The sequence below is a fragment of the Propithecus coquereli genome, unplaced genomic scaffold (assembly GCF_000956105.1).
Source record: "Propithecus coquereli isolate 6110/MARCELLA unplaced genomic scaffold, Pcoq_1.0 Scaffold119, whole genome shotgun sequence".
In the NCBI taxonomy this organism is placed as follows: Eukaryota; Metazoa; Chordata; class Mammalia; order Primates; family Indriidae; genus Propithecus; species Propithecus coquereli.
In genome coordinates this window covers 6405347-6535522 of record NW_012135969.1, presented here as the reverse complement: position 1 = coordinate 6535522, position 130176 = coordinate 6405347, and the positions used below count along the sequence as shown (strand labels likewise).

General features: G+C 47.1%; 3 protein-coding genes across 3 annotated transcripts; 2 read left to right on the top strand and 1 right to left on the bottom strand.

Moving 5' to 3' along the window:
- Positions 1-16148: 16148 nt before the first annotated feature.
- On the bottom strand, positions 16149-41161 carry CALCOCO2 (calcium binding and coiled-coil domain 2). Its single transcript, XM_012662549.1, has 13 exons — positions 41048-41161; positions 33370-33559; positions 29366-29465; positions 29061-29194; positions 28142-28267; positions 25717-25805; positions 25251-25320; positions 24515-24637; positions 24167-24253; positions 21500-21595; positions 19139-19274; positions 17800-17828; positions 16149-17335 (listed from the first exon to the last, which is right to left on the bottom strand). Exons 2-13 carry the CDS (start codon positions 33547-33549, stop codon positions 17159-17161), a joined length of 1347 nt encoding a protein of 448 aa, XP_012518003.1. The 5' UTR covers positions 33550-33559; positions 41048-41161; the 3' UTR covers positions 16149-17158.
- A 7535-nt stretch (positions 41162-48696) lies between these two features.
- On the top strand, positions 48697-81624 carry TTLL6 (tubulin tyrosine ligase-like family member 6). Its single transcript, XM_012659878.1, is given in 15 exon segments — positions 48697-48787; positions 56584-56803; positions 57987-58027; positions 58995-59113; positions 59244-59374; positions 60857-61013; positions 62047-62190; positions 62792-62877; positions 68141-68366; positions 70240-70415; positions 72330-72518; positions 73354-73528; positions 74511-74789; positions 80498-80867; positions 81359-81624. Coding segments are annotated over 15 exon segments (2670 nt in total).
- Positions 81625-115291: 33667 nt separating this feature from the next.
- On the top strand, positions 115292-117652 carry HOXB13 (homeobox B13). Its single transcript, XM_012660150.1, has 2 exons — positions 115292-116049; positions 117010-117652. The coding sequence occupies exons 1-2, from the start codon at positions 115449-115451 to the stop codon at positions 117261-117263; spliced, it is 855 nt and encodes a 284-aa protein (XP_012515604.1). The 5' UTR covers positions 115292-115448; the 3' UTR covers positions 117264-117652.
- Positions 117653-130176: the final 12524 nt, after the last annotated feature.

Genomic DNA, 130176 nt, shown 5'->3' with positions numbered 1-130176 from the left:
TTTTTAGTAGACACGGGGGTCTCGCTCTTGCTCAGGCTGGTCTCGAACTCCTGACCTTGAGCGATCCACCCGCCTCAGCCTCCCTGAGTGCTAGGATTACAGGCGTGAGCCACCGCGCCTGACCCACAATTACTACTATAAAGAAAAAGGATGTCTCTAGGAAAGTACCGTACTTGGCCATTTGTCCAGGAGCTGTGCTGTATCTTCCTGTTACCCTTTGTATGTATGTTTGGGACTGAGTCTTCCTTCAACATTGGCTTAAGAAAATCTCAGGCCTCTGTTTGCAAGCATTATATATTTGTTTCTGGTGTTAGAATTCCTAAGAATCTGGTGGATTGAGCATTTCATTTGGGGGATCTCTGCTAGAAAGCCCAAACCAAGAATCTATTTCCTGGCCTAGGGGGCTCTGCTCACAAATCCCAGTTCTTCCTCAGTTAAGGGCCTTCGCCTCAGGGTATGGATGGTGAATAGCGGGGATGGAGGTGCCCAATGGGAGCCTTTCTCCTCTAATTCGTTTTGGAAGGTTAACACTGCACCCTTGTTGCATCCCACAACTATTTGTGGATTTTTATTATTAATATAAAAGGAAAAGCAATTTCACACTTGTCCAGCAGAGGGAGCTCAATGGGAGATACTTTGGAGAGACCTGAGGTTTGGGTGGGTTTTTTGTTATTGTTGTTGGGGTTTGTTTGTTTTTATTTGTCTTTTTTTTTTTTTTTAACAAAGCTCACTTCTCCTACACCAAACATTCAATCCTAGGAAACTATGCTGGTTCTGCCTTCAAAATACATCCAGGAGCAGATCTCCTCTACAGCTCAGGGGCTATATTGCTCTGGCCCAAGCCCCTTTCATTTTCTCATCTGATTACTGCAGAGACCTAACACTGACCCTGCTTTCACTTACTTCCTTATCACCTCTCCTCAGCTCAGCAGCCAGAGAGATGCTTTTAAGAGATAAGTACATGATGTGCTCGCTTCGGCAGTACATGTACTGAAAGTGGAAGGATACACGGAAGATTAGCATGACCACTGAGGAAAAGACAGACAGACAGACAGACAGACATTATATTACTCCTTTGCTCAAAATCCTGCAGTGTCTTCCCACTTCTCTCAGAGTCCAAGTCCAAGTCCTTAAACCCTACACCGCTTGGTGCCCCATTGCCTCTCTGACCTCCTCCCTTTCAACTGTCCAGCCCCACTGGCCTTTTGGTTGTGACTCGAACACCCCAGGCTTGCTCTTGCTCATCCCCTTTATATCCACGGGGCTCACTCCCTCGTTTCTTTCATGTCTTGCTCAAATCTTGCCTGTCCAGTGAGGCCTGCCTGACCTCTCTATTTAAAATCGCAATCATGTCTTCCCGGCTCTCCCTGAACTTCTTACCCGGCTTTATTACATCCTCCAGGGTACTTGCCACCTCCTAACGCACATTCTAACTATACCAAACACCAAAGCAATCATTTGTTATGTTTACTATTGATCATCTTTATCTTCTACAATCTCAGCTCCTCCAGGGCAGGGATCTTTGCCTGTTTTGTTCACTTATGCTTCGAACAGTGTCTGGCACGGAGTAGGCGCTTGCTCAGTAAATACCTGTTGAGTGACTGGATCAATACCCTTATTGCAACAGCTGAGATCGGACAGTTTTCTAATCAATACTATCACTTCGGTCTGGAGTGTGGAGGAGGTATGGAGAATCAGAGAATCTGGACCCACCATTCAGCATGATGCCAGCCTAATTTCTTGATCAGGACTGTGACAATCTCAATTAGGTAGCTCTTGGATTTACTATCTTTGGTCAATCGGACCAGCGCTGGTTAACGGCCTGTCTCTCTGCCTGCACCTTATACTCTATTTTGCTATAAAGTCGCCTAAAGCCTTGGTCTCAGTGGACACATGGACTGAGCACGGTAAGGCATCAGGGAAGAGCTTATCCAACTGCTGCACTATCACATAGCAAGGACCGCCAGCTTCCCTTATTGTCACACACTCCTCCCTCGCACCCCTCTCTCCCTGGCTCAGCCAAGTCCACAGTTTCCCTCAAGGCTCATTATATGCGCGCTACTCTGGCTGCTCATTTCTGTGCCCTTCGGGGCTCTTTGCTTGTGTGTAACAGAATCCAAGTCAAGTTAAGCTTATTTAAAAATAAATAAACTAGGCTATGTGTGGTGGCTCACATCTGTAATCCCAGTGTGCTGGGAAGCTGAGGCAGGAGGATCTCTTGAGCCCAGGAGTTCGAGACCAGCCTTGGCAACATAGTGAGACCCCATCTCTACAAAAAATTTAGAAGTCTGCCAGGTGTGGTGGTGCTCGCCTGTAGTCCCAGCTACTTGAGAGGTTCAGGCAGGAGGACCCCTTGAGCCCAGGAGCTTGAGGCTGCAGGGAGCTATGATGATGCCACTGCACTTCAGCCTGGGTGACAGAGCAAGACCCTGTCTAAAAAAAAAAAAAAAAAGGAATCATGGGGAACTTGCTAACATTTATTGAACTCCTATATGCCAGGCATTGAGTTAAGTATGTTTTTTTCCATACTTTCACCTCATTTAATCTTCAAACAACCGTGATATGTGGGTACTACCATTATATTCCCCTCTAAGAATGAGGAAACTTGCTGTGTGTGATTGAGTGACTTGCTCAAAGTCTTGAAGCCAGTTGACAGTGAAGCCAGGATTCCTGCCCAGGCAGGAAAGTCGCAGCTGCGCAGGGGATGGTCAGGGAGGCAGGAGCACAGAGGACAGAGGTGTTCTGGAAGCTCTCCCAACTCTTCCGTGTGCTCTGCTCCTTCGTCCCAGCCCTACTCCTACCAGAAAGTCCCCGTCTCATCAGCACTGATGCCTTCAGCTGAGACCATTTGAGAGACAGCTGCTGTGCCTCCGTGTCTGCTGTCCGAGTCCTGGGTCTGCCTCACTTCCCCTCACACTGGGACTCTCTGTGTGCCTGCAGCGGGCCTCTTGTTTGGCACAGAGTTTTGGCCAGAGCATCACGTCCTGTTTCTTTGTTTCGTTTTTGGTGTTCCTGAGGAGTTTATTTGGGCAGGGCGAGAGGGCCCTGCACCTAGAAGAAGGTGTTGGGCCCCTTGGTGGTGACGCATGGCTTGAGCTGGCCAAGCAGGACCTGGTGGAGCAGCGGGAACTTGATCTTGGAGTTGTGGAACTGCTTGGCTGTGGCCTGCAGCACTTGCTGGCAGCAATCTCCTCCACCTTCGTGACCTGGGTCAAGTGGACTCCGGGTGCCCGTGCCTGGGTCCATAGAAAGCGGGAGGGGCAGGGTGACTGCGCTGGCTGGGAACCAGGCAAACCTCCACCGAGTGCCTGCCCAGTGACTGGCACGACTTGTTGGGCACAGCAGTTGCCTGGGGGCCTCAACTTGGGGCTGACAGGGGGCACTGGGTGGCTGAAGCCTCTGGCTCCAGCAAGCACTCACCTCCAAATTCACTTTGAGGGGCATGACCACTGCCCCCAGAAGTGCTGTTGGCACCTCTGTTTAAACCACTGCTACAAGAAACAGCGATTCTTGGGTCTGGGTGCTGCATGTCTTGTTTTTTTTTTTTTTCTTTTTTTTTTAAGAGACAGGGGTCTCACTGTGTTTCCCAGGTTAGAGTGCAGTGGCTATTCGCAGCCACAATTATAGTGCACTGAGCCCTTGAACTCCTGGCCTTGAGTGAGTCTTCTGCCTCAGCCTCCTGAGTAGCTGGGACTACAGGTGTGCGCCACTGTGCCTGACTCAGGTTCTCACTATCTGGCCCCACCTGCCTCTCCCGCTGGGTCTTGACTGGCGGGTAACTACGCATGCTCCATCTTTGCCACCCCGCTTACCCGGCCCCCAACAAGCCTGCACTTCTACAGTGCTGTTCCCCCTGCCCAGAATGCCTTTCCTTCCCATCGCTTCCTGGCAAACTCTTACGCATCCTTCAAGGCTCAGTTCGAATGTCATCTTCCCTGTGATGACCTCCCCTGTTGCCCCAGACTCATTCCCTTTTCCTCAGTGCTCCCACAGAACTCGGTGCACACATCTATTCCAGCAGTCATCGCGCTGAACTGTAATCGTGTGCCTATGTGTTTGCTGCTCCGATAAACAGGGCGGCCTCCTGCAGGACAGGAATGTGCTCTGTGTACCTGGTGCGGGGTATAGGTAAGTGCTCAATAAATGTGAGTGAGTGAGCGGTGGGGTTGAGCTCTGCCTCAAGAAGAGGGAGCTCCCCGCCTGCACCTTCCTGGAGCAATCCCCAGAGGGCAGTCTCGCACCGCGCTTGGCTTCCCCAGCCTCTGCCCACGTGCTTTTTTTCCTACCACAGGCAGCTCGGATAGGCGGATAGGCGGAAGGGTGGGTGGGTGGATGGATGATGGATGGGTAGTTGGATGGAGAGATAGAAGGGGCATGGTCCAGATGGGCTCTGGAGTTGAAACGCTCTGGGACCTGGGAATCTAACCAAGCTGACCGAGGCACTGGAGGCACTGCTGGCCTATCCCTTAGACGCAATGGCTTAGGGCCAAGGGACTATGATTCAAACCTGGAAAAAAGTTATTGTTTTCAAAATGAAACAGAAAAATTGCAAAATGGAGTTAGGTAAAGATTGGAATAAATGGTTACAAACCAAATATTAACCAATCAACTGCAACTCAACTTGTATATGGTTTATGTGTAAACTGCATTTCACGTGGGATGTGACTGCATCTTAATATTTGTGACGTGATGTGGCCACTCCTAAAGTGTCAAGGGCTCTTGGCACCCTTAGAAAGGCCCTTGGAGGGAGCGGGTGGAGCGGAGGATTGAACCGAGCCCCAGACTCCCCAGCAGAGGGCTCTGGGCGCGCTGCTCTTTGTAAGCTCGGGTGAGCTTGAGCCCCAGGCTGCAGGTCCAGCCCCCTCTTCCCGCTGCGGGCTCCTGGAGCCAAGCTGGTGAAGACAGCATTCAGTAGCACAGGCTGCCCACAGCTGCCATCCTTCCTGTCTCTAGGTAGTATGGGAGAGGGGTGATATGTCATCAGTTAAGTTCCCACACGGGGGAGACACTGAATAGGAAGAGGCTCTGCCCCTGGACTCCTGGCTCAGGGGTGGAATGGACGGGAGACAAGGACAGAACCAACTGTCTCAGAATTCAAGTCAGAATCAGTCAGGGACCGTACAGTTCTGGGCAGGGACCCACGGAGGTTTCTGGGAAGAGGCAGCATTTTGAGTGACAAGTCAGGTAAGGCAGCATCTCACAGGCATTAGGTGGAGTCTTAAAAGAGCAGGAGAGAAGGAAAGGGAAGCCAATGGCATGCCCTCCAAGCCTTGCACAACTCCTGCTTCCAATTTACACATAGAGGGGTTGAAGTTCAGGGAGCTGGTCGTAATACAAGGGCCACTTACTGAGCCCTTACTTGGAGCCAGACACTGTGCTAAGCCCTTTATATGTATTGTCTCATTTCATCCTCTCAGTAACCCTAATGAGCAGTAAATATTATTAATCTCATTTTACAGATAGGGAAACTGAGGTTCAGAGAGGTTACATAAGTTGTTGAAGGTCAGGATTCAAGGGTTGTCCAACTTCAAACCCAATGCACGCGCTCTCTCTCTCTCTTTTTTGGAGACAGTGTCTTACTTTGGTACCCAGGCTGGAGTGCAGTGGCATTATCATAGCTCACTGTAACCTCAAACTCCTGGGCTCTAGTGATCCTCCTGCCTTAGCCTCTCAAGTAGCTGGAACTACAGGGATGCGCCACCATGCCCAGCTAATTTTTGTACTTTTTGTAGAGATGGGGTCTTGCTGTGTTGCCCAGACTAGTCTCAAACTCCTGGGCTCAAGTGATCCTCCTGCCTCGGCCTCCCAAAGTGCTAGGATTACAGGCGTGAGCCACCGTGTCTGGCCCCCAGGGCTCTTAACCACTACGTCATACCCTCTTTCAGAATGGCCTGCCCAATTTCATAGAGCTATAAATTAAGTGGCAGAGTGGAACATTTATTGAGTGCTTACAATAAATGTGTCAGGTGCTGTTCTAAATGCTTTACATGTTTTAACTCATCCAGCTGAAATTGGAAATATAATTATCATTGCCATTTTACAAATGGGGAAACCAAGGCCAAGAGCGGTTAAGTAACTCATCTAAGGTTGTTGCCAGACAAGTCTGGTTCCAGAACCTGGGCTCTTTACGGCGATGATCTATTAGCCTACCTGCTCTCTGGAGGGACAAGGTATGGGGCAGTCAAAACCCAGGGCCAGGCCGGGCGCGGTGGCTCACGCCTGTAATCCTAGCACTCTGGGAGGCTGAGGCGGGTGGATCATTTGAGCTCAAGAGTTCGAAACCAGCCTGAGCGAGAGCAAGACCCCATCTCTACTAAAAAAATAGAAAAAAATTAGCTGGACAACTAAAAATATATAGAAAAAAAAAAATCAGCCAGGCATGGTGGCACATGCCTGTAGTCCCAGCTACTTGGGAGGCTGAGGCAGGAGGATCGCTTGAACCCAGGAGTTTGAGGTTGCTGTGAGCCAGGCTGTTGCCACAGCACTCTAGCCCGGGCAACAGAGTGAGACTATGTTTCGGAAAAAAAAAAAAAAAAAAATCCAGGGCCACTGACAGGACTGGTGGGGTTGAGAATGGGAGGGAGGGGTGCAGTGGCATGTGAGGTGTATGAGGAAGGTGGAATGTGAACCCAACCACAGACGTTCACAGTGTTTTTCTCTGCTGTTTCTTCAGTAGGAATTCAATGCTGCGTTGCTATCAAAACCACTGACAGCATAATATCTCCCCAAGTATCATTTCCCTAAAAGGAATTTTGACAGCTGGGCATGGTGGCATGCTTCTGTAGTCCCAGTGACCAGGGAGGCTGAGGCGGGAGGATCGCTTGAGCCCAGGAATTTGAGGTGGGCTAGGCTGACGCCATGGCACTCTGTCTCAAAAAAAAACCCCAAAAAAACTCACAATTAAAGGTATTATTAATATACCCATTTTACAGATGAGACATGAAGACTTAGCGAATCTGAGTAAATTACCCAAGGTCATGCAGTTACAGAGTTGGGATTTGAACTCAAGTAGTCCAACTTTAGAGCCCATGCACTTAATCACAAATACTCTCTGTTCCCTTCCAGCTTTCCTTTCCCCAAATGGGATCATTCTACTTCCATAAACCAGTCCTTATTATTTCCCTTTGAGTCAGGAAACCGAGGACTGGTCCCAAGCCCCCTCAATAGATTTATATTAGGGACCACAGCCATGAAAGTTTTCTTTTCCATCCCTTACTCAAGTCCACACCTGCTATTGCCCCTGTTCAGCCGTCTGGCTCATATCCTTCCCAACAGAGTGGTTCCTAACCCTACCTAGAGGACTGGGTAGCCTCTATTGCAGCAGACCAGTGGCCCTGGTCACAAGAGGAAAAGGAATTGTATCTGCTAATTAAAAAACACTTCAACAAAATCCCCCCCCCTTTTTTTTTTTTTAGAGACGGGGGTGATGGTTGCCCAGGCTGGTCTCAAACTCCTGACCTCAAGCAATCCTCCTACCTCAGCCTCCCAGAGTGCTAGGATTACAGGTGGGAGCCACCATGCCTGGCCCTTTAATTGTTAACTATTCATACATTAATGATTAATATATTGTTGTGGGGATTAAAATGATCAAATATAAAGCGTTTCACACTTGTAAAAAAAGTGTTTACAAGTGCTCAATGCCTATTGCTTTATCCAAATAAGAGGGAGATATTACACTTAAAATGTTGTTAAGAGGTTAGATCTCATAGTAAGTGTTCTTACCACAATAAAAAAAAGTTAACTCAGAAAAAAAGCATAAAAGAAAAGGAGATATTATATAACAGATGTGGAACAACAGCAAAAATAATTCCATCACTCAAGATGTATTAACAGGGACTGAAGTTGGCTATAGGAAGAATTTCCCGGCCGGGTGCGGTGGCTCACGCCTGTAGTCCTAGCACTCTGGGAGGCTGAGGCGGGCGGATCGTTTGAGCTCAGGAGTTCAAGACCAGCCTGAGCAAGAGCGAGACCTCGTCCCTACCAAAAATAGAAAGAGATTAATTGGACAGCTAAAAATATATAGAAAAAAAAATTAGCCGGGTATGGTGGCACATGCCTGTAGTCCCAGCTACTCTGGAGGCTGAGGCAGGAGGATCGCTTGAGCCGAGTTTGAGGTTGCTGTGAGCTAGGCTGACGACGCCACGGCACTCTAGCCCAGGCAACAGAGTGAGACTCTGTCTCAAAAAAAAAAAAAAAAATTCCCAACAATAGAGGGTGTGAAGCTCTTGAGCAGATTGTAAAAGCTCCTCCTCAGTTTCTTCTCGAGAGGTTTTCATCTCAGGGGTGGTCATTTCTGGAGGCAGGAGCCTGGACAAGATGCCCTGGTGATGGGCAGGTCTGTTTGGCTTCCTGAATCATGACAGTTGATAAACAACACCTTCAGGTGCTCTGTCTGGCGTTGCCTGGGGTTTATAACCAGGAAGTGAGTGCCTGCCTGTCCAAGGTCCTCATTTATAGTTGTTTCTTGGACCTGAGTTAATTTCTGTTTTAAAGTACCTCATGGGGCCCTGACCCAAATCTCCCAACTGCTTCCCATTAACACTTGCTTTTCTTTGGCTGAGCGGGAGCTGAACTGCACAAACTCCCATAAGGAAGGAAGGAGGGAAGGAAGGGAGGATGGGAGGGAGGTACGGTTGGGTGAGGCAGTAGGATGGGTTCCCCCGCGATGGGGGATGGTCTGGCTGGTCGCTGGGACCTCTTGGGGGGATTTGTCCTGGCCTGCAGGTAAGCTGCAAGGCCAGGCTACCAGCAAAGGTGTTGCTGAGCATCAGCTGAAGGGATGGCAAGTGGTGAGCAAGGCTCTGGCCTGGTGATTCTTATCTTTGGGAAAGTTTGAGTCACTGTCACTTGCTGGGAATTTCCTGGACTGGGAAGTTTATTGCAGAGAGGACAGCAATGCTGGGTGGGAGGAAGTCAGCCTTGGGCTCCACACTCACCCCTCCCACTCCACCACAGCTGGGTTTGCTGTTTCCCCCAACAGTTTGCTGTTAAAAACCCAAATCCCGGTCCAGCCTGGCCTCCTGCAGCTGGGCAACCTTCTTCAAGTCCTTATCCTCACTGGGTCTTGGCTCCTTTGTCTATAAAAGGGTTAATCACAGCACTTACTTAGAGTAAGCACTCAACACATGCTGGGTTTGAATAGTATAATGAATGACGAATCCTGGGGCCAGAGATTTGCACTGAAGGGAAGGAACAGAGAACAGAGCCTGTCCCTGTTCTTGGGAGCCGATTAGAGGAACAAGACAGGCACATTTCTAAAGAAATGCACTTGGTTGCCTTGTCTGGCCAACGGTGAGGAGCAAAAGCACCGATCTTGAAAATAATTTCTAGTTACCCCTTGCAGTATATTTTGCCACGTTATTTGCATTGGTTTTCTCTTCCAGGTCTATTCTGGGATGTTATTCAAATGAATATGTGTCACCAGGGCTCCTGCAGGCTGTCAGCAGGAAGCAGCAGTCAGGAAGCAAAGGTGGCGAGCAGGACATGGGGGCAGAACATGTTCTGGGCCCACTGGCGGGCGAGGATCACGGAATTCAACGCGAGGTCACAGCATTTACCAGGCCCCTGCGTGTTCAGGAGCCAGGGAAGGCTTCCAGGCAGGAGGGCTTTCTCCCTGTATGTGAGGGAGACTATTGGCTCAGGCAAAGATTAGAGGGTTTATAGAAGGTAAAAAGATAAGCACCAAGAAGCATCAAGGTAGAGAAAGCCCTGGGGAGCTTGTAGAGATTCTCTTTTTGGAGAAAAAACCAAGAGGGGTCACAGGTGGCAGGGCAGAGAACAACATCCCAGGGAGCAGATGTTGAAGATGGATTAGACCCTGACAACGGATGTGAAATATTGACCCAGTGAAAAGTGCCTGGTGTTTGCACAGGCCAAACCGGTGCAGCTGCTTCCGTGGGAGGAGGTGCCAGAAAGTGCCTAGGTCCAGAGGTCACCCACCGTGTTCCCACATGCTTGCCCAGGGCCAGCACTCAGTCTCCCTAACTGGAGACAGGTCCTTGGATTTAAAGAAGGATGCCTGTGTTGGAAATCAAGGCAGGCATGCACACATATATTCTTTTTGAAAGTTCACCTATACATAGAAACAAGGGGATAGAAATGCTAGTGATTGTATTTGGCTGATGTAACTGTACTTGATTTTAATTTTCTACTTTATACATTTCAAATGTTCTTTAATGGGAATAAATTTTTCAAAAGAAAACAAGCTTATCTGCATGTTAGCATTAAGCTCCTAAAATCAAAGGTTTCTTTTCAGCCCTACCCTATTAGTATGACACTATTGAACTCATTTGCTGAGTCTGTTTTCTTTCTTTTTTTCTTAGACAGTGTCCCTCTATCTCCTGGGCTAGAGTGCCGTGGTGTCAGCCTAGCTCACAGCAACCTCAAACTCCTGGGCTCAAGTGATCCTCCTGCCTCGGACTCCCAAGAAGCTGGGAATATAGGCATGTACCACCATGCCTGGCTAATATTTTTTGTTTTTAGTAGTGATGGGGTCTTGCTCTTGCTCAGGCTGGTCTTGAACTCTTAGAGCTCAAGTGATCCTCCTGACTTGGCCTCCCAGAGTGCTAGGATTACAGGTGTGAGCCACCATGCCCGGCCACTGAGTCTATTTTCTTGCTTGGCTTTCAGGCTGCTACCTTTCTCCTGGTTTTTCTTCCCTTCTTGGACAACTTCTGGTCCCCCACCCAACCCCCAAGACTGGTGCTATCCAGGGTCTGTCCTCAGCCCACCCTTTCTACCTGCTTTCTCCGGGTTAGCTCGTCCACTCCTCTGGCTTCAACTATACCACCCCTGCCAGGAACAACCTGCAGCTCCAGCCCAGCTCTTTGCTGAAACATTTATCCTGCTGCCTACTGACTATCCCGACAAGCCCCTCAAATTCAACATGCTTGAATCTTGAACCTCCTTCTTTGAGGGCTCCCCTTCCTTCTGTGTTGTCTATCTTGGTTGCCTGGGTCAGAATCCTAGTAATCATCTGTCCTCTCCTACCTCACTAGAGTGGGTTGAACGGTGGCCCCTTGAAAGAGATGTCCTTGTCTTAATCTCCAGAACCTGCGATTATTATATTGTATTTATATGTAATAATTATATAATCAATTATATTGTACTCTTTATATGGCTAAGGAGTTTTATTGCCTTATAGGACAAAAGATGTGATTAAGTTAAGGATCTTGAGAGATAGAGCTTATCCTGGATCATCCAGGCGGTCCCTAAATCCAGTGACAGGTGTCCTGACAAGAGATACCCACAGAGGAGAACGCACAGCAGGGAAGGGGGAGGCATTGCGACCATGCAAACAGACTTTGGAGTGATGACACAAGTCAGGGAATACCAACAGCCACAGACAGAACGGAGTGTCCCCTGAAGTCTTGGGATGGAGCCTCTTCTCTGACTGGGCCCCACTAGGAACACTATACTCTCACCTTCACAGATGGTTGTAATTCTCTCATCTCAACATGTTCTTTTTTTAAAAAAAAAAAATTAAAAAAACTTTTGAGATAATGGTAGATTCACATGCAGTTGTAAGAAACGGTACAGAGAGATCCTGTGTACCCTCTACACAGATCCCCCCCAATGGTGACATCTTGTAAAACTTGAATACGACATCACAGCCCGGATGTGGATCGACATCGATAAAAAATCCACACATCTTGTTCAGCTTTCTCCAGGTTTACTTGTTTGCATTCGTGCGTATTTAGTTCTATGCAATTTCATCACACACGTAGGTTTGTGTATTCACCACCACAGTCGAGATACAGAACAGTTCTATCGCCGGAAGGAGTCCTTGCATAGTCCTTTTATAACACACCCACCTCTTTTCCTCCTTACCCCTGGAAATCACTACTCTTCATTTCTACCATGTTGGAATTTCAAGAATGTTATATAAATGGAATATGTTATGCAATTTTAATTTTTTAAAAAAATTTAGTATAATTCCCAGATTTCAACCAAATTATGGCAAGTATCATAGTTCCTTTTTATTGCTGAGTAGTATTGCATCCTGTGCCTTTTTACACTGTGTCCTCCCAATTTTCCCCACCTAAGGGGGGCCCAGTGTACATACACCTGCTGGCCACAGCTGACTCAACAAGGAGTGAGCACTGGCTCACCCTGGCTGAGCCAATGAGTCCCCTCCTCAGGCAATCTAGAATTGAACTAGGAGATTCCCATTCTTTCAAAACCTGGCTTTTTTGTGGGGGAGGCGGGGTGTAGCTTAAAAACCAAGAGCTACTGGTTTTGGTCTGGGAGGCAGAGAAAGTTGGCCCACAGTGGAGTACAGGTGTTGAATCAGAGGAAGAGTGTGGATGAGGTGGCAAGGCGACATGTCTGTGTTACTGAGTTCCAGCCCTAGCGGTGGGAGTCTTGCAGGCTGGATTCAGAGACACTCCTATAACCTTATACCCACAACCCTTCCCCAGCCTCATCCCTAGCCCTTGTTAGCTCAAATGAGCTCCTTAGATGTGACTCAACTAGACTGGGGTCTCTTTCAGGACAGAAAATGATTTTCTATATTCTAGAATTTTTGTTTAAAAGTCCTTGGCATTCTGGGCCTGCTTCTCTTTCCTCATTTCTCCCTCTCCCTTTGCAGAGAATCTCAGACAGAACACACGATGCCTGCCTGCCTGCCATCTCGGTCCTTCTGCCTCTTCCAAAGGGCTTTGAAAACCCCTTAATTAACACTGAGGTCCCACAGCCCTTATGTCCCCAATTTTCAGGATGACTTTCCTTATCTTTTTATCCTTAAATTGCTTTTATGGGTGGTTTTCTCCTTTCCCCATCAGATCCGGAGACCCCTGAAACCTGAGACTCCCCCCAGCCCCTGCAGTTTGGGAGTTCCTGGAAGGCAGAGAGAATGTCTTCATTAATCTTGTAGATCCTTCGGGGAAGAACTTGTCTTCTACTTTTTAAATCCTGGACTGATACTAGCTCCGCACACTGTGGGTGCTCAATAAATGTTGATTGACTGCATAAACAATAGACTTTAGTCCCCTGGAGTATCATATTCTTTCTTTCCGCAGGGAGAAAGTAATAACATTAGGCAGAGCAGGCTGGATCTCTTAATGTGATTACCTGGGATTTGTGAGCCAGCGACTCTTTCCCCCAACTTTATTGGCTACATCCATCTCCACAGAATAGATGTTACCAAACAGAGACCACTAATGTTGCTGGCCAAATGGTGGGTTACCACTAATTGCTCTGTTATCTTGATTCTATCACAACAGAAGGTGCTGCCTCCAGCCCAAGATAGGGGCAGAACCAAACGCAGCTGTGGCAGTGGTTGTACCCAAACAAATATAACCTACGTAAGTTCAACAGTGTTGAACTTACTCTGTATTTGTATTTAAGACATCCTCCATGCCAATGTATGACCATAGTAAATTATTTTTTAACCTTTTAAAAATAGGACAAATTGAGATACAATTCGCATATTGCATAAAGTGCATGATTCAATGGCTTTTAGTACATTAGACTTGTGCAACCATCTCCACAATCAATTTTATAACACTTTCTTACCCCCTGAAAAGAAACTCCATACCTACTGCCAGTCACTCCCCATTCCCTCCTAACCCCCAGCCCTAGGAAACCACTAATCTATTTCGTTCCTATAGATTTGCCTGTTCTGGACATTTAGTATAAACGGAACCATATAATATGTGATCTTTTTGTAACTGGCCTCTTTCACTTAGCATGTTTTCAAGGTTCATCCATATAGGGACATATAGCAGTACTTCATTCTTACTTATTGACAAAATATCCCATTATATGGATATACCATATTTTATTTATTCATTCATCAGCTGATGGACATTTGGGTTGCCACTTTTAGCAAGTTATTTCTGCATGTTTCAACTTATTCTTCTATAAGAAAGAGAGTTAACAGCTGCCTTTCTCAGGGGATCATGGGAGATACATAGGGAATATATGAAATACATTCTAAACCACAAAGCACTACAGGACTGTGAAGACATTTTAATATTTATATAACATTATATAAATATTATGATCCCAAGGGCCAGCCTAACTTCCCTGAGCTTATGGCCTATTGTTGGCTAACTCAGGGCAATTAGGTATCTCCCTGGTCTCATCTCTACATAGTCCATTCTGCTTTTTTTCTAGGTAATGGACTGCATCTCTCAGCCTGGCCTATCATCTCATCCACATTTGTTGCTAGGAGACCAGGTTAGAATATGCTTAGCTCAGTGCAATCCACTGCCACTGTATAGAATCACTCAAATCACAGCAGAATGATATTCCAACATCAAGGCAGTCACATTTCATACCGATTTTTAGCAAGACCAAGGAAAAGGGCTGAAGCTATAGGCATTAAGGGCCTAGGTTTACCAAATATCTTGCCAACTCTTTTTTTTTTTTAATTTTAGGTTAGCGTTCTTTTCATACTCATGTGCGTCAGGGTGATGTCCCCCCTCCAGCCATCATGTAAGTTTGCTAAGGTAATGCAAAAATATTTTTTAATATTAGACCATGAGAAAATGAATTAGGAAGGAAAACCTGTTGCCATATTAAGTACAAAAATTTAAAAATCCAATTCAGATATAAATACTATCTGCTCCCATAACTTCCTGCTATTTTTTGCAGGTATTGCACAGCTATAAAATGTGTGGGTGCAAGGAGGATGGAGGGAGAAGGCCAGGGTGGGCAGTGGATTATATAAGAATGATTGTTTCCTTTACCACTGAACATAACTTCCCCCTTTAAAGCCTTGGTAAGAGCAGCTGGGGATAATGAACAGTGGTTAAAGATGCTTTGTTTTACATTCAGCAAAAAGGATCATTAACACCTCAACTGTTTTTTTTTTACCAAGCTTGTGGAAGGGCTCCTGCTGCTGTTGATAATCACGGTAACCCTCAGGGTAGCAGGGGCAAAGGGGTGGGCAAAATGCCACCAGAAAATGGCATTCACTGATTTGGATTATGTGCACCACTGCTCCTCTCCATTCACGTGCTTAATTAAGAGCTGACTAGTACAAAATAAATGAAACTGCAATTCTTCACTGGAACTATCTGGGGACCAACAGAAATTCTGCCGGGAGGGTGCGTGCCAGAAAAAATCCTTTATTACCGTCTCCCTGTTATATTCCCATTCTAGAGTCAGTGTTAATGTCACATCTCATTCTCCAAGAGACATCTTATTGCAATGGTTATACAGGAGGAGTAGTACAGTTTCATCTTCATTTTATCAAGGGTGAAATCAAAGCAAGAAGCTGTGACAAGGACAACAGTGTTAGTCTAGGGCATACCTCGCAATCTCATCAGGGAAAACTGTAGTAGGAATGTTGATTATAGTTGGCTCAACCTTATCCATGACATCATTCAAAAGTTTTTGTAATAGTCTCTAGCGACCACCTGGTAGACTGCCTGGGAGTCATTCCCATTTGTTCAGTCCCTGAGGGGAAAGCAAACGGAATTGCTTTCTTTTTTTTTTTTTTGAGACAGAGTCTCACTCTGTTGCCTGGGCTAGAGTGCCATGACGTCAGCCCAGCTCATAGCAACCTCAAACTCCTGCGCTCAAGTGATCCTCCTGCCTCAGCCTCCCAGATAGCTGGGACTACAGGCATGCACCACCATGCCCGGTTAATTTTTTCTATTTTTAGTTGTTTGGCCAATTTCTTTCTATTTTTTTTTTTTTTTGAGACAGAGTCTCACTCTTTTGCCTGGGCTAGAGTAAGTGCCGTGGCGTCAGCCTAGCTCACAGCAACCTCAAACTCCTGGGCTCAAGCGATCCTCAGCCTCCTGAGTAGCTGGGACTATAGGCATGTGCCACCATGCCCGGCTAATTTTTTTCTATATATTTTTAGTAGTCCGATTGATTTCCTTCTATTTTTCGTAGAGACGGGGTCTCGCTCTTGCTCAGGCTGGTCTCGAACTCCTGAGCTCAAACGATCCACCTGCCTCGGTCTCCCAGAGTGCTGGGATTACAGGCGTGAGCCACCGCGCCTGGCCTGGAATTGCTTTCTTATAGTTCAATAAGGCAGATCTGGATAGAGGGCATTGAACTTAGTTCACAAAGGGTGCCAAAATCCACACTGCTCCTTTTCAGAAAATGCATGGAAAGTTAGAGCAAGAAGTCAGGGCCCCAGGGTTCTCAAACTAATGCTTCATCACCTCTCTCCCCACCTCAAGATAATGGCCAGGACAGTTTTGTTGAATAGGTAAGACAGGTAAAGAGAAATCATTGGCGAGGTCTGCCACTCTCACAGTCCTTTTGATCACACTTTTCCCATAATCTTATAAAATGAAAGACCATAAACTGAAAGTTTGTTTTAAATTACCTAAGTCCCTGAAATAGAAGAGTAATTTATTTTTAGTATTAAAGAGATTAACAATAGTTGTCTCATTATTCTGACTTATCCATATTCAAACTCACCTGCTCAGAAAGTGGCAAACCCATAGAGCTTCTAACAATCTCTACTTAAACCATTAAAAAAGGACTTATGACAATAAAAATCATGTGCATAGGAAAGATCAAAGAGTTGAAAATGCCAATCAGAGGTATGCAGAGAGAAAGAAGGCTTTCTGTGATTGAAATACGATTTCTGTCCATGGTTGAGGAAGAAGATGCTTCTTTTGGGAGCTGAGAAATTAAAATGAGAAAACATTGGTATCCAGATTGGATGTCCAAGTTCTTTGCTGTGCTATTTTTGGCTAGTCTAATGCAATCACCTGGAGAAAGAAGTCCAAGGAAAAGGAAGGAATTCTCAACCTGTGATCAATCTCCAGCCCCAGGGTTAGAACTGAGGACTCAGTACAAATATTCTCAAGGCCTGACCCTGAACAGCAGTAGGACAACTTAGAAAACTAATCACTCAGTATCAGATCAGGCCTGTTGTGAATACACATGTCAGTTCCGTCCCAGAGCCCTTGTACTGGAGACTCCTGGAAGAATGGGCACTATAGGTGAGAGGATGATACATCTAGAGTTATATGACTTAAAGGTAGTAACCCACAAGGATGGAAGCAGTAGCCCTTAACACTACCCTTCAGATGATCGACAACTCTACCTTTAGGGGCAGCAGCACAGAGGAAATCCCCAGTAATTTCAGGTTAGGTAGGATTTTGACTCACATAACTCATAGTAGAAGCTACAGGTTCTACTCTATAAAATCTATGTACAGCATAGACCCAAGAGGCTGGAACACTTATAGGGAGTGGCAGAACACATGGTCTTCAAAGATCTGCTTCTCTCTTTCTGAGAAGACCTTGTCACAAATTGGACATTTCAAACAAAGGGTCAGCATCTGCTGCTGCTCCAAGATGTGATCACAAATGCCATCAGCAAAGTCTGATTCGCAGATGGGGCATTTCTTGATGGAGAGCTGGGTAGAAGAGCAAAGAGTCAGTATGAATGTAAGTTATTTGTGGCAGAGACATGTTCATCTTGTTTTCTACTGACTGTATCCTCAGTGCCTAGCATCGGTGGATGAAACAGAATGCACATTTGGAGATACTCCTTGGATTAAAAAGGGCAAATATTGCTGAAGCAGCCCACATAGCGTCTAGCCTGGAAGGGGCACTGGACATGCCTCGTTTGGCTAGCCACCTGGTTCATATCTCCTCCCTACCTATGCTACCAAACTCAGCTCAGAGGTGGAGATCTTCAGCTTTCTTCTTCCCACCTCAATAGGCTGGCTCAGCTTTAGGCCCAGAACAAACTGATCCAGGTGACCTCTGGAGTTATCAAAATGAACCAGTCTCCCTATGGTTATCCCATGAACTGGAGCAGGAAGGGAAATTTTCTCTTTTGATTTGATGTGAGCAATCTCATGAATCAAATACTTACCAGGCTGGGGGAAGAACTTTCCTGGATACCTGGGAAATTAAAAAGATTCCATTCAATAAAAAAATATCATCCCTAGATTCTCCACCTGTGTTCTGGTAGATATCTTCTGTAATTTTCACTGTTCCCTTTCTCCCCACTGCCTGCCTCTTTCCCATATGCATATATTTACTTCTAATAGAGGGAATCTAGGTCAAAGATAAGGAGAAAAGAAAAAAAATAATGAAATGGCATGTTCAATAACCATGTATATATATGCTATATAATCAGAAAACACAATAAACCTATTTTCAGAGGGGGAAAATAAATGAGATTTTAATAAAAATAATAACAATTTAACAAGGAAACAGTCTGAAAATAGATTTTAAGACTGCATCCATGCAAACACTTATTTTTCAAATTAAATGCTTAGACATATTTTTTATTTTTTTTTTTTTGAGACAGAGTCTCACTGTGTTGCCCGGGCTAGAGTGCCGTGGCGTCAGCCTAGCTCACAGCAACCTCAGACTCCTGGGCTCAAGCGATCCTCCTGCCTCAGCCTCCTGAGTAGCTGGGACTACGGGCATGCGCCACCATGCCTGGCTAATTTTTTCTATATATTTTTAGTCGTCCAATTAATTTCTTTCTATTTTCAGTAGAGATGGGGTCTCGCTCTTGCTCAGGCTGGTTTCGAACTCCTGAGCTCAAACAATCCGCCCACCTCGGCCTCCCAGAGAGCTAGGATTACAGGCGTGAGCCACCGCGCCCGTCCCTGGTTGTGATTTTTAAGATAATTCTACTGCTTTAAACTGCCTAAAAAAAGTAAATGAGATCTTATATCGCTTTTGGAGACAAAAGAGAAAAGCTCCCTGTTTGGCAAGGACATGTTACCACAAAAGTCCCAGAGTGACAAGCACGGTTTCACCCCCATTTCCTGTCCTACCACCCAGGAGTCTCTGTGGAGCATGCTCCTGCTACCCTGGGTCAGGCCGTCGGAGTGGCCGGGCAGCATAACCTGCCCCTCACGCTTCCATTGCTAAGCCTTAATTAGCTTCCTCAGCTTTGTATGTGTATATCTTCTACATAAAGACATTTCTCTGATTTATACATTTGGATTGTAGCCGCGGGACTCAATTTGTGTCTGCTGCCTCTAGGCGAATGATCTGATTTGCGTCTTCTCGATTCAGATTTATTTCTCAATTAACACTTCTCGCCTGGCAATCTTTCTATTGGGTCCTCAGCTCCTGCCCAGCAAGTCTTAACAATGAGACTGGTCTTAATTAGCATCTCAGAGAAAAAAAATTTAGCAGGGGAAAGGGATGCAGGCAGGGGTCTTCCAGTCAGAAAGGCAAAGTTGTCTTACCAGAATAGGGGTTCCCATAGACAAGTCCCGGATTTTGTTCTGCACCTTCCTGGTCTGAAGTAGGCACTTGGTAGGGCAAAGAGTCAAAATCCAGACCCATGTAAGTGAGCAATCTGCGGTTCTCCTTCTTCAAAAGCTAAGGACAGAGTATTTACAGACATGTTGAAAGACAACATTGAGAATGGCCACTAGGAACTAGCTAAGAGATGCCCATTAAAGGTAATTTTCGATTAGCAGTGTAGCACCAGAGAAGCTCAATAGGTGATAATCCACAATTCTTCAAAAGGGAAAGCAGCAGTCTCCATATTCCAAAGATCTGAGTTCTTTATATCCAAATTTAGACATATTTACTGGATTTTAAAAATATTAATACAAAATAGAATTTTAAATCTCTGAATACCCACCAACTGAAGAGGGGACAAAAGTTGTGTGGATAAATGAGGGTGGCAAGAGCTATATTAAGATTGAAACTTGTATATTATTGAAAGAAGAATATTTCTTTCAATTTCCTTCCTATGACAATTTTCTTACACAATGTAAATATTTATCTGAAATAATTTTTCTCTTGTTTTATCCTGCCAAATGGATAAAGCAAAAGAGAGAGTGAAAGGAAGGGAGGGCGGGAGGAAGATAATGAGAAAGAGAAAGAATGAGAGAGTAGAGAACAAGATACGAATGGCACAGACAGCATTTAAAGTTTTTAGAAAAAAATAAAATCAGTAAACCTCCCTTAATGTTTAAGATCTTTTCCATCCAATCTTTTCCATTGTGTTGCAAACTGTGCACGTACCCTGTCCCTCACTACTAGACTAACCCAGGAAAACAGAGATTTCAAACTCAAGGTGTACTTATCTAAATCAAGAGAATGGAGCCTGGACACCATAGCAAGACTCCATCTCTACAAGAAATTTAAAAAATTAGATGGGCTTGGTGGCGTGTCCCTATAGTCCCAGTTACTCAGGAGGCTGAGGTAGGATCGCTTGAGCCCAGGAGTTGGAGGCTGCAGTGAGCTATGATAGTGTCACTGCACTTCAACCTAGGCAAAGAGGAAGACCCTATCTCTTAAAAAAAAAAAAAAAAAAAAAAAAAGACCAGAAATAGATCCCAAAAGCCTTCGGCAAGCCTAGCATGGTGGCTCACACCTGCAATTCTAGCACTCTGGGAGGTTGAGCTGGGAGGATTGCTTGAGGTCAGGAGTAGGAGACCAGTCTGAGCAAGAGCAAGACCCTGTCTCTACTAAAAATAGAAAAATTAGCCAGGCAACTAAAATCAGAAAAAATTGCTGGGCGTGGTGGCACATGCCTGTGGTCCCAGCTACTCGGGAGGCTGAGGCAGGAGGATCTCTTGAGCCCAGGAGTCTGAGGTTGCTGTGAGCTAGGCTGATGCCATGGCACTCTAGCCAGGGTGACAAAGTAAGACTCTGTCTCAAAAAAAAAAAAAAAAAAAAAAAAACTCGTGACAAACATTGGCATAAATGATATAATCAAAAGTAGAAATTATTGAGAGGGAATTAGTCTTTAGTAGGTAAGAAGTTTCAGTGTTGCAAGATGGAAAAGTTCTGGACTTAACACTACTGAACTGTATACTTTAAAATTAATAAGATGGTAAATTTTATGTAATGTGTTTTTACCACAATTTTAAAAAAGCAGAATGATCACTTGGAAGCATAGCCTAGAAATGTTACAGGGAGAGCAGAGATGGAGAACTGCAGCAGTCTAGATAGAGGAGTAGCCGCCAGAGGATGGACACCTATCCTTCGATACTGGGCAAAAGCATGAGCATGAATTCAAGTGCAACCACTATTTGCTGCCATATCATCCTCAGTCAATCAATTAACAATAATTTAGTGTTTAACACACAGCGGATGATAAATATTGGTTGGATGAATGAACGAACTGATGAATGAATGAACACACAGCATTTTTATTAGGGGCCTACCATGGGTCCAGCACTGGTATAGACCACCACTTCTGCTCCTGGTTTGGCAGCAGAGAAAAAGGAAAAAGTCGTGCTGAAGGAAAGGGGGTCCCCCAGCTAGCATAAAAGTGATATAGGATGTTACATCCCCCATGGCAATACTTACAATAGCTGTGAAGTTAAAAGCAAAAATAGGTCTTCCTCAACGCTGCTCCTTTCAAGGTAACTATTGCTAGGCCAAATGAGTTTCAGTTGTAGAACAAAGACAGGGTTTTGTGGTAGATCAGGAAACCAGATTAAATTTACTCTTTGTTTAGGAGCAACTGTTTCACCCCCTGTCCCAAAAAGAGCCCTTTTATTTAACTTTTTATCATTACATCTCTGGGCCTCCTTGCTCCTTCCCCTTAAAATCCTGGGGTTTTCTACTTTCTTTCACACACTTACATCATTTTCTTTTCCTATTCTCTCTTTCTCTCTCTGCAGAGCATCATATATAATCTTGTTCTCACCCAGTCTTCTTGACAGGTCAAAGTTCTCATCCTGTCGACAAAAAAATGAGGATTAGGATCACATATTCAATCTGGGTCCAAGGTGGGAGATTATAGAGGATCTGGCCTTCCAAAGGGGTGGGGCTGGGATGGGGGAGAAGGCACCCGGGAGGAAGGTACTATGGATGGGGCACTGTGAAAAAGTGACTCAATAGGGGGGAGGGGGGGCAAGGGCAACATACGTAACCTAAACATCTGTACCCCCATAATATGCTGAAATAAAAAAAAAAAGTGACTCAGTAAAATGCCCGAAGGCACGAGCTGGCATTAAGATGCTGGTTTCTTCTGGTTTAGCTGGGAGTATAAGTGATCAAAGAGAGAAAAAGTCAGCTTGGAGAACACCTCAAGACTAACTTTTCAGAATTAGGGATCAAGGGAGCCTTGTTTAATCCCACCCAACCATGAAAACAATCATTTTTGTTTTAATAAACGCCTCAGTCAATGAAGCCTGAAGCACTTAGGTTTAGGTGGATGTGATTCCCTCCCACAGGGTGAGGACAGGCATGTGGACTCAAGTTACACTGAGCGAGAAGGAACGCTGGAAGGCATTTGTCCAAGACCACAAGGAACCCAGACTGGGGTCTTGAGCTTCCCCATGTGATGGGCTGACCTAACTAGCTTCAAGCTTCAGTGTTTCCCCTCTCCTACCTGTGTACATACGCATGCGCACACCTCACAAACACACTTAAGCTAATTCTACTAGTTGTGGTTTTTGTTTCATGATTTTTTATTCGAATGCTGGTGCCCAAACTGCTGTGTGCTTCTAGCCGACCCTGAGGTAGTAATGCGAGAGGGGCTACCCGATGACAGTGCTCACTGCAGACGCCTTGCTCCCCATCCCCATTGGCTCCTGCGGGCTCTTCTGGTCCTGCTTCACTTCCTCAAAAGGCAGAAATAAGAAAGGGCTATCTGAGTCTGCACAGAACCTGCTCCATGGTTACAAAAACCTTCCCTGACACCCATGGCTGAGCTGAGGCCTGTATTTCCAGGGACTCCCATGCTATTAATGGTTTCTGGCTTCGTACTACATACCTCCTGTTAGCGGAAAGATAAATTTCTCTCCCTAACAAGGGTATACAGTCTTCTGGGCTTTTTCTAAGAACCACAGACCTTCACACCCCTTGTTCTCCTGGGCCCCTTATCTCTGGCACCTACCATTGCAGCAGCCCTGAGTTGCCTGATCTCTTTGTGAAGTCGGTGACACTGTTTGTACTTCTCTAAGAAACAGGCTTTCCCGGCCTCTACCTTTGCCTTTAGGCGTTCCACCTCTTGCACTAACTGCTCCTCCACTGCTGTTTTCTGGTTCTTAGGCTCCTGAAGCATAAGATATATAGTCCCCATAGTTAGAGGCCTTTGGGATGCATGAGGAATGAAGAATTGCTATCAGCCAGGTGGGGACCCCTAGCTCTTGCAAAATATTCTATGGAAACCAAGGAAATCCATACCTGTCACCGGGAGGTTCAAACCTTGGAATGACTACAGATTATTTAAAAATGGTAATGTCTTTGCTATATCAGATGTCACAAACTTGAATGTGCCTACAGGTGCCAGGCAAGTAATGTAATCGAATGAAGGAGATGAATGTGAGGAAGCGGTGAAGACTGCAGCTAAATGGAGGACACAGGACCCATCTGACGGGCACAGCAGCGACCCAGCACCAGATACTGCTGCTGTGAAGGAATGTGGGCTCAACGTTGCCAGACCTTCTAATTTTTCAAAAGAAGCTGGAAATACAAAATTTTTATGGCAAATATTTCCATTGTAAAATGTTGGTAACTAATTTCTAAAAAAACATCATTGAGGCCAAATAAAATATTTCTGTGGGCTGACCTCGATCTGTGAGCTGCCGATTTTCAAACTTTGTTCTACTCTTTACTGTATCACGCTAAAGCATACGGTATCTTATATATAGTAGGTACTCAATAATTGACTGAATAACAATTGGTTGGATGATGCATATATGATGTGAGTTACAATCCCAACAGCTGGGTATCCCACAGACAGCAGGATTTCTCATGCCTTGAGACCAACTCAGAAAATGGGGCTTCCAGGTACCTTTTAGCACCGCGAGGCCTCTTTTCTAACAATATATTATAGGAAATTATTAGTCAAGTAGGCTTTCATTACTGTATTACTGAACTCAGAATAATTTATAATAATGATAATTGCTAATACATTAATTATAATAGAATTTGCTTTGAGTGGTGTATTTTCCTGTTGTAGAGCTCTTTATAACCATTCATTTGCTGCCCCTACAGTAACTCTATAAGGGGGAGTAGGGGCTATTCTGTGCGATTTCCAGTCCAAGGATTGTTTACTACAACCTGTTAAGAAGTTTAACACTCAAATATTCCTTTATCACTCATCACACATTAGAAATGCCCACCTCTCCTAAATGTTTTGTATGTGGTAGATTCTCTGTCCTTTTGGGGAGAAAGCAAAATACGCAGAGGTGAAAGCTATTCCAGTCTGCCCTACTTATCCTCTCCATCACTGAAAATAGACCTTTATCCCCTCCTGTCTTTAGGCTCCCTCCCGCATAGCCATCCAAAGACAGACATGCCGTTAACTTCTGTTGCTTCTTCGCCGCGGCAGTTTCTTTCTGCTTCATCTCCTCCACTGTCTGCTCCAGCTTCTTCTGGTGCTCCCTCTGCACAAAAACAGATGTCAGTATCAACGCTGGGAAAACACACACATGCACACATGCACCAGGGAGCTGATGAGCAAGCAGGATGCAGGGGGAGAAGCAAGTCTTCTCTTGTTAGTTTCTGAGTAAAGCCATGAGATACCTCCTTTCAGATGGCTTTCTCTGAGGCCTTTCTCAAAGCCAGCGATATGCAAGTGTACAGAAAGAAATCATGTACGTTTTCTTGCAAATGCCTAAAAATGTTATGTTCTCCCAGGACTCTACCTGTTCAGTCAAACTGAGAGAGAGCTGGCCATTTTCCTTTTTCAGATGCTCTAACTGCTCCGTCTTATCTTGAGCTCCCTGAACAAGCTTCTCCATTTCTTTCTCTTGAGTTGACAGCTGTGCCTAAAGCAAAAATGAGAATATAATCAAGATATAAAAGAAGGAAAACAAAACAGGATCAATGCTTTTTTTTTCATGTACAGTAACACAAAGAGATGTGTTTCCCTAGTAACTCCCAAATATCCCTTAAAACTCCTTTACTTTTCAGCTCTGCTTTATACCCTAAAATCTAAGACTCACCTGAGTCTTACATGAACCACTTTTCAAAGCCCCTAAGGTACAGCTTCCTAAGAATGAAAGTAGTTCTGCTATCTGCTTTATACTCTAGGCTTTTGAGTAAGATTTTTTGAAAAGATGAAGGTTTAATCATTGATATAGACTGTCATCTATCTTAAGAGCTCAGGATAAATATAAATTGAACAACTTATTAAGTTCTTTGTGGACCATGACTATTAAAAAATGGGAATGGAAAAATGGGAGGAAAAAAAAAAAGGAATGGGTTAGGGGATTACCTGGTCCAAGGATGGAAAACACATACCCCGAAACTCTAGTCTGATGCTGTGAAAGGTATGCCATTAGGCACTCACTACAATGAAATGCATCTTTCTGGGCCACCAAACTGAAGTGACTGCAAGGCTAAGAAAATACCCTTTGGCAAAGGTATAGCATCACCTACCTGAAGCTGATCCACTCTCATTCCCATCTTTTCGTTTTCTGAGGACACCTTCTGGTTTTGTTCTTTCAGTCTGTGGAGGTGGAGATGACTAAGTGAAACATTCACTGCTTCCAGGTCAGCTTCCTCTGGCTTTAAATGATTTCAGGCTGGCTTGGCTCTATGCCTGCAGAGTTATTTTAAAGTCCACTAGTCTCCACTGTAGTCCTGTTTTGGCTTCCTGACTCCAAACAATTGCAAGTGTTCAATGCCTAAAGTTAATACTTGAATTTAGATCATTTCTCCTGACTATTCTGATACCAATTCTCTAACCTAGAATTAAAGAGCTCATGATTCAAAGGGGGAGAATCATACCTATCATTGTTCTAACAGTGTTTTCTAATGAATTCCAGAAATCTAATCTGACTCTACGTAAGGGTGGCTATAATATAGCAGCTGCTCCCATCCGAGAATTACAGGACACACTCACTGAAGCAGCTCCGTCTCCCAATAGTCCTTCTGCTCTTTCACTTTCTGTTCCAACTTCTTATTGATGTTCTGGAGGGTTTCTAGCTCCTCCTGTAGGTTGAAACATCATCAAAGGGTCAGACCATTTCTAAGATACTTTTTGTTTATTGAGCACTTATTATATGTCAGGTATAGCATGACACAGCAGTGAATGAAATATCCAAGTAAAGAAATTTCTAAGCCGGGCGCGGTGGCTCACGCTTGTAATCCTAGCACTCTGGGAGGCTGAGGCGGGCGGATTGTTTGAGCTCAGGAGTTCGAGCCCAGCCTGAGCAAGAGCGAGACCCCGCCTCTACTAAAAATAGAAAGAAATTAATCGGAGGACTAAAAATATATAGAAAAAATAGCCGGGCATGGTGGCGCATGCTTGTAGTCCCAGCTACCCGGGAGGCTGAGGCAGAAAGGATTGCTTGAGCCCAGGAGTTTGAGGTTGCTGTGAGCGAGGCTGACACCACGGCACTCACTCTAGCCTGGGCAAAAGAGTGAGACTCTGTCTCAAAAAAAAAAAACAAAACAAAGAAATTTCCATACTAAAATGTTTTTAATATGTTCTTCCTATGTTAAAAATGCATCTTCCTTAATTTGTCTTCCACTGGAGCTTATATTTATCCATTAATTCATCAAACGTTTACTGAGTGCCCACTACACACCAGACACTGTTCTGGCACTGTAGACAGACATGCCAGTAGACCAAACAAAGTTGCTTTTCTCCTAGAACAGTGCTGTCCAATAAATTAATAAGTCACATATATAATTTAAAAATTTTAGGCCGGGTGCGGTGGCTCACGCCTGTAATCCTAGCACTCTGGGAGGCCGAGGCGGGTGAATTGTTTGAGCTCAGGAGTTCGAGACCAGCCTGAGCAAGAGCGAGACCCTGTCTCTACTAAAAATAGACAGAAATTAATCGGGCAACTAAAACTATGTAGAAAAAAATTGGCCGGGCATGGTGGTGCATGCCTATAGTCCCAGCTACTTGGGAGGCTGAGGCAGTAGGATTGCTTGAGCCCAGGAATTTGAGGTTGCTGTGAGCTAGGCCTGACGCCATGGCACTCTAGCCCAGGCAACAGAGACTCTGCCTCAAAAAAAATAAAAATAAAAGTAAAATAAAATAAAAATAAAAAAAATTTTGTAGGCACATTAAAAAAAGTAAAAAGAAACAGATAAATTAATTTTAATAATAGTATTTTTAACCCCAAATAGCTATAATTTCAACATGTAAACAAGTAAAAGGAAATTTTTTACATTTTTTCATATTAAATCTTGAAATCTAGTATATATTAATATTTTATGATTATATTATAGCACATTTAAATAAAGTCACATTTCAAGTGTTCATACTAGTCCTAGACATTTGTTTTTTCTTTCTCAATTTCATTCTACACTGAAGTCAACCTTGTACATCAATATCAACTCCCCGCTTTTAGCTCTAAGCTTCTCAAATTTCTTGTTTATAGACTTTAGAGAAAAATCGCTTCTTAGCTTAGTTTCTAGCATTATCAACTCTCATTCATCAACTGCTGATTTGAAGGATGATTCAAAAGAGGAGACATAGCAACCTTACTTTATCGTTTTTTTAGAGGCAGGGTCTTGCTTGTCACCCAGGCTGGAGTACAACGGCCTGATCAATGCAACCTCAAACTCCTGGGCTCAAGCAATCCTCCCACCTCAGCCTCCCTAGAAGCTGGGCATACAGGTGTGGGCCACCAAGCCTGGCTAATTTATTATTTTTTGTAGAGACAGGGTCTTGCTATGTTGCCAGGTTGGAGTGCAGTGGCTATTCATAGGTGCAATCCCACTACTGATCAGCACAGGAGTTTTTGACCTGCTTTTTTCTGACCTGGGCCAGTTCACCCCTCCTTAGGCAACCTGGTGATTCCCATACCATACCGATGCCAAACTTAGTACAGAAATCAACTGGCACAGCTCCCTGCAGCCCAGAACTTCTGGGATTAAGTGATCCCTCCTGCCTTAGCCTCCTGAGAAGCTGGAACTACAGGCCTGTGCTACCATGCCCAGCAATACAGCAATACTAACTTTTCTCTCTCAATGTCCACCTTCTAGCTAATCAAAGCAAATATTTCAAACTATAAACAGGCAATGGGAAGAAGTAGTCAGACTGCTTGGGTTTGAATCCAGACTCCATCGCTAATTACTTAAACCCTCTAAGCCTCAGATTATAAAACTGGAATAATAATAGCCCCTATCTCAAAGGTTTGCCATGAGGTTTAAATAAAATAATCCATATAAAACTGTTAGCACCATGCCTGTTCAAAAATATTGGTATAAGGGAGTGAGATCATAAGGAAAACAGAAAATGGTGCTGGATGAGAGGTACCATCCAATTCTGATTTCCATGCTCCAAGTTCACCTTTAACCAGCAGCCATACCTGCTTCCTCTGGAGCTCAGCCTGCATGTCTGAGTTCTGCTTCTGGAGGCTGACACAACTGTCCTTCAGCTCCTGGTTTTCTTTGCAAAGCTCCTTGTTTTGCTGCTCAATCTCTTCCACCTCTCCCTACAAAAGAACATTCCATAAACTATATTTAAGTCCCTCTAGCAGCAAATACCAAAAGGCTAGGACGGTGAGGGTCTGACTGAGTCCCACTCACTGAAGTGACATCTGTCTACCCCAATGGGAGCATCTCCTCAGTACGTAGGTAAGGGTGTGAGAGAGGTATGTCTGTATAATCGCAGCATTAAGCCGGCCATTACCAAGAAAGATAAGCAAAAATTAAGGCCATAAAAAGTTAAAAGGGGATAGAAGAGCACAGATTCTTTCTGCAGACACTTAGTATTATTTGTCTCTCCCAACGGATTTAGCTGCTTGAGGCCGGGACAGTGTTTGGATTGATTCTTCCTCACATCCCAGCACCTATCATAGTGCTAGATGAAAAGTAGGTGTCATGTTAAAACACTGAGAAAGTAAATGGATCTAATACTCATGCATGCTGGGTCAGGACTGAAAGAGATAAAAGAAGAATATTTGGTGCTTCTCTCCTTAAAGGAGCTTATATATATTCACTGTGTTGCCAAGATGTGCAGTGACAAAAATTAACCAGAAAAGTGCAAGGGCAAACTGAATGCCAATTGAGTTACAGAAGTTTTAGAGAAGGGAGAAATCATTTATTGTTGTGACTCTTGTTAATGTCCCTAAGTCATTCCTGAATGGCTGTGAGTGGTTACTGTATAAATTTTTCCCAACAATATCTGTTAAATATTCAATAAAGCCCTATTGACTCAAATTTCACTCTATCCTGGAATTGCTACTCTTAATGGCAGAAAGGGACTTAGGTGAGATGTTTACAGACCTGAGTGGTAACAACCAGGATGTCCTCCTCATTTTCTGGACGGAACTGGAAAGGGATACTTGCTCCCCGGACCACACCATCCTGATCCACATAGCAGAACTGGTAATACTCATCATCCTTGGGCAGGTAATAAGCTGAAAACACAACATGATTTTTAATCCAAAATTAAAAGTATTAAAATTAAAAGACTTCCAGAAAAGTAAAATTCTGGAAGTCTTTTTATCTGCCTCAGAAAGCTCAAGCTCACGGGAATTAGTCAGTCTTGGCTACTGTCTTCAACATCTTTGATCCGGTATTTTTCTCACCTTTGAACTGGACTTCCTGTTTGGCTGATATGTTGTTTAGGTCAATCGGCAAAGTAACCCACATGAAGGTGTAATACTCACGGGTTGTCTTCCACCCCACCTGCAATGACAAGAGGGTCTCATTTAGCACTTGAAAGGGCTCAGGGGAGGCGGGGGGAGAAAAGGAAAAAAAAAAAAAAGAAAGGGCTGAGGGGAAAATCCTTATTTGGGCTGTATCTTCTTAAAATGCATATACTTTTTATGTGTATGTGTTGATGATACAATAGAATGAGTTCATTATGACAAGATTTGCACACCACGGCTCAAAGCTTGTTTTCTGACTTATGACAACTATATATGGGAAAATATCTGACACAACTAAAAATTGGGGTGCACCTACACAGTTCGAAATACCAGTCTTGGAAGGAAATGAGAACTGGCTTCTCAACACCCAGGACAAGAACTCCAAAAATTGTATCTTCAAGTCAGACATAGAGATGAGAGTGATTGGGGGTAAATGGTCTGGGATTATGAGCACTGATCCTCTTCCACGGTGTTCTCAGAACTTCTATAATAAATCAGAAAGCTCTTCTGACCTACCTTTCCCATTGGTTTGTGTTCTACTGTGTCCAATTCGGCCTTGTCATATACCAACCTGGTTATACCACTGCATTTAAAATATGCATTCTTTTGAATAATCTGTGTGTTGGGGCAGAGGGACAAGAGGGTTCTTAGAATATGAGGCATCAGTTAAGAGAGTCCAGGTCTATATAGTTTTCTTTCTCTATTGTTTTTCTTAATGAAGGCTTTTTGGTGATAAAGATATTAACAACAATCTGGTAGTCGTAAAGGCCTCTTCTAGGTATTGAATGCAATAAATCATAAGATGTAAGGATACAGCAAAATATGCCTCAGAGCAGAAAGCTGGCTAAGTGGAAAATATCCTCACTAAATGTGAAGGGGGTAAAAGATTGCTCAAATCTTATGTGGAAGATAAAAGCACACCAGAGAATAGAAAGGAAGCCATTGTGTCTTCAAGGGGACAACACTCAGCAAATGAGAAACAAAATTACATTTATAGTCATATTTTGACCCTGCCTGAGCCCAGTGGGAAGAGGAAGAACTATAAATAAATTCCGGTTTTATATATTAAGGAATCAGAACAGGGTTGAAAAGGCTACACCAAAAGCTCATCAGAACATACTAGGGCATGTTTTAGAGTCTCATTAATACACACCCCATTGCTGTAAGCATCTCTGAGCCCCTGCAGCCTGCGGTGGTACAGGAAGCAGGAATTTTATGGAGTCCTCATTCACATCCTGGAGTTTCTTAATGCGCTGTGACTGGGAAGGCCTAAAAATTACTGCTGTCTTGGAACAAGGAAACAACTTCCAGCCACCTGCAATCTCTGTCCTTGGCCGTTCCACTTGAGTAGTCCTGGGCCCAGGCTGCCATGGAAAGATTTTAAATGCCCAGGACAAGAGTATGGAGCACAGGATTATACGCTGAAGGAAGGAAAGCTGACTCCTGCCTGCTTTAGGCTCCATCACTGCCGGTAGCTTTCACTATACCGAGAAGATGTAACATATTGCACGTATTAAAAAACATTTACTGAGTGCCTACTTGGCACCAGGAATTACCAGTATTAGGGGAGACGAGGAGTTGAAGAATGGTCTGATTAAGGCTACACTGAAAGAACACTGGGGAGAGCTTTAAAAGTGAGAGATGAAGGATAAAACTTTACAGTCAACTCTTCATTCTCTAATTTACCATCTGTTGTTCAAATGAATTCAGCAGAGCAGAGGAGAAAAAGCAGAGGTGTGGGAGTCAAACTTGCTGCACCACTTACTCACTGTGAGACCCTGGGAAAGTCACCATCTCTCAGAGATAATCATTTTACCCACCTGTGCACAAGAGACAATACTACCCACTTCGGGGGGCTACTGTGCTGTGACAATTAAATTAGAAAACACATACACACACATACTCACACATAAACAACCTCTTCAAAGGCCCAGCAGAGAGTATGTCCTCAGTGTAGATGTTCAAGTCAATAGCTTTACGGACAATGAACATTAGAGGCCTTTTTTTTTTTTTTTGGATTAACCATTATTTCCCTATTGGGGTTTGGCAATACCTCTGAAATGCATGAAGCATTCCAAATATAAATGTATCTTTTTTTTAATGCTTTTAAACATTTGTTTTTTAAAAGTATGAGATTTTCATTTGGTTTATGGTGAAGTCCTCACTAGTAGTTCCTAAGTGCTTGGGGAATATAACTGGTCTAAGCAAAACAGAAATATAACTGTTCCAAAAAAAAAAAAAAATTACAGGCTGGGCACGGTGGCTCACACCTGTAATCCTAGCATCCTGGGAGGCCGAAGCGGGAGGACTGCTTGAGACTAGAAGCTCTAGACCAGCCTGAGCAAGACTGAGACCCCATCTCTACTAAAAATAGAAAAAATTAGCCAGGCATGGTGGCACATGCCTGTAGTCCCAGCTACTGGGGAGGCTGAGGCAGGAGGATTGCTTGAGCCCAGGAGTTTTGAGGTTGCTGTGAGCTAGGCTGATGCCACAGCACTCTAGCCCAGGCAACAGAGCAAGATTCTTCTCAAAAAAAAAAAAAAAAGTTACAGACTACATTTCAAAGCCTAGTAATTTTTGAATCATTCTCTTTTTTATTATCTATACCTGTACTGTCCAATATGATGCCATTAGCCACATGAGACAATTTAAATTAATTAAAATTAAATAAAATTTAAAATCCAGTTACTCAGTCACACTAGCTACATTTCAAGTGCTTAAGAGCCACATGTGGCTAGTGGTTTCTGTACTGGACAGCAAAAGTACAGCTCCATTGCAGAAAATTCTACTGGGCAACACTGATCTACATGCTTTGCTATATATGGGGAAGAAGAAAAACAACAACTACCATCAACTTTCCAAGACAGAAAACACTCTGAGTGTGTCAGCTTTCTGTGTTAGAACACCCTTTAGTCTGATGATTCGATATCCTGCAGTCTCGGGAGCCGTCATGACACCTAACAGTGTCCTATGGGTTGTCTACTATCCCTACTCCACATGCCAGTCTTCTTACTTCCAGCTTCCATTCCTCCATCAATAAGCTTGATATTCCAAACAATTAAAGAAAAGGTATTCAACAAGGGATGTAAATGAGCCACAGCTCCTTCGCAATGCAGTCAAGAATGGTGTCTGGTTTCAGGATGAACAGCATTGGCAAACAGGCACATGACATACTGAGATGTCAAACCAAAGGTCACTGACGTTGGGACTCAGCAGTGTAAATTACTTCACTTTGACCTTTACTTCCTGTTTCTGGAAATAAACATTTGTCATTATGGTGCGTGTTGAGATGTGTAAGAGGGAGAGACATGGATGGGGGGGAGAAGGGGACACAGAGAGTAAGTTAATTAAAATTTTTAAATATCATTTCTATACTTGAACTGACAGGGTTATTAGACACTGGAAGAGGTCACTGAAGGAGCTCATCATAAACTTTCTATCCTTGGAAATCTTTACAAAGCCGTGAGACACATTTATTCAGGAATAAACTTTTTGGATGCAGGATGTCAGACTAGGTAACTTCTCAACATTCTTTCCAGATTTATGATATTTGTATTAAAGCAAACTAAATACTGTGCAAGTAAGGAATGTTTAACGTCACAGAAATTACATAAGGGGTCACTCATCTCAGTCAAGTCACACATAAATATTTCAAAATAGGATCATTTTAAAAGCATTTCTATTTGGCTTTCAAAAGCATAATACAACTTGGGGATTGTATCATTTGCCGTCTTATTTTACTAGGGACTGAAATTAAAACTTGAGTCCCACAGCACACATTGGTGTGTTAAGAGCGAAGGTCTAGGGAGTCTAGTTTAGGATTTTAAGATTGGCCACACATAATATACAAAATGCTGATAACACACACAGAGGGTCACACACCCAGGTAACTGAGATTCACCTCTAGCTCCTGATCACTTGGTAATAAATGAACCACTTACCCTGAAGATGCCAATCCAGTCCTTCCGACGGGGGATGAAATGCTGGGTGAGGGTGTAATAGCATGTGATGTCCCCTCCAGGGACGTAGAACTTTTCCACATTGTTAAAGATGACCTGAGAGAAATGACAATGATCCAGCAAGACAGCTGATGTGGGGGGATCTTCTAGTGTCTGTTCCATGGTGGGGGTCCTGTTATGAAAAATGGAAGAGAGTAAAGCTCAACAAGGGTAGTCTGAAATGTTGGAGATTTCTGGGCTCTCGTCCAGGGAACATTCCGTTCAAAGCCAACTCATGAAAAGCAAAATCCTGACAAGTATTGAGATCACACAACTTGCTTTCTGTTTCACTTTGAGCCATTTCGCATTCATAACTTCCTACACTATTAGAATTTTCTGAGACTATCTTTGACCTCTTCACCACAGGCACCACTACTCTAACATACCCTCACTCTCTACTTGTAACTAGTTTGTCCCCCTTTCTCTAAATGCCTTAAATAAACAAGGCAGCCAAGAGAAAATAGCTGGGAATTATAAGACTTAATTCTAGATTTTTCATCCCAACAAGCCCTATCAGGAAAGTCAATTTCTCTGGAGTTCAGCTTCTTCATTCAATTCCATTTATCTGTAATTACCGGGCCCTTGCATAAGTAAACACTCTGCTGGGAGCTGGGGATGGGAGGGGGAAGAAAGACATGAGAGAAGATTATTTGACATGCAGTGGTGACAAGCATGGGCTCTCCAGCTTCACCACGTACTAAATTCGTGACGGGCAATTTACTTAATCGACTGGGCTCTGTGCTTTTTTCCTCATCTGTAAAATAGGGCTAATAATAACCCCATTCTTTTTTTTTTGTGAGGCTTAAGTGAAATAACGTAAAGTGTCCAGTCCTTAAATCAGTGCCTGCCATATAGTAGGCACTCCAGTACTTAGCAAGAGTCTGCACAAAGAAAGGGTTTAACAGGTGTTAGTGATTGTTACTGGTATAGTCTCCGCCCTAAAACAGATCCCAATCTAATATGGAGGATAGATGAGTATACAAGTGACTGCCAAATGAATGGAATAAGAAAGTGCAAAATGCTCTGGGGGTTCAAAAGAAGGAGAAATGAAACTGGTTAGAAAAATTTTAAAAAAGCTTCAGGGAATGAGTAGACTCTTAGATTAGTCCTCAAAGAAGATTAGGATTTTGACAAGCGGGTTTGTGAGTGAGGGCATTCCAGGTGAAGGAAACAGCATGGGTCACAGCAAAGAACCAGAAAAATGCAGCATGATTGGAAGTCAGTGAGAAAGTTTGGATCCCTGTCTATAAAATGGGGATAATAACCGGTGTTTCACCTTTCTAGATCACAGTACAGATAAAATGTGATCAAGAATGGGAAACTAGGCACCTGTAGTCCCAGGTACTTGGGAGGCTGAGGTGGGAGATAGCTTGAACCCAGGAGTTCAAGTCCAACCTGGGCAACATAGTGAGACCTCGTCTCTTAAAAAAAAAAAAGGAAACAATTTGGGGGTAAAAACAATACATAAAAGAAACAAAATGTTTTGAATTATTGACACCTGATACTTCCTGCCCCTCAAACAAATCACATGTACTGTCTTCGAAATGCCTGGCAGGTCTAATATTTAGTGAGTCCATGATTCTCAACACAGAGTTTTACTAGGTGTTTAGAAAAACTCAACCATATTTTCTTCCGCTCTGACACCACAACCACCACCAGCACAAAAGACTTCTGTGACCAAAGGAGGGTGGGGACAAACTGGGCGTCCTCCTGTTCAATCCTAACACTGCCTACCCAGAGGTAGCATCAGATCCCACAGGTTGAGGACTCAGTCCCTAATACTGCTCCTCCGCTCACACATACCAGTTGCAAGTCTGTTCCTCCAGAACTTCTGACTGACCTTCTTTGGGTTCAATCAATTTGCTGGTGGGGCTCACAGCACTAAGGGAAACCCTTACATTTACCAGCTTATCATAAAGGATATTACAAAGGATATAGGTGAAGAGATATGTGAGGTGAGGGACAGGGGAAGGAGCATAGGCTTCCACGCCCTCTCCCAGGTGCACCACCCTCCAGGAACCTCCACGTGTTCAGCTAGCCGGAAGCTCTCTCAATGTTGTCCTTTAGGGACTTTTATGGAGACTTCATTACTTCCAACTCCCCAGAAGTCAGTTTTTTCACAAAGAAGACAATGGGACTTTGGGGCACTGAACTGTCTATTCTTGGGATTGAGCTGAGGAACTAAGAAATGCATTACTTTCTTGTTAGTGACACAGTTTAGCCACATCCTCAACCTCAAACCTCAAACCAGTTTTCGATGATGGGGGAGGAGTCACGTTCCAGTCTAGGTCAAGACTCTTTCCCATCATAAACTGTGATGAGTGTTTCTCTTGGAGGCTATGGGAGGGTGGGGAGAGAGGCTTCTCAGCTTGCAGATCCTTTTTTCCCTAGTGGTCTCTAGTCATACTGAGGCCAGCACGTCCCCTCTGTTCTAAGCCTGGACCACCAATTTATCTGAGCTTGTAAAATGACTTAATTTGTCCTTTGACTATGGATCATGAAGAACATTCAGAAAAGAATGACTGTAACAGAGGGAATGGCCCGGGGGAAAAACAGCAAAGATGTTTTCTGTCTCTTTAAAACTCCCCCTACTCTTTTTGGGAGCTGAAGTCTGCAATCCCTGCCTTGGGCAGGTGGCCAGGAGAGGCAGGGGAATGTCTTTTGTTCATCTTGTTACAGGAGATAGCTCAGCTGAACTGTGGCTCTGGCCTCCCAGGTGGGCAGAGGTCACAGGCTTTGTCTTTGGCAGAGATTAGAATTGAGATTAGAATTGTTAATGACAATAGCCTAGAACTGAAGGCCCTCCCTGTAAAAGCTCTGTATTTCTGCTTAGGGACGGGAATTTGGATTTTGAGATGAGTATCTGCCATTTTTCCTCCTTTGCTGGCAAAGCAATAAACTTCTCTTTTCTTCTCCTCAAACGTCTTGTTCTCCTTCTTCTGATGTGGTCTCAAGGACAAGTGCTGAGCTTTTGGTAACATGACTTCAGGGTGTGCCCCTCAGTTAACCTAAGAATCTTACTCCCAGTCCTCTTCCTTCATAACACTGTCACCACTGTATACACAACACGATGCCCAAGGCCTAGTAATTCTGGATTAAGTATTTGTTGAATAAATGAGTGAACAAGATATGCACGTCATTCATCAAATTGTGAACAAGGAAGGGGTTCTGTGGTTAAGGTGACTCTGGAGCTAAGAGTTCTTTTTTTTTAAGCCCTGGTCTTAATTTGTTGTCTACCATTGGGGAAGCTACTGTTTCTCAGCTTTCTCTTTTCTAAAACAGTGTGAGGAGATGATAATCTCCAAGTGCTAAGTCAGTTCTTGGTATGGCTGGTTCAGCTGGCATGGCTGGTTCAAGTGGCATGGTGCCAAAAAACAAAAGGCACAGATTTGATTTCCTTAAGAACCCATCAAATTCACACTCCATTACCCATGTTCCACACAGTCAAACTCTAGCAAGCTGTTTTGCAAATGGATGCTACTCTGAAAGGCAAGACCAGCCAAGGGTATGGGTGGCTTAGTACAGCCTCTCTTTCCTTACTTGAAAAACAACCAATCTAAGTTAGCTCACGAGCAGAGCACTGCAGAAAGGACAGCACATATATACAAAATGACACGAAGGCGCTTGTGTTCTGAGGCTTGAATGTATAGTCAAAGGAAATTCCACATCTTTTCATTCATCTGAAAACCTAATCACCTGTCTGGAAAAGTCAACAGCCTTGGTTCCTTGCACATCAAAAACGCAAGAGAGTCCATGAAGTTTCCCATTTCAGAGATCTCATCACCTTCCTAGAAGGGACTCAAGAGGGCATCCAATGGCACTCTGGGTATTCAGAACTCAACCATTCTTGAAATAAAGGTTAAAATTCTCCTCTGCCAAAACTGGGGAAGGGGTTAAGGAGGTAGGTAGATTGGAGAACAACAGTGGCTTCCCTTCTTCTCCTTTTTACCAAGTTGAGGACACAAAGGGCCATGGGTAAACCTAGAGCATGACCACACCAACCTGAACTGGGTCAGTGAGAAGTATTCCATTCAACTTTTCCTGGAGGGAAGGCATCTGCTGAGTTTTAAGGCCAGTGATCCTTAAAGTCTTTCCTTCCTCTCAGAGATAAAATTCCCTGGGAGAAATGGGCTCCAACCATGGCTTGGGAATTCACCTTTCTGACAAACCAGTCCAGAAGTGAGCGTTTGTGGAAGGGGGAGGGAAAGAAGATATGGAAAGAAAACTGGAATGATTTAAGCATCAATGTCCCTCTCCTTTAACCACCCTTCCCATTATAGAAGCTGTCCACCATCCACATCTAATATGGCAGTAATTCATATAGGCAAGGAAGAGAGAAGAAATATAAGAGCAAAAGTTAAATTTAGAAGCTCAGAGAACTACTGAGTTATGAAAAATCAGTGGGATGAATTAAGTCCCCTAGAAATTATGAAATGGTATTCCACCTAATTCCTTACTCCTACCCCCAAATCAAAGACTGGCCACAGAAGGAGTGACCAGGGAAAACAAATAGCTATTTTAAAAAACGAAACGATCAAGCATGGGAAAATATCACACAGATTCCACAAGCTGTGAGAGGCACTTTACTTGGCATCTGACATAGTAACTACCCTTTTCCCAGTTTCCAAAAGATTAGAGTCCTCAGAGGAGCTGGCAATAAGAGGAATGTACTTTAGTTTTTTTGTTTTTTTTTTTTTTTGAGACAGAGTCTCACTATTTTGCGCAGGCTAGAGTGAGTGCCGTGGCGTCAGCCTAGCTCACAACAACCTCAAACTCCTGGGCTCAAGCAATCCTTCTGCCTCAGCCGAGTAGCTGGGACTACAGGCATTCACCACCATATCCGGTTAATTTTTTCTATATATTTTTAGTTGTTCAGATAATTTCTTTCTATTTTTTAGTAGAGACGGGGTCTCGCTCTTGCTCAGGCTGGTTTCAAACTCCTGAGCTCAAACAATCCGCCCGCCTCGGCCTCCCAGAGTGCTGGGATTACAGGCATGAGCCACCACGCCCAGCCTTTTTTTTTGAGACAAAGTCTTGCTCTGTTGTCTGGGCTAGAGTGCCATCGTGTCAGCCTAGCTCACAGCAACCTCTAACTCCTGGGCGCTCAAGCAATCCTTCTGCCTCAGCCTCCTGAGTAGCTGGGACTACAGGTATGTGTCACCATGCCCGGCTAATTTTTTCTATATATTTTTAGTTGTCCAGCTAATTTCTTTCTATTTTAGTAGAGACAGGGGTCTCATTCTTGCTCAGGCTGGTCTTGAACTCCTGACCTTGAGTGATCCTTCCGCCTCGGCCTCCCAGAGTGCGAGGATTACAGGCGTGAGCCACCATGCCCAGCCAAGAGGCATGTATTTTAAAATGAGTCCCCTGAATTGGCTTCTAAGAAAACCTGACACATTTTCATCTAATGAGCTTTTCAAACCTAATATACTACTCCCAGGACTATTTCCACAAGGGTATAGATCCTTTTATGTCTTCCCAAAGAAAAGGAACAGTCAGTTCTACTCTGCTCTTTCTGAGCAAATCTGTAAACTACACTTACATGCTTTTTAGCAGAAAAATTTTAAAATGCCCAACATTTTTACATTAGCCTTTTATACCAGTGGACACGTTTCAAGAGAAATGAAGATTATAAGTTAACTTCTCTGGATTAGTTCACAGAATGAAATGAAATGCTTCCACAGCGAGAGAGAAATGCAAATCAATGCCTCATTTGGGAGCAGTACAAAGATAAGTCAAACCCATACTTAATCGAATTCCTTCGTCCTTCTGTACTTTACTTTGTAAACTATTAGCAATTAGCAAAATGGATTAACTGATTTGAATCCCATTCCTCCCCAGCCCTGGCAGAGATGCTTACACATAACTACCCTTAGAGAACACTGGCAGGGGATACTACGGCTGTGTAGATGGCCCTGAGACAGGTAGCAAAAGCAAAGACACAATCACTGGTCCTAAAATTATTGAGCCACTCGCTCTAGTCCAAAATTTTCAAGTTCATTCTAGTTCCCTACCTAAAACGTTTCAGAGTGCCTTATAAAAATTTTATGCCCCCAGGAGGCTGTGAACACTCTATGTTAACAACTGTTTGAATTGGCTGTCCAGTTTGTCATAAGGCCCTCACCCCACATACGACACCACGGTACCAGCACCAGTTCTAGGGGAGAACAGAAAAGTAGTTCTGGGACATGAGAGGCAAGCAGTTGAAAGAAACTGTGAAAAGCTGAAAGCTATGTATGAAATCTCCATTTTACTGAGACTATCCACTTTTTCCTTGAAAGGGGTGACTCCACTATGCCATGTCTCTGTGACATGGGCAGTGACAGTGTTTGAAGTGTGGTGGAAAGGGGACTAGGCTAGGGGCCAAGGGACTTGGGTTCCTGTCTTAGTTCTGCCACCAATTATCTCTGAGACCGAAGCCAAGTCACACTATCTCCTTTTGGCCTCTGTTTTCTCATCAGTAAAACGTGTGGATCAGGCTAGAAAATCTCTAAGGACCTTTCTAGCTATAATGATGATCCTAAGTAAAAGAAAAAGGAAGTGAAAGAGTTCATTTTAACTGTCTCTCTTTTCATCTAAGAAAATAAGGATGCAAGATAGTCTACCAATAAGTACAGTCACATTTTTAAAGGCGCCCCAGACATACTATCTGACTCAAAAGACAATATGACTTGTTAGTGCCAGGTAACTCAGGACTACTGACCACCCTTTTCAAGGTCTTTTCTACTCCACAGCTGTCACGTCTGCTAAAGGATAGAGTTTCAAGGCCCCCTGAAAATACCAGGGAAAATGAGCCATCTGGATATTCCTCAATCATGTGTTCTACGTAAGCTGCAGAGACCTACTGCAAAAAGTCCTTTGATTTAAATAGTTGTTGAGATAGTGGAGAAAAGTTATAAAAATCATCTATATTATTCTATTCAGCCCCAATCATGGCCACTTGTTGGCTTGCATCTGAAGCAAAGAATCCAAGTGACAGAAAAAAGTTAACATGCCCGGTGGGGTTGAAATCATATGTGCGTGGGAACATTAGCTCCCAACCTAAATTGGGCTAATGGTGGTGGTGGAGGGGCAACGGGAGATCAGCTGTAAAGAAGCAGGGCACTACACCTCCCTTTCTTCCAGGCTGTCTAGAACATTTCCTCCTGCAATTGCAGAATGCAAACGGGAAAGTGTTTCAGGGGTCAAACCTACTCGTGGAGGGGGAAACTGAGGCCCAAAGAGAAAGTAACTTGCCCAGGACGAGTAACTTGCCCCGCCTCTGCCTGGAACCGTGGGCGATGACGTCAAGGCGAGGGATTACGGAACCCACGACCTCGGCCCCGGGGGACTGCCGCGTCAAGACCCTCGCGTCAGAGGTGTTCCAAGGAACCTCCCATCCGGCCAGTCCCTGCAGCCCTGCCCTCCTCAGAGAAAACTGCCCCTTAACCCTCCAAGGCCGCGGAAGGGCCTCCAGGGCCTCCAGGACGCCTCTCCCACTTACTATCACCCTAGAGGGTGGATTGTGGTGAAACCCGAAACCGGCCGCCCCTCTACCCACCCTTGGACCTTTCTCAGGACTAGAAGTCAGAGTTTGGGCAACCCGAGGGCCGAAGTGCCCCCTTCCACTGCAGGGACTCACCAGGGGGTAACAGCCAGCAGCAGCGCAACAGCAACAGGGCTGGGAACGGGATAGGGGCGGGGCTAAAAGCCCAAGGGAGAGTCATTCCCGCCTGGTCCCGCCCATAACGTCACAGCGGGCAGCAAGCCCCGCCCCCGCCGCGGCGCTTGCTGGGACTTGTAGTGTTCAGTGACTGGGCCCCAGAGGTGGTCAGCGCTCTTTATAGCATTTCCCAGTCCAATGCAGAGATCTCACCCCAATGAACCTATTTCATCCTCTAGAAGCAACTATCTACTTATTTTTTTCTCTTTTTAACTTCTATTTCTTTCAGTCCTGAATGAGAAATCTTCATATCCTTGAAGGGCCATTGAGTGGTTACTTCATTTTTCACCTACCTCCACATAATACTTTACTAAGACTGGTATAGATGAGACTGTCTTTGGCATTTAATCATGCCTCCCACCTTTCCCGGAGACCCCAGCAATCACCTTGGGTCCCCTAGTTTGTGTGTTTTATGGTTTCCTTTCTGTAAAGAAATCATTTTTTAGAGTTAATTCTATCAAGGTAGTACTCTTTTCTTTTTTTTTTTTTACTGAAGTTAAGAATAAACATAGCAAGAATCCTGCAAGGTCAGTTTAGATAGAATCCCTCATCCTTGATATCTGACCAATTTGGCCTGTCTTCAACAAGAATCCTGTTAAGATGGTTTAATAAGAATCCCCTACCCTGATGTCTCCTGTTAGCAGTTTTCCATTCACTGACCCATCACTCTGCTTGTTGGCTATGAATCCTTTCTTGTCCTTATTGTATTCAGAGTTGATCATAATCTTCTCCCCTTTGGTCTTGAATAAAGTCTTCCTTAGCATTTTAACAAGTGTCAGAATAATTTTTTCTTTAACATCCAGAAGATGCCAGTTAAACACAGCACGTGCTTTCTATGAAAGGTTAAATTCAGAAGTGCCCTTTCTCCAAGAAGGAACTGTCTAAATCTGGAAAGAAACTTCTGTGCCATCTAACCAGAGTATTTATGCCCCTGAAGCAGTTTTAGGTTTCAGGCCAGGGAATGAACAATCCTAATTCTGCCTCCCCCCAAAACTGGTGGCAGTCAACTGAGATAAATGGAAGGTGGGAAATGAAGAGTAAACCAGGGAGTGGACATGAATCTAAAGTTCAAATCACCTTCTGAATCACCAAAATAATATTCTTCCATTTTAAATTCTGTCTACAGGGACAAGTGACCTCAGTATCCTGGATACATTTCCCTTAATTTTACTTATTAGCTTTTCTAAAAGCACTGAGAACCAAAATCACTTATACCAACACAGCTTATTTTCTACATTAACACAACTATTCCAGTAAGTTAAAAATGCAAATAAATCCATTGTTCATTCTAGAAAGTTCCTAAAAGAACCATCAATAGAAAGCATCAAATGACAGTTTTGTATGTGTCAAGACTCTTAGAACCCCTGGTCTTTGTAGTGCCACCAAAGAGTTCAAATTATACTACAAGACTACAGTAACCAAAACAGCATGGTACTGGCATAAAAACAGATATATAGACCAATGGAACAGAATAGAGAACCCATAAATAAATCCACATATTTACAATCAACTCATTTTTGACAAAGGTACCAAGAACCACACACTGGGGAGAGGATAGTCTCTTCAATAAATGGTGCTGAGAAAACTGGATCTTCATATGCAGAAGAATGAAACTAGATCCCTATCTCTTGCTATATATAAAAATGAAATCAAAATGGATTAAAGACTTAAATATAAGACCTGAAACTACTAGAAGAAAACATTGAGGAAATATTTCAGGATATTGGTCTAGGCAAAGATTTCTTTTTTTTTTTTTGAGACAGAGTCTCACTCTGTTGCCTGGGCTAGAGTGCCGTGGCGTCATCCTAGCTCACAGCAACCTCAAACTCCTGGGCTCAAGCGATCCTCTTGCCTCAGCCTCCTGAGTAGCTGGGACTACAGGCATGCGCCACCATGCCTGGCTAATTTTTTTCTATATATTTTTAGTTGTCCAATTAATTTATTTCTAATTTTAGTAGAGACGGGGTCTTGCTCTTGCTCAGGCTGGTTTTGAACTCCTGAGCTCAAACAATCCGCCCGCGCTGGCCTCCCAGAGAGCTAGGATTACAGGCATGAGCCACCGCGCCCGGCCTTAGGCAAAGATTTCTTGAGTAAGACCTCAAAAGCACACGCAACCAAAGCAAAAATGGACAGATGGGATCACATCAAGCTAAAAAGCTTCTACACAGCAAAGGAAACAATAAACAGCATGAAAAGACAACTTACAGAATGGGAGAAAATATTTGCAAACACTCATCTGACAAGGTTTAATAGCTAGACTGTATAAGGAGCTCAAACATCTCAATAGGAAAAAAAAGAATTTAATTTAAGATAGGTAAATGATCTGAATAGACATTTCTCAAAAGAAGACATACAAATGGCCAACAGGTATGTGAAAAATATGCTAAACATCACTAATCATCAGGGAAATGCAAATCAAAATTACAATGCAATATCATCCCACCTCAGTTAAAATGGCTTATATCAAAAAGATAGGCAATGACAGATGCTGGCTAGGACGTGGAGAAAGGGGAACCCTTGCACACTGTGGGCCTGTAAATTAGTACAGCCATTATGGAGAACAGTATAGAGTTTCCTCAAAAAAACTAAAAATAGAACTACCATATATATGATCCAGCAGTCCCACTGCTGGGTACATAAGCAAAAGAAAGGAAATCAGTGTATCAAAGAGATATCTGCACTCCCGCATTTATTGCAGCACTATTCGCAATAGCCAAGATATGGAATCAACCTGTGTCCATCGACAGATGAATGGAGAAAGAAAGTGTGGTATATATATGCAATGGAATATTATTCAGCCATAAAAAAGAACGAAATGCTGTCATTCACAACATGGATGGAACAGGAGGATGTTATGTTAAGTGAAATAAGCCAAACCCAGAAAGATAAAAATCATGTGTTGTCACTCATATGTAGGAAGTAAAAAAAATTTTTTTTTTGAACTGGACTGTACTCCCACTACTCAAGAGGCTGAGACCAGAGGATCACTTGAGTCTAGGAGCTCGAGACTAGCCTGGGCCATATAGTGAGACTCCATCTTAACTAAGAAAAAATTTGAGCAAGACCCTGTTTCTAAAAAAAAAAAGAAAGAAAGAAAGAAAAGAGAACCAAAACCAAAACCAAAACTAAAAAAAAAAAAGAAGGAAAAAGGCAACTTTGACCGCAGAGGCTCCTTTTGCTACATGTAATACGTGTTAATACATATGTACATATGTGTCTGTGTATCTCCTGTGGCCCCAAGCATAGTACTTTCCACATAGAAAGGGGTCAAGGCATGGGTCTGTTATTTCAACTGCAGACAGGGCGCTTTCTATGGAACTTGTCTCTAGGGCCATCCATACCAAGAAAAGGATGCCTTAAAATCAACCATCAGCTGGGTGCGGTGGGCTCATACCTGTAATCCCAGCACTTTGGGAGGCCAAAGCAGGAGGATTGCTTGAGCCCAGGAGTTCAAGAACAGCCTGGACAACATAGCAAGACCTTGTGTCTAAAAAAAATAGAAAAATTAGCCAGGCGTGGTGGTACATGTCTGTAGTCTCAACTACTTGGGATACTGAGGTGGGAGAATCACTTGAGCCCAGGAGTTCAAGCCTGCAGTAAGCTATAAGCTATGACAACACCTGTCAATAGCTACTGCACTCCAGCCTGGGAAACACAGTGAGATCGTGTCTCTAAAAACAAAACAATCAAAACAAAAAACCGAGAAACCTGGAAACTCTACTGCTCATGGTTGAGCAGCCCCATGTATGTCCAGGGGCTCTTTCAGCCCCATCACATACAGTTACACATCAAAATGGAGAGAAAGCAGGCCAGACGCGGTGGCTCACGCCTATAATCCTAGCACTCTGGGAGACCGAGGCGGAAGTTCAGGAGTTGCTTGAGTTCAGGAGTTCGAGACCAGCTTGAGCCAGAGTGAGACCCCCATCTCTAAAAAAACAAAAAGCAAAACAAAAAAACCAAAATGGAATGAAAGCAAAGAGGTACTTGGCAGCAATTTCTATTTCTAGCTCATTAATGTCAGCAGCAACAGTGCATGGAAGAAGGAGGAGTGGGCTCCATGAACCCACTGCAAGGCCTCAGGCAAGCCATCTCATTTTCCTGGGCCTCGATTTCCTCCTCTGAAAACAAGACAAATGCCGGGGGGATCTCTAAGAACTCTTCAAATTTAAAAAGAATTTTAATTCTGTGATTGTACACACTTCTACAACATTCTTTCATGCATTGCAGACTGAAAGCAAAATATAAAAAATAAAAAATCCGGGGTACACAAAATTCTACCTTCTAAGCACCCTTGCCTCATTGCCATCCCTTGTATGTATATCAAGACTTCGTTTTGACTGGCACAGGAAGAAAGGGCTTCCGGGAGGGACCTTGGTTCAGGCAGCAGAAGCAGGATCTCTCTTTGTTTCATTAACTACTTAAAGGAAGAAGCCCAAACTGAGAAAGAGTCTGTCAACTGCAGAGCAAACAGCCTTCTGAGGGTTTCATTGTTGTTTTAGTATTTATCTATTTAGTCAGGTGGGTGCCTTAGGAACAAAATGACAATGAAAACAACAGTGTTGGGCTTGGGTTTTTTTTTTTTTTTTTGAGGACACAGTCCATATATTTTGACAACTAGAAGGACCCTCCAACACTCCGCTGTGGCCTTGCATGCCCAGGCCCAGAAAGTCCCTCGGCGCTTGCCATGTGGATTTTCTTTTTTTCTTTCTTTTTTTTTTTATTGAGACAGAGTCTCACTCTGTTGCTCTGGCTAGAGTGAGTGCCGTGGCGTCAGCCTAGCTCACAGCAACCTCAAGCTCCTGGGCTCAAGCGATCCTCTTGCCTCAGCCTCCCGAGTAGCTGGGACTACAGGCATGCACAACCATGCCCGGCTAATTTTTTTCTTTTCTATATATTTTTAGCTGTCCAATTAATATCTTTCTATTTTTTTAGTAGAGACGGGGTCTCGCTCTTGCTCAGGCTGGTCTCGAACTCCTGAGCTCAAACGATCTGCCCACCTCGGCTTCCCAGAGTGGCAGGATTACAGGCGTGAGCCACCGCGCCCGGCCTTATGTGGATTTTCTGTTTCTAGTTTGCCTGGCACAGATCGCTGATATTCTCTGATTTCTAGCTGTCTCCCTGATCCTGCAGGGTATGCCTGATAGTGGAAGCTTGCTTTGCAGTACAGCGAGGGCAGCTCTACTGTTCACCCTGTGTTTGCTCCTGTCATTGCCCCGGAAAGGACAGTGGTACCAGGCTCTGGTCTATCTCCGGTTGCAGCCAACCCTCTCATAAATAACCAGTTGTCAGGGATTTTAATGGAAACCCTCTGAAAGCTGTAAATCTTTGCTGCTCTCTGCTGCATCCTCTCCCTCATTTCCATCACAATATCACTCCAGAGGGACCTGAGACTCGAAGTGTGAGCCTGGCAGAGCAGATTGGTAGGACGCTGGGGAAAGAAAGCCGTGGGATGGGGGAGGGGAATAGAGCTGGGACAGTTGGTCTTAGGGAAGCATCTGCTGGGTGGCCAGTTGATGGTGGTCACCTGGGTCCTTAGGGCTGGGGGGAGGGGGAAGGGCATAGCGTGGGGCCACCTGCAGAGATGAGGGAAGAGGGAAGAGGACTGACTGGATGGCAGTGAGGTTTCTGGAAGAGCAGCAGATGGGCTACTGGTTCCACCTTCTGCCCTCTGTTCACTCCAGGGTGAATGTAAGCATCACATGACAGCCTTCTAGTGTCCGTTTGGGGCTAAGCTATGCCTTTGGCTCTAGGGTCCTACCTGTACAAATTAGCAGGTGAAGGGGCAGTTTCCTATGTTGGGAGGAACTTAAATTACCAACTCAGGTTCCAATAAACAAAGTTTACTCATATGCATAAGGGAACTCAGTAGTGAGTAACACCCCAAACAATTAGGGATAAAGGTTTATATACCAGCTTTATTCTGGGTAGGGGGTGGGGAGTAGGTTAGGGTTTCAAAGGATGGAAGGTTCTTATGATGAGGCTTATTTATACAATTTTTATAAAAAGTCCCAGTGTGAAGGGCCAAGATTCCCTAACTAGAGACAACCCCACGGGGATAGAGGGTTCGTGGCAGCTGCTTTATTCAGATGAGGGAAGTTCAGATAAGATTTCTTTCTGCATCTGCTGTAGCTCAAATGTTTTCACTTTGAAGTAATCTTTATACTATCCTGGTGGGGGGGTTTTTAGTCCCTTTACCTGAAATTTCCCCAATACCCTATCACAGCACACATGAAGTCCTGGGCACACTCATGGGCACGATGTTCTCAATGAATCTGCTAGAATCCTCCCGGAAACTTCCCTGGATTAACTCCAACAGGCTCTGCATCAGAGCTATGGATCCCGTCTCTTCCATCAGTTTCCTGAGGAGGAACTGTTTCTCCTCTTTCTTATGTGCCTCCCCTCAAGCGCCGGGCAGAGGCTGTACCCTCAGTAGAAAGTAACAAATGATTCATTGTCTCAGTCCTTGGAACTAAACAATCCCTTTTCACAAGAGCAGCTACATTTCAGTTGCATCAAATCAAGCACTTGGAAGATTCTAACGAAAGAAGAGAGACATAAGCAACAAGAAGTCTTTAGCTCAATTCATAAGGGAAGTCTTCCAGAAACACTGTGGTTCAGGAACTTAAAATCGACTCTTTGATCTTTCACCAAATCCTGAGTTAACCCTGGCAGAAACAGCTCTACTGCCCGCCAGTTCTTTGCAGGCAGGAATCTAAGTGCGGACAGGTGGAAACGGAAGGAAGACTCCAATTATTTGAATCCAGTCACTGTTACAGGTCCTGCACCCTCACAGATTCCTCACCTGAGGACAGTCAAATGGTGGCTGCGAGAAGCCAAGACCCCTGGTCCCTTAAGTGCCACTGGCTCTTCAGGCCATCTGGACGGGTCCCTCTGATCGATCAGTTCAGTGTAGGCCATGATTCCTCACTCTCTGAAGGGGAGGTCACGATTCAATAAGCCTGAGCGGTTCATTACTACTTTGCACCAGCCATTTTACTATTAAAGCAGCTAAGCCTCAGAGAGGCAATGTGGACTGCCCAAGGTTACACAGGCAATCATATGCCCGAGATCCTGACTGGGGTCTCAATCCAAAGCTCTCCCAAGGCGCCTCCTGATTCTGGTTTTGGACATTTACCCTCCTCCAGAGTCTAAGTTAGGTGCCCCTCCCTCGCCGCAGCCCCGCGCAGCTGGAGCTTGGGAGCCAGATGTTCCGGCCGCGCCTGCGCACGGCGCCCCAACGGCGCGGTCCGGCTGGACCAGGACAGGGGCTCCGCTTGCCCGGCGCGGCGTGGGGCGGGCCGGGCCGGGCCGGGGACGCGCGGAGGGCGAGCGGTAGCCTGGCCCTCGCGTCCGGGAGCGCGGCCCGCGTGTCCTGCGCGTCTCCCGGGACAACCTCGGGCGCGTCCCTCGCCGAGCGCCGGGGCGGTTAATTGGATTCGGGAGGGAGGGGCATGGCTGCCACTGCAGGGGCCAATCGAAGGCCTAGAAGGCCCTATATGCAAATATGAGGGCCCGGCGGCCCGAAGTTAGGAGGAGCGCGGGTCGGGGTTGGGGTTGTCTGGCAGCCGATGGGAGCGTGTCTCCTTAGCCCTGCGAGGAGGGGGCCCGCAGGTGTGGTTGCCGGCGCTACGGGCAGCAGAGCAGGGGCCAGACGCGGGAGTAGGAACCGCGGGTAAGAGCGCCCCAAAGCCCAGTGCCGGCCCCAGACCGCAGCCTCCTGCTGCCTCGCCACTGAAAACCTAGCTCAACACGCCTCCTTACTCCACACGGCGCCCAGTTCCTCCGGGCCACCCCTCTGCCCTCCCTGGTGGCTTTCCACAGCGTCCGGCACTCACCCTCTCGGCCCCTCGGCTCTGGAGCTTGTCTCTTCTCAGCCCCTCTTGTTAACTCTCAGTCCCTGCCCTCCCCCGATTTCCTAAACCCGGTGCCACCAAGGAGCTGTCCCTTAGATACCAGCGATCCCTGGGACTCACAACTCTTCACCTCCTTCTTCCCCATCATTGGGTCCTTCTCACCACTTTTCCTCCTTTGTCTGGAAAACCTTCCAGATAGACGCTTCCCATTTTTTACGGTCGACACAGCCCTCTGCAGATGCCCCTACACTCTTCCCAGCCTCGTTTTTCTTCACGTCCAGTTGGTATTTCTCACTCCTCCTGAAACAACACTCTTCTAGGTTTGAGGAAAGTTCTCCTTTGGGATTTGAACCCTAGGAAAATGATCGCTTACATTTGAGCCTGAAGTGGGAAGGGAGCTAACGTTTATTAAGCACCGGTATGTACTAGGCACTCCAAAAAGATATTTGCACCAATCCTACCATTATATTTTCATTTTACAGTGTAGGTAGCCCTTACCGTAAACAAAGCACTGCTTTAAGAGCATTAGAAATATTAACCCATTTAATCTTTAAACAAGCTCATGAGATGAATATTATCATCCCCATTTTATTTACGAGGAAACTGAGGTACAAAGAGGCTAAGTTACCCACAGCCACCAATCTAGAAATTAGTAGAGCAGGGATTTGGATCCAGATCCATCCACCTTTGATAGTGATGCCCTGAGTATTTTGGGGAAAATGGCTGGATATGAGCCCAACTTGAAAACTGCACCCTCCAATCTTGCAGAATTCCCCAATTTCTAGCAGAATAACAGATGGCATCTGAGTCAGCGAGATCCTCATTTCTCCCACTAAATATGGCCTGTCATTGTCAGCACTTTTTATTGGCAAAGCCCTTGAGCAGTTGGGTGTCCCCACCCCTCCCTTGTTAGTCCATATTTTGCTAAGGACCATGCCAAACTCTGGGCTGAAATTTGAAGGGTGACTAGAATGAAAAGCCAAAAGAACACCCAAAGCATCCTGTTTTTTTCCTGCCTGAATCAAAGCTCAAAGCACTTTTCTAGATGTGAAGCTTTCATCTTCCTGGTGGTCCTGTAACCACAGAGGAGATAAGAGTGGGAGAGGAAATAATTGCTTGGCTTCTTATGGCATACTGGGTCAGAGGGACAGAGCTGAAAGTATGATCCAGAAATCTTACCTCCACATCTTTTATTTCCTCATCCACTTCGACATTTTCCAAGACCTAACCCCTGGAGGCCTTCAGAAGGATGCTTCCAGAAGGGAAATAAGGACCAAAAGATGAAAAGGGGGTGTGCAAAGGAAAACCTATTATCTGGAGAAAAAGAAGGATGTCACATGCAAACACAGTAGGAAAGCCCTTCAGTGCTGTACGTATTCCTATGGAGTGGAAGAAAAGTCCAGGCAGTGAAAGTCAGGGATGAAAAAGGCTACAACCCCTAATATGTTCCCCTTTGGTTCTTACCTTAATCATCAAATTATTCTTTCCTATCATTTATAGGACACCCATGTTCATTGTCTTGCAAAAGAAAGGACCAAACATTATCCACCCTCTGCAACACCTCCAGGGGAAAAAAGAATAGTCAACATGTACAGTCCTTTAGAAGTGGAAATGAGACATGGACCCTTCTCTGAGATTTTTCTAAATAACCGGCAACGTGTCTGCATGGAGCCGTCCCTGCGCTCATTCCCTCCCCCTGGTGGCCATTGTAGGGCATTTTCATGCTGTCTAATCAGGATTTGGTTGACAGCCTCTGGCTTGGAAGATCTCAAGATCAAACCCCATACTAAAATGGAAGGAAACCCCAGTGTTTTTTCACTGTCTTAACTATCCTTCTTGGAAAGATGAACTGCATGTTTCTTGTGTTCTTAAGAAAAACTGAAGATGCTATTGACTGCGTTTGTTGCGTTGGTAGTGCCACTCTTAGTTTTCTTTTTAAAATTCTCCAAAGCACTTAGGCCACTTTGCCTGCCCACTAACCTGGCATCAGGGAAAGATACTAGGGGGTCAGGAAGCCCAGATTTTGGTGGTGGCTCTGAGGATTTGCTCGCTGGCTATGTGCAAGTCCCCTTCCCTGGCCCAGACTAGTGGGGAGTTGGGGGGCGGATTTAAAATCTCCTCTAAAAAGTAAATGAGTTGAATTAGACATTCCAGATTCCTGCTAGTTCTAATATTCGGAAATTCCATACAAGCTTAGAAAATGTTCTAAATATACCCCTAATAAGAGCTCTGGTATAATGTAGACATTGGGGAAAAGAAGGGAAAGAAAGAGGGTAAAAATAAATACAAAGTAGGAACAATAGAGCAGTTCCCAAGTTATGACAAGTCTGAGGAGATCCAAGCCCCTTGTTGGAGATGGGAATTTAGAAGCAGTTTACTTTAATGAAAATGATGTGGGACCAACTGATTTTTTTTTTTTTTTTTTTTTTTTTGGTTTCCAGACAGGTCTGTCTCAATCATAGCTCATTGCAGCCTCAAACTCCCAAGCTCAAGTGATCCTCCCACTTCAGCCTCCTGAGTAGCTGGGACCACAGGTGCACACCACCACACCCAGCTGACTTTTAAATTTTTTGTAGAGACAGGGTCTCCATACATTGCCCAGACTGGTCTCAAACTCCTGGGCTCAAGTGATCCTCCCACCTCTGCCTCCCAAAATACTGGGATTACAGGCATGAGCCACTTACATCCAGTGGACAAACTGATTCTTAAGGGATTAAAGTCACCAAGACTCGTTCTGGGAGTTAGGAGATCAGTTACTTTATGTTCACACCATTTATGGGTGATCAGCAGAGAGGAAAGGGCAGTATGGTATATCATGAGCATGAGACATTGTGTATATAAATGCTTTAGTATTATATAATGCCTGTTACCTGGTAAGTCAGTTGTAAATAGTAGCTATTGTTATAAGTGATTGAAACCAAGCGTTTTAAGTGCCTGCTATATGAAAAGGATCCAAAGTTGACACTTTAACAATGTAAATAACAAATGTGATTTACTTAATGCTCTGAACAACACTTCTATTATATAACTAAGGAAAATGAACCTTGGAGAGGCTAAATTAGTTCGTGCACTTATTCATTTTTTCCAGTCCATTAATTCAAGAAGCATGCTGTGCGCCATGGGAGCCGTGCTAGGGAGCTGCAAATGCAAGATACGGCCTCTTCCATCAACAAGCTTGTAGTCCAGGGTCACACTGCTAATAATGATAGATGGCACTTTGTGAGCACCTACTATGTACCAGGCGTGGTTCTAAGAACTTTGTGTTGTATCAAGTCAAATGAATGAACTCATTTAATTTCCATAACTGGGACAAGCCACTTTACAGGTGAGGAAACTAAAGCAGGAGGAGGTTAAATAAACTGCCAGAGGTCAGACAACTAGGAAGTGGCAGAGCTGGGACTTCAATGCAGGCAGATAGACTCCGGAACCTGCATTCTTAGCCACTGCACTACAGCTGCCTCTTAGCAAGTGAATTAAAGTCACTTCCGCTGACTGCAGAGACCCTTACTCTGTGATGTACATGTGCCTCAGGATGCTGCCAGCAGCTCCCTTCACTCTTTTGTTTTCTCTTTGGCCTTGTCCTTTGAATCTTTTGCCTTTCCTCCTTTTATTCCTCAAGGCTACAAAACTGGCACCGACCAAATTGTTAAGCAGGACAGTAGGTGAGAACTCGCAGGCGAGCAGGAAGTGGTTGCTAAGACTGGGTAAGAGAAGTCAGGTAGAGCCAAATCAGGCCCCCATCTGAAAAGACCGAGGGGATCCCGGCTTCAGGTGGGTCAGATCTAATTCTTGTTCTGAATTTTGGGGATTAAAATGCTTTTCGTTTTGTCATGGGGGAAGCAGCTTTTGCTCTAACCTGAGACAGCTTAGAGGCCAGAGATACACTGAAGCAGAACTGGTCAATTCAGATGTCTACGGGGTCAGGTGTGTATCTTAAATGAGTTGGGTTGGGTTGGGTTTAAGAAAACGTCCCCTCTCTCTTAGTGCTACTATAAGAAAAATAACAGCACAAGGGAAACTGTCAGTTGGCTCCTGTGTCAGGGAGGCAAGAAGGAATGTTAGGCATTGGGGCAGACTGAAAAATGTCTAAAGAAGGCATTACTCAGCTCTGGTTGATTGCTAGCATGAAGGAATGGAGAATCACTTTCCCAAAAGAAATGGAAATCCAGATTTTTGTGAGAAATATGCATTTTCATTTTCTTTTTTCTTTTTTTTTTGAGACAGAGTCTCACTCTGTCACTCTGGGTAGAGTGCAATGGTGTCATCATAGCTCACTGCAACCTCAAACTCCTGGGCTCAAGTGATCCTTTAACCTTAGCCTCCCAAGTAGCTGGGACTACAGGCGAGTGCCACTACGCCCGCTAATTTTTCTATTTTTTGTAGAGACAGGGTCTCTCTCCTCCCACCTTGGCCTCCCAGACTGCTAGGATTACAGAGGCATGAGCCACCTCACCTGGCCTGAAATCTGCATTTTCTGGTTATTGGCAACTACTTCTACTGAACAGCCATAGCAATAACCACACACTACTGTGGAACATGTGAACATTTCTGCAGGCTGGACTCAGTATGCATGTCCCCAGCAGAGAGCCTTTGAAGGACATGTTCTCTCTCAGGATCCTTTGGAGAGAAGTCAGCAGGATTCAGCCTTGGGGGTTAAACAGGGAGGGAAGGGCTGGGGGAAGAGAAAGCAAAGGGACCAAAGACACAGCAAAAATAGTCACATGTGGCAAAGACTGTTTTCTGTCATCTTCCCCTGTCTTAGGTTCCACCCAAAGGAATCTCGTGTCATAGGTAACCTAGAATATGGGGCAATGTATGCAAGAATGCCATGGTTAACCAGTTCCCCTAAAAGTATGTGGGCTCAATTCCTTGCTTTATGTGCCTGAGGCCCTCTCCTGCAAAAACAAACAGGATTTGACAGTTTTTTTGTTTTTTTTTTTATCTTTTCTTAGAGGCAGACAAATATAAGCAGCCATAACCTGTTCTTACCACTTGGGCAAGGACTGGAGAAAGGGCAAAGACAACTTGCAACTCCAGAAGTTACATTCAGGGTCAGTTTTCTCTCCCCAAGTTAACATTAACCTTTAGGTAAACGGAGCCACTCCTCCTTGAGGGCTTGGTAAACAGGAGTAGTTCGGGGAGTGGAGCTGGTCGTTTACCTGCAATGAAGGAAGCAGCCCAAGGTCAAGACTTCATATAGCTTAGTTCTCTTGAACTTTGCCATAATGTGCCTGTTCACTGGGGAAAGTTGACTCACAAGGCCCAGACTTTATCTGTCAGTTGCACTGAGCACAACTCTTTCTCCTCTTGCTCTGGTGTCATGAGAAAGGATCTTGGGTGTAAGTGGCAAGAGAGAGAAATAAGTAGCAATCCTTGGCTGACTTGGTAATTCTGCTCTCCCTCTCCGGGGCAGTTATGAGCATTCAGTGAGAGCACGCATATGCAAATTCTTTGAAAAGCCCAGAGAACTATCCCCACAGGAGGGCTTATGTTAAATTGTTCATAGGCAGCCTCCATAGTTAGAGAGCCCCACCACCACTAGATTTGGTTTGGGAAAGGGGCAGAGAGAGGTGGAAGGGTACAGTAATATTGAAGACAGGGCAGTAGGGTATTAAAGTTGTCTAGAATTAGCAAGTTTGTGTACAGAGAGGAGGTGATTCCCAAGAGATCAACTGATGAGCCTGCTACAGTTGCATATTGCTGGTAGTAGTCCCAATTGTTTGAATCCCTCTGGGAAGCAACATGGTGATTTTATAAATATACAGAAGCTATATAATTTGCATATTCATTAACCCTGTAATCCCAGGATATTAGCTTAAGAAAATAACCCCAAGGAAGTAAAAGACCCTTTATACATGAAAGTGTACATTTTAAAGCTATTTATATAATGTCAAAACAAAGCAACTCACATTTCCAACAATAGGGCAATGGTTGGTTCAATTCAGGCACATTCCTTCAGTGGACTATTGCACCATTAAAAACCAGAAACGTGTAAACTTTGCCACAACAAAAAGGATGTTTATGATATGACATTAAGTGGGCAAAATGCATATACAAAGTTGATTACAACCATATATGAATAATTATGCTTAGAAATTAAGAATAAAAGAGAATCTGCAAACAGGTCAATGCTGCTGTGTTAGGGTAGGAAAGCTACAGGTGATTTCCCACCCTGCCCCATTTTCTAAGTCTCCTTTAATGTTATGTCATTACAATAATAATAAATTATAACAAAGCCATTATGATTATCTTTTTAAAAATCCAAAGCATTTGTGAGGGAAGAAGAGGTGTTAAGTAGCAAGAGGACTATGGGTACCAAAGGAGAAGTGGTTAGGAGGCCTGTGGGGTTTTCGGAGGTGAGGAGAGAAAGGGAGAGCCCTGGAAAATTGGCTTTCTGGTCACAGGAGCCTTGGCTATGAGGAAATGTGAGTCAGTTAATGGGGCCTGGCAGTTCTGGGTTACCCAAAGGCAAACTAAGCATGTTCCTAAGGAGCAGAAGTTCCTAAGAGGCATTAAAATCCATTTCAAAAATATTTGATATTTGAAATTTTGAGCAAACATCAAAGAAGTCTCACGGGGCCAGGAGGATGAGAACTTTGCTGGACTTTGTTATGTGTATTTTATAATTTGATCTTGTTTTTATTTTGGAATGGATGGTGGGGGAGGCATTATGGCCTTTTCTTTCTTTTGTTTTTGTTTTTTTTTTTTTGAGACAGTTTCACTTTCTTGCCTAGGCTAGAGTGCTGTGGCATCAGCCTAGCTCACAGCAACCTCAAACTCCTGGGCTCAAGCAATCCTCCTGCCTCAGCTTCCCAGGTAGCTGGGACTACAGGCACGCACCACCATGCCCGGCTAATTTTTTCTATTTTTGTGGTTGTTTGGCTAATTTCTTTCTATTTATAGTAGAGACGGAGGTCTTGCTCTTGCTCAGGCTGGTCTCAGACTCCTGAGCTCAAGCAATCCTCCCGCCTCAGCCTCCCAGAGTGCTAGGATTATTGGTGTAGCCACCGTGCCCGGCCTTATAGCCTTTTCTGTGCTTGGGGTCTCTGAAGGTCCGCATCTGGCCCTGGGCTGGAATCTTATTGTTCAATCAGCTATAAGTCAGTCATGTACTCCATGAGCGACAGTGGCGTTCACTTTCGGGCCAGTAGATTGCTGCGTGGGAAGTTCCATGCAGTGCCGAAATAGTTAACAGACCTCCTGAAAGCACCTCCAGCTGCACCCTCTTGGGACTAACTTGCTCAGCAAGGAAGGCTTGAGGCTTGGTTCTGAGGCTGTCTCCAGACAGTAACTCACTTTAATAATAAGATTGGTTACCAGGTGGTGCCATGCATAGCATCTCAGCCTGCTCCTGAAAACCCCAGGAGGGAAAAACCAAGGCCAATGTTGGCTGAATGAGTCCCCAAGGTCGGAGTCAATAGCAAAAGGTGGAGTCAGCTCCCTCCCTGAACTTGCATCCACCCCGGAGGTAGGGGTAGAATTTTATAACCGGCAACCTGTTGCCTTGTCTTGGAACCCGGGTTCACCACCCACATGAGCAAGGGAAGGGGTCCCCCTGCAGGAAGATCCATGTAACTGCGGCTCACTCTGTTCTTTCTCCAGAGAGCTGGTTTTTCCCCAGAGCTTCCTCCCAGGCCAGGGAGATGCTACCGTACCTGACTTTGGAAAGCGAGGAAGGGGCAGGCTTCGAAGAGAGGGAGGACTGTTCCATAGAAGATCCAAAAGAAATCATCATGCTGGCTTTTCTGAGAGAGAACACTGGGATGCAAAAGGGTCTTCAGAATGCCCAGCAGCAAGGCAAGAAGAAGAGGAAGAAAAAGAGGTTAGGATTGAAAGAAGGGGAGTGGGGATCCATGTTGGTGAGAACAAGAAGGACCTGGGGGGAAGGGGGTCTGGCTGATGATGAGAGGGTAAAGAAGAAACTGTGTGTGGAGACTGGCAAAATCACACCGCTTTCGGTTCATATAAAAAGAATCTACTTTTGATGATCTGTTTTATAGAATCAAATAATGGTGTGTGTAATCCAAAACCACACCTTGTCCTAATTTTCATTCTGTTTGTGTTTAGAATGGCTTTTTTTTTTTTTAAGTGGGTGCGAAGAGAAGATTTCCTTGTTTGAAGAAAGTGCTTATTTGTCCTGGGACTTTAGCACACCTTAGATATAACAGAACCATGCTGACTTATTAGGACGTGACTGCACCTTGTACATTCCAGTTCTTGTTTAATATTTCACCATGCCTTGCTCCATTCAGACTGATTGATAAATGAGAGCTTGTCCACTTTCTAATTCACAGCTTCCTTCATTGGGGGGAAGGAGGGAGAAGACAAATATTTTGGCCAAAAAGATTTTCAATTTCTGTCCCCAGTGGACCACTGGAGTAAAAGGATTGAGACCGGGCGCGGTGGCTCATGCCTGTAATCCCAGCACTCTGGGAGGCCGAGGCAGGTGGATTGTTTGAGCTCAGGAGTTCGAGACCAGCCTGAGCAAGAGCGAGACCCCGTCTCTACTAAAAGTGGAAGGAAATCAGCTGGACAACTAAAAATGTATAGAAAAAATTAGCCGGGCATGGTAGCACATGCCTGTAGTCCCAGCTACCTGGGAGGCTGAGGCAGGAGAATCGCTTGAACTCAGGAGTTTGAGGTTGCTGTGAGCTAGGCTGACACCACGGCACTCTAGCCTGGGCAACAGAGTGAGACTCTGTCTCGAAAAAAAAAAAGGATCGAGGCAATGATATTAATATAAAGTTACAAGCAAAATTAGCTGTAATTGCAGTACAGAATTTCTACCTCGTGGGCAGAGTAATAGTCCTCTGATTCCACGTTTTCTGCCACTCTGTACCCCTTTGGATTCGTGTCTTTAGTAACAGGGACTGCCACACCAGGCTCAGTGTGGCAGGCTAGGTTTCATGCAGCTCCACCTGGGACAGGCTGTTTCTGGGTACAGTCCCCTATTCTGGCAAGTGTGTCTGTCTCTGTCTTGCTGTTTTCCTTTTTCTCTTTTCCAGATGATTGGTGATCAATTTATCCAGCTGCCGGTACGAGAGCGGTGAGCATCTGGGATCTATGAGGGGGACCCATTGAATTCCCTTAAAGGGTTGGGAAGGGTCACTCTTGTGTGTTCTTGAGGATGAAGGGGTGGTGTCTCCAAATCCCATCCTTTAGTTCTCCTAGATCAATGAACTGTTTGAAGAAGTTGGGGATCTCATTCCAGGAATCACGGGGTTTGACCACAATGGTGTGTACTTCACCTATCTGTATTTCTTACATACGGTGCTTTGGGGGTCTGATAGTAGAAGAGGCAGCTGTTGCTGCAATCAGCGGCTCTGTTTTAGAGCACAAATCACAAACTGGCAGTCCATGAACTGATCCTGGCCTGCAGACCCATTCTGTACTGCAGAGCACAGTGTTGCTGTTGTATTTTAAATTCAAATTTAAATGCTTTAGGCTGGTCTTGTATAATATTCTCCTGGTTACTGCAGGTACTTCTCCCCCTCTACACCCTTGAGTTTGTATTGGAGTCAACTCCCCGTTCTAATACTACAGGGGCAGGGGAAGAAGGATGTGATAGCATATTTGTGGTTTTGAAATACATTGTATACTTTTATATATATATACACTCAGTGTATTATGTATAATTTTTTTTCCTGCCAATTTATCTCACTAATTAAGTTTGGCTCTGGCTGGTGTTAAGGATTAGTTTATATTCCCTGAACATTCAGAGTTTAGTGGTTTGGAGGAAAGCCAGAGGCCTGCTTCCTGGCAGGTAAAACATTCATCCCAGATAACCTTCTTGTAAGGAACATTGTGCACGGACTGTGTTCTTCAATAGCTTTCAACTGGCCACGTTCCGACCTTGGCAGTGGTGCGCCCAGGCAGGGCAAGATGGCTTCCAGCCCCGAGTTCTCTCGCTTTTGTACTCGGGCTGGGAGCACCTAGAAATGGAACCTCCCCACCCCACAGTGCTCCCCCACTTCCCGGGCTCACAGGCTTTTCTTTCTTCACCCCCACTGCAGTGCGTAGGGCAGCTCAGCAATATGGCCTTAGAGAGGGAGGAGAAAACGATGACTGGACTCTCTACTGGACAGACTACTCAGTGTCGCTGGAGCGCGTGATGGAAATGAAAAGTTACCAGGTATCTGGGTCAGTGCCGGTGATCTGTGTGGCACCTACACAGTGGGGCCCTCATTTTTATAACTGCCTGGTTATAACTGCCTGGTACTCTGTGTCCCCCAGTGGTTCATGACTTCCAGCTTCTTTTGCAGAAAATCAATCACTTCCCTGGGATGAGTGAAATCTGCCGCAAGGACTTGCTGGCCAGGAATATGAGCCGCATGTTCAGGATGTTCCCTAAAGATTTCCACTTTTTCCCTAGGACTTGGTGTCTTCCTGCTGAGTGAGTGACCCCTGTGCTTCCTTCTCCACACCCCACCTCTGCTTATTAATGCATTTCCCTCTCGCCCCCATTCCCCGGTGGTTACTTTCCCTTCCTGTATGATCTCCCATCTCTCTGGCTACTGTTCAGGAAGAGAAAGGATAAAGGGTGTGTCCAAGGTTGAGAAAACACAAGGCTCTGCCTATAAAACTAGATGACATTTAGGGGCTGGGTGTCTTGGAGCCTGTACCTGCAGTTGGGATCAGAGTTTTTTCTGACCCTGAAAGCTGTTGATTTTGAACTCATTCCAACCGTTCAACTGTGCAGTTTCTGAATTTTTAAGGACCGCGAGCACCGCCGGAGAAAGAAATGCAGTGGTTAGCTCCCAGGTTAGGAGCAGGGAGGGATGCCTGGCATCTGTCCCATGCAGCTCCACGGGTAGTGGTCAGTGCTTCCCCTTCTCTGGTCTCACTGTGTCCATTTCAAAACTGGATATCCTTTCCTGGTCTGTAAAATGCTCTGGACTGCATCACCAAGAAACAGAATACATGTGAGATGACATGAACATGATCTGGGGGCAATCTGGTGGTTGAGTCAGGGCCGGGGGGGTGAGCAGAGAAGTGTCACCATCAGAAACATACTCACATGGCAAGGGCACCAGAAGAATCCCACCCTCTCCTCTCCACCCAGTGCTTCCCCAAACCAAGAGCTCCAGGGAGCTCTTGGCCTCTCCTTAGCTTGTTGAAAACAACTTCCGGGGCTCAGCAGCAACTTAGAAGGAAGTGTCTTTGCCATAAGGTCAACAGGAACTCTAGATTTCATGACCACTGAGGAGCATTGCAGTTAAGTGACTTCTTCAACGGTGACAAGGTTCTTTTGAGTTAAAATGCAAAACAAGAAGTATAGCAAGACTGGGAGATAAAATCCATTAAATTGGTTTCTTTCCTTCTTCTGAATATACTTTCTTCAAAGCATGTTCAAAGATATTATTTGCTGTCCCATACTCTGGCCGAAGGAAGAAGAGACTGATTGATCCAAGGTCGCATCACTTATCAGGGATTGAGGCAGAGCCGGATTCCAAATCTGTATGCAAAGCCAGAAAAGCAAACTACCTGGGTCGCGGCCACATTTATGGGGTGCACAGCACATATCAGTGCTTTGCCCACCTTATGTCATGTACCCAACCACCAAAGGAGATGACTGTCATTAGTGTCCTCATTGTAGACATGGTGAAGTTGAGGCTTAGAGAGGTCAGGTCCTTGCAGAAGATTACACAGCCGGACATGGCATTGCCTGGGTTTAAATCCAGGCCTGAATTCCCTCTGAAGACCACATTCTCCACCGCATATTGCTCACCCGCCCCCATTGCCAGAGCTCTGGGTGACTGTCAACACCGGGGCTTTGTCACATTAGATAGCTTTTCTTTCTTTTCATAAAAAGCTAGCCTTGCTTTTCATTGTTCCCCAGCTAAAGATGTGTCTTGTTCCCTCCCTGCTCTGGCAGCTGGGGAGATTTGCAAACCTACAGCAGGTCAAGAAAAAATAAGACATATATTTGTAAGCCGGATTCAGGCTGCCAAGGGAGAGGTATATTCATTACCCGGACGGTGAAAGAAATCAAACCAGGGGAGGATATGATCTGTCAGCTGTATATTTCAAAGGTACTTCCTCATTGTGATTATTTATTTATCGCCCATAGCAACCTCGGGCTCCACCAGACAGAATGTGAAACGAGGGACTGGAGGGTGGAGGTGGGGGTGAAGCGGAGCCCGTCTTCTGCTGTGGATTCTGTCAGACCAAGCTTTCTGACCTGGGTGCTGCCATGTGCCTGGCCAGAGTGTCCCTCACCCTTGCCCTCTTTATTTTGTTGTTGTCAAAAGTCAAAGACAATGCACCCTTGTTATTCAGTCTGGCCTACCTGGCTGGCTCTTTCCCTCTGACACATGCACACGAGGGCTGGGAGGGAACCTTGGGATTGTGGAAGCCCCAACTTATTTGGGAAAAGTGGGAGGAGTCCTGGGGCGGTTCATGGTAACCAGCTTTCCTCCATGGCTGGAGGTCAGAGGTCACAGTGGGATAACCCACAGTGGGAGAGAGCCCTCTAGAAGCCTGGGTGGAGGGGGAAGCAAAATGGCCAAGAGATGACACTGCAGGGAGAGCTCTTGCAGAACTGCAACTACAGTAGCCCTGGATGGTGACCACATGTCCTTTCATCAAAGGACTTTTTTTTTTTGAGACAAGGTTTTGCTCTGTCACCCACGTTATAGTGCAGTGGGGTCATCACAGCTCACTACAACCTCTAACTCCTGGGCTCAAGCGATCCTCCTACCTCGGCCTTCTAAAGTGCTAGGATTACAGGTGTGAGCCACTGTGCCTGGCCCACCAAAGGACATTTGAATGTCACTTTGTTTAGTTGCCACAACGTCTCTTGGAGGTGGTTACTTGTGCTATTGGACAGATCAGGACACTGAGGCACAGTGAGGTTTTAGTGACCTCCACAAGGTCACATGCTGGGTCACAGAGCCTAAGTCTCCTTCCCCCCGACCCTCCCATCTCCGACCCTGGCCAAACCTGCCCTCTGTCACACTAGGCAATGTTGGAGCTGACCCCATGAAAACAAGGTGGGAGCTAGTGTGATTTTCAAGTGTGAATTTCTTCTCTGATGCTTGTCTGACTTCTGTTCTGTCCTCTCAGCCCTTTATCATTGATGGGTTCAAGTTTGACCTACGGATTTATGTGCTGGTGACATCCTGTGACCCTCTCAGGATTTTTGTGTACAATGAAGGGCTGGCCCGCTTTGCTACGACCTCCTATTCCCCCCCTTGCACAGACAACCTGGTGAGCTAAAGGGATACCCTGCCTCACCCTACCCCCTCAGCGCAGTAAAAAAATCCTAGTTAAATCCACATTCTCAAGACACTGTGGATGTGGCTGTCATTTATTGAGCACTTACTATGTGCTGGGTTGTATGTGTTCTCTCATTTAGCCCTGTCAGGAGTCCTAAAGAAAGGGATTGTTATTCCCATTTTACAGACAAAGAGGTTAAAAGCCAGAGCATTAGGGACTTGTCCAAGGTCACATAGCTAGAAAGAGTTGAGTCGGGAACTTGTGGCCGGGCCTGCCTGACTCCACAATTCAGGAGTGCTCAAGGAGAAAAGCCATGGGTGAGCTACCCTGCCATCCTCCCCACCCCAGGCCCCCAGGACCCCTGAGGTTGTCCTCAGGCAGGGTGCCACCCAATCTCAGGAGAGCTGGAGTTTCTTATGCTCCAGGCTGCAGGACACCCCTTCCTACCTCCTCTATTTGCTAGTTCAAGTAAGCCCTAAGAATTCCCTTTCTTCCCATCCCTTTAGGCCCCAGGGGCCACGGGAGGGCACAGCGAGGAAGTGGGAGGCCCAAGCTTCCGGCCTGACCCCACGGACTGTGTCTCTCTCCCCAGGATGACATCTGCATGCACCTGACTAATTATTCCATTAATAAGCACAGTTCGAATTTCAGTCGAGACGCTCACTCTGGCAGCAAGAGGTAAGGAAGCGGCTTCCCCTTTCTTTCCTTTCCCGCCAGCCTCACAGCTGCTTTCTGGGATTCTACCCAAACCCCGTCCGCCCCCATCAGTGTTTCCATCTTGGGTCACATGGTCTCAGAAAATACTTCCTTGCCTCTCAAACCCAGAATAGACTCCTTCATCTCTGCTGTCTGGGCTGTTAATCATTAAAAGAAGGCCACATCGTAAACCCTAGGAGGCTGGCAGGAGGAGAGATAAACATGAGCCATTTCCCCAGCAGAATGCATACAAACTCCAAAACATACCCTTATTACACTTGGCCCTTAAGACATCTCCAAATCCAAAGATATTCATTGATTGCTAGTCTGCCACGCAAGAAGGACTTGCCAGGCGACTGTTTTTTGGCCTGTGGTTCCCCGGCGTGTTGCTCCATTGAGATTCTCAAACGATGCGTCACTACGCCCTGACATGTGGCTCGCTGGCTTTAAGAGTCCCCAGAAGGGGGGAAAATGAGAGAAATTCCTTAGAGCATCTTCATAAGTGGTTTTTCCATGCATGTTATTGTCTAATCGGGTCTCATTTGGGTTTTAGAAAAAGGGGGACTGGGGAATGTGAACATGCCCAGGCACGGGGAGGAAAGAGAAAGGAACACGGATTTCTGGGGTCTCCTGTGTGTTGGAGCCTGTGCCAGGTGCTGGGTGTGCATCTGTTGTTGTTGAATTTTCCCAACGACACTGTGGCAAAGGCATAATTATCTGTCCTTTGTGGGCGGAGAACTGTGAGTTAGGTTCCATCTCCATTTTACAGATGAGGAAACTGAGTCTCTGAGAGGTTAGGTCAGTTGCCCCCGGTCACATAGCTCTGAATGCTAGAGTAGGTCGAGAAGCCTGGTCTGTCATGCCCCACGGCTCTCCCTCATTCTACTGTACCAGGCTTCAAAGGACTAATCAACAGGCCATCCATTTGGCTTCAGAGCATCAGAGAAGCATGTGACATTTCACACCTTCCTCAGTAGCAAAATTCCAAAAAGCACATAGAGAATCACTCCGTTAAACCTGCTGGAAGGGGACGTGTGAGGCTGGAATGAGGCAATCTCCCCCATTTTCAGTGGATGCCGGCCTCCTGTGCTGCCTGAAGCTCTCCCACCTCCTCCTCTCCCTGCCCAAACTGCGGGCACCAGCTGAGCCGCTGGTCTAGCTGCAGATTGAGCACTGGCACTTGGTGAGGCCTGGTGTCCAGTCCCGGCTCTGATGCTTGCCAGTTGAGCAAGTGTCGACAAGTTACCTCATCTCTCTGAGCCTCCGTGTCTTGGTCTGTGAGATGAGGATATAAGACTCCTCGCCCTGCCCTGCCCGCATCGTAGGGTCCCTGTGAGGCTCAAACGACCTGTGACGGCAGCACGGACAGTGTTTGTGGTTGCTGATATTTTTCCTTAGTCTAAGGACGTGTGATGGAAATATTCTCATTTCCCTCCTCTGATGAGAACCGACACCCCAACAGCAGGCTGTGATGGAGGGGGTGTTACAGGGCGGCAGGACTAAGGTGAGGTTACGGAGACTTGGACTATTGTTCTGCTGCCCTCGACGCCCCCTTCCTCTTCCCTCTCCTCCCCTCCTCCTCCACCCTCTGTTGGAGCGGCCATATCTGCCCCCATGGCCTCCGCCTGCCCTCTCTTGGCTCAGCCTCTCTGCCCCGGGCTCCAGGCCCATCTCTCCTCAGCTCCACCTGGACGTCACCCTGTTGCTTCCAGCTCAGCATTTCCCGACCTGGATGCGCGCTTTCTCCTGCTTCAAACCGGTCTCCCTGCCCAGCTTTCCATCTCTACCTTCTCAGCTCTAGTGTTGGGGAGCTTGGACATTTCCTTTTCCAGAGACTCATTCAGTCCTGAAGATTCCTCCTTCACGTGTCTCTGCACCCCTTTCTTTGCGCCAGGCCCGGGCCCCTCTTCAGGCTCAGCCCCGATGGCCGCAGGGGCCTCCTCGCTCTTCTCGCCAGCTCTGGGCACTTGTGCATAACTCTCCACACCTCCGTTTTCTCATCTCGAACATGACGTATTAAGTAGGAATGCTGGCTGGTCTGCCTCACAGACGTGCTGGAAGGATCTAGTGAGGGGATGTGTATGAGTGGGCCTCAAAAACAACAACCTCACACAAGGGGGTGCTGTCGGTGTTGTGCATTCTGTGCACTCACTACTTGTACTCTCAGGTGCCTAAAGCATCAAGTTCAAACTCCTCTGCTCAGGCTACTGTAATTTCCACTCTTATTACTACTGCACTAATAGCCAACATCTTATTTGTTGAGCGCTAGCTACATGCCATGCATTGCTCTAGGCAATTTACACACTTTAAACCGCTGAATCTTTGTGACAAGGCTATGAAGTAGGCATTTTCATCACCCCTATTTTGCATATTAGGAAACTGGGGTGTGAAAAGGTTGAGTAACTTGCCCAAGGTCTCACAGCTAGGAGGTGATAGAGCTGGAATTGAAACTCAGACGGTCTGGCTCCTGAGTTTGTGCTCTTACCTGCTAACCTGTACTGCCCATGCTATTCACGCCAAGTTCTGCCAGGACACCTTCTTTTGCTCAGGCCTTGCTTATTCCCAGCTCTCTGCCTTTGCTCAGTTCCAACCAAAAGCATGGGAGAGGCTGGGTATGGTGGCTCACACCTGTAATCCTAGCACTCCAGGAGGCCGAGGAGGGAGGATCACTGGAGGTCAGGAGTTTGAGACCAGCCTGAGCAAGAGCAAGACCCTGTCTCTACTAAAAAAGAAAAAAAAATTAGCTGGGCAACTAAACATAGAAAAACTTAGCTGGGTGTGGTGGCACGAGCTTGTAGTCCCAGCTACTCGGGAGGCTGAGGCAGGAGGATCGCTTGAGCCCAGGAGTTTGAGGTTGCTGTGAGCTAGGGTGATGCCATGGCACTCTAGCCTGCGCAACAGAGCTAGACTCTGTCTGAAAAAAAAATAAAAAAAAGCACTGGAGAATATCTTTAAAGGCCCCTCTTCTGTTTCACTAAGCTTCCATGTTGCCTTCTCTGATCTGGTTCTAACGTCTGGTGTAACTGGATAACCACCGCAGTGTGGGCAAAACCCATCTTCTCTTTGAGCCTCTGTCTCCTCACCTACCAGATGAGAGGACTGGATTCCGCCTCGAAGGACAAGCCTGTGGAACCTGAGTCTAACCACGCACAGTGACTTTCCCTCTCTGAACTTGCACCACCATCAGCCACAGCCTGTGGTGCCCTGGCCTTTGGGGTGCTTCCCATATTGCCAGGCAGAGTTCTTCATTCCTTCTCCCTATGCTTTTCCTTTCTCCCTCCCCATCTTTTGAGACAATCTGCTTCTCATCCTGACTGTCTCACCTGCCCCAAAGTTGGCAGTGGAGGCCAACTGCCCTCCCAGTCAGTCCCCCACTGGGGTGCACACTCAATAGGAGTAGCGCTCCGGTCATGGTGAAAGGGAAGAGAGAAAAGTCCTGCCCGCAGGACTCTGGGGCAGACACCAGGCCACCTTCACGTCTTAGTGTTCCCAGCGCATGGCGGATGTCGAATTGAATTGACTAACCACTGGGCATTATGAAATTGTGTAATAACGTATAAATATATTCATTGTGATGGGCTCTGAGTCATCAGGAAAAGGTTACGTTTTGTTTTATCATGTCTGTTATAAGAAGTCAGGGAAGTATATAATCTATTTAAGGAAAATTTATTTCCCAATAAGGAAAATTAAATACATTTTTTTTTACTTGAAAGGATTGGCTTCAAACGATCTAGAAAATCCATTTATGTACAACACTCCATTTCCTGACAATGGTAGGTAGAGGAGGTGGCCTCTATATTGAGTGGCCTTTGCTTATCTTTTTTTTTTTTTTGAGACAGAGTCTGGCTCTGTTGCCCGGGCTAGCGTGCCGTGGCGTAGGCCTAGCTCACAGCAACCTCAATCTCCTGGGCTCAAGCAATCCTCCTGCCTCAGCCTCCCGAGTAGCTGGGACTACAGGCATGTGCCACCATGCCCGGGTAATTTTTTATACATATATTTTTAGCTGTCCAGCTAATTTCTTTCGTTTTTTAGAGAGACGGGGATCTCGCTCTTGCTCAGGTTGGTCTCGAACTCCTGAGCTCAAACGATCCACCCACCTCGGCCTCCCAGAGTGCTAGGATTACCGGTGTGAGCTACCTCACCCGGCTGCTTATCTGTCTTCATATAAATGCATCCTTAGTTGTTTCATATGTGTGTTGACTCCCCAAATGGTCCTTAGGCTTCTCACGAGAGAGGTGGCAGTTCCTAGGTGTCCCCTCCTTGCGTGAAACTTTGCATGCACAGCAGGCCCTGAGCAAAGCTGCATTGACTGGCCCACCCTGCCTCCTCCTCTTTGACCCCTTTGGCTGGATGAGCCATGTCTCTTGTCTTCTTCATCCTCCCCTCTGCTCCTCACTCTCCTGCGTCTCCTCCTTCCATATTTCCACTTCCGCATCAGCTCTCTGCGCACATGCGTGTGCGTGGGGGGAGACAAGTGTCCGTCTCCATCACTGCCTCTGGGACTGTCAGATTATCCTGTCTCTGTACTGCCCAGCTCAGAGCTGACTGGAGCATCCACTCAGATATTCTTCATGAACCCCTCCGCGTGGGGCAGATGTCCTCTGATTTCCTCACTTTTCTTTTGCCTGCAAACTGAGGGATTTCCTGGAATATGGGACTTTCAGTTCTAAAAATGGGATAGTCCAGTGTTCTTGGAACAGCTGGTAACCCTATCTGTGGAAATGCCTTGGGGCTGCCTTTTCCCCATAAGTAGCCCTAAAACAAGATTTATGTGTCTTTGGTATCCCCAGAATCCCCTCAGATGGCTGAGGTGGGACCTGGGTGTCAGTATTCTCTAAAGGCTCTCCAGGTGCTTCTAATATACACTAAAGGCTGAGAAACGATTGCCCCCAAAGCAAAACCCTGATATAGGTGGTTGGTTGGTCTGTTTCATCTGTTAAGCTTCCGCCTGTGGTACCCAAGCCCTTCCCTGCCCACAGGTGTTTTCTGGGTCATAGTGAAAGTGTGTGGGCCACGTCTTATGTGACTTTATATCTGCGCCCACCCCAGGGCTCTGGAGGCTTGGGAAGGATGGCCCTGTGACTCCTGCAGGCCTCCTTTCCTGCCGACACAGCCCTGGTGTCACCTGGTCCGTGGGCAGCCTCCCCACTGGCTCTGGAGCCTCATCTTCTCCAGCAGATTCTGGTTCCAGCCTCGGATGACCAGAGGCCACTGTCCTGCCTCATGGCCTGCGGTTCCCTTCCAGAAAGCTGTCCACGTTCAATATGTACATGGAGAAGCACAGCTACGACGTGGAGCGGATATGGAGGGACATCGAGGACGTCATCGTCAAGACGATCATCTCGGCTCAGCCCATCATCAAACACAACTACCACACCTGCTTCCCCAACCACACTTTCAACAGCGCCTGCTTCGAAATCCTGGGCTTTGACATCTTGCTGGACCGCAAGCTCAAACCCTGGCTGCTGGAGGTAGGGGGTTTGGGTGAGGGGGGAAACTGACTCCGTGATTGGGGTCAGCCAGCTCCAGGGACTCCGCCCTCCAGGCTCACCTGGATTGTTTTTTTTTTTTTTTTTTTTCAGCATATTATGGGGGTATAGATGTTTAGGTTACGTGTGTTGCCTTTGGTTCCCCCCCCCAAGTCCGTGTCCCAAACATGTCCATCCTTCGGGTAGTGCACATTGCACTCCTTGTGTGTACAAATACCCGTCCCCTCCACTGTTTTAATCAACTTCCGGAGCCACTTCCTCCACTGGTGCCTGCCGCCTGGGGCTCCTCTCTCAGTTGAGAAGTGGCCACCAGAGGGGGGTAGACGGCTGGGAATTAGAGAATTCCTTGCGCCTTCGTGAGGTCCACCCAGACTTGGAAACGCTGATCTCACGCACAGTGTTTCTAAAGACAGCTCTACCTTTTGTGACAGAGTTGTCTCCCAAAAGGGGGTGTTCTTTGTCAGAGCTGGGTCAGTGTTCAGTGTCAGACAGGAGCCATGCCCGGCTCTCAGGGGCCTGGACTGCTCAGTTCTGAGCCCCAGCAGAGATGGGTGGGAGAGCCACTCAGTGAGTTTCCTGCCTCCCCAGACCCGTGGGGTGGTGGGAGGAGGAAGAGAAGCTTTCTGGGTGGCTGCCTCTCTTTCTGATCAGACTTGTCCTCTCAGGAGCCCTCAAGTGGCCATTCAGTGAGCAAAGGGTGCGAGGTGAAGTCAGGGATGCTAGTGCCAGGTGCCAACAACACAGAGAACACAGAGTGGAGAACCCAGAATTACAGATCAGACTCCTGGGCTCCGCCCAGCCCTTGTTCCCAGGTGTGGTGGGAAGCGGGTAAGTCTGGAGCTCTCACCCAAAGAGCAGAATAAGCTACTAGGAGCCAGCCTCCAGAAACTGCTAGAGAGGCCGGGTGTGGTAGCTCACGCCTATAACCCCAACACTTTGGGAGGCCGAGGCAGGAGGATCGCTTGAGGCCAGGAGTTCAAGACCAGCTGAGCAGTATAGTGAGACCCTGTCCCTACAAAAAATAGAAAAATTTAAAAATTAGCCAGGTGTGGTGGCACACGCCTGTAGTCCCAGCTACTCAGGAGGCTGAGACAGGAGGATCGCTTAAGCCCAGGAGTTTGAGGTTGCAGTGAGCTATGATGAGGCCACTGTATTCTAGCCCAGACAATGGAGTGAGACATTGTCTCAAAAAAAAAAAATAAATACAAATAAAAAAATTAAAAGAAAAGAAAAGAAAAGAAAAGAAAAGAATTGCTAGAAATTTACAAATGTCATCTAGTGCCTCTGAACAATATAGACCTTTCCGTGGGCAGGAGTGAGTCCTCGCCCTCCTCCCACCTGTCTCCCCTCCACCCCAGGTGGCTCCTGTGTTCCTGCAGCAGTGTTAATTCTCTTGGGAGATCAGGTGCAATTGCACCCCCGGGGCCCCAGGGGCCTGGTTCTCTGACTTCCCTGCTCCCAATGAGACTGGCCTGTCCTGGTCCAAATTATGACTGGAATGCACCATCCTTTCTACTCCATGCCTCCCAGCCTGCCCCTCCAGACTGCCCTTTCCATCCCGCCCCATGGAATACTCAGTGCACATGAGAGAACACATGCACTCCAGATGGAGCAGAACACGCACACCAAAGAGAGGGCAACCCCCGATGCTTCCAGAGAAGAAAGGGCTGAGATAAAAGCTAGTTTAACTAGAGGGAATTCCACTTCCTCCAGTCCAGACGCTCTCCTCTCCCTTTCACTCATCTTGGTAACCAGGGCCCTGAGGTGGGCTTTGGTAGCAACCAGGAGGTGGCATCTTGGCCTCATTCTCTTGGCTTTCACTCTGGACAGCCCTGTCCCCATCTTGCTTTCCCAGGTCAACCACTCTCCAAGCTTCTCCACCGACTCCTGGTTGGATAAAGAGGTGAAGGACAACCTGCTGTATGACACCTTTGTTCTGATCAACCTGAGAAGCTGTAACAAAAAGAAAGTCTTGGAGAAGGAGAGACAACGAGGGCGGTTCCTGCAGCAGTGTCGTTCTCGGGAGATCAGGTACAGTAGCATCCCGGGGGCCTGGTTCTCTGACTTCCCTACTTAGTCCCAACAAAACTCGTCTGTCCTGTCCACATTCTAACTCGACAACCAACTAGTTTTGTGGTCTTTCTGTCACTTCTCTGAGCCTCAGTGATCTTTCTGTGAAATGGAGCTAATGATACAGAGTGTTGTTAGGGGAATTAAATGAGATAATGCATAGAAAAATTTTAGCGTGGTGTCTGGCGTGATAATTTACATTAGAGGCTATTAAGAAGTTTGCCTGGAGTTGGGGGGATCATTTCTAACAAATGATAATTCTGTTTGGAAAATGGATTTATTCTTGCAGAATGTAGCAGTTCGAACAGGTTTACTATGAATATTCCTTCATTCCCAGAAACAGGAGGTTAAGTTGCAGATATATGATTATATATAATGGATAGAAAGTGATTAGTATCATCTGAAGATTTAGGAATTACCAGGGCCAGGTGCAGTGGCTCATGCCTGTAATCCCAGCACTTTGGGAAGCTGAAGTGGGAGGATCACTTGAGCCCAGGAGTTCAAGACCAGTCTGGGCAACACAGAGAGACCCCATCTCTAAAAAGTACTAGCCAGGCACGGTGATGTGCACCTGTCTTCCCAGCTACTCGGGAGGCTGAGGCGGGAGGATTGCTTGAGCCCAGGAGTTTGAGGCTTCAATGAGCTATAATCACACCACTGCACTCCAGCCTGGGCGCCAGAGCAAGACCCTGTCTCCAAAAAACAACAAAAAAGGAATTATTGATCTATAAAAATAAAGGCATTCCTTTATTTTTACTGAAGAGAAAGGTTTGCTGGCTCCCCCGTGCTCCGGTGCTGGCAGGAGCTAACGTCCCCCTGCTTCCTGCTCAGCATCATTTACCTGTAATTAGAGCCTTCGTTCTTCAGGGTGATCCTGGTGTCAGAGACGCTGAGCCTGGTCGAGGAGATGCCTTTGTTGCTTTTTACAATCCCACTACAGCCCCCCACCTTCCTCCAGGCACCCTCTCCAGAGCAGAGCCAGCCTCACCCTTCAGGACCGAGTTTCTGGAACTGAGGCCACACGTAGTGTTTATGTTTGGATGACACCGTGTTTCTCAGGCACTGTTACCTGCGCTGTCTTCCCTGTAAGGAGTGGGGAGGTAGGGAGGATGGGGTGTTGTGTGGTCCCGTGCTTGAAGGCAAGAGACCAAGACTCCAGAAAGGGAACTGACTTTCACAAGGTCACCTCGCTGGTAAGTGACACCTCTGGATCCAGAGCTCAGGGGTTTTGTAGTCTGGGGTTCCAGGATCCCTTCCACTGTGCCATGTCATCTCTAAGCTCCTTGGGCAGGAGGCAGCATCGTATTAAGGAGCAGCCATCAGGGTAAGGGCCTCCTCCGAAGCAGTCTGCTCATTACTGGGCCCCGGATGTCTCAGTGGCTTTTGATTTCCCTGCTGTAAAAGGAGGCCAATCATTCCTCCCAGCCTGACCTCCACCTCCCTGGGGGCCTGTGAGGAAGAATGAGATCATGACAGCTCATAAAGGCTCACCAAGCTCATCCAAGAAGCCCTCAAATTTAGCAAAACACAAGCTGCCATTCTTCAGAGAGGGGGATCAGGGCATTGGATGGGAAGGTGGCGACAGTCTGCCTGGGCAGCACTGAGCTGAGGGAGAAACAGGTTTTATTTGTAATAGGAGAGACTTTGGTGAGCTGTCAGGAAGACTCTCCTAATCAGCTCTTAGTGCATTTTGACATTGGCTGCCCTGGGAGGGCTAGAGGGAAACATTCATGCGTTTGTTTAGCAAATACTGATTGACCGCTATCATGTGCAAGGCCTCCATCTGGCCCTAGATGACATCCAGCTTGGACATGTCCCTTCCAGGCTTTGTCCCAAGAGAACTGAACTGCGGCCCTGTGTTCTGCTTTCCAACAGGACTGAAGAAGCCAAGGGTTTCCAGGCCTCGTGGTTGCAGAAAACTGAGAAGTACGAGAAGGAAAACTGTGGAGGGTTCCGGCTGATTTATCCCAGTCTGAACTCGGAGAAGTATGAGAAGTTTTTCCAGGACAATAGCTCCCGCTTCCAGAATACTATTGCGTCCAGGGCTCGGGAGGTGTATGCCCGGTAGGAAGACTCCTGGGCGACGTGGGGGGTGTCCTGGGGCTTGCGCCTGACCAGCTGGCTGACTGGCCTGGGGTGGTGGGGAGAGTCTCAGAGCCATGGTCCCCAACCTTGAAGCTGCCAAGGGAACATTTACTCTGGTCTCACAAGGACCAGGAATTGGAAAATTCCCTAGTGCAGGGTGTAGAAGAGTGGCTGTTTCTAGAAACTCTCTCCTGAGACAGACACCCCCACCCCACTCCAGGGTGTCCACCCCCTCAGAGCTGCATCATGGACTCATTCCATGGAGTCCAGCTGCTACTCCCCACCTCATTTTATGGAAGGGGAGGGCAGAGCAGGGAGGGGATCACATAGAAAGATGATGGCAAAAGAGCGACCAGAACTACCCTGCCTCCTGAGTCTTGACACCAAATTATTTCCACCATATTATGTCACCATTATCCACTCTCAGGACCCATTGGCCAGAGAGGCCCAGCATATGAAGTGGCCCAACATGGGAGCCCCTGGCTTTAGCCTCCTGTGCAGACCCTCTTCCCAGCGCCTGCCATGGTGGGGAACCAGCCTGCTGGGAGGTGGGAGAGGATGGGGTGTGGTGGAGTGGGGGTGGCCCCTTCCTGTGCATCTTTCCTTGGATGCTGTTCCCCGGACTGGGGACAGTCTTGTTGGAGGGATGACTCTTCCCTCCACACCCTGCTCTTTGACCTTTGATCACTTGTGCAGACTGGACGTGCTGGGGGAGGGACCGTGGTGCACTCTGCCACCTTGCCCAGGCTGGCCCATCCCTCAGGGAGAAGCCTGTCCCTGACCTGGTGACACTCACTTGTTCCTCAATGGGCAGGCAACTGATCCAGAAGCTGAGACTAAAAGAGGAGAAAAAACCCTTCCAGACCAAAGAGAGGAAGGTAGAGATGCTGGGGGAACTGGCAGGCGAGCAGGCCAGAGGCAACGGTGCAAGGACCTGGCGACAGAAACAACAGAAACGAGAGGGTGCTACCCACGCCACCCCCAAACAAGTAAACCCGGACGGGAGGGGAGCACGCATGCCCAGCACCCTTCCCCAGCTGGGGCCCATCCACGGTGGAGTGCTGAGGAGACCACCGCTCAGAGCCCAGACACACTGAAGGGCTGCCCGGAGGGGTGGGGAGCAGGAGGGGAACCCCGAAGGCACATGGGCCGCTGTCTTTAAAGGATCCCTCCATCCAGGCAACAGGGAACTCTCGCTGCTCTGTCCTTCTTGCCTCCTCCAAAAGGAATAAAAGCAGCCAGGCAGGCCACTCTGGGAGGCTGGGCACAGGCCCCATTAAGGGAGTGGGCTCCAGGACTGCGTGCACCATGGTCCTGGACTCCTGTTTGGGTCGGAACGCTCCCCTCCAGCTGGCCAGGGATGCAGCCGAGAGAGCAGGCAACTGGGAAGAGCTTCCCGGGTGGTGGGACTCTGAGAACATCACACATGGGATGGCGACCACGGCGGGTCTTTCCAGCCTGATCTCTGTGCAAAATGCGGGACAGCCCCAGGCTGTGGGCCAGCTGTCCGGTCGGCCTATGATCTAAGTCTTTGACTTCCCCTGTTCTGCCCAGTGCTCTCGTCTAGCTCGGTGGAAAGAGTCAGTTAACTTTTCAGTCCATCTCCTTTATCTCAAAGGCTCACCTGAAAGGACAGGATTAGAGCAGGGTTTTTTTGTTGTTTTTCTTTTTAACTTTCTTAGGGTCCTAGACCCTTTGAGAATCTGATAAAGGCTGTGGAATCTCTTGCCATAAAGCACACAATGCACAATTTTAAGACTGCAGTTTCAAGTGGCTCAAAGATCCCCTGAAGCCATCCAAGAGTCCTCTAAGGGTCCCAGAACCCCTAGTTAAAAGGCCCAGCTTAGAGAGACTTTGATATCAACTGCTTTCCTTCTCCTCTTCTCCTTTGCACCAACCTCTGGGTGCAGATGAACCTGGACGTGGACAGAGCTGGGTTCCCACGGGCTGTGTGTTTGCTCTCCTTCCCAGTACTCCCAGCCATTGACATCAATGTCCTGCACACCCAACTTGCTCTTGGGTGTCAGAAACGAAAAGAAAAATGAAACAGACCGCAGCCTCGACCAGGAGGCCCCTAAGAAGGAGGCTGGTCCTCTTCCCCCAAAGCCTACGTCTGCAAGGCAGTACAGCTCTGCACCCGACCTCGGGAATTCAAGACTCAGGTGCTCCAGGCTGGAGCTCAGTAAACCCAACCCCAAAATCAAGGAGACCAAGTCTGCCACCGCAGTGAACATATGCACTGGCACCGTGGTAAGCAGAGGGCCGAGCTCTGGGAGGGTGGGATGGAGGGGTGGGAGTCTTGCTTTCTGATCCCTTCTATACCCCTGACGTGCTGGCCCCTTGAATAAGCCAGTGAGCCTTCCAGGGCCTCCGTTTCTCAACTTGCGAAGCCCATGTGTGGAGTGGCATGCCTGCCGGGAGGATAGGCCTGGGATGGCTTTTAGAAAGGCTCTCTAATTCCCGCCCTCTTCTAAGGCAGGTTGCCACCTTAGAAGTGGTGGTTTCCTAGGGCAGCTGTGGCGAATCTGGTGGCACACAACGACACGATTTATTCTCTCACAGCTCTAGAGCCTAGAAGTTTGACATCAAGGTGTCCGGGGCCGTGCTCCATCTGCAGGCTCGGGACGATTCTTCATTGTTCCTGATAGATTCTGGTGGTTGCTGGCAATCCTTGGCATTGCTTGGTTTGTGGCAGCATAATTCCAACCTCTGCCTCTGCTGTCACATGGGCTTCTTGCCTGTGTTTCTCCTCTGGGTATCTTCACGTGACCTTCTTTTAAGGACTCCAGTCATTGGATTTAGGGACCACTCTAATCTGGTATGACCTCATCTTAACTTGACTAATTATACCTGCAAAGACTCCCTTTCCAAATAAGGTCACATTCTGAGAGGTGCCGGTGGACATGAATTTTGGACTCAATACATCACTTAAACAGCGTTTTTCAAACTCCATTGATGTATAGACAACTTTTGAAGGAAAGAAAACTCTCTCAGATCCCCATTATAGACCTAAACTATTTTTATAAATATATATAAGCATAGAATCAGATATAAAATACTGATACTTAGTGCTCTTATTTAACTACAGAACAAAACAGACAGCACCAATAAAATTCAAATAAAAATATTAATTTAAGGTGACAGTTGATTTTCTATTTTTGTAAAAACAGAGTTGCCACGTGAGTGTGGTACTGACTGCTCTAGCACAGGTCCCTTTGTGTTCTTCACCCTGAGGCTCACTGAGGGCCATGTGATGACCCCACTGTAACTTCTGGGAAATCTTCAGCATTGCTGAGCCTTTGCTGGGTCCGAGTGCAGTAGAGAGTAGTGCAATGTGTTTCAAAAATTTTAACCATAGCCCACAGTAAGATATCCATTTTATTTTACAGTCCACCATATATACAACTGGAAAAAAGTTTCTGAAACAATGCTTAGCCATACTACATTCAATGACTCATTAATATTTTCTATTCCGTACATTCTGTCCTATTCTATTCTTTAAAAATTACCAGTTACAACCCACTAGATTGATTTCATGACTTACTAATAGGTTTGTGACCCATAGTTTGAAAAGTACCTTTCACAGAGTATGCTTTGGAGCTTCCTGACATTGGATTTGTCAATGCTTTCTTGGGGATGACACCAAAAACACAGGCAAGAAAAGCAAAAATAGATAAATGGGACTGCATCACACTTAAAATGTCCATTCAGCAAAAGCAACAATCAACAGGGTGAAAAGGCAACCTATGCAATGGGAGAAAGCATTAGCGAACCGTATATCTGATAAGGAGTTTGTCTTAGTCTGTTCAGGCTGCTATAACAAAATACTTCAGACTGGGTAGCCTATAAACAACTGAACTTTAGTTCTCACAGTTCTAGAAGCTGGAAAGTATAAGATCAAGGCGCTGGCAGATTCGGTGTCTGACAAGGGCTCCTCCTCATAGATGGCAGCTTCTCACTGTTGTCTTTACGTGGTGGAAGGAGCTAGCTAGCTCTCTTAGGCTGTTTTAAGGGCACTAATCCCCTTCATGAGGGCTCTGCCTTCATCACCTATTCATCTCCCAAAGGCCCCAACTCTTACTACCATCGCCTTAGGGGTTAGGACTTCAACATAAGAATTTTGGGGGCTAATAAACATTCAGACCTGCCTCCAAAAAAAAATTTGCATTGGAATGCTCAAATCTTAACCGTACAATTTTAACCCACGTGTCCACCATAATATAGAACATTCCGATATCTCCAAAAAGTTCCCTCCTTCCCTTCCCAGGCAGTCTACCCCCCATGCCTCCCCAAGGCATTCACGATGCTGATTCCAACTTCTCTTTTTTTTCACCTTAAATTAATTTTGCCCACTCTAGAATTTTATGTAAATGGAGTAATACAGTTATATATGTGTTTTGACTCTAGCTTCTTTAGCTCAGTATTATATCTCTGAGATTCATCCATATTGTGTGCAACAGTAGTTTGTTCTTTTTTATTGCTGAGTAATATTCCATTGTACAATTATACTGCAGTTTGTTTATCCATTCTCCTATTGATAGACTTTTGGGTTGTTCTCAGTTTTTTCTTTGGAGTTTTTTGTTTTGTTTTTTGCTGTTGTCACTAAAGATCCTATGAACATCCCTGTACATATCTTTTTGTGGGCACATGTCTTCATTTCTCTTAGATAACTACCAAGGAGAAGGATTGCTGGTTTGAAGGGTAAATCTATGTGTAACTTTATAAGAAACTCCAAAATCTTTATCCAAAGTGATTATAGCATTGTACATTTCAACTAGCAATGTGTGAGAGTTCCAGTTCTTCCAGATCTTTGTCAACATTTGGTGTTATCTGTCTTTTAAATTTTAGCCACTCTAATGGCTATATTGTGATATTTCATTGTAGTTTTAATTTGTATTTCCCTGATGCCTACTGGTCATTCATGTGTATCTTTCTTTGTAGAGAGTCTGTTCAAGTTTTTGCTTCCTCTCTTTTTTAATAGGATTGTTTGCCTTTTTATTATTGAGTTGTAGGAATTCTTTATATATTCTGGAAACTTGCCTACACTTTTTCTTAATAGTGTCTTTTGATTAGTGAAAAATTTTAATTTGAATGAAGTTTATCAAATTTTCATTTATGATTATTGCTTTCTAGGTCTTATCTAAGAAATTTTCATGTACCTCAGGTCAGAAAGATATTTTCCTATATTTTTTCTGAAAGCTTTATAGCCTTTGCTTTGTGTTCAGTTTCATGATCCATTTCAAACTAATTTTTGAGTATGCTAGGTGGTGGGATCCAAGGTTTGTTTTCCCCATATGTATATCCAGTTGTTTCAACACAATTGTAAACATTTTCCTTACTCATTGAATTGCTTTGATAACTTGGTTGAAAATTGATTGACCATATAAATATGGATCTATTTCTGTACTCTATTCTACTTCTTTGATATTTTTGGTCTATTTTTATGCAAATACCACATTGTTTTGATTACTGTCCTTATATTGCAAATCTTGAAATCAGATAGTACAAGTCCTACAATTTTGTTCTTTTTGAGGACCACTTTGGTTCTATGTATTTCCATTTAAATTTTAGAATTCAGGAGGAGGCAGCACACTTAAGCACATGATATTCCAACAGCTGAATACAATAAAAAATGGCGGGAAGAGGTGGGAATCGTACAGGGAGCAAGAGAAAAAAAATCACGTTACATACAAAAAGGATAAAAATACAACAGATTTCTCATCAGAACGTATGCAAGCCAAAAGACAATGGGATGAAATCTTTATGTTTCTGGATGGAAAAAGCCTGCCAACCTAGAATTCTATACCCACCAAAATATCTTTCAAAAATAAGGAGAAACAAAGACCTTTCAGACAAACAAACACTGAGAAAGTGTATTGCCACCATAGTTCCACTGCAGGAAATAGTACAGGCAGTTCCTTGGTCATATGGAATATAATATCTATTTACATTTGAAACTTGGATGTTCATAAAGAAATGAAGTTCTATAGAACTATCTAATAGTTAGATTGAAGGTATATATAAGAAAAAATTTTAGAATTGTCAATTTTTTTTTTTTTTTTTGAGACAGAGTCTCAGTCTGTTGTCCTGGCTAGAATGAGTGCCGTGGCATCAGCCTAGCTCACGGCAACCTCAAACTCCTGGGCTCAAGTGATCCTCCTACCTCAGCCTCCCGAGCAGCTAGGACTACAGGCATGCGCCACCATGCCCGGCTAATTTTTTCTATATATATATTTTTAGCTGTCCAGATAATTTCTTTCAATTTTTTTTGTCAGTAGAGACGGGGTCTTGCTCTTGCTCAGGCTGATCTCAAACTCCTGAGCTCAAGCAATCCTCCCGCCTTGGCCTCCCAGAGTGCTAGGATTACAGGCGTGAGCCACCGCGCCCGGCCTTATCTTTTGACATCTTATCTTTTGACATCTCTTGCTTCCCATGTTATGTGGATTATGGGTGTACTTGGAGAAAAAGCTGCAAAGCTGCAAATCTCATTAAGTGAAGTTCCTTTTTTTCCAAGAATAGGTTTCTTGCTTAATACTTTATGATGCTGAAAAAAAAAGAATAGGTTTCAACCATTCATTTGACCCTATCAGTTCTCCGAGATATAGACATGCAAATTGCCTTCAGTTCTCCCCCACTACAAATAACACCGCACTGAACATCCCTCTATATGTTTTTAAAATTATGATAAAATATACATAAGGAAATTTACCATTTTAGCCATTTTTAAGTGCACAATTCATTGGCATTAAGAGCAGTCACAAATGTATGCAACTATCACCACTATCCATTTCCAGAACCTTTTAATCACCCAAAACAGAAACTCTGTACCCATTAAACATAATTCTTCATTCTCACCCCTCCTCAGTCTCTGGTAACCTTTATTCTACTTTCTGTCTCTATGAATTTGACTCTTCTAAGTACTTCATATTAGTGGAATCATATAATATTTATCCAGTTTATTTCACTTAGCATAATGTTTTCAAGGTTCATTCATATTGTATCATGTATCAGAATTTTCTTCCTTTTTAAGACTGAGTAATAGTCCATTTATGTATATACCACATTTTGTTCATTCATGGTTTGGTAGACATTTGGGTTGTTTTTGCCTTTTGGCTATTGTGAACATTGGTGTACGTATATTTTTTTAAGACACTGTCTAATAACTTATTTAGCATACATGCCTAGCAATAGACTTGCTAGATCACAGAGTATTTGTAATCTTAGTTTGCCAAGAATTTCTAGATGGCTGTACCAGTCTACATTCTCAGCAGCAGAGAGTTCCTGTACCTCTGCATGCCCACCAACACTGGCATTATCCAGCCTTCTAATTTTTGCCAGTCTAACAGCTATAAAATAATACTTATTTTTCTGATTACCAGTCTCTAGTATTTATAATCTTCTCCATGTTTAAAGACCTCTAAAGGAAGCTGTAGGTTCCTCTACCATCTTCTGCCCTGGTGTTTAACCAATTGCTGTTTAGAAAACTATTCTGACCCAATCTTTCTTGCTGCTAATGAACCCAGCTGTTAATCTGTTTGTTTTAATCAAGAATAGCACAGGGGCCGGAAGTGGTGGCTCACGCCTGTAATCCTAGTTCTCTGGGAGGCTGAGGCGGGCGGATCGTTTGAGCTCAGGAGTTTGAGACCAGCCTGAGCAAGAGCGAGACCCCATCTCTACTAAAAAATAGAAAGAAATTAGCCAAACAACTAAAAATATATAGAAAAAACTAGCCAGGCATGGTGGCACATGCCTGTAGCCCCAGCTACTTGGGAGGCTGAGGCAGGAGGATTGCTTGAGCCCAGGAGTTTGAGGTTGCTGTGAGCTAGGCTGATGCCACAGCATTCTAGCCTGGGCAACAGAGCGAGACTCTGTCTCAAAAAAAAAAAAAAAAAAAAGAATAGCATAGGAAGGAGCCCTCTACTTTCCACAGTCTCATTTTGGACTATCTTCTCTTCTAGCCCTTAACCTCAGTAGAAACCTCCCCAGAATCCACCACCCAGATCTCAACCTCCCCAGAGTCTCTGCCAACGCGGTCCACGTCTGCCACCTCTGAGTGCAGTAGCCCAGAGATTGACGGGATGGTCTCCTTTAAACACAGCCAGCAGCAGATCTCCCAGGAGCGCATCCAGGAAAAAATATCGAAAACTTCTCTGTCTACAAAATCCCTTAGCTTCTCAGGGAGTCTGAACCCGAGCTGGGCGTCACTAAAGAATGACGTGAAGAAGCAGCAGCTGATGTCAGAACTATTCACCAAGGTTCACCTGAGGAGGCAGCTGTCCTCGTTCCCAGCTCACTACAGCACAAAGCTGGTGACCAGTAGACAGTCACGTGAGTGCCCGTGTGTACGGGGCTGTGCCAGGAGCTTAGGGGTGAGGCGAACCAACAGATCGAGTCCTAATCTTTGAGGTGCCCCCAGTCTGGGAGCAGGGACACAGCTTCTACGCTCAAGGAGACCCCAGTCTGACAGTGGAGACATAGTCCATAGCCCATGCCCTTAGGGAGTCTAGTCTGATTGGGAAGACAAAAAGATAAAATAAAATAGAATGCTATGTCTGAGTCCCCTTTCACTCTTCGACATTTCCTGGTTCTCCTTCAGATGAGGCCCATGCAGCTGAGTCTGTCCCAGGTACGGACGTTAAGTATGAAAACTAGGGCAGGAGAGCTGTTTGGAGGAAAGGAGCAATGGCTGACTCTATACTAGTTCAGAGAGCTTCAGCCACTCCCAGGCCATGGGATCCTAGGGGGAGGTGGGCTTTACCAGGAATTCGTGCTGAATCCAGCAGCACAAATAGATGATGCCGATGCCTTTGCCTTTCCAGGAAACGGCTCCCTGCCCGTGGAGTGTTACTTCCGCAGCCGCAGCTCTGGTGAGAAGAGGCAGCCGGATGTGGCCTCCCTCCTCCTTTTGCAGAGTCCTCAAAGCTACAATGTTTCTCTGAATGACCTGCTGGTGGCTACTCCAGCCCGCCTGGATCCGAGGCCCAGCAGAAGCCGGACAGGTGCTGTGAGGGACCTGAGGACACAGGATCGGGGAGCGTGCAGTCACTGCCTGATCTCTGGCCACCAAGGATGTGAGAGGACCTAGGTAGGCCTACCCAGATTCCCTTAATGTAGTTAGTGCATTGGCGGGCGCTCCCTGTATTTTTCTGCAATGCCAGGTAGGTAGGAGGACGGGTGGACTGATAGAGGGAAGTGGACAATTAAGACTCAACTCAGTCAAAATGTGACCCCCATGCTATGTGTATTTCTGATCCGACTGGTCTGCCCCCACCACAAGGGGCACTTTGCCTTGTCTTCCACTTATGGCTAAAATTGAGGGAGTCCAATATGCAGGTCCCAGAAATAGAACCATGCCAACCACCAGGGGTTGATTTTCACACCCTTCAAGCTGTGCCAGCCTGGCCTAAGTCCCTTGCCCCAAAGGCTGGCCCTGTAATGGAGCGTACTGAGGGGACAGAACAATAGGACCGTAGAGCCTGAGAAGATGTGGAACCAAAGAACTTTGAGAAGCTTTGATTCCACCATGTGAAAGGACCAAGGACATGGTAAGAAGCCCTCCGTCAGAACTTTAATGCTTCTGAAGGAAGGTTGCGTGTAAAAACTTAGGAGAACTCCGCAGCATAGCGTTGCGTGGTGTAGAGGTGTCTGTGCTGCTTGGCTGCCTACAGAAGAAGGTTAGAGATTTCAACTGTCTCCCTCGCCCTTGCCACCTGAGGCAGACTGTGCCCAGACGCTCTGACCTGGCCTCCTTGTGCCCAGTAGCTCACATGGCTGGAGGGCCTGTGAGGAAACATCAGCCCACAGGCATCCCCTTGGGTGCTTGTAAAAATGCACGTTCCAGGGCCCAGTCCCAGAAATTCTGATCCAGTAGGGTCTGAGTGGGAAGCCCAGGAATCTACATTTTATGAAGCTCCTTTAGTTGATTCTGATACTCTTCTTCCTGTCCTCAGAGAAGAACTGGGTCTGATGTTCCCCAAACTTCCCTGCTGATAAGAATCATGGCTGGGCCTTGTTAAGCCTGTAGTTTCCCAGGCCACACACCCCGGAAATTTTGACACAAGAGGTCTGGGATAGGGCCCTGGGAATTCATCTTTTGGTCAGGTATCTCAGGTGTAGGTAGGAAGGAATGTCTTGCATCTAGTCCCAGGCCTGGGCAGAGAAGCCTATTACAGCCGGCCCTGACCTATGGGCCTGTCATCTGGTGAAACTCCCTGGTCCTTGTGGAGCTCCCCCTACAACCCCACTGTCTTAAGCACAAGATGCACAATATGCTGGTACTGGAATTTTAAGTAAAGATGATTACTGATGTGTTGCTATTTCTGTTCCTACTATTACAAAAAGGGATGGTGATGTAGCGAATTGCAATGAAAACTTGTCTTCAATAGGACTATTAAAAGTAATAACAATCCGAAGCCACACAAAGAAAAGGAGGAGATAATTAGATTGAGAGGTGTGATAAAGTGCACTGACCATTGAATTTGGCTGTGAACTTCTTAGCAGAGAAGGCCAAACATAGCATTCTGTTTTGATCTTTTTTATCTGTCCAATCAGAAAAGAGGCTCCCTCGTGGCATGGATTATATCTCTACCATCAGACCAGGGTCTCCCTGAGGGCAGGGGCTGTGACCCTTCCTCCCAGACTGGGAGCTCCCAAAAGATTAGGACTGGTTCTGTTGGTTCCTCTCCCCCCTAAGCTCCTGGCACATCCCTGTATACACTGGCACTCACTTGCTTTGGGTTCTAGTGAGTTCTATATCCCTGTGTACACTCGGCATTAGTTTGGGGTTGTAGTGAGCTGGGAACGAGGAGAGCTTCCCCCTTAGTTGAATCCTGGTGAATATTTCTGACATCAGACGCTCCTTCGTGCCATTCTTTTTTTTTTTTTTTTTTTGAGAGACAGAGTCTCACTGTGTTGCCCGGGCTAGAGTGCCGTGGCGTCATCCTAGCTCACAGCAACCTCAAACTCCTGGGCTCAAGTGATCCTCCTGCCTCAGCCTCCCGAGTAGCTGGGACTACAGGCATGTGCCATCATGCCTGGCTAATTTTTTCTGTGTATTTTTAGTTGTCCAGATAATTTCTTTCTATTTTTTCAGTAGAGACGGGGTCTCGCTCTTGCTCAGGCTGGTCTCGAACTCCCGAGCTCAAACAATCCACCTGTCTTGGCCTCCCAGAGAGCTAGGATTACAGGCGTGAGCCACCGCGCCTGGCCCCTCATGCCATTCTTTAGCAAAGTCCAGCTTGGGTTCAGACTCCCTGAGAAGCTCTGGGATTTTGTAGGCAGAGAAGGTTTCAATATTTTCTCGTAGATAAGTAAAAATAAGTTTAGTAGTTCTCTAGGAGAGACTTTTTCCCCTGGCTCTGATTTTTAAGAGCAGTGTACCATGTGAAGTCTCATAGACTTTTACTACTATAGTTGGCAATGTCTGAAGGCACTACTATATTTTTTGTTAATATTAATAATGATAATAGTTACCCTTTTGTTTTATTTTTTGTTTTCTGGGGTTTTTAAAATTGTTTTGTTTTTGTTTTGAGACAGGGTCTTGCTCTGTTGCCTGGTCTAGAGTGCAGCGGTGTCATAGCTCACTGCAACCTCAAACTCCTGGGCTCAAGCGATTCTCCTGCCTCAGCCTCCCCAGTAGCTGGGACTTCAAGCTCATGCCACCACACCCGGCTAAATTTTTCTTTCTTTTTTTATTTTCTGTAGAGACAGGGTCTTGCTGTATTGCTCAGGCTGGTCTCAAACTCCTGGCCTCTAGTGATCCTCCCACCTCGGCCTTCCAAGGTCCTAAGATTACAGGCGTGAACCACCATACCCGACCTTAGTTACCCATTTTTTCTAGCCTATTGTAGAGGTGTCAGCACTCTTCTAGATAAATATTTTACCTGATTTAATTCCAATCACAACTGTATACTTTGGAAAAGAAAAAACTGAGGCTCAAAGTACATAGGCTTAACATTCGGAAGGCCCCACAGCTTTTGCCTGGCAGAATAAGGATTCTAGTCAGTTGCTTCTGATTCCCAAGCCCCACGTTTTTGAAGCCACCCTATCTGTCTTTCAAGTGGCACTTTTCACATTAGTCTTCAGTTAAAGCTGAGGGTACAATTAATAATGGCTCTTGAATGAAGGCATTTCTGCAGGTAGCAGAGATGGCAAAGCCCAAGCAGGCCTCCTAGAATACCATGTGTGGGTCTCCAGATCTCAGAGCTGGCCCTCTGCTTTTAGGCCAAATAATGGTTTCTGGAAATTCTCTCCAAAATAATCAGGCCATAAGGACTACACATAAGAAAGCAAACTCACAAAAGACTAATTATATACAACAGAATGCCCATCTACCAACGCATTGATTCACAAATAGAGCAGGGTGTGGTATGGGAAGAGGGCTTCCGTATCATAAATAGTGATTGAAAGAGAGAAGGAGGAGCAGGCGGAAGTCCCAGTTGTGGATCCGGGGTTTCCTTGGTCAGTTTCATAACATTAACACCTTCCACGTGTCAGGTCTCCAGACCGTATCTCACGGAATCCTCACATTGCTGCTGTGAGGTTGCAAGGCGGATGTTGTTACCTTATCCCCAACTTGCAGGTGAAGAAAATCAAGGTTTTGAGAACATTAAGTAACTTGCCCAACCTCACACAAGCGATGGACTCTGGACAAAAAGCCTTGTCCTGACCCACGTGAGAAATGGATCCCTGATGAATTCCTCCATTTTTCTGCTCGTGTCACTATAATCCATCCTTCCACCGGAGCCACTTTCACAGTGGGTTGGTCACAGAGCCCAGGGTGCACATCTGTATAACAGTTGAATTCTAGGGGATAAATAAATAACCCATGTTGTAGGATTTTAATGGTGAATCAGTGGCTTGGTAAAGCGGAGTACCTGGCATCTTACAGAAGAAATGGTAGCTGCAATCATGGTGAGGATGGTGATCATGATGATATTGTGCTGATGGTGATGAGCCCAGCATGGACTGGACCACTTGCTGTTGGTGTACTAAAAGCTTTGCATATATTATCTCAGCCCTCAAGGCATTGTTATTCTCTTTTTTCAAATGGGAAAACCACACTTAGGTTAAGTAACTCGTCCAAGGGCACACAGCTCCTTAACCACTATCATATATAATCTCCAGTCAACCACACTGGCAGCTCTTAAATGATCCATACCAAATGTTTGGAGCAGGAAGGCTGCAAGAAGATGAATGTTGTGTAGATAAAATGAGCTTCTGGTGACTGCCGATGTGAGTCATCAAAGTGCTTTTCATCCACTAGATAGCAATGGTGATGATGAGTTAATTGACTTTAATATTCCAGAGGCCATTTTAAAAGGAAATCTAAGAAAAGTCTTACCCCACCCCAGAACCAGGCTGTATCTCTGCCATTTTTTCCCTTCCTACCTCTTACTCGCAGGAAATGATTTGTCTCTTCCCACAGTGTCTCCAGTGTTCACAGACTCAACTGAAAGTTTCATTTCCTCATCTAGACGTCCTGGTCTTACAGATATCTCTCATCAGCAGCACTGAGGCTAATTACCTTGCCTCTGTGCCCACCCAGATGGCCTACAGTGCTATAGGACCCCGACTTCAGCATGTTGATGGGTGCTGCCCCAGGACTCACCCCGGTTGCTCTACCTGTGGCTCTTCTCTGTGTCCCTGACATGGCACCACCACCCAGAATATTCCTCCAGGGAAGAGTCATGTTTCAGAGAAGGACTCATGATTTCCAGGAGTCCAAAGCCCTCAGGTCACCAGCGGGACTGTGCCAGTTAAGCCTTCATCTCTGAAGATAAAACACAGGGACAGGGCTGGGCACGGTGGAGAGCTCTGAGCCCTGAACAAGAGAACTGGGGCAGTTGCAACTTCCCCGGGTAAAGACCAGACCTCCTCCCACTGCAGCCAGCCCAAAGACCTGCCACCTTGGTGCCCAAACATCTTCCTGCTACCTCCCTTGCCAGCCCAACTCAATCCCACCAGTGAAGGCAGAGGTGAGGCAAGAGTATCCAGCCTGAAGATCTTTCTTCCATCCACATGCAGAAACCATGGACCTTCCCCCCAGCCCCTGTGTCCATTAATAAAATAAATCGCCATGCTCAATGCCAGGACGAGGAGCCTGATTCGGAGGGAGAATGGGGAGGGGAGGCGGGGGAGATAATTCTCCTGAGCACCCCTTATTAAGAAAGCTCCAGGCCAGGCGCAGTGGCTCACGCCTGTAATCCTAGCACTCTGGGAGGCCGAGGCGGGCGGATTGCTTGAGCTCAGGAGTTCAAGACCAGCCTGAGCAAGAGCAAGACCCCGTCTCTACTAAAAATAGAAAGAAATTAATTGGACAACTAAAAATATATAGAAAAAAATTAGCCGGGCATGGTGGCACATGCCTGTAGTCCCAGCTACTTGGGAGGCTGAGGCAGGAGGATCGCTTGAGCCCAGGAGTGTGAGGTTGCCGTGAGCTAGGCTGACGCCACGGCACTCACTCTAGCTTGGGCAAGTGAGACTCTGTCTCAAAAAAAAAAAAAAGAAAGCTCCAGTTACGTGAATACGTGTCAGAGCCTTTGAGGAATATCTCTGGTGAACAGGGTACCATAGGCTCTGCCCTCCTTGCCAGTTAATTGACTTCAATATTCTGGAGGAGCCCAGATCCTGAGGTGGCCCTCTCTGGGACAGTAGCTCCGCTGACTCTGCCCAGCACAGGGCCTGGCTAGACCCCAGGCATAACATCTTTCCTTAGCTGCCAGTTCCCTCTCTGCCCTCTCCAGGAATGGAATCCAAGATTTTTGCCTCACTTGCTCTTCCTGAGTTGGATCCCTAGGGGAGAGCTTTGGAAAAGTCTGGGCAAAGGAGGAAGAAGAAGTGAGGTCTGAAGACAAGCTCCTGCTTCATGATGTTGACCCAGCTTTGCCTTATGGGCTCCCAAGGGGATGGATTTCTGGCCTCAAGGATGTCAGGGGAGTCTGGGATATTTGAAGCCCACAGTATCCCTTAGGCAGAAGAGCTTAGTCTTCCAAGGTATTGAATGGAGACGTTAGACTCAAGCCAATTGTGTCCAGCCGTGAAAAACACACATGTACTCAACATCTTCATGCCCGTCTGGGCCTGGCTCTCAAGGATCCTGGTACAGTGTTCTTTGTAGTCCATCAAGGCCCTCCTGGACGGCAGAAGCAGCAGGCCTGGTTACCATAGGCAGACGAGTAAAGGCTTGATTGTCACCTCAACTTCCACTTCACCGGCCCTTTCCTGTTGCCATTCACAAGCCTCAAAATAGACTGATCCGAGGCCACTTTGCCCATGGTTGTTTTCAGGTTGCCAGCCCAAGCAAAAGATGTAAGATTTGTTGAAATGGGGCTTCCTAGAAGCTCTATATCTCTTCCCTTTTCTCCCTGGCCACTAATCCCAGCCAGTCAAAGGTTTCTGAACTGATAAAAAGAAAAAGTCTCTTAATAAGGTGAAGTCAGAATTATTTGTCTTTCTAAGGAACACTTTGGTGCCAGCACCTTTGATCCTAGAGATAGGGCACGCAATCCATGCAATTGCACAGGGCCCTGCGCTTAGAAGGGCCCTGCACTTGGGTTAATGTTCTATTGCCACCATCTCGAAATTCTGAATAATTTCTAAACAAGGTACCCTGCATTTTTATTTTGCACTGGATCTGCCCAGTTATGTAGCGAGTCCTGCCTGGAGGCTTTCACAGCTCTGGGTTATCCAATGAGAAGGCAAAAATGCCAGGCTGCCTTCCTAGCCGCACAGAACAGACCTCCTGCCTGTTCACCCTCAGGCATGTGCAGAGCAACTGTTTGCTGAATGCTTCTGGGGGACAAAAAATGCTTGTGGCAGTCCTTGCTCCTGTAGAGTATATAGTCGAGGAATGTAGGTCCATAGGAGTTAGGTGCCCCTAAAAAAGAATGTCAGTAGATGAGAAGGAAATACCCTCACTCCCAGCTGGGAGGACCAAATCCACTTCATTGGAAGAGATGATGTTTGAGATGGTGGCAGGAAAGGATAAATAGGGTTATAAAAAGTGGATATAAAGTGTGAACTGAGGTATAGAGGCCTGGAAGAAAATAAAAACAACCCTGAACATGATCAAGAGGTAAAGTCTAGTCCAATTTGGCTGGACCAAAAAGGAGAATTGGGAGATGAAGATGGAAAGGTAGTTTAAGAGACCATCTTAGAGAGCTGGTGCCCTTCATTCATGTCACTCCCTATGGTAGTGATTTGTTTGTATGGCTGTCTCTCTACTGGAATGTACTTTGTCTTAAGATTTTTTTTTTTCTTGAGACAAGGTCTCACTCTGTTGCCCAGGCTGGAGTGCAGTGGCACAATCATAGCTCACTGCAGCCTCTAACTCCTGGGTTCAAGGTATCCTCCCACCTCAGCCTCCAGAGTAGCTGGGACTACAGACGCATGCCACCACGCCCAACTAATTTTTTTGTAGAGACAGGATCTCGCTATGTTGCCCAAGCTGGTCTCCAACTCCTGATGAGGTCAAGCAATCCTCCTGCCTTGGCTTTCCAAAGTGTAAAATTACAGGTGTGAACCACCGCACCTGGCCTCTTTACATATTTGTATTTCCAAGTTTTAGCCCAGTACCTAGGCCATAATAGGAATTCAGTACATATTTACTGAATGAATTAATATGGTGGAGAGTCTAAAATATCATCCTGGGAAGTATTTACCTAACTCAGTGGGCAATGGGAAACCACTGAAGGTTTTCGAATGAGAGATTTTATTTAGTGTTAGGAAGATCAATCCAGTAGTAGTTGGTGGAATGGCTTGGCAAGGGGAGAGACTCAAGGTGGAAGAGCAATTGGGAGGGTTGTACAATATGGTCCAGGCTTCAAGCCCTTGCAGCCTCTATAAGGGTGGCCGGCGGGAAAGAGAAGGAGGCAGATACACCTCAATAAAGCTGGAAGGTGGGAGAGGAGGGGGAGGCAGGTGGAGAAAACCATCAGAGAGCTGGAACTTAGCAGCTGAATGCATGGGAAAGGAACAATAGAGCAGGCTTCAAAAGAACTGAGTCCTCTAAAAGAAAATAGGAACATTGAGAGAAGGAGCTTTGTGGGGATGGAGATCAGGGTATCTGTTTCTTAAAGCAGTTGGATGAGTTCCTGTCCCCAAATGGATTTAAAAGAGCAACACTGAGGGAAGTTCCCAAGTGCAAAAGCAATGTTTCCGATTTGTTAAAAATAGCCGTCTTGGACCAGGCAGGTTCTCTGATCCCCAGGATCAGAACTATTTGGGCAACTTAAAAAACATGTGGTTCTCCCTAGACCTAATTAGTCAATGTGGGAGAGGGAGGAGGTTGACTTGGATTTTAAAAGCTCCCCAGGGAGTGCTGATGCACAGCCAGGTTTGGGAGTCACCTATCTGGCTTACCCCAACACTGGACAGCCCCTAACCCACCTTGGACAAGCTGGGTAATTCTTGCTAGTGTTAAACAGGTGATTTCAGATTCCAGTTTTCCTTCCACCCTGGCAGGAAGTGTAAGGAAGGAAGATTGGCAGCTGTTGCAAGCATCCTCCCCACCCCACCCCCACACCCATACTGGATGATTACATGAGCTGAATGTAATCATTCACAGCCCTTGTCTTTACAGCTGGCGTGTCACTTAGCTTAATTACAGCACACAGTGGTATTTCAACTCGAGGAGTCTAAAAAAGCAATAAAATGGATTTTGCAAATTGTTAGGAAGGCAATGAAGACCTTGAAACTGCAATTTACTAAGCATTGCTTTCAATTATTTTGCATTCTCCAGTGATGACTCTAAGTCATTAACTAGCAGCCTGGGAAAGCCAAGTGGCAGTGTGTCACGTGCAGGGTATTTCATGTCTCCTGAACGCACACTGTGTGCTGGGGAGGTGGCTGAAGCTCCAGGAGTTACCTTGGGTGGGGGGGGGGGGATGTGATTGTTCTGAGCACATGTTCTTCCCATCAGGCACCTGCATGTCACACTTCCGCCACAGCACTCCCCGACCACAAGTTCAGACCGATCTAGGGTGATCTTCATCAGAGATCCCCTTCCCCTTTACTACCCAGTAGCAACTACTGTCCCTAGAAAGCATGAGAAGAGATGTGTAGAAAGCACAGCAAGTCCTTTAAAGGTGTAGGATTGGTGCCTGGTTTCTTTGGCTCTCTGGCTCACTTCTTTTCCCGCCATACTTCCTAATTCCTCTTAGTCCTTGGGTACGTGCTTCTGGGCAGTCGTTTTAAAGGGAAAGACTGTGGTATCCCTCCACCACCTGCTTTCCCAAGCCTGACAGTTTTGTGATAATAATTCTATAAAATGGGACCTCATGCATCTGAGAAAAGGGCAGAAGCTACAGGAAATTGGCAGGAGCAGGCGACTCTGAGACAACTCCCTCTTGCTGGGAGCAACATTAGCCGGCAAGATAATCAGGAGCAGAATGCCAGCTGCCCGAGCAGCCAGGCCAGGCGGGAAAGCAAACACCTAAATCCTGTTGGCAAAGCCAGCAAGACCATCACAATATGGCCAAAGCAAACAGGGGCTGAGACAGGCCCGCAGCAATGGACTTTCACTTCCCCTCGGATCTGGCAGAGGGTGACACTGAGCCAGTTAACTCCGCTTGTCAGGGCATCAGATAACCATGGGAAAGCTCATACCCATTCCTGGGCTCCAGCCCAAGCTGGACCCCTGCGCTCCCTGCCGTGGTCTCCTTTCAGTTTGGCCCAGGCCAAAAAAAGGCGGATAATGAGAAAACATTTTCACATATATTCTTTTGTTGATTCTTCACAGCAGTTCTGTGAGCTCAATATTATCCCCATCTTATAGATGTGGAAACCAAGGCTCAGGGGCATGAAGGACACAGAGCCAGGCATTAGTCTTGGGCCTCTGACTCAGTGTCTGCTGCATTTCTCATTCCCTCCACCCTCCCACCTCTCCACCCCAATTCCCCATGTCAATTCCCACAGTCCCTTCTCAGGCGGGCGGAGCCCCCACAGTCTAAATGAGACTGGAGTTCTTTTTTTCCATTTCGTAGCTAAGAAGCAAAGACTCAAAGGAGGGAGGGGGTTATTTTTCTTTTCAAACCAGGAAACAGTTGACATCCCTGATCTCATCTACTACACCCACTAACACAAATGGGCGCCCAGTGAGAATAAGTTTACAAATATTTTCAATTATTTAGATATTTCAATAGTGTTCTCCCCTTATTTAAATGCGAAAGATCTCAATCAAGACCTGCTGTTTTTATGTGGGTCATAATTTGGTTGTGCTTGAACATATCCTGAATAGGCCCTTTTATGACCTCCGGCCCTTGGTGTCTCTAGGGCCCAATGTACCTATGAAAATTCCTACTTCTTGCCACCTGGTTGGGACATTCATATTTCAGGGAGAGCTGCACAGTAGCGATATGCATATCTAATGGAAGGACTATGCCCCTATGGAGAGGAGAAAACCCAGCTGTTAGATAGAATGCTCTCTTCCGGTCTCCATTTTTCAGCAGATTTCCTGATTATTTGAAATGATTTCTCAAAAGCTCTGTTTGCAGGGAGAGAAGGACAGGAAAAGGAAAGAGGAATTATCCATTGGACTCCAAGCCGATTAACCAACTCTTGTTTCCTTAGCGTTTTCATTTGTGCTGCTTCCAGCAACCCTGCCAGAAAATGCCATTGTCAGAAGGAGCCGGGGAAAGTGTAGGCGGAAGGCGTGATATTCCCGCGTCTCCGAAAGGGGGACTTAGAAAGCAGGTGGAATGGGGGAGGGGGTCCCCACAAAAGAATGAGGCTTGTTCGGGCTGAGTTGGAGGTTCTGTTGGAGAAGGGGCGCTCGGGAAAGGCCATCGTGGCGAGTTTGTCCGGAATGGGAGACCAGGACGCACTCCCCACCGCCTAGGCCCAGTTGCTGTTCAGGCGGCCGGAAGGACTGCGGCCGACTCCGGGCGCTGAGCCCCGCGCTCCTTGGCGGAGAAAGATCCCGGGTCAGCGGCTACTCTCGGGATGCTTCCCGGCCGTCGCGGCCGCCTACAGGCGCCAGGACGGGGACCTGGCACCGCCGCCGCGGGCTGCACGGGGCCAAAGAGCTCGGCCGGGCGGAGAAGCCGGGCCTTCGCCCCAGCGGGGTCGGAGGGGATCGGCGCTAGGCTGGAAGAAGTAGGAGAGGGGTCCCAGTGGAAACGCTCAGGGCCGCCGTTTACCAAGCGCTTCCGCCTCGCTCCTCCGCCTGCTTCGCCCAAGCGGCTCCCGCTCGGATGCCCCAAAGCCGCAGAGGTGAATTGGGTCCCCGAGGCAGCGGGAAGTGGGCTTCCTTGGTGCGCCCTGCCAACGAGCGTCGTTGCTGTTTGCGTAGCTCGAATTATGTGCCAAGCACTGGGGCGAAGCACTTTACGTGCTTTATCATCCCCCAAACCACTTTAATAGCCCCATTTACAGATGAGAAAACTGGACCCGAGAGAGAGGCGGCGTAAACCAGTATGTGTCGCAGGCAAGACTGAACTCGGCCGGTGACTCCAAGTCGACCTGGGACCTCAGCACGGCCCTTCCTAGACCGTGGTTGTTTGAACTTGAACTGCACACACGGAATTCGTTTCTAGTGTGGTGATCAGTGTGAGGCCACGACACAGGGGAACAGAGCTGCATGTTCCAGCGTGGTCACCTCCATTCTATCACCGTTCCCGTTAGAATTCCTGAGGAAGCCAGGTTGAGAACGGCCATTATGCCAATTTTACAGTGAAGGAAACTGAGGGTTGGAGGGTCCAGGTCATAGCTAGTGAAGAGATCAGCTCCCAGGAAGGTGTTCCGATGTCCCAAGCCCAGAAACAGCTTTTAGCCAGGCTGCTCTCCTAAATTTTTTATCTGCAAAGAAAACAGGCTGAGAGGAGCTGCCACAGTAGCTACCCCTTTGCAGGGCTGTTAGATCTCCTGGTGTGCAGGACCACACCTGGACGCCAGAAGAAAGAGAAGTGAGCTCTCTTCCTCCTTCCTTCCTTCTTTGCTTCTGCTTGGGGGCTGTGGAGAAGAGTGGAGATGGAACACCCGTTCTTTTTCCTTTGTTTCACTTCTCAGTCTCCCTAGTCACTTGGCTGGGACTGGGCAGAGGCAAGTGGCTGAGGGTTTCTCCGGGACACATGCAGTTTGGCCTTGGCAAGGTCCAAGAAGCTGGGGTAGGCAGGACTTTTTTTTTTTTTTTTTGTCACCAAGTGCTGGGCTCTGCAGTGCTAAGCAGCCGCTGTATTATTTGGTCCCATCATCAACTCTGCAGTTGTGTTCTATCCATGAGGAGACTATGCTCAGAGAGAGGAAGACACTTGCTGGGGCCCCAAGCTGGTGCGGAGTGGGGCTGGGGTGTGTGCTGGGCCCATCTGACCTCATAGCTTCCCTCTGCTCTGCTGGGCCCCTGGCCCAAGAACAGCTTGGAAATGGGAGACAAAACAGGTTTCCTCCACACCATCTTCTACATTAGAAATGGTAGCCACGGTAGCCATTTTCTTAAAGTTTTGTACCTCCCTAAGGAGTGGGATTTCCCCTCTTATCCTGGGGCAAGTTGCCTGTATGTTCCCCTAACCCTTCACAGAGGCCCAGACTCCCTCCAGAGAAATGTCCCTCAGGTGATTCTCAACAAATGGGGATCTGGAACTTGCCCACTCCTGCTTCCCCCACCACCCTGCCCTCCCAGATTCCCCCACCACATCCATAGTCACGTTTCTGAGGCCCTTCTTCAGCCAAGAAAGAATGCCCCAAGCGATGCTCCTTCCCAAACGATGCTCCTTCCTCGGGGGCTCAAGTAGGCAATGTGGCCACCCCCTTGGAAGGCCACTGCTGGTTTCCTGGCAAGAAAAAGAGAGGATTTCAGAACCTCCCCTCCTTCGGAATTCCTCCCTTCCTCCCTCCTTTACCCACTACCCCCTCAACTTTCTTGTCCCACCAGTTTCCAAAGTGTAGAGGATGTTTACCCTGCAGAAGGAGGCTGGGATGGCGCTGAGGGCAGAAGCCTGATTCACAGCAGGGAGGCACCCGAGCCCTGCCCCCACCCGGGGCCAGAGCCTGAGGCTGGAGGAGGGTGAAGAGCTTCGGGCTTGGAAACCTCACGTCCGCCGGCCAGGCCAAGAAATGTCCCCGCAACTCCCCAACCTCCCAGGTATCCCTACCTCCACCAGCCCCTTCCTCCCAAAGGTACCAGCCAGGCCTGGATGCACTAGACCAGTGGAGAACTCAGAGGGGGCCCTGCGTGCTCCCCCACCCCACCCCACCCCGTCACTGCCACCACTGCCAAGGATTGAGGTTCAGGGCTGAGGAAGAGTGTAATCTGCTCCATCCCGACCCAATTCACTTTAAAACCACTTTAAAACTAGCATAAACTAGCCTGGAGCATTCTCTGTTGAATGACTAGAGGTTTCCAGTTTTACCCACACCCTACCCCAAAACTGGGCTGAGCAACTCTTATTCACCCCTGGGGACGGGGAGTCAGGAGGCAGAGTAGGATTTGCTCATCTGCCCCTGCCCCCCCACCAGGGATTAGGGATTCGAGGGGTTTGGAAGTGAGTCCAGGATGAAGGGAAGAAGAAAGAATAGCAGCTGCTCCGACTTCTCATCCATTTTGTACAAGGTCCTCCCCCATTCCTTCAGAACCCTAAGGGGGTTAATATTTCTTCAGCCACCCCCTTCCTCTGTTTCCTTCTACCTGGAGGCTCCAAGAGGCACGCCCACCCTACAGTCCAGTTGCTGTGTTGTCCTGGGTTGGGTTAGTGGGGCAGGCTGTCCCCCGTGCGGCCCCTCCTCACCTGCACTGCCAGGACCCTGGCTGCTGTCTGCCTCAGAGTGTCAACTCGGCCCCCGCCTGACCCTGTCTCACTGATAAGCCCCCAGACGGCCAAACATCGTTAAGTTCTTTGCCTTTCTAGACTTCTCTGCCTGTCCTTTCCCTGACCTGGGGCTGGGGGTTGCCTGGAGGTGTGTCTGTACTTCCCTAGGCAGTGGGGACTCCACTACACCGCAGCTCTGCCTTTCCATATATACCCCTCCATTCCAGCCCCCGTCCCTCCTTCAGGCTTCTAGACTAGAGCAAACTTTCCATGGCACCCAGTTGGTCTAAAATAGTGTCCTCTCACCCTCTACCCCCACCACGACTCTCTTGCCTGCATAGGCACTGCCTCAGAAGAGCTCCAGGAAACAATAAAACTAAGGGAGAGAAGGAGGAAATTGATGTCAGAGAACTTCAACAATGATTTTAGAAATTGAAGCTTAAAATCCCTCTTAGCTCAACCCCAAATATGAAGGGAGGAGGGAAGGCTTGGATTGTCCACTTAGACTGAGTAACCTAACACTGCTCTCAGCTTCTCATGTCCCTTTGCTCTTTTAGACCTTGCTCACAAACAAGTGGGGACCACACTGATAAGAGACAGCGTCTATGCTGAAACAATCAGTTGCTGGGAAGCATCAGATTGAGCTTGGTTTTCCCCTGGTATCATGGAGTGTAGACAAAGTCTGTATGAGTTAAGGCCAGGGGTTTGGGTTTGCAGACCATCTGTCCAAGGTGGAGGGAGCCGCCATTAGAAATCTGGTCTTTCTCCCTCCCTGCAGCTGTTTGTTTCAGACTCCCCCATTGCCACCACCCCTGTGACACTGGTTCCATCCTTAGATTCCTCCCCAGCTCTTTCCCCAACCCTACCTCCCAAGAAAGGAAAGACTCCCGGCAGAGACTCCTAGAAGATGAGCTCTGTGCAGAGAGGAAGGGTGGGGGCAAGGAAGGTGGCACCCACAGGGGAGAGCAGAGGGTCTCTATGGTGGGGATGGGAAGCTTTTTCTTCCCAGAAGTGCCACCTCCCTTTCTAGACAGGAGCAGACATCGTATTCACGACAATGTGGTTTACACTAATTCAAGCAATTATTTGGATACATCAGAACATTTTCTCACCTGAAATAACCCGATAATGGGACCAAAAAGTTAAATGTCCTTTGGTCAGAAATCAGGTAAGAAAGACTCTTGGGCCACTCCTGGTAGAGGTCTTTGGCTTAAAAAAAAAAAAAAAAAGGTAAATCATTATCTGAATAATTTTTAAACAAAAACTTTAAAATTCAATTTACCAATTCCATACTTCACTTCCAACAATTCTGAGGGGTAAAACTCAACAAAACCTTGGAGAAAGTCTATCCTGGTTTCAAACCTCAAACTCTGCAATGAGGCATTTGAAGCAGCCCGAAGGTCCCCAACTTGAAAGCTGTTGGCAAGTCCCTAGCTCGCAGTGTGTGCTCAGTGTGTGTCAGCGATCTCCTCTCCCTGACTCTGTACCATGAAGTTCTGCCAGGCCAGAATTCTCTCTTTACCTTTCCTCGAAGGATCTGCATTCGCTTCTTTTGTTTGCGCAGTTCTTTGTGCCCCAGGTAGGATAAATGGGCACAAACCGTTTTGTCTTGCAAAGAATTCAGGAAAGTGGAGGGAATACGAGGCTGAAGCATAAAATCCCCAACAAAACGCTGGCTATGGGTCCTTGTCACGCCAGGGGAAATCCGGTGCGGATGAAAAGGGCTGCGTTTGCTACCGAGCCTGGGAACGGGGAGCGCCCGCCTGGAGTTTTGATGGCGGTTGGCTGAGCGCGGGGGTTCCACCGTTGGTGCGGCGCCCCTCGCTTCCCATCCCTCCCACTCCTCGCTTTCCTACCTCGCCCTCAACTCCAGCCCCGCCGACCCTCCGGCCCCAGCCTAGTTCTTTCTGGCCCACTCCTATGTACCCCGTTCTCAGAGAACCTAAGCGTATGGCGGTCACTAGGTCCCAGGACTGGCTTCCTCTCAATTCACTGGAAACTGGAGACCAAGACGACAGACACCCCGCTGCCCCCCGGTAGAAGGGGGAATCGTCACATCTGCCAGGTGCCTGGAGGGGCCGCATCTCTCCAGCTTCATTTCCTTCTAGTAGTTTTTGTGGGGCTCTTGGGTGACAATCTGGTGACCTGCGAAGGGCAGTTTGCGCCGGGTTGAGAGTGGGCGAGGCGGGGGCTGAGGTCGTGATTCTGTATGGCTCAAGCCTTTTCCATCACAGTCCCTCCTGGGACTTTTCTGTGTCTTCTAACCTTAAAGAGAGTGAGAGAAGACGAGAAAACGATTAAGAAAAAACAAACCTCTTCTCATTTTCCAATAAGGCCAGAATTCCACAGGAAAAAATTCCGAGTGGCAATAGTCCGCATTTTACACCTCCTCCATTCTGCGGCACCTCCAGGAAACAATTGTCGGGAAAACTCCAATACCTATAGACAGAGGGACTTCACATCGCTCATAAGTATAACCTTTATTGACAAAACCAAACCGCATCATTGGGTGTTGAGTCGGAAAACAAAACAAAACAAGCCACAATCTCACATTTTAGCAAAATACCATGAAAACAAAATTTTTTGGTTTTATTTTTTAAAAAATTTTGGAGACGGGATCTCACTCTGTTGCTGGGGCTGGAGTTCAGTGGCATCATCATAGCTCACTGCAACCTCAAACTCCTGGGCTCAGGCGATCCTCTGCCTCAGCCTTTGGAGTAGCTACAACTACAGCCTCAGTGCCACTATGCCTGGCTACTCTCTCTCTCTCTTTGGTAGAAACAGCATTTCACTATGTCGCCCAGGGTGGTCTCCAACTCCTGGACTCCAGCGACGCACCTCAGCCTCCCAAAGTGCTGGGATTATAGGCTAGAACCTCGCCCAAAGAAAAGAAATTAGTAAGAACCTAGAACAAAGAAAAACAACAGGAAATGGGAGGACATAAACATAATTTGTATATTCTCTGGAAAAGAACATACAAATTGCTTTAACACTTGAAAGTATGTTCAACATCTTTTAAAAGTAAAAGTGCATAAATTCTTTGATATCACCCATTTCTTTTTCTTTTATTATTATTATTATTATTTTTTTTTTTTTGTAGAGACGGGGTCTTGATATTGCCTAGGCTGGTCTCAAAGTCCTGGCCTCAAGCGATCCTCCCACCTCAGCCTCCCAAAGTGCTAGGATTGCAGGCATGAGCCACATCGCCTAGCCTGATACCACCCATTTCTAAGACTATATCATACAGATATATTTGCACATATACGCAGAATAGTGTATATCATTTGCAAGCAGAAAAAAGAAAAGAAAACTGGAAACAATCTAAATATTTCTCAATTGTCTTCTAGTTAAATAAATTAAGGTACACCCATACAATAAAACGGAGCCATTAAAAACAACGAAGTGTTAATAAATATATAGAACTACCATTAAGGTGTATGTTTTTTAAATAAAGGGCAAAATATAAAGCTGTGTGCATGACATTATGCCATTTGTGTTAAAGGGCTATATTTATATACACCTCTGTAAGGATACTCTGGGAAAAGTAGTTGCTTCTGGAAAGGGGAGCTGAGATAAGAGGTGGGAGGAAAACCTACTTTCCTTTTTAATGTAACTTTTAAATTCTTTCTTTCAGCATACATTACTTATGTTTTTAAAGATAGATTAAAATCAGGAAATTATTATTTTAGTAGCGTTTGAATTCAAAGAAAAGTTTTTAAATAAAAGTAATAAAAGTGTATAATGAATAATGTTGAAAAATTTTAAATTAATTACATCTCTGGCTTATTAGGGTCTGATCTGCACAATCCTTATAACTTAATTAAAATGCAAACTTTTCTCAGATAATTAGAACTAATAAAAATCAGACCGTTTACTTGAAAAATCGTTTTTAAAAAATCAAAACATCAATGCTGCGTGTGGAAACTTGTAAAAAATATGTACGTAAAATCGAAAGTTTTTAATTTAAAAATCAGAACAAAGTATTTTTTTCTAAGGCGAGTTTGCAGAGCTTGGTTCAACAAGCGTGATGCCTAAGCCGTTACTTAAGCTGGTAGTCCAGGTAAAAAAATTTATTCGGAGTGGGGGGATTGGGAGAAAATAGGTACTTTTTTTTTTTTTAAGCTCTTAGGCCAGCTCTATACAGCTAAGATCTTCTATCGAAGACATCGTTTGCACCATTCGGATAAAAGCTTAAGCCAAACTCTATGGTTTGTTTTCAAACCATATTTGTCGTCGCTGGGCTTCCCGAGTTCTCCAGGTCTCCACCGCAGTGCGGATCTTCGGACCTTTTCGCCTTGGGACCCGGGGAGCCTGCTCTGGGGACCTTGTTTGGCGGCAACTTGGTCGCGGGCGGCAGCAGACGGAAACGGGGGCTGCAGTGAGGCTGAGCGCCTCCGGGGGACCCAAGAGGGACCCGGGAATGGAGTTTGGCGGAGATGGCATTCACCATGCGGGGTTGGGAATAGCTATTCCCTAAGGCAAAGCCTCCCTCTGCGCCCCTCCCGCCCAGGCAGGAGGCGAGGGCCGGGTCCGAGCAGCCCAGGCAGGAAGCCGGGAGCCTCTCGCTCACTCCCCCGCCCGGCCCGACCGCGGGGCCCCGCTTCGGGCCGTCTCGCCCTCTTGGACTGGCTCCCGGGCGTTGTGCAAAAGACGGCCGGCCCTTTGTGCCAGTGCCCGTTCCCCGGGATTTGGCGAGGAAGCCCGCGGGCCGGGGACTCTCACGCTCTCTGCGCGGAGCTGGGGCCCAGGAAAAACAAGGGGCGAGAGCCGGGCGGCGGCTGGGGGCGCCTGTGGGGCCCCTGCTCCCCGCTGACTTCTGCAGCGCGACTCGCAGGGTGTCCCTGGAGCGACCAGAGACCGACTTCAACCCACGCAGGAGAAACCTGGGTCTAAGCCCCTCCCCAGATTCTCCCCTTTCCTGCCCAGATGGCGGCCTCAGCTGTTTTCTGAGTCCCCCTTGCTAAAAACGTAGGGAAACGAAGGCGGAGATAGAAAAAGAGAATGTTGGGGATGATTTTGTGGTCAGCAGGGCCCTTGGCAACCCTGGAGGAGGAATTGTGTGAGGGGGAAGCGGCAGATAAGGAAGGCCCAAGTTGGGGGGATGGGGGAGCGAAATCTTTGCCAGGAGAGGAATCACAGGACTCAGTCACAGGACTGAGAGATCCCACACTCCAGAAGCCCCCAAGGGGAGCTCTGAAGGGGGACTCTGACTTCAGGACCCGCAAGCCAACCTCCCAGGCTCCTGGTGTCTCTTCTAAGAGCAGCCTCTCAGAAGCTAAATTGATCCAAACATCACAGAATTACAAACTGACTGGATTTATAAGCCAGCACCGCTCTCCTTTCTCCTTTTCACCGGTGGCAACACTCCACCTCCCCCACTCCTTTCCTGGGGATCCTGTTCCCCCTTGTCGGTCCTTGCAAAGCAACTGCTAAATGAAGGGAGAGCAGAGTCTCCAAGCAGGGCCCTTAGAATCTAGTTCCTCTGCCCCCTCCATCCCGCTCTGGCCCCTCTTTGGCTGATGGGGCCGATCTCGGTGTGGCGGGAGCTTGGAATCTGAGTATTTCCGCAAATGCTCCAGCTTTTTTGGTTATAAGCGTGGCTGTGGCTCAGGCACACCAAACAAGAGGAGATGACTGAGAATGAGATAAATAGTGAAAATGAAAATAAAAACAAAAAACGTATCGGGTTTTTAGGACTTTGAAATTGTGGGTGAATCTCTGGTTTTGCTTCTGGCCCTATAACTTGTTGAAAGAGATAAGATTAGAGTTGATAAAACTTCTGGATCGCTCTAGGTTGTTTTATTTATAAGCAGCAAACCAAAAACACTTTCCCCTCAATATTCAATCAGTAGAGGTGAGAGATTCCCCCCCCCACACATACACAGGTCACTCAACTCCTGGCCTGGAGAGAAGGGGCTGGGGTCTACTCTTAGATAAAGGCAGCAGCCCCCATCGACTCCCTGCGGGAGCTAACAACGCAGGGAAAGTGAAAATTCCAGCCAATCAACTACTGTTTGGTTGAAGAAAAGCCAAACAATGGCTCTGGCTGACTTCTTCTGGAATTGGCAGGGCTGGCTGGTGATTTTGGCGTCGTAGAAGGCCAGCCTAGTGGTGCGATGTGTATCTGTGTCAATCCCAGCCCTGGCTGCCCTCCTATCCAGCTCTCTGGGACTTCCCCTGGGCAGGAATTTCTGCCTGCCCGGCCCATCTGTCTTTCTGTGGGTCTGTCTGTCACAGACTGCATCCATTTTTCTGGGAAAGGGGGGTTCCGCTGAAGAAATTAACCGGGTCTCTAGTAATCAGCTCTTTCAAAGGCTCAATGGGATCATCTGTGTGTGAGGACGCAGCTGCCACCCGTTCTTCTGTCTGTGTGTTTTTTGCAGGGAGTGCCTGTGGGCACTGTTTTAGATGTCTTGTATAAGGGGCAGACAAATTTGTCTTCACAGGGAAGGTGACCCTCCACCTCCTGCATTTATTAAATTCCCACGTATTTTGAAATTTCTTTCCTCCTGAAACTGAAAATTCAAGTAGGTCAGAGAGAGGAAGAGAATTTTATCTTGTTTCCATTTGGAGTCTCCTAGGCCTGGCCACGAGTGAAAAAAAGAAAAAATTCCAGGCCAAGATTCTAGCTGAGACCCAGATCTTACCCTTTGTTAGGAAGACCTGGGGGAGCTTCAGGGACCAGCCAGGACAGAGCTCTGGGGTCTGGAGGGAGCTGAGGGGTGTTTGGAATCCAGCCTCTCTGTTACTTAGAAAAAAAATCCTGGCTTCCAGGCCAAGGAAGGAAAGCAAAGGAGGCAAAAGAGAAAAGAACACTAGGAAGAAAAAGCTGAAGGCAGCCTTTCTCAGCTCTGAACTGGCTCAGTGCAGGGACCCTAGCAGAGCCTTCCATGCCCAACTCAGGGACCAGATAAAAACTAAGAGAAAACAAACCATCCTGCTATTCTTCCTTTGGTCCCCCTTCCTTCCTTCTCCCCAAAGACTCTACCCTCTTCTTTGGGGCAGGAACCCAGGTAAAATGCCTGAGTGTCCTACTCCTTCTCTGGCTGAACTCTGGGTAGGGGGCTCGATGTCTTCTCCATCCCTCCTCCTCTCCCCTCCCCACTCTGCATTGCCTTGGTCTGGAGAAGGCACCTGGCAAACAGGTGGCACTGCCCAGAGTAGCCAGATGTGCCCTCCTCCCCCGCATTTCCAGGATTCTGGTTAAATCAACAGCTCAGCTCCTCAACTCTACCATCCTAAAAAGGTTTCAGAAACATAAGACTCCCCCATGCTGTGGACCAAGAAGCCCGGAAATATTAATGGCTCTATGGGGACTCCCATGCCCACTCTGGGCAGAAGGCTGTTTTGTAGAAGTGGGGCCTGGAGTAAAGCAATTTTAAAGTTAGACAGAAAGGAGTGTAAACTCCAGACAAGAACAACTCCATGCTGCACAGAAGAGACCTCCAGGTGTGAAGCAAACGTGCATCTTGGGTGATAAAGACTGAATTTCAGAGGCCCAGCCATAGGAGGCTGCCAGGTCAGCTGAACTCAGCATAACTTTCTCTTCTGCAATGAGAGGGCTTCATATGTCCTTTGCAGATATTGCAAAACAAGTGACTAAAATATAGAAAGGTGTATGTATGTGAGTGTACATATATGTATCTGTATACATATATATTAATATATACAACATCAGATTTTCTAAGAAAGAAATCTTATCAAATTAGCAGTTGAATAAGACCCAATCTCTTAGTACTCCTAGTTGGCTGAGTGAGCTCTGTTGAAGCTGAAGCCACACTTACTTTTCACCCCAAGACCCTCAAAGGATAAATGTAAGTTTTGTGTAAGTCTCTGGAAGGGACAGCGAACAGCCAGTTACTCAGAATGGATTATGTGAGATTCAGTTTATGAGCGCAAATTGCGTTTCACACATGAGTTGTCTTGAATAACCCAATAATTAATTAAAACCATGTCCTGCAGGGGAGAATTTATTACATTCGCTGGCTGTTTATGAGCTAGGTGTAGTTTGGAAATGAAGAATGTGCGGTTGCTTCAGGGATGTCTGCACTGCTTTCTGCAACACCCTCTCACCAGGTCCCGGAAGCAAAATTGAGAGTAAGAGAGACTTGGGGTTGGAAGGTTAAAGCAGATTTATTGCAGCTGGTTCGGACCCCTTTCAGCTTCTGTAACCAGGCTGATCAGTGTGGCTTGGAATTCCTCTTGGAGAGAAGCTGGGGCTTTGGGGTGGTTTGTGCACCAAAGCTGGGAACCCTGGAAAGAAGGAAGGGATTTGGGCCATGGGAGAGGGGAATGAAGGAATGAGATAAATCCAGGCCCCAAAGTTCCTTGGCTGTTCCTGGGAAAGAGGAGTGGATGTCCTGGTCTGCTTCTCCACGCGAAGAGGTCACAGCTTTTCCAGATGAGTACCACCAAGCCCAGGTCTCTTCCTAGCTTGAGGTGGCAGGGGTGCGGGCATAGGGGTGGTGTGGGATGGCGGAAGGTGGTGTGTGTTATAGCTTCTCTGTAGACATGAGGACATAACAAGGTTGTCTGCTGGTTCCTCTTCCAATTAAAATCCTCGCCTTCTTCTTGGACACCACCAGCTATGAGAGAAACAGCCCTACGGTTTATATCGGCATCAGACTCTTTATAGAATCTTCACTTCCCTCATCTCCTTTGTCTGCAAGCAGCTCTGTGAGGAAGGCTGGGCAGAGATGATCACTTCCATTTTACAGATGAGAAGACTGAGGGTCAGAAGAGGAGATGGCCAGCCCAAGGACACACAGCTGGCAGCACAAGCCACAGCAGAGACAGCATCCAGGCTCTCCATGTTGATGATCCCCTAGGGACAGGAAGGAGTGAGAGATGGCAGAGCTAGGCTGGCCACTCCACCTCAGAAACAGACCGTGCTCTTTGGTTCCCTGGGGAAACATGCATCTGGGGCCATCCCCAAAACAGAAATTGAAAAGTCCTGCCCCGAGAGCAGCAATCTTGCCTCTAGATCTGCAGCTGTGTGTTCAGTCTTCCACATTCCCTGAAATCTAAATAATCCAAAAACCCATCAGAGTATCCCATTCTTGGCAGCCTGGGAGTGGGAGAGGGAGGGAGGTCCCCCATTCCAAGAGCAATGAGGGAACCAGAGTGAGTCAGGAAGAGGCCTAGTGGGGTTGGGAGGGAGTGGAGGGGGCTATGCAGCTCTGCTGTCCACATCTGACTGCCCCAGCTAGAGGGCAAGCGGGGCAGAAACCTGTAAGAATAAGTTGTCCAGTGTAGAGCAGCAATCTCTCTTTTTTTTCTTTTAATAACATTGGTACCAAGAGTGGTAATCTTTTTTGAGGATGACTAATACCATTGAGAATTGGGTTGGCCCAAGTTTTTTAAATAAACAAATGCCATAAAAAAAAGAGAGGAGGGAATTGTCAAGATTTTAAGAAAGTTAAGAGACATATTAACCAAATGTAATCTGTGGACTTTGTTTATACCCCGATTTAAGCAAACTAACTGTTTAAAGATATTTTTGAGACAATTGAGGAACTTCAAACATGAATAGTATTAAGGAATTATTGTTCATTTTGTTTGATAATCACATGAACATTATGTTAAAAGAAAAGAAAAAGAAGAAAAAAGGAAATCCCTATCTGTTAAGGATTCAAACTGAAGTATTTTTGGGTAAAATGATGGCTGGGATTTGCTTTAAAATGCTCCAGGAAAAGAAAGCAATAAGATGGGCTATGAGTTGCTCCAGGTTGGGGCCGGACGATGGGTACAAGAGGTTTCATTATCATTTTCTGTTTTTACTTTTCTGAATATGTGAAATTTGCCATTAGAAAACACATCAATAAAACTGTGGGCCCACATCCCAGAAAACCACACATACACACCTACTTGCACGCTCAATTTCAAGGGGTGGGCCTTTGAGGGCCACCCATAAAAAAAGTTCAGAATCCTCAGTGCCCACCAAACACCTCTTTTTCCCCATGGAGAGGACAAAATTGGAAGATGTTTTGGCACCAAGTTGACCCAGCCATGCCTTCCTCCTCTGCAGAGCTGTTGGTGTCGGCTACAGGCCATTGGAGTTTGGGCCTCCCAGGATTCAACTATAGGTGAAATTTTTCCAGGCATAGCTCATTTGTTGCTCATATGGACTCAGCCTCTGAAATGAAACAGGGTGGCTGGGAGTGGGGTGTGAGTACAGGGGCAGGGTGTAGTCCCCACTTTTGTAGTTTTAAAAATCATGGGAGGCACTGCTAAAAAAATTACTGTATGTTAAAGGGATTCTTTTATTTTGGAGCCAATGTCAAGATTTTTCCAAATCCCTTTATTTTTCCCTTTTCCCTTTAATAATTTATCAGTTACATTGGGTTTATTTTTAGTATCAGTTTGAGCTACTAATCAGATTTTAATGCGATTTATTTCTATTTAAAAATTTGTCAACAACTTAGTATTTTAAGAGAAGAGAAGTGGAACGATCAGAGTTGGGATTTGGTGCCGTAAGGCCCCAGGTTGGAGTCCAGGCTTCCTTCACTTATTAGCCTCTGGAAGTCGGACAAATTAATCTCCTAAACCTCAGTTTTCTTACCTACAAAAGAGGAGGAACAACTGCCCTCCGCCCCTACCCAGTTCTGTTGTGAGGGTGAAGTGAAAGTTACATTCAGGACTCTTACAGTCTCTTACAGTACCGGGCACATCGCGACGATAGTGTGGATTCTGAAGGGACTGTCCCAGGGAGCCCTAAAGGGCAACCGATGGAGATAGGGGTCTACCGGGCTCAAGATACTGGCCAAAGCGGGGTCCAGGAAGCGCCGCGTCGCGGACCCAGGTCAGGTAGGCGGCAGCGCGCTCCGACGTACTAAGCGGGTTTTGGCCCAGGAAAAACTTCCGCCTTCAGGGACAACCTCCGCTCCAGGAGAGGGATCCGCCGAGGGCAGCTGCACCGACCAGCGCAGAGGAGGTTTCCGTGTGAGTGGAGGCTCCCACGCTGTCCAGCGGCGCGGGCTGCGCTGGGCTGGGCTGGGCGGTTAGAGACCTCACCCGCCGGCGGGGCCGCTTTGCCGTCTAAGAGCTGGTGGGAACCCCCTCTGGGAGCTGTGCCTTCAGTCTCATTACTGAATAATCTGCTGGACCAGGTGGAAGGAAGGAAAAAAAGTCTCTTGGACAAGGGCGGAAAAAATCCTTAGGCCGGCCTCTAGCCTTGACGGAGAGTCGGTGGGTTCCCCTTGATTCCTATAACTTCTCCCACCTACAGCGAGCCGCCCAGCCCGCCTGACCCGCACGGATCTCAGGCCAGGCAGGGCCAGTCTGCGGTTCGGTCGTCTGTGCCTTTCTTTGTCCAAGGCTTGGCCTGCACCTCTGGGGCAGACGATTCCTGATTCCTGAGGCTAGAAAAAGCATGTGGATGGGAGAGGGCAGGGGACAAAGGAGGTAGAAACTGCGGGTAGGCTGGTGGGGGGGTTACCATCCCAGGACAGAGGGCACCCCACAATCTCTATCTGCACCCCACCCCCCTGCAGTTGGAGATCTGGGCTGGGACTGTACCAGACAAGGGTTATGCGAGGGGGTAGAGGGGAGGAGAGATGGGGGTCTGCTTCGCATGGTTCTTCCCCAGCCTGGCATCTGAGAAAGCTTCCAGGCTGACCTCAAGAATAAAAAACCATAAGCCCGGCCTCTAGACCATCAAGACCAGCAATCCCTCAACCTGAGAGGGGATGTCCCTGTGACCAACCTTTGGCTCCCTAGGACCTGATGGACATGGAGCTGGGACCAGAAAACCACCCTGACCATGCGAGCTTCTACATACCCAAGTCCCAGTCTGCCTGACTTTTTGGTCTCCCCAGGGGCAGGCATGGAGAAGGACAGTCAAGGCATCAGTGGAAGCTGCCAAATTGCATCCAGCACCACAGCTGTCTCCCTTTTGTGTTTTTCATCCCTTCTCCTGCTCCAGCTGCCTGGAACCACGGAACTGGCCACTGGTTTCCTGAGGTCAATTCTCTTTGACTTGGGCAAGACAGCTTCCTTCCCATCTGCTACCCAGCCTCCCAAGCACATAGTTGGCTAGAACTAAATGATCTCTAAAGATTCTCCCAACCCCAAACACCAACTGACTAGTTTGGGTAGCTAGGGAATCTGGAGCTTTCTGTTCTCCAAGAGAAGAAAGGGAAAAGGGGGGTCCCCACATATCCTCGAATCAGAGACATCTCTAATTAATGATTTCACAGAGAGAACTGTTCTATCCTTCTAAGCTTCTAGATCCTTATCTCTGATATTGGTTTCCACATAGTAACCTCCAAAATTGAATCTCCTCCCAAGCCCCAGCCCTGCCTTATAAGCAATGTGAAGGGAGAGCAAAGATTTTCATGTCTCCGAGGAAAGATTTCTGGTATCAGCGGCCAATAGAGGCTACAGTCTCCTCCGATTATGGACAAAGCCATAGACTTGACAGGGACCAAATAACAATATTTTTTGGTGCAATTCATTTCATCTATCCTCTCAGAACTCTTAGAAAACCTCTGTAGGAAGTGGAGGGGATGAAGGAGCAGTTTAAACCCAAGTGATTCAGAGCCAAGGCAGATTAAGAGCCCAGAGCTCTGTTCCAACCCAAATCCCACTTAGATGAAGGGGTCTCATGTGCGTGGCCCGATATTAGCTCAGGACTAGTCAGTGTAGACACACTACAGACAATCAGCTAGACTTCTCCAGTCTCAGAAGGTATCAGGGTCTGGGGTAAATGGTTGGCCCAGAACCATGAGGGCCTGGCTAAGATGGACTTTTCCCCAAGTTAGAGTCCAGAGGGCAGTAACCAGGAACTGCCCAGTGTTCATCTCAGGCTGGGGCTGAAATTCAGAAAGGCAGAGAGGGTGTGTGTGTGTGTGCACAGACACTCTTGGAGACAGGAGGGTTATTTTTCAAGCCTTTATTGAGTCTCAAGTGGGTCGTCCTTTGTGGCACTCAAGGGCAAAAGCCCATGAGCACCATGAACGGGACAGGGCTTTGTAGGGATGGATTGTGGGACATTTTTCTTTCCTCCACAATGTGTGTGTGTGTTTATGAAATGCCTGCCTTCCTCCTATCCCAACTTTTTTTCTTGAAACAGATAACTTAGTGGGAAGAGAAGAGAAAGGCTTTTGCTGTGGAGGGAGGGAGGAGGGATACAGAAGAGGGAGGTGAGCCACAGAGTCTCAAGTTCTGGGTTTTTGGAAGTGTCCCAGGACTCTCAGCAGGGGAAATAGGGGAATCAGAACAAGAAATCAAAATGTTCAAACTGTACTTTCTCCTAAGCCTCAAATCTACCACTTCACTTTAGGCCAAATGGGCGGGTTTGGGGCTTGAGGGGCCAGGACCTTGGCACTGATATTCCCCTTGATTTAAGGAGTAAAGACTCAATCTTTATCTCTGGCAGAGTCTACATTAGCAGTCCTGAGAGGAGCCAGCAGTTTCCTAATAAATATCACCAACATCCACAGTCCCTGGAGGGAAAAACAAAGTAGAGATGGTAGAAAAGTTGTAAGCAACTCAAATTGCTTTCTTGAGTTTGCAGGTAGGTTTTTTTATAGTTCTCATTCCCAAGTCCCATCCAGGATCCCATGGGTTGGAATAAAGGAAGCCCAGTCTCCCAGGACCCTGGAAGCTGCTGCAAACCCCGAAGACGCTGATCGTGGGTCCCCATTTGAGGATCCCATGCCAATTTTGTCCCAGTTAATGAGCTCCGGTGGAGTTTACGCCCTGGGGCTGACCTTCCTAACTGAGTCAGAACATGAGGGTTATCTCACAGAGGCTGGGGTCACAGGGCTGTGCTCCCTCAAAGCCCTAATAACGTAATAACTGTGCCCCACCCTGGATCTTTGTGGAAAAATCAGTGGCAGCCTAGTGGCCTCCTTCTGCCTCCCTCCATGATTTTTTTCTCCCTCCTCTTGTGCCCAAGGTGAACCCTGATCTGATTGGGATTTTTTTTTTTTTTGAGACAGAGTCTCACTCTTTTGCCCGGGCTAGAGTGCCATGGCATCAGCCTAGATCACAGCAACCTCACACTCCTGGGCTCAAGCGATCCTTCTGCCTCAGCCTCCCGAGTAGCTGGGACTACAGGCATGCGCCACCATGCCCGGCTAATTGTCTGATTAATTTCTTTCTAATTTTTAGTGGAGATGGGGTCTTGCTCTTGCTCAGGCTGGTCTCGAACTCCTGAACTCAAACAATCCACCCGCCTCAGCCTCCCAGAGTGCTAGGATTACAGGCTCGAGCCACCACCGCGCCCGGCCCTGATTGGGATTTAAAGGGCAGCTTGTCCAGCCCCTCTCTCCTTACACAGTGCAGACAGGAAAACTGAGGCACAGAGAAGGGAAACCACTTGGCCCCACACGCCAAGCTAGAGCAGAACCTCACATGAGACTCATGCTCTGTGGGGCAGCCATCTAGGTCCAGATTGCCCAATTTTGAATTAGGTCTGGGCGGGATCTAGGATGGGCTCCTCTGGGTTGGGTAACTCCCCAGCAAAGCCCAGGGTCGGAGAAGGCGCCGGGGGACTCTGGGGCCAGCCAATCTTCCTACTCAGCACTCCTGGCAGGCAAGAAACAGCTGGCTTGTTCACGTAGAGCTGCAGGACCCAAGGACAGGAGACTCATGGTCTCTGTTCAGCGACCCTTATATTTGGCTTCCTTCCTTCCCTCCCTCTGCTTCCGACCCCACTCACAACCCCACTCACCATTCTCTGGGCTTGGCTAAGTGCTCCTCCAGTTTCTAGGCGCCATCAGGGCCGGCAGCAATGGCTGTGCAGTTGGAGCAAGGCTCTCCACTCAGCCCACTCTTTCATCCCTCCTTCGATCCATTTGTTCTGTGGTTTTAAGGCCATGATTGGCTCTAATTTTGTAGCTGACTCCCTCAACCCTGGCCTCTGAGGCACTTAGGTTTGTCCTGAAAACGTCCTAATCTTGAGGATGTCCCAGGGCTTCCCCAGTTGGGGAGGGACGGAGGAGGTGACGGTGGTCTCTTCCTGACCTGACCAGCCGCACCTCCATCCCCTGGGCTCTTAGCTCTTGGACCCCACTGTCAAATTGTCCAAAAGATTTTCCTCTAAGGCCAGGAGAGGCCCTGCTTGATTTCATTTCAGGGAGAAAGGTCCCAGTCTCTCCTCATCCCCAGCTGACTGCGCCGTTCTAGCTTCCGGCAGCGCTCCCAGGAAGGGCTCCGCAGCCTGGCCACGGCGAGCCAGGCGGCCCCCTGCCAAGCACAGGCTCAGGGCTGCTCGGAGCTGTCGCCTGGCAGGCCTATTCCAGACTTCAGAGAAGAACAATGGAAAATTGTAGGGCGAGAGGGCCACAAAGGAAAAATGTGTGTGTCGGGTAAAGTAAAACAGAGACGAGAGAGAAAGAAACAGAAAAAAAAGAAAGAAAAAAGAGGCAGAGATAAGAGGGAAAGAAAAGGAAGAAGGAAGGAAAAAAGAGAAAATGAAAGAAGGAAAAGCAAAGGAAGCGAAGAGGGAAAACTAGTGCCACAGATAGGAAGAAAGGAACCAAAAGAAAAATAAAGGTAGAGCAAGGGGTGGGTGGAGGAGCTAAAAAGTGAGCGATAAATAGGAAAAGAAAAGAACACACAAAAAGCAAGATAACCGAAATTGAAGAAAAGAAAGGCAGGAAGAAAAACACCGATATAAAAAGAAACGAAGATATCGAGAGACTTAAGATAGATGAGAGAAAATACAGACGGAAGGAAGGAAAGGAGTGCACCGCAATGAGGCCATTTCTGTAAAATCGAAAGAAGCCAAGAGACCCCCAAGCAGTTCGGCCAGGCCGAGCCGCGTGGCGGCTCAGCGGAGTCCCGACCTTTGGAGAGAAGGAAGCGCCGCGGCTACAAATAAATCCTCAACGTTCATCATCACCGACCCCGAGCCGCCACCGTCGCCCTCTAGTAGGTTGTTCCAGTTGGGAGAACGAAGGCAGCGGGCCGCTCACTTTACTTTACAAAAAATGAAACATAATTTAGCAAATGCCCCCAAGTGCGGCGGGTGGGTGCCTCTGGCCCACTCCCCCACCCCCACCGCCCTCGTCGGCGGGTCCCTAGCACGGGCTGGGGCGGGAGCTGACATGGAGGTGCCAAGTCCGCCCGGCCGGAACCCCTGGGGGCGCGGCGGCAGCACTCAAAGGCCGGGCTGTAAAGGTCACAGGCCGTCTGTGGGGCTGAGCTGAATGGGATCCCGGAGGTAAACAGACTCTTAACTTTCAACTTGGCCTTGACCTTCCTGGAGGTGTCTGGCCGGTATGTAAAGGAGCACGCTGAGGCTTTCGGCGAGTTTGGCTGGGTCAGTAAAGGAGGTTGGGGGAGGCCCCTCGCTCCCGGAGGGTCTGCCTCGAGGCTCCCAGCAGGACACAAAGGCATCTGTGGGGCTGGGGGAAGGGCAAGCTCAGCCCAGACGGGCTGGGAGATCAGCACGCCTGAATTGGGCACAAACTTCAGCGCTGAACTGTAGAATCGCAGGGAGGACTTGGAGGCTCTGAGCCTCAGTTTCTCTGTGCGAGAACTACGTGGCTCATTTTCAGAGTTGACGGTAGCAAGTGAGAAGTGGCCGGTGCTCTTTAGGGCAACTGTCTTTTTCTCTTCACACAAAAGCAGGTGGCTTGTAATTCATTAGAAACAGATACACATACAGGAACACGGAATTTATATTTATTCAGTTTATGAAATGCTTTTAGGTGCAAAATCTCATTAAATTGTCACAGCATTCCTGTGAAGTAGAAAAATTATCCCCATTTTACAGATAAGGAGACTTAATTTTACTTTACCTGACTTCAGTCGAGATCTGTGATGGGTCACAGACAGATACACATACATGCGCATGTTTGGAAATAGGAGCATGTACCCGTGTGTTAATACGTATGAGATCCAGAACTGTTCCCAGGGATCTATTAGATGCTAAATAAATTGTAGAGTAAACAAAACAAAAACAAACCCCACAGTATTTAAGCGTATTGAAACGTATCTAGCTAGTGACCTTCTCCCAGGTGAAGTTTAAGTTAATCATCTTTTCATTCCACAACAATGCAGAGTTACATGCACTCAGCTGCTTATTTCAATGATCATGGAAAAGAACTTTGTATATCCAAAAAGCACAATTATAGGCAGTGATTCTATGACTCTAAAAATTTTGTTTTAATTATTTTTCCTCTAAAAATTGATATAACTGATATACAATAAAGTGCAGAAATCCAAAATGCACAGTTTGATGAGTTTTCACAAAGTGAACGAACCTATGTAGCTAGCATCTAAAAAGATCAAGAACATTTCCAGCACCCCAGAGAGCTTCCTTACGTCCCCTCCCAGTCAGAGGTCCACCTCTCCAGGGCAATCTCTACTCTGATCTCTATCACCGTACACTAATTTTGCTTATTCTTAAATCACATAGTAATGAATCATACCAAAGTTACTCTTTTGTGCTTGGCTTCTTTCACCCACATATCTATGTGACTCATCCATGTTGTGTATAGCAGTGGATTTTTCTTTTTATTGCTGTGTAATGTTCCATAGTTTAATTATAGCACGATTTCTTTTCTCATTCTACTGCTGACACACATTTCAGTTATGTTTAGTTTTGAAGTACTATGCATTAAAGCTGCTATGGACCTTCTATAGCACATGCCTTTTGAGGGACACAAATGTTCATTTCTGTTGGGTTTATGTCCAGGAATGGAATTGCTGGGCCATAGGGTATGACTATGATTATTTCTGTTTTAAAATTCAGGGATTTGGCTAGGAGCAGTGGCTCATACCTGTAATCCCAGCATTTTGTGAGGCCAAGGCAGGAGGATCACTTGAAACCAGGAGTTCAAGACCAGGCTGAGACCCCCATCTCTACAAAAAATAAAATAAAATAATCCCAGTTGGACTTGGTGGCATGCACCTGTAGTCCTAGCTACTTGGGAGGCTGAGATAGGAGGATAACTTAAGTGCCACTGTGCCTTAGCCTGGGCGACACAGCAAGGGCCTGTCTCTTAAAAAAATTAAATTAAATACAAATCTATTCATACGTGTATTGTACAGGCAAGGATAAATCTACCCATACATATAAACATAAATATATATGTTTGCCTAGTGGAAGTTAAAACTGTGGCTATGCCCTATGTATCCATCATTCACCAAGTAAAAACTGGTGAAAAATTCTTAGTCTTTAGGTTAAAATCCTGGTATTTCTGCCTTTCATAATTAGACAAGCAAAAGACTATGAAGAGTAACTGGAAAGCATTGAAGAGACATATCCTTCCTTTTTTTTTTCATATTGTTTTCAAATGCCATAAAATCTAGTGAGGATTCCATGCTTGGCATCTTCAGCTATTAGCAACGTTCATTAAGAGTGATCTACACCCTCCACTATAGCCCCACAGCTTGGAGCAACTCCGGTTTGCATCAGGGCTCTTTCCCACAAGGTGGCTAAAGTTCAAGTTTAGGTTGGTGAGGGGACATGGCTGAGCACACTCAGAGCTAAGGGTGGTCTGTTCCATATAATGGCCAAGATCCTGGTGTAGAATGGAAAAATTCCTTTCTTCTCCTGAAAAACTGGGGGTTCTAGGAAAAGCAGACACAAGGATTTGATTTGAGAGGGGGTGGTAAAGGAAACAGAAAACTTCTAAAGACGGATTTGTGAAACAAACCATTTGATTCTTCTGAATTGCACTGCACAATAGGCCCCAAGAGAGGGGCCTCAAGCAATTCTGCCAGTGATTGGGGCTACCCCTCCCATTCCCTTTCCCTTCTGAGAAAATGTAAAGCTTAGAGGAGGCAGATAGGGGTCCTGGGCTTTCTGGACACTCAGCTTAGGTGGGAGTGTGCCAATGCCAGGGACAGTTTCCTGGGCCTCCTGGACCATAGGAGGGGGACTGAATGCAGAGAGGCTGGGCATCTCCATACAGCCCAGGCACCTGCATTCTTGGGGTCTAGACCTCTTGCAGTTGGTTCGTGGCAGTTAGCCAGACCTGGCTTCCCCAGACTTCCTTAGATCCTAGAAAAGTGAGGGGAGGGGGAGTGTTTTAGTTTTTTCCAACTGGCACTTCAGGATTTTATAAGATTCTGTCTCATACCGTCCTTCAAATTCTCTTTCCCTCTTTGTGCTGCTGTCCCTAGATCTGAGATTCTCTCTCTCATATCATATGCGTCTCTGTATGTCTTTCCCCACCCTTAAACGGAAATCCAGACCCCTTATCACAAGCCACGTATAGAGGCTCCATTTTCCCTACAGGTCCAGACATTGAGTGTTCTGGGCTCCATCCACATCGCACGTTTTCTGCGTTCAAGTTCATGTCCCCTCCCCTTGCCTCGCCCCGAATGGGGGCTTCCAGAGCCTCTGGGCAGTAGCTGCGAGTCCCTGAGGAAGAGGCGTCCCGGACACGTCCCTGGGACCCGGAGCAGCTCATTACAGCACATCCAGGACAGGAAAGGCAGCTGGAATGAACTGGGGTGCTAGTACCCAGGACTCAAAGCAAAAGGGCTCCCAGAAACACCCGTTAACCTCTGTTTCCCAGCTTCCTCTTAGGCGCATTCCCGGGTTCTCCTTTGAGGCAAGGAGCGGCCTCCCAGCCCCACCCCCGACTCCCCTTCCCCCCGCGAGATGGACACTTTATAGGGAGGGCTTTTTATTCTCTCATTAAACCTGCCAAAGCGCAGGAGACAGAGAGCCAGGGAGAGAGAGGAGGAGACAGAGTTGGGGCCGGGCTCTCTCCGCAACCGCTCACTCCACCTACCACAGCTCCTCCTCCCTCCGCCCCCCCACCCCGGACATGGCACCGGGTCTCTCCAAACTGGAAAGCAGCAAAAGGACACCTCCTCCTTTTTCTCTCCTGTTGTTTTCAAATGCGATGAGAGAGAGAGGAGAGAGAGGGAGGGAGACAGGAAGACAGAGGGAGAGAGAGAGAGAGAGAGAGAGGAGAGAGAGAGAAAGAAGGAAGGAGGAAAGCTGGGGTAAAGTATTTTCGCAATTTCTGCCTTGAGGATTTTATTAGCTTCTCTCCCCCAGGCCTCAGCCAATCAGCGCGCGAGCCCAGGCCCTGCGTCTCTTGCGTCAGGACGGCCGTGCTAGGCGAATGCAGGCGCCTAGCGAGCTGGGAGCGATTTAAAACGCTTTGGATTCCCCTGGCCTGGGTGGGGAGAGCGAGCTGGGTGCCCCCTATATTCCCCACCCGCAGCGCCCCATGAGCCGTCTCTCGGCCCCATGGAGCTCGGCAATTATGCCACCTTGGACGGGGCCAAGGACATGGAAGGCTTGCTGGGAGCGGGAGGCGGTCGGAATCTAGTCGCCCACTCCCCGCTGACCAGCCACCCAGCGACGCCAACGCTGATGCCCGCTGTCAACTATGCCCCCCTGGATCTGCCAGGCTCTGCGGAGCCCCCAAAGCAGTGCCATCCATGCCCTGGGGTTCCCCAGGGGGCGTCTCCAGCTCCTGTGCCTTATGGCTACTTTGGAGGCGGGTACTACTCCTGCCGAGTGTCCCGGAGCTCGCTGAAACCCTGTGCCCAGGGGGCCACACTGGCTGCCTACCCCGCGGAGACTGCTGCGGCCGGGGAGGAGTATCCCGGCCGCCCCACTGAGTTTGCCTTCTATCCGGGGTACCCGGGAACCTACCAGCCTATGGCCAGTTACCTGGATGTGTCAGTGGTGCAGACCCTGGGCGCTCCCGGGGAGCCTCGCCATGACTCCCTGCTGCCCGTGGACAGTTACCAGTCCTGGGCCCTCGCCGGTGGCTGGAACAGCCAGATGTGTTGCCAGGGAGAACAGAACCCACCGGGTCCCTTCTGGAAGGCAGCATTTGCAGGTAACCTTCACTGCGCTGGGTCCCCCTTGGCTCTGAGCTGGGGTTATTGGCCTCCCTGGCACTTGCCTGGGAGAAGGAAGGCGACTTGGGGCTGGTGAGGAGGAGCTTGGTGCTTCTCTGTTGGTTGTCAGGACTCTGAAGGAGGGTCCAGGCAGTGTGAGGGGCTTGAGCTGGGTGCTGTCTGAAGCCTGAAGGCTACCAGTCCGCCCCACTTCCCCAGAAGGCCCTGGGACCAGCCTTTCAATATGTCGAGAGCCTTGGATCTCTTTGCTGTTGGGTGGGGGTCAGGGTGTCCCTACCCAGCCCAATCCTAGTCTAATTCTACACAAAGGCTAAATAACTCTCAATTAGTGAATGGAGGGAGGTGGGTGTGGGAGGTGGATAGGGAGGTATTGGATGTTCTGTAGAGAATACAACCCGTCACTTTCTTTTAGATGAGTTTTTCAATTTCCAAAGGAAAATTTAGGTTTCCTGCATCCATGACTTAGGTGTGTGCATTGGGATGGGTGAATATGTATGGGTGTATGTGTGCATGTGTGCCTGTGTTGGGAGTCGGGGCAGAAACATGTTTCCTCTCATACAGAATTTGCCTGTAGAATCTACAAGAGTGGTTGAGAGTCCGAAAATGCATGCGGGGCAGACATATATGTGGGCAAAGGCCTAGCTGTGTGTGGTGGGTGTGTTTGCAGACTCATGGGTGTGAGAGCAGTGATGAGTGAGGGTGGCCTTCAGGAGCCCAGGCTGAGCGGTGGTCAGAGAACCAGCCAGAAGTCAGGGCGTCCCCCACGCCCCCCGCCCCGTGCTTTGGGGTTGCAGGAGCACACTTGCGCTTGTAGGGTGACCTTGGGGCGCCTGTAGGATGACTTAGCCTGGAGCTTGCAGGGCCTAGGTCTGCACTTGGGCACATGCCAGGCAGGGGTCTGAGCGTGCCTCTTTCTCCCTCCCTTTTCCGCCGCACAGACTCCAGCGCTCAGCACCCTCCTGAGGGCTGCGCCTTCCGTCGCGGCCGCAAGAAGCGCATTCCCTACAGCAAGGGGCAATTGCGCGAGCTGGAGCGCGAGTACTCGGCTAACAAGTTCATCACCAAGGACAAGAGGCGCAAGATCTCGGCGGCCACCAGCCTCTCTGAGCGCCAAATTACCATCTGGTTTCAGAACCGCCGGGTCAAGGAGAAGAAGGTTCTTGCCAAAGTCAAGACCAGCGCTATCCCTTGAAGGATCTCCCTGGCTGGGGGTGGGAGGAAGTGGTGGTGCCTGGGAAGACCAGTAGCCTGGGGCCAAGGACTCTGATGAGGGGCCCCCAGAAATGACACCCTTCCCGCGCCACTGGTTCCTGGACTGTTAGCTCAGGGGTGGCCTGGGTACCCCATATGTGCCCAGAGAGCAAGACCTGGTGTTACAGCCCACTCTGCCAGTGTTCCCAAAGAACTTGTCCCATTCATAATCATTCATCCTGACAGTGGCGATAATCACGATAACCAATTCTAGTTGCCATGATAATTAGCCTCATATTTTCTATCTAGAGCTCTATAGAGCACTTTAGAAACCGCTTTCATGAATTGAGCTGATTTTGAATAAACTTGGAAGGAGATCTCTTGGCAAGGCAACTTCCTCTCAGACCCCATTTTGTTTACATCCCGCATCCCAGTAACAGCAGGAAGACAGGGGAGAGAGGGAAAGGCAGATTCCCCTGTGTGGCTGTCAGGCACATTTAACATTCTTCTAAGATGACAGCTGGACAGGATGGACAATGCTAGAGGGTGCCTCTTCCTCCCTCCATGCCCCACCCCCAGGTTGTACACACTGGTCTGCGAAGCCCCCATATACCTAACTCAGATTTTGCAGTTGTGTGAAAATGAAGCCGCCGGCCTCCCTAGTCAATCCTCCTTGCTTCCAGAGAAAAGGAATTTGAGAAAGTGCCTAGATCATTCACCATTCCTCGTTTCCTAGCCCGAACTCTCCAAGTCTTCCAACTTTCCTGGTGGTTCTGACGGAAGCAGATCGTCGTTTGTTGGGCATTTGGGAGCTGCACGAAATTGATATTTGTGGCCTTGTAGACGTGGGCCCTCTGGGGCAGAAACAGTGATTACAGAAGGAGAGAGTATTGTCCTACCCTACCCTTAGGCACATCCCGAACACGCTGGTATTGTCAAGCAGGAGAGAAAACCAGAAAATGGCCCCTTCACCACCCATTTTCTCCCGTTTGCTTTCCCCCGACACCCAGAGGACAGAGAAGCTTGCGGGTAGTAGGCCTGGGCCATGCGGAAGGTCCTTTTGGGGTGGAAAGAATAGTGGTCGGTGGAGGGGCAAAGAGTGGCGGAACCCCAGGTGGCCAATGCGAAGGTGGCCGCAGACTTCGTTTAATTTTCACTTTGCACACTGAATCTCAGGTGGGTGGAGGGCTAGGTGGCGCCAACTCTGTTTTCCAGGTCCACGTAGACAGACCAACAATGTGGAATTCCGGAAAACGGGGGGCGGAGTGCAGACCGGCTGTTTGCAGAGCCAGGACGCTGAGAGAGACAGGGGGTCTCCGCCTCCGTGCTGTTCCCCGATGTAGTGTTCTTGCGCCCAGTGCCTGGTGGGCCGCACAGCAAAACCAGCGGGTTTGTGCCGGGCCTTCCTGCAGCCTAGTCTGGGGAGGTCCCTGCAGACACGCGCCCTCCTGCTGAGAGCAGGGGCCTGACGTCGGGAGAACCCGCCCGACCGACCGAAGTTCCGAGCGGCGGGCAGGCAGCGAGCAGTCGGTGGCGCGCCACGGCCACCATCTCAACGGCCTCTCCTTCTCACAGCCGGCTCTCGGAGTTCTCCAGGAAACCTTGGGGCAGTCGCCGCAGCCAAGGGATTCGAGTGTTTATGGCCAGCGGTCGGGTGGGATCCCAGCCCTGGCTCCTCTCCGGGGAAAGAATGAGGTGGGAAGTGACGCAGACTCTTCTAAATCTATTTACCAAAGAAGAGATCGGGACTGAGGGAAAAGGCCAAAGAGGAGCGATCAACCTTCCTCCCTGGGTTTCAGAGTATGAGTGCTGGGGGCGGGGGTGGAGGAGATCGATTTCGTGATTTAAAAAAAAACCCTTTCAAGCCCTGTGGTCCAGTTTAAGCTCCTCGGCTACATGCCCAGCTCAGAGAACGTCCCTTTCTGCCTTCCACATTCTTCAAACGAAGCCCATGCGGGTACGTTTTAATATCGCAGGTTCTTACTTCCAAGTCTCTATAGACCCAAACCCAACCAAGGATAACGCAAACACGCCCTTCCCTCGCCCACTTCAGACTTCAGCGCAGATGGGCATGTGGGAAGCGCGCAAGATAAATGAGGGGGAACGTCCTAGTGCGGGGTCCCCACTTCGGGTTTGGAAAAAAGGCTACAGGATGGGCTGTCCCGTCGATTAACCGGAGATGGTTCAGGTAGAGACCTATGGCGGTCAGGGGCCTGTGGACTCCCAGGGCTCTAACTCCTCCACTCTGCTATGAGGAACTTAAAGTTTCGGGGATCCTCTATTTTTCGCTTGCAGTAATTTCAGAACAAACAAAAGAATTGGAATCTTACAGATTTATTCCACCAGTGTGTTCAGACTATTAAAAAGACAAGGGTGCCCCCTCCCGGCGGAGACTCGCCACTTCAAGGGAACCCGCCGATAGGGCCGGCTTTGATTCCCCACCTGGCTTCTGGCTTCCCGCTGCTTGGGGCCACAAGCCTCGGGGGGGTTGGGGGATTCTGGGCTGTGTGTGAGAGCCCCAGGACCCGGTGTCGCCTGGAATTCGGCCAGAGCATCAGCAGATGTATCGGTCCAGCCTCCGAGAGACCCCAGGAGGAAGGCAAGGAGGGCGGCCCGAGCGATCTCCAATGGAAGAACAGGGCGGTCAGGGCTCCGGGAGCAAGGCCGCGGCGCCAAATACTCTCCGTCCTAAGTCTTCGTTCCACCGGAGTAATATATTTATCTTTCTCGAAATAACAATTAGCAGTGGACCCCCTACTGTTTTTCTGATTTACTTATATGAAACCTGTACAAAAATATTTAATTTGGTTTTGTATTAAACCCTTTTATGGAATCCCTTAACAGCTATTAATTTTACTCCCTAAATGAATTATATCCACCCACTCCCGACCGACCACGTTGAAATCTCTCTTATTTGTATCTGAATTTCAACAAAATACACGTATCCACATTTACTCCACCTGCAGCTATTTGCTTTTAAATAAGGGCTGTTTTATGCTACAATTATTTTGCTAAAATTATTCAGACGAACGTGAACACTGTCACAAATAAGTAAATCCAGACAACATTCTCATGGACAAATAAATGCAGAGGCACACACAAATACTACAGAAAAAAAGCAGGGGACTTTTCAACAACAAGGCCTAATTTTATCTCTGCTCAGCACTGGGGTCAAAGAGAAAAAATAAAATAAAAAGGACTCATTTTATTCTGAGCTACCCTCCACGCCTTTCCCCTCCCTCGGAGCCAAACGCCCCTCCCGCCAAGAGTCTCAGCAAGCAACGAAATAGGATCGGAGGCTCGCGTCTACGCGGGCACCAGGACCGAAATCACTTCTATTTCAAAGCAGGTGAATTTTATTAGGCCTCCAGAGGCGGAGTAGCAGAGTAGTGGTGAGCTGACGCTACCTCTAAAGCTCTTTGAATCTAGGTTCTGGCAGCAGAAAGTGGGAGCTAACCTGAGGCTCCGTCTTTCACGTCTTTTACTCCTGCTGGCAAACGCTTCCAGCAGCCCCGGACCCCGCGAGGCCGCGGCTGATCGAGAATCTGCCGGGTCTCCCTTCCACAGGCTACCTCTACTCGTAGTAGTAGTTCCAGGGCCGGAAGCAGCCCCTGCGGCAGGGGAAAGTCCCCATCAATCCCCCCAGTTCTCAGGAGCGGCGCCGGCTCCCCTCCTCCAACCCAAAGCAGACTTCCCTCCCCGCCTCCATCTCCCCGCCTCCCCTTCATTAAAGTTTTATTCAAGGTCCTAAGTGCTGCACTTTAATTAGGTTTCCTTCAGGGGAAACTCTCTGTGCTCTACCCCCACCCTGTCCTGTTTAATAGAAACCCCAGAGCTACAATCGCGAATTAAATAAATGAACTCGTTACCGTAAACTTGCAATAAAGCGCGGTAGCAACTGCTGCGGAGGGGATGAAAGGAGAGGGTTTCGTTGTTTTTGAAAAAAATTTATACTATATTCTCACCCACCTGAGCAGTCGCTCTCGGAGAAAGAGGGGAGAGAGCACTGGAGCGGCCCTCGGCCTCTTGCCCAAGAGCAGGCCACCCCGCCCCTCCCCCCAGGCGCTGGCTTGGGCCTGGAGAGAGATTTAAAACATCCAATGGGGAACCGATGCCAGTCTGTCTTCCTCTTTCCGCTACCAGTTAATTCTGCGTTGGGGTGGGGGAAACGGGTGGTCGGAAGACACATGAAGGGAAGAATTCCATTGCCCCCTCCCCTCCCCTAAAGTGCCCCCCCAAATAGGAGAACAGGGGGCAACAAAGGAGTTCAGTCGCCCCCAGAATAGTGGGGAGGGAAAGGCAGCAATTGCTGGCGCCCAGCCTGCGGGGAGGGTCCCGGACTTTGCCATTGAACTTGAAGTTCCAGGCTGGTGGTCTCCACCACCTCCGCCCCTGCTTTCCTAAACGCTTTGTGGAAAGGGGGGGGAAGAAGAGGGGAAGAGGAGACATCTCTAGTCTTGGGAAACAGGGAGGAAGCCAAACAGCGGGGGCAGGGCCACAGTGACCAAGAGACCCGCTAGGGGCCTCCGAGGTTGGCTGGGAGGCGAAGACGCCGGGGATGCGCAGAGGAGACGCTTCATCGATCGCCCCGGATTTACAGCTACGAGGTGGGGAGCCACCGGCTATGCGCGGTCTCATCGAGCCCCGCCCCGGGCTCTGCAGGGAGGGGGACACCTAGTGCGGCGCTCCTGTTGTTCCTCTCCAGGCTTAAGGTGCGCTAGCAGAGCCTCACGCCGCTGGGAGGCTGAAATCTTCAGGCCGATGCCTGCGGAACCCAGGGCCTCTAGGCTAGCTGGACTCCAGCCGCAGCCGTTGCAGAGAGAACAGCAGTGCTATGCACCCATTTCTCACACCAAGGACCGGCCCATTTTACTACCTCTAAGTGCGTTTCTCCCTAATAAGGTAAACTAGCTGATCCGTGGGCCAAGAGCATTACTGATGTCTCAGTCTGGTACCTGCTTCAGGAGGCCCTGGGGGGGCGGGTCTTAGGAATTTGTGGGGCTTCGATGTCTCAGGGGCAAGGGAAAGGCGAGAGGAGGGCTTCACAGTGACCACCGGGTGTGAACACCTCCTCGCTGGTTCCTGGAGAGACCGCAGCCTCCTGGACAGAAAGGGACAAAGAAAATGTTACGCTGCACGCGGGACCTGCATGGCCTGGGCGGGGACAAGGCGTGTGGGTGGGAGTTAGCACCCGCGGGCTGTAAGGCCCCCCCATAAGACCTTACGTTTATCTGCAACTGGATGGAGTCCTGGCACAAACAAAATTAATATCGTTAATGTTATTTAAAACCATAATATTTTAGAGAACACCTACTTTGAAAATTGGGCGAAAATTAACTGTGATAACAACGATTTACTAACTCGCCCTTAAGGGAAAGAAAGGCTGTGGCCCTTAAACAAACAATCAGTGCACCTTATTCTTTAGGCACCTGCCTTCCCAACATCGCCGCCGTCCCCCCCCATTCCGGGCCTCTCGGAAGCTCCACCGGCTCTGCTCCGCTCCCACGTCTGTGTACAGGGTCTCCCGACCCAGCACAGAAGCAGTCTGGGGCCACATGCCCACGTCCTCAGCCACTGACACTGCTAACTTGGTCTTGGGGTGGACAAGGTAACAGGCAAACACACTCAGGACTCACCTAATCCCCCTTCTGCTGCAGCTCGCTTTGTCCCTACCGGGGCCCCCTCAGAGCCGAGGCTACTCCTACCCTGCAAAACCCACAATTGAGTAAGCACTTAATGAAATACAGAAATTGAGAAATGGAGGAAAAGAGATAAATTCCTTGATCAGTGTCACAGTGGCAGAGTCTGGGCCGGGAAGCTGGAGCTCTTAACCTTTAAGCTCTGGGTCTCCACCAGTTGACAGAATAGAAAGTCCAGCCCCTTCTTCACCCCCAACATTCCTCTCTGCAAGGTTACTTTAGACACCGACAAGCACCTCCTCCCATCCGGAGCCACCCAGCTGAGGTCACACAGGTGCAACCAAGGTGGGGCCCTAGACCCAGCCCCACCTAAGACACCGGGCAGATTTGCGTAAATGCAAACACAGGGCATTAACATGTGGAAATTTAGTTCAACCAACTATTCATTTATCCAGTGCCCGTGGCATGCAAACTGAGGGAGGAGAGACGATGGAAATACAATCTCCCTTTCCGCTAGGCCTGCCTCCCATTCGCCGCCAGATCGTGAGCCTGCAACTTCCCCATACGTGACCTGAGGCCGGGGGACTATATTCCATGACCTATGGCATTGGGAGCTGGGGAGACACCTCAAATGGCTACAGTCAGGACAAATGGGGAACAGGGAGTGGGAAGCACCTGGGGAGGCTCCCCAGGAAAGATTGCGTTGGAGGACGGTGAAAGATGGCCTGAGTACCAATCTGGGAGGGAAGGTGTGAGGAAAACTGGGGGTGGGGGGGTGGAGGAGACAGGAACATGCAGGTCTCAGTGGGAGAACGGTGTGGATCCCGGCTCCAGAGGAGTGAGAGCTGGCCGGGAAGAGGGCAGGGACATCTCACAGGGTCCTGGACGCCAAGGCGAAGCCAGGGCGGTAATTAGACATCCTCTCGCCCTTCGAGGCGCTGATCGCCCCACCTCCACCCAGGCGGGCACGCCCCAGCACTACCCGCCCAACTCCGCAGGGCCAGGCGGGGTACAGAGGGGCAGCCCTCGGGTGCGTACCCTACCGGTGGACCCTCTGTCCCCTGACCCTAGGTGGGCCCAGCCTGTCGCCCCCGCCCCAGAGCTGCGACTAGCCTTTGTCTGGCTGATGGCTGAAGTTCGCCGCCCCTCCCCCTCCAGGCAGGGTTTTGTCAGTGAACTTGAGTCAAGCTATAAACATTCCTTACCCCTCCCGGAGCCGGACGGGGATGCGGAGGGGGTGAAGAGGAAGGGGGCGGAGGGGGCTCTGGAAGGACCGGGAACGTGAGAGGCCGGGCCTCTCCCACCCAAGCCTGCCTGCTTTGTCAAAGAGCTTCTGATCCTTGCTTTCCGGAGAAAACTCGCCAAGTCTGCATTTAAAAACCCAGTTATTGAGGCCGTACGTCACGTTAGACCAATATTTTAGTCAGGATCAACAGAAAGTAACATTTTCGTTTTCACTCATTCGTAATTCGTGCTAGTTTACCTTACTTTAGGCAGTCCGTCCCTTCATTCTGTTCATAAGCAAGATAAATGCATAAATAAACGAATAATAATAGTTAAAGCCGGTGAATTATTAGAGAATGTCCGAGTAGGTCGTCCCGAGGCCGTCGCCGCTCTGTGTTTTACAAGCGTCCCTCCCTCGGCGGGGTAAGCCTGTGGGCTGTCGCCGCCGCGCGGGTCCCAGGCTGCCACCACAGCGGCTGCCGAGCCCCGCGGAGTTCTCAGCCTCCGTCTCAGGATCTGGAAATTTAAACTTCCTAAATGGGGCGTCTACGCGTCTCCACGGCCAAGGCGCGGGACACACTGGCCCCGGGAGCCGCCCGACCCGGGAAACTGGCACGTCTTTCCCTGCGCCCCGCACGCTGCCGCGGCTGCGAGGAGCCGCCGCTGACACGGTATTAGTTGCACTCTTTTTTCTTTTCTTTTCTTTTTCTTTCTTCCTTTCTTTCTTTTTCCTTTCCTCTTCTTTTCTTTCTTTCTTTCTTTTTTTTAAAATAATTTAGGATCCTGGGCAAGGGAGGATCAAAGACAAGACCCGATCCGGGGTCTTTTCCAGGCTCAGTAACACGGTCGCAGGGGAACCGGGCGCGGGGCGGCGGGCGACGCTGGGCCTGTTCTGCGTCCTCCGAGGCCGCTCCGCGAGCGGGCCTTCCCCTCCAGCCTGGAGCCCCCAGCGGCTCGGCGACACCGGCTGGGAAGACACGAAATCCTGACAAACCAACCAAAAGCTCCCGGACTCCTCATTTGGGGCCAGAGGCGTGCAGTAAGGCAGATCTCCACTGGCAAATCGAAGGAGGCCTGAGGGATCTATCCGGATAATGCTCTCCCGCTCCTACCTGACCCCTCCTCGGTCCCCATTTGGCTTTTACCTGCCACAGGACTTCCTTGCACCAAAGGGGTGTGTTGTCCTGTCCTCCTCAGCCTTCTGGGCCCTGGAAAGAATCCAGAAAACCCCTATCGCTTTGTCTGGCCTTTGTGGAGAAGAGGCGTGGGCGCCCGGGTCAAGTTCAGGGGCCTGGACTGCATCTTTTAGGGCAAATGAGGCCACCGTTCTCGTGTGGAAGGCGAGAGTCCTAAAATCCTGGTAAAACAGAGAAGCTGTGAGAAGGGATTTTCCATTTTAATCTGTTGTTTCTTTTTCACATTCCTCCCCGCCCCCCGCCCCCAGCTCTTAGAGGATAAATAATTCTATCCTAAACGAAGCCTTTTAGCTGGAAAACAAATGCGAAGGTCTCACGGAACGAGCTTCCCAGAAATGGTCTTAAGTCTTTGGCACTGGGGTTTATGCAAATTAAGGATTTACAGTATTCGGTACGACCGTTTCTGCGGAATTTGATTCAGAGCAAAAGAGGCCACATCGACACCGCTCCTCAAAAAGCTTCAGACTTCACACATTGAAATAATTTCCCCCAACATTCTTGCTCCTTAAAAAAAAACAACAAAAAAAACCTTAAAGTTAAAAAAAAACCTATCCAGATTGCAGTAAATAGAATATGGCACTTAAAACAGACATACTTCTAAAACCTTTTATAAACAACCCTTTAAAATTTTTAAAAATTCTTTTCAGTGCCTGTGTTTTACAATTTGCAACCGTTGTTATTAGTTACTTTTGTGTTCCCCTGTCCGTCCATGTGGTTATATACATCCTAACTTGGTTTTAAAACAGAATGCTGTTCATTTACTATGTCATAAGCAATTTCCCAAGTTATTGTAGTCTTCTAAATATTATTTTAAAATTACATAATATGCAATGAAAAGAGTTGTCATAATTTAGGAAACCATTTCCCTAAATCTAGCCTGTTCCCACATTTAAGAAGAAAAGTTTTTTTCCTGATTAGAAAAGTAACACATTCTTCCTACTAAGAATTTTAAAAATATAAAAAAATTGTAAAGAAGAAAATAAAACCGACCCCATATCCTAATATCTAAAGTTTACCAAAGCTGATCTTTTCTTGTATTTTCTTCAGTTATTTTTCTTTGCGTATGTGTATAATTTCAAATTTTAGATTCTGCATGAACTTTTTCTTATTTTGCATTTTATTTTAATATTAGATTATGAACATTTCCCAATGTCATTAAATAATCTTCAAAAGTATGGTTCCCGTGATTGCATAGTATGCAACCCACCAGATGGGCCGTCAAAAAGTATTTCTTTAATTACTGGTCATTTAGATTGTTTACATGTTTACTTTTGAAGTAATTCATAAGAGAGAAATCTTTGTGCTTGGTAGGGAGATGAGAGTGGAATCCCCTCTGGAATAGAATGTGTCACCTTTTTTAGGTTAAAAAATCCCTTCTCAGTATTTATTGGGGGGAAATAAAAGGGGGCCTTTTAGAATGCTTGAAATGTTCCATATTTTGATCAAAGTGGTGATTACATGCATGTATACACATGCAAAAATTTATTAAGCTGAGCGTTTAACATTTGTGCACTATACTTTTGAAGTTTTAACACTACTCTCCCCCCCCTCCTTTTTCTCTGTTTACAGAGAAAAAGAACAATGCAGGAAATAAGTAGAGGAAGTGAAGAAGGGGGTAGGACTAACCCGAACTGACGGGTTCACCTCTCGATAGGGTATTTGGTTCATAGAGACCAAAATATTTACCAAAAGTAAATATTTGACAGTTAGTGATGAGGGAGAAAAAAACAAGAGCTTAGCCTAGCCCTTCTTCCCCACCCCAGCGCTAACCCCTGTAAGGTAGAGAGGTTTTTCTATTACATGTGTATTCCTGTGGCTTTGAATTTTCCCAAATGAGTAGAAGAGGAATAAAAATAGGGTAGAAGAAGTTTAAAAAGAGCATTAATAGCCTGCAAGTAGAGTAAAATAAAAAAAAGAGTTAAAATTAACACATATATAGCTGACTCATCTAACATTGTCATGTGGACTAGAAGTGGGTTTTTAAAATATAATATTAAAAAAATTTTTCAGAAATAGATTCACTTTGGATTTATTTTATAATCTACCTTCACTTAAAAAGATAGCAGGCACAACTTGGGGGTTGCAGGGATAACTGCTGTCTCCGGTGACAATGAGAACCTGGAGGGAGTGGAGTGGAGTCAGGTGTCTGAGTCTGGTTTTATCAGCACTGTCTTGTGAGGTCAGTAGGATTGTGTGCTGGCCAGAACATATGCTTAATCCTTGGGATGCTGGGGCGGGGGGAAACCCCTTCATACTACTGGGCACCAGAGTTACTTCCTGCTTGTTCTTCAGATGGGAGACTGCTACAACCACGTCATATGTTCATATTTAGTGGTGATTTCTTATTTTTTATTGTTCTTCTATTCCTTTTTCATTTAGAATCAGGATAAAGTTGGATTTTTAATATCTTATGAAGAAAGACATCAGAGACATCTTTTCATGTCAAAAAATTATACTGTGGGTGCTTTATAAAAAAGCTTCCCCCTTGTTTTTGAGGTATAACCTCTATTCAGTAAAGGGCATCAACCTTAAGTGTATGGTTTGATGAGTATTTACCCACATAATCACCATTCAGAACAAGATGTAGAACATTCCTTCTATCCCTGTGAGTTCCCTCCACCCCTCTCCAGTATAATCTTTCAGAAGTAATTGCCGTTCTGATTTCTGTTGACATTGATTTGTTTTGCCTGTTTTTGAACTTTGTATAAATAGATTTATACAATATGTACTCTTTGGGATCCGAGTTTTTCCATTCAACAAAATGTTTGTGAGATTCATTCATATCCATGTTGTTGTGTGTATCAGTAGTTTATCTATCTATCTATCTATTTATTTAGAGACAGAGTCTCACTCTGTTGCCTGGGCTAGAATGCCGTGGCATCAGCCTAGCTCACAGCAACCTCAAATTCCTGGACTCAAGGGATCCTCCTGCCTCTGCCTCCCAAGTAACTGGGACCATAGGCGTATGCCACCACACCCGGCTAATTTTTTCTATTTTTAGTAGAGATGGGGTCTTGCTCTTTCTCAGGATGGTCTCGAACTCCTGACCTCAACCGATCCTCCCACATCGGCCTCCCAGAGTGTTAGAATAGTTTATTCCTTTAAATACTCACTGCTATTCCATTGTATGCACATACCACAATTAGTTATCCATTCACCTGTTGATGGACATTTGAGTTGTTTTCATTTTTGGCTATTATGAATAAAGCTGTGAATATTCTTGAACAGGTCTTTTTGTGAACAAATTGAATCATTTCCTATAGAATTTCTGGATTATAAGGTAGGTGCTGTATATGTTTCACTTACTACTTATGTGGTATTTTTAAAAGTCGAATTATCCATACACCAGTCTCAAACCCCCACAACCGGTGCAAGTGGTCAGATTTAAGAGGAAGAAAAATCCAACAGATTAAAGAATATGATTACATGTGCTTGAATTTCTATAATGAGCTTATTTAGAAGTTTTTTTTTTTGTTTTTTTTTTGAGACAGAGTCTCACTCTTTTGTCTGGGCTAGAGTGCCGTGGCATCAGCCTAGCTCACAGCAACCTCAAACTCCTGGGCTCAAGCAATCCTTCTGTCTCAGCCTCCTGAGTAGCTGGGACTACAGGCATGTGCCACCATGCCCAGCTAATTTTTTTTTTTATATATAGTTTTAGTTGTCCGATTAATTTCTTTCTATTTTTTAGTAGAGACGGGGTCTCACTCTTGCTCAGGCTGGTTTCAAACTCCTGAGCTCAAGCAATCCGCCCGCCTCGGCCTCCCAGAGTGCTAGGATTACAGGCGTGAGCCACCGCGCCCGGCCTTATTTAGAAGTTTTAATGACCTGGATCCTTGGGACAGCAGAGATTTCAATCTGCTGACAGCAGAGCATCAAGACTCATGGCTCTGGTCTTGCCTGCAGCCTCCTTCCACTGATCCAGTCCTGGGACACAGTCAGACCTGCAAGTGGCACCCATGTGGTTCTCACCACATCCCCTAAATGCAAGCACAGTGTGCTGGGGATCAGTGACTGAGCTTAATGATCGGGGTCAGCAGGGCCCGGGGGCCCAAGGGTTAGTGCCAGAGGTGGAAGAGATTCTCCTGAGTCCTGATTTGGAAGCTGAGTTATGACTCAAGAAATTTATTGCCCCATAGTCTTTTAACAAGAAGTGATCTATCTTCCTGGGCAGAATTTCCATTACTGGTGACAGGTGCCTGGGGCCAGCTTATTAAAAACCATCATTTCAACTCCCAAAGTGAAGGTGCCACAGTGTGTTGGAACAGAATGCTAATTTCCAGCTCCATATCATAATCTAGTTCGTGGGAAGAGCATTATGAGACACTTTAATATGCAAGAGGAAGGAAACCCAGTGCTATTTCTGCAGCTACACCCTGAGCCTAGGAAGCATTAGGATCTGCCTTAATTTCCCGGTTACACTACCCCCCTCCAGCAGATTAACACAGCCCACCAAATCTCACCTGCTGCTTTAGGTTGGCCCTGCACTGGCCCTGCCCTGGCCCAAGACAGAACTTGCTTTATGGTTCAGCAGCTGTGGCAGACTGGAATGTGCACAGAACTTCAACACAGTGGGATGGATTCAAGTCCCAGCTGTGGCCTAGGGAGAAAGCCTTCTTACATGGGTATGGAGCTTTTTAACTTACTAAGCGCTGTGTGCATTCATGTCTTTTATCTCATGTAGTACGGTGAGGTACAGGGCTGGAGAAAGAATCTTTCTGCTTTTTTTTTTTTTTGAGACAGAGTCTCACTCTGTTACCTGGGCTAGAGTGCCATTGCATTAGCCTAGCTCACAGCAACCTCAAACTCCTGGACTCAAGCAATCCTTCTGCCTCAGCCTCCTGAGTAGCTGGGACTA

Coding starts and splice junctions, on each gene's coding strand:
- HOXB13 (XM_012660150.1), top strand. CDS start 115,449: ATGGAGCTCGGCAATTATGCCACCTTGGACGGGGCCAAGGACATGGAA. Junction 116,050..117,009: donor CTGGAAGGCAGCATTTGCAG/GTAACCTTCACT, acceptor TCCGCCGCACAG/ACTCCAGCGCTCAGCACCCT.
- CALCOCO2 (XM_012662549.1), bottom strand. CDS start 33,549: ATGGAACAGACACTAGAAGATCCCCCCACATCAGCTGTCTTGCTGGAT. Junction 17,829..19,138: donor CTATGGGAACCCCTATTCTG/GTAAGACAACTT, acceptor TTAATTTCCCAG/GTATCCAGGAAAGTTCTTCC. Junction 17,336..17,799: donor AAAGTTCTTCCCCCAGCCTG/GTAAGTATTTGA, acceptor TCTTCTACCCAG/CTCTCCATCAAGAAATGCCC.